Source organism: Adiantum capillus-veneris, chromosome 4 (assembly GCF_014529385.1).
Source record: "Adiantum capillus-veneris isolate H3 chromosome 4, ASM1452938v2, whole genome shotgun sequence".
Taxonomy (NCBI): Eukaryota; Viridiplantae; Streptophyta; class Polypodiopsida; order Polypodiales; family Pteridaceae; genus Adiantum; species Adiantum capillus-veneris.
The window spans coordinates 3,827,284-3,971,462 of NC_140934.1; the positions used below are offsets into that span (position 1 = coordinate 3,827,284).

Below are 144,179 nucleotides of genomic sequence, written 5' to 3' on the forward strand. Positions count from 1 at the left end.
CCAAAAACCATTGCCAAAAACTCTGAAATGGTGTGCTATTGAACAAAAATGGACAAATCATCCAACAGAGGAGTGATATTACAACAAAGGGTATGTAAGGGAGCGTCAGTATGCACCTCCTGCCCAATTAGCACCACCTCAAGTACATCCAGTACCTCGATACCCAACGGAAAATGTACCAGGACCTATGGGGATAGAAAGACCGCAACCGGTATTGGGACAACAACCACCTTTACCAGGAGCAAGACCAGTGGGCATTAGATATGCACCAACCTTAGAGAATCAGGAAGAACAAGCCCTAGTGCCTGTTCAAGCCTATTACGAAGAATCTGGTGCACACATGTCTCCAACTGTGTATTACACACCAGAAGAACCCAAACAACCAGAACCATGGGGCATGATTGGGAATGTTGGAATACCAACAGTTACAAGTGCTTCTGATGAAGACAGATACAATTTGGACGCAAGAACATTGATGTTCATAGCTCATGGAGGGTTAACAGGACAAAGACCATCCTATCCACAAAGGACGAATCAAATGGGACCAAGACCAGCACTAGGACCCTGTTACAAGTGTGGAGGTGACCATCTGATGAATGTTTGTCCACATACGGAAATCATTAGAATTAACGCTTATTGCACTGAGTGTGGGGTTACTCACTTCATTGAGGATTGTTCAAAGAATCCAAACAAAGTGCAAAAGACGACATTGAATATGCTAGAAACTATTCCTACCAGCAGTGGGTCTGAAAATGAAACTCTGATACCAACGCAAGTTGTTACTAGAGCTCAAGCTAAGAAAACCACTAGAGAACCTGAGAATGGAAAGTTAGCGACTGAAATGGTTAGTCAAAGACCGCGGAGTCAGAAAAACACATGGAAAGCTAGAAAAGCACGCATGAAGTTGAGAAAAGAACGTGAAGACGCTATTCTAGCTGAGGAACTAAAGCGAACTAAAGATAGATTAGAAAAACTTGAGAGTCAAAACGGGAAACGAGAGATGAGCCCGGAAAGAACGAAACAAAAGAGTATCACAGAAACAACGAGCTTAAGCTCAGGGGGATCAATGCTAGTTGACAAAGTACACGAACCATTGGACGCACTGATGAGAGCTTACGAAGCTAGGTTAAAGAACAACCAAACACAAGAACAGAGGTGGATGACATACCCAAACGCAGAATTGGAAAAGCAGAGTTTTGAAATGTGCCAGAGAATGATCGAGACTGCACAAGCCTTATTAGAACCACCAAGAGAAACAATGAATTGTGCAACGAAAAACCCAATTCAGCAGGAGACTATCATTTCACGGGTAGCTGAAAAGACTCCCAGTGCACAAAAGCCTGAAAATACACACAAGGATGACCGCATAGTGTTGAACACAACCGATCAGGAGATAGAGAGTTTTCATCCAGTCATACAGAGGTCTTACGGAAGAGATGAGGATTACAATGAATTTTGGAAACAAGTGAGAGAGGCAAACTTTGCAAACGAACTAAGTTGCCAAGCTAATCAGACAAATTGGGAAAAGGACATCACGAATCCTCCCATAGAGGAATTTGAGGCAGGATCTCAAGTGGACTTGGATCTGCAATCTTACTGGGGAGATGGGGGCTCTGTTAGAACAATGGAGAGCAAACCTCACTCACTGAATACCTTACCTTCATACTTAGGAGAGTATGAAGCAAAATTCGAGATTAGAGCACTTCCCTCACGAAGAATCTCATCAGAAAAAGTCATGGACTCGCAAGGATTGATAGAGATCTTGTCAACACCAGTAACATGCACTATCGCTCTAGCTGAGCTTTTGAGGCTAAGACCACATATGTGGACCACTGTAGGAAAATGCTTGGAGAAATTCGGGATGAAAGACCCAACATCGAGACTGAAAGAGGGTATACAAGAGCTGAGCAAACCACAAAAGAATGCTAAGCATGTACCCTTAAACAAGGTCGGAGAGTATTGCGAAGGTGAAGAGGGGAATACAACCTTACCAGTTGAATTCCAAGGAGTGAAGATGATGGCAATACTAGACAGCGGAGCTGGGGTAGCCATTGCTACAAAAGAAATCTGGAAAAAATGGGGGAAACCAGCAATAAGGAAGACTAGGTTGAAACTCCAATTAGCAGATGGACACATGGAGAAACCTGTGGGGTTATTAGAGAAAGTTGTAGTGACTTCTTGCGGCATTGAATACGAACATACTTTTGCTATTGTCGATTTTGGCAAGGAGAATAACTATGATATCATACTGGGAAGACCATTCATGAGACAGTTGAAAATGGTCCAGGATTGGGGCTACGATCACATATACCTGAGAAATATGGAAACCACTACACGTGTGAACCTGAAAGACCATAGCTACAAAGATGTGAACCGAACACCGGTGGAGGAGTTTGATTCTGCTACTTTGGCGGGATTCGAATTTCCAGCTTGGTTAGGTAAACCCAAGGAGTTATGGATGTGTGGAGCTTCGAAATGTGGAAGTCTGAAACGAGAAGAATGTGTTTTAGAAAGGGCTATCGAAGACAAAACTTATATAGGAGAACCCTTTCTAGAGGACACACTTGAACCATTAGAATGGACACACATTCTAGCAACCCTAGATGTTGTGCAATTCCGGATGGTCCCACAACGAAATTTTGCGACAAGGATGGGTACGACGTGGTTCCATACTTCATGCTGAGAACGATACTCGAAAAAGAAACTGAAAAGAACGATACACTGGAAAAGGGAAATGAAGAAGAGGTGTTGCACGACATTCCCGATCATCCTGAGTGGGGAAATGAAGCAGACAACGAGTCAACGGACAATTCAAGCAGAAACGAAGAAACTATAACGGATGTCAGATTTTATGATTTTCCGAACCAAACTAAACAACGCCAGAAACGCTATAGAGCAAAGAAAAAAACAAAGGGGGTTAGAACCAATCCGATGCCTAGAATAAGAGGAAAAAATCAATTCCTAATGCTAGTAAAGGCGGAAGATTGTGTTAAGGACAAGATTTCTGGAAGAATGAGAGGCAATGATCAAAAGAGCTTACGAAAAGACAAAAGAGGCTCAAGAAATCAAGTTCAAAGGAATGGAACGAAAACAGAAACAGAAAAATCAGAAAAGAACAAGCGCAACAGAGAACACACGGAGTCCAAGTTAGAACGTAGAAACAAGTACAGAGAGCTCAAGAAAACTCTGAAAGAAGTTTGGACGACCGAAATTGAGAGTGGAGAGGACGAAAACGCCAAAATCAAGGAAAACATGGATGCTCCCTCTCACTATAGGAAATTCACAATAGAGGATTAACCCCACCTATTCGAGAGAGAAAGGAGAACGAATCTTATGACGGACCGGAGGATGCAAAAAAAGTTGATTTAGCAGCTCCAGGTGAGACACTTAGACCGGTGTACATAGCCACAGATTTGTCTCCAGGCGAGGAAGAGAGACTTTTGAGTCTTCTAAGAGAGTATAGGGATGTGTTTGCATGGTCTTATAAGGATTTAAAGGGAGTTGACCCATCGATATGCCAACACACAAGCCCACTAAAACAAGACGCAAAGCCTAACAGACAGAGACCATACACATATAATGATACGTTTGCTAAGCGAATCAAAGAAGAGATAGATAAGGTAATGGAAGCTCAATTCATATACGAGATTGAACACACCGATTGGGTATCTCCAATTGTGGTAGTACCCAAGAAGAACGGAAAACTCCGAGTGTGTGTCAACTTAAAGAAAGTGAATGCTGCAACAATCAGGGACAATTATCCCCTACCGATAACTGAGCATGTTCTAGAGCGTGTATCAGGGAAAACAACATACTCTTTTCTTGATGGTTTTTCAGGATATAACCAGCTAGCCATAGCACTGGAAGATCAACATAAAACAGCTTTTGCAACGGAGTGGGGAATTTATGCTTATCGGGTTATGCCTTTTGGTCTAACCAATGCTCCCGCAACCTTCCAGAGGCTGATGACACATGCTTTCAAAGAATACTTAAGGTTGTTTCTAGAAATATACATGGATGATTTATGTGTACATTCTCTTCTGAGAGATGAGCATCTAGAACACCTAAGAAAAGTATTTGAGAAATGTAGGACATATCGCATTTGTCTCAATCCTGAGAAATGTGTGTTTATGGTCCGACAGGGCAGAATTCTGGGACATATTGTCTCACAAAACGGAATATCCACGGATTTAGAGAAGATAAAAGTTATAGTGGATATGCCTAGACCAACCAATGCGAAACAAGTACAGAGCTTTATGGGACATTGCGGATATTATAGACGATTCATTTACATGTACGCTATAATAGGCCAACCACTTTACAGGCTAATAGTGAGCTTTGAATGGACAGAGGAGTGTGAGGAATCGTTCAAGAAATTGAAAGAGGCACTCATTACTGCTCCAGTCCTGAAATCACCAGATTGGGAGAAGATATTCCATGTGCATATAGATGCGTCGGCATATGCAATAGGATGCATTCTGGCTCAGCCAGAAGAAGGAAACATGGATTTTCCTATCTGTTACGCCAGTCGACAGCTCAACTATGCAGAGAAGAATTACACCACAACAGAGCGAGAGGGATTAGGAATGATATATGCTGTGAAGAAATTTCGGCATTATCTTCTAGCCAACAAGTTTGTGTTTTTTACGGATCACCAAGCCTTGCTCTACCTAGTGAATAAACCATGCAATACCGGGAGAATAGTGAGATGGTTCATTATCTTACTGGAATTCGACTTCACGGTAGTAGTAAAGAAAGGAAAAACACATCTTAGAGCTGATCATCTTTCGCGATTGACGAATGGAGAAGACCCTATAGGAGTAGATGACGACATGCCAGACACGTACTTGTTCAACATAGAAATGATACCGAAGTGGTCTCAGAATGTCGTTAACCTATTAACCTATGGAGGAGAGTTCGATAGAAGAGAATACAACCAGAAACATATTGCTATTCAGCAATCCAAGAATCTTCAATTGGTTGCAGGAAGGTTGTATCAATTGGGAAATGATCATGTTTTACGACTATGCATCAATCCTGAGGAATATAATATATATCTGTGCGAAGCACATGTTCAGGAATGTGCATTTCATTGTTCAAGAAGGAACACATATAGGAATTTGTTACAATTGGGAGTCTATTGGCTAGGAATGAAAGAAAGCGTACATGAATATGTCACTGTATGTATTTTATGTTCATCAAAACCGCCAACAGAGTATTCGACATTATATCAGATAATGATCGCTCCAGAATGGAGTCAGTATATTGTTGAATATCTCACAAATAGAACTTTCCCAGAAGGAACGTCAAAAGCTCGTCAGAAATCTGTAGAGACAGAAGCTAGAGATTACGCTTTAATAGGAGATCAACTCTATAAGAGAGGTAAAGACAACCAGCTTAGGATTTGCGCATCAGAGTCTGAGTATGTGATAATCCTGGAGCAAGCTCATGGAGGAGTAGGTGGAGGCCATTTCTCAGGTGATAAGACAACAAAACTTGTCTTAGCCGCAGGAATATGGTGGCCAATATTACATATGGACGCTGAGGAATACGTTAAACGGTGTGATGACTGTCAGCGGACCAAAGTACCACTTAAAAGAGATGATATGCCGCTTAGACCAATGATGGGGGCAAGAGCTTTTGCAAAATGGGGGATTGATTATGTCGGACCCATTTCACCTCCTGCATATAAGACTCATGCACAATACATCATTGTGGCTACAGACTATCTAACAAAGTGGGTCGAAGCAAAGGCAACTCAAAAAGCGGATGCCAGGACCACGACACAATTTCTATATGAATACGTCTTTGTACGATATGGATTGCCAATAGAAATTGTGAGTGATCGAGGCACACATTTTATAAATGAAGTGATAGAGGTCCTTCTAGATGAATTCATGGTAATCCATAGGAAATCAGCCCCGTATCATCCACAAGCAAACGGACAAGCTGAAGCAACAAACAAAACCATATGCACGGTCCTTACGAAGATTGTATCTGAGTCGAGAACTGACTGGGACCAGAAGTTGCATTCAACATTATGGGCATATAGGGTAGCATATAAAACATCAATAGGAACGACCCCATATGACATGGTTTTTGGGCTAAATGCTATCTTACCAATAGAATTCTTGATTTCAACCTTAAGGGTGGCTAAGGATCTAGAGTGGACAGGGCACGAGCTTTCTGATAGAATAGATGACCTGGAAAAGCTAGATGAGCTTCGCCTAAAAGCAGTGGCTTCTATCTATGCTCAAAAAAGGCGACAAAAAGAATTTTTTGATAAGCATGTGTGGACTAAAGAGTTTAAGGTTGGGGACTATGTCCTAGTTTACACTCTGAAACAGCATGCTAAGAAGCTTAAAAAGCGAGGGATGGGACCTCTGGTGATTAAAGATCTATCACCAAGTGGAGCCGTCAAGCTTGCTACATTAGACGGAGAAGAAATGCCCAATTGGATTAGTGGACGCAGAGTGAAAAAGTATCTTTTGCCGCTAACCCAAGACATGCTTCTCAAAATACATCAAAAAAAGCTGCGTGTCCAGAAAAAGAAAAAGATTGTGGAGGAAGCACAAGCCCAGGCAAAGGAAAGAATGGAGAAAAGAAGACTACTGCGTCAGAAACAGCGCAATGAAGGAGCAATACGAATAAACGCAGTCAGTATAACAAAAATGGATAATGACAAAGAAGAACCCATCATTGAATGCAAAGTAGGAACCAACCAAATCAAAGCCAGAGCACTATTGGATTCAGGAGCTCAAGCTAACCTACTTTCACTCAGTTTGTATAGACAATTAACAAATGACACTAAACTACAAACTGCCAAGCAAGAGTTAAAGAGTTACTCTGAGAATTCAATCAAAACTGTCGGATGCACAGTTTTACATATACAGATTAACCAGTATGTGTATCCTCATATGTTTTACGTGGTTGAAGACTAAGCTACACAACAACCATTATTGCTAGGACAACCATGGCAGAAGCAATACAATGCAATGATTGACTGGAGTTCTAAATCAGTGCTTATCGAATACGAAGGTGAAAGTCAATCAGTTAAGTTCACCAAAGGAGAAGAGCCAACTCCAAAGGACGAATCCAAAGACAAAGGTAAACAACAACCAGAGAAAAAGAAGAAGCAATGGCAACCAAAAGTTTCTATACAACCGGATTACTCTTCGACGAGGAATTCTCAACAGTGGATAAGGAAGACAAGCAATAATATAACAGCTCAACCTTGGGAAAAAACGGAGTCAAAGTTGGCATGGAGACCAAAAAAGGTTGTGCCAGAGAACACAAAGGTGGAAAACAGAGTCTTCAATACCATACAAAAAAGTGATTCCAGACAATCAAGGACAGTGAAACAGATCTGGATTCCAAAGAAGTTCATGACGGCACAAAGCTATAGCAAGCAAATTTGGATCCCAAAGATTTGTAAACAGGAACTCCCTTCAGTACAATCAACGGAAACTCCTAGGTATTTCAAGGCGAGGAAATCAACACAAAGGACAAAGCAAGTTTGGGTCGCAAAGAGTTTGTGGCAAGCACAAGCGAAGCGGAAGCAGATTTGGATTGTGAAAAAGAACAACAAGGTAAAGATGAATCCATCTACTGATTCTACTACCGAAGTATCACCAACCCAAAACCCGACCACCAATCCTTCAATCAAACAAAGAGCAGCTTTATTGGAAAGACTGTTGTATCATCGCTCTGCAATTGCATTGGGAACTTATGACCAAAACAACTACAATGCTTCGCCCACAGACACTTCATAGTCGTCCGGGAGGACTCAGACTAGGAGGGGGGGAGGTATACAGGTATACAGGAGTTACAAAGCAGCTACAAGCGACAAAAACAAAGAAAAACAAAAATTATATTACAAGGGCAGTGTCTTACATGATTTTGCAATTTTTATGTTTGATTGCGGATATTGATAATATTTATGCCCTTATATACCTTGTTTTGCAACAAGAAGAGATCAAATGATGAATTTGGGTCTCTAGACGTGTAAATATCACTAAATAAGAGTGTTTTTGGAGCTAAAAAGTGGTAATCCAAGTCCAGAAATCACAAATAAATGTATATTCATATACACAGGGTTACCAACTATTTATCGTGTATGTTTGGAATTTTTTGGCTTCAATTTGCTATTTTCTTTTATTTTTTATGATTTTCTTGATAAAAGTAAAAGAAAAATAAAAAAGCAGGTGAAATGAGATCGGAAAAAAGAAAAGAATAGACGGTGATGGTCCTAATGACAAGGGCAACCCATGGTAAAAATTGGGTACAATTCTGAAAAAGTTGCGGAAAGCCCGAAATGACAGAATTTTGGCAAAGTGGACAGATTTCTCAGAAACAGGTCAAACGGAGTCCAAATTGAGAAATTTCAAATCCTAAAGTGCATTTCACGACGAGATAGGAGCACATGTCAAATTTGGTAACAAGTGATCCGAGAAGCCCGAAGTTAAGTATTTTTCACATCACTTTCAAGCTCATTTCCACTATTACCTTCTTGGAGAGAGCAAAGAGCACACAGGAGCATCCGACCTTCTACCGCCTTCTACGACTGCTACGAGAGCTCAGAGGACACCAGACATGAGAGGTAGACTCGTTGCATTGAGCTTTTGATGCTTATCATTAACTTTTGTCGCGAAAACTGACCAAAACCAAGAAACAAGAGCAGACGGGGAATGGGAAAGAACGCTAGGTAGGGGCACAACCGCCTAACCAAAGCTTGCAAGAACTTAGAGGTGGGTTACCCTAGCATAGAAGATGGGTTTCTAACACTCAAAGCTCGAGAAAGAACGACTTGAAAAACCCCAGGTCAACAAAGCCTGCAAGAGGCAAACAGGAAAAAGTTGTCGAAACGACACAAAACTTCTCAGGAAGCTTAACAACATCGAGGGCAATGCAACCATGGAGTATCTCCGGGTTTGGATCACCAAAAGTAGGTCGGAACAACCGATTCGGCTGCGGACGCACAAAGCGTCATTTTGGCATAACGGCTAGAATTGACGACCAAATGACATGAAACTTCACAAGCAGCTTCAAATATACATGGATGACTTATGTTTGCAAGCAAAACTCAAAAGAAAGCTGATTCACTTACCGATGGTGAAAAGACGCTTTCGGGCAACCAAATGGAGAAAGATGGAGAACGGGGAGCCAAAGTCAAGTTCAACCAAATAGGTGGCTTCACAACATATCCAATGAGCTGGAAATGCAACTCTCGAGAAGAAAAGTTGAAGAAATTCAACTCCAAGGCAAAAAGACGACTTCGGAGACTGAAATGCCTATAAGGGGGCTTTTTAGCTAAACTAATGACTTTTTAAGTTGAAAACTAGTTAGCAGGGCTTAGGGCACTAGCACAAAGCATTCTTTGCACAAAAAGACCAACATTTCAAGAAAAGACATCATACGCGTATGATGTCTCACAGCATGAATTTCACATCCATTTCAACATTTGAGTGCATAGCCTCATTCCACATGTTAATCACATCCTATGAACCAAGTATCATGAGAATTGGAGTTAGAAAACCCAAGGAAAACCAAAAAGACGCAAAGTAGGCCATAAAATTGATTTTTGGTCCTAATTTTGTCAAAATAACTCCAAACTCATTGAAACTTTGTAGGATTGTTGATTAACACATCTACAAGCTATCTGGAACCAAAAAGCACCATTTTGACACAAAAAACATCATACGCGTATGATGTCTATTTGCACTTACAGAGCCAAAACTGCTCATTTGACATCATACATCCATTATATATATCTAATACATGCTACATATGAAGTTTGGAACCATTTGGTCAAGTGGATCACCCCATTAGCCCAATTGAGGGAAAATCCTTCATCCAAAGCCTATTCTAGCCCAAATCCAACATACTCAAGTCCAAACCAAGATTTGAGTAGGGACAGTCCTTCAGTAGTACATGGGGAGTCCAAAGAACCAATCCCATGCAAAATTGATGAAAAAGACATCATACGCGTATGATGTCTCCAGTGCCATTTTTAGCCCAAAATCTATCCAAACTTCATAAATCCACTGAATAAGCCTATCTAAAGCCAAATCCAAGCTTATAGAGAAATTTGGTCCAAAAATACACTAAAAGACATCATACGCGTATGATGTCTCACTATGTGATTTTGGCACCTCAGGGCTTCAACCACCAAACAGAAGTGATCTACATGCCATTTGAAGGTGAACCACCAAGTTTTATCCAATTTGGATCATAAAATCCAATTCCCTTTCAAAATTTTGCCAAGAGCCTGAACTGGATTAAGCTGGCCAAAACTTGACCAAATGGTATCCAAACTCAAATCCAAGCATATGATACTCATGTATACACTATCAGCTACAAGCACAACCAATATGAAGTCATTTTTCAGAGATCCTCAAGGGCAAGCGGTGGATATACCGATGATCCCACAAGAATTGGTGGATTATAGCAGGTCAGAGAACATCAGCAGGTACCTGGAAAGGGCAGACTTGCACAGATTCTTCACCTCGAGACCATCAGGTGTAGATACAAGAAGAGTGTATGAGTTGGCAACCTCCATTCAGAAGGATGGGAAAGCCACATTGACAGCAATAGATGGAGAGAAAGTAGAGGTACAGATCACTCCACAGCTCATTGCAGATGCATTGAAGCTGCACAACAAAGGGAGCTCTGTCAGGGAAAGAAGGGAGGCTATAGAGGTTTATGGGTCCAAGAAACAGAATGCAACTTATGGAGATATGGCAGACCAAAGAGCGGCAACCCTTTGCCGACTGTACAACCAATTTCTCCATATTTGCAATAAAAGACCGCAAAAGTATACGACACCACCCCATGCCATTGCAACTACCATCACATGGGCTTTGAAGAACAATATGCCAAAAGAGGTGAATTACGCTCAACACATCCACGAGCAGGTAATTGCCATGCACAACGAGAAGCCAAAGTATATAGGAGGAGCTGAAGTTCTGACAAGAATAGCTTATGAAGCTATTGGAGCCAGAAATCAGTGGCCAAAGGTTCCCTCCCAGAATGAGTGGCTTAGAGAAGCCGATGAGGAGGAAGAACAGCCTGAAGTCTCCAAGAGGGCGTCCACAAGAGCACGCAGGAAACTAGAAATAGTTTCAGAACCTGAAGAGAATGTGGATGAGCCCCTTATGAAGAAAGCAAAGAAGAAGGTTGCTCCCAAGCAAACCAAAAGTCAGAAAGCGGCAAGAATGGAAAGACTGGTGGAGCAGTTTAGAGCGGAAAGAGCTCTAAAGGGTGACTTTGAAGAAAAGTGGGTGCCAGACCCCACCAAAGTCGGAACTAGCTCAGCCATGCCACATGTTGATCAATATGATCAATATATTAGAGCTTATGAGGAGTCAGAGGCTATACTGGAGCAGCAACCTGTCGAGCCATACACTGAAGAGGAAGTACAGCTTTTAAAAGCTGAGCTGAAAAAGGACGACAAGAGGAAGAAGAAAGTAGATGAGTCTACTGAACCTCAAGAGACAGACGGATAGCCAAACAAAGGGAAATCCAAGATGACTGAGGACAATCAACCCTCCTTTACTGATGTACCAAGCCCGAAGAAGACGAAAATCATTGTGGAAGAGACCATAGTAGAGATGGACACGGCTGGTATGGAAAAGCCGGAGGTCGGGACCAAGGAAAAGGAGATAGATCCAATTCAGCAAAAGAAAAACGATTATGAGGATCTGGTAGCGATAGGGTACACTGAAGAAGAGGCCCTTGAGGCAGTTTATGGGATCACCCTACAAAAACAAGATGATCGGAGAGGGAAGAAGGAAAAAACAAAGAGTACAAAAGAGAGTGAAGAGAAACTGGACGAGCAGAACGTACTAGAAGAGCCGAAGCCAGTGGAGGTGGTGGCAGAAAAAGCTTTAGAGTTGACAGATGAAGATGAAAAAGACATGCACATGGTGCATGAACTGCTCAGCAAGATCAAAGAAAGATCCAAGGCAAAGGAAGTGGAGATTGAGACAGCCAAACAAAGGGAACCCGAGTTGCAGAGGAAATTAGAGAATGCTATGACTGAATCTGAAAGTCATAAAGCATCACTCTACGACGCGGAAAACGAGAGAGACGGCTTGATACTCCAGCTAGCCGAGGCTTCAAGAGAAGTAACAAGTGCACAGGAAGCAAGGGAGCGGATGGAAGACGACTTGGAGGCGGCTAAAGATGAGCTCATTGAGCTAAGGGAGAGAGTCGAGCTCCAAGAAAGAAGAATCACTAGACTCAGGACTAGTCCTAGAGCTAGCAGAGCAGGAACCGAACAAGAGGGAGCTCTTGTACCAGCTCTGGAGGACCAGGTCCGAAGCTTACAAAGAGAGCTAAGATTAGAGCAAGTGCAAAGGTTGCACATTGCGGAGGGATCATTGGCAGTAGAGGAGAGGCTCACTTTAGAAAATCAAACACTAAGAACAGAGAATGAGACCCTCCGCAAACAGCTCCAAGATCTACAAGAGCAACAAAGAAGAGAGATAGAGACACCACAAGAAGAATCAGGTGGAGCAGCCATAGAGCTACCAGAAACTGGAGAGGCAACCACAATTGAAGATCCAGTTCACGAGGTGGCCTCGACTTCAGGAATCTCTGAAGAAGAAGAACAAAGGCTCCATGACCAAATAGCAAAGTCAACAGAGGAGAGTGCCAAGGCGGAAATGGAATGGGAGAGGAGACTCCTAATCTCCATTAGACTTCAGGGATTAGACACAAAAGTGCTCCATGAAGAGTGGATGCAACCCAGCCTGCCTTTCCCTTTGATGAAGTTTGAAGTGATAAAAACGAAAAAGAGAATAGAGGAGGAGCAGTATGTCGCTCTTTACGAAGGGACATCACAAAAGAAGAACAACTAAAGAAGATTGTAGATTCGCAGCCTAGATGGAGGAAAGGTTGGTTGAACAAATACCCAGCCTACCTCATCTACTTGGTGGAGGCACCAAAGGAGATTCGGGAGAATGCAACCTTCTGCCCGGTGCCAAGAGTCAGAAGCTGGAAAGAGCATGGCAGGATTGCAGAAAAGAAGCCAAATTGGCTTAATTACCCCAGGATGCCAGGACCAAAGGCAAGAGAGAGAATAGGTAAAGCCTACATGGTGAAAACCCTAACGGGCACCATCAAGCTCTTTACTGGCTCTCCTGACCTTTCGTGTCAGATGCTCAAGAAAATTTGCAGGACTCTCTTAGCTTGCATTGAAGTGTTCGCGCCAGATAAAGCCACGACCTCGAGTCTACTATCGACGGTCGACACAGTGACTGATATGATGTATGATCTTTCATTGCAGCCTTCTCCAAAAGTGTTGCACCTCCTATACCAAAGGATTATGTTTTTGCCTAGCTTCCACATGCAAACATTCGAAGAAGCTTTCTACACAGGCTTTTTCACCCACGAAAGGAAAATATTCGGCCCAACCTTGAGCATCGGCAACCTACGATACGAATCACATTTGCAGATGCTCAAGACGACAGGACTTTATTGACCAAGCATAAAAGTCATGTCAGGGACGACATGAATGCGGAGGGGGGGAGTGTTGAGCCAGCAAAGGATCACACCCACATTTTTGCTCACACTCATCATTTTTGTAACCATTGATTGTAATAAATGTCTTTCCGACATTGATTTTGAATTGAGCCATTCATTAAGTAACAGGACTCAATTGAGTTTCCAGCTTGTAATCCCGAAGTAATTTCACTTGCTGATGTAATTAGTTAGAGATGTTCTCACCTCCAAGGCTGAGGTATATAAGCCAAAGTTTTGTAACCTAAAGGGAGATTCAGTTTTATTAATCAAAGTGAGTTTTTGAGTGCCGTGACTGTGTCTGAGAGAGAGTGAGAGAGAGAGAGAGAGTCTTATCCACTTGCTACGCGAGCTACGGAGCTGCCATTGGAGAAGCGACACCGCCATTGTGTTAGCAACGGCGAGAGCTCCGCACAGATACCAAGAGTGCGCGCTATCGGCTTCTATGTGTGGTAAGTTCCTATGAGCTTCGGTGTGAGTTTTCTTCCAACTCGTGTGTCGGAATGGAGCGTGCAGCATATCTATAGAACCACAACGAGTAGAGCTACACATTAGTACCATCGGGGTCAAGTTTTGGTCACATGTATTTTTCGGCCTGTCTTCATACGCGTTTACCGCACGGAGTGATTATAGGTTGATTTTGCAGTTCAAGTCTTTAAGGTGTTGTTCTTACTTAGTGTATAGACTTCCCCTTGAGATTGAGATCGATTCAATGATTCTAGATCCTGTTTCGTATAGCATTCGTTCGTAGTACGGATTTCAGTCACTTGCGTATTTTAGAACTTAGATTTGATTTCCTTAGTAGTGATTGTCATTAGAAGGTCGAGTAGGTGATTTGACACCCACCTAGTTGTTTCCATGTGCTTGCGGGTCAAGCTCCATCCTCGTCTGACAAATTTTTTTGTTGGTTGAGTTCTCGCTATTTAGCTTCCGCTAGCGGCGTTACCGCCTTAACAAACCTAGTATATCTCTTTATATAGAGATTGATCCTCAAGCTCAATGGCCTGATAATTTTCAGCAAGTACACGGTTTTCTCAAGGGACTTAATCCTAAAATGCAAAAGAATGTTGAAAGTAAGGATCCAAAGATGCTTGATGAGGTGATCAAGCAAGCTTATATTTATGATGATCCTACTGAGGACCCTGATGATGATAAGACATTGCACCAATCCAATCGTTCACATTCTTTTGCATCAAAGAAATCGTCTTCTTTTTCAGCATGCACATCACAAAATAAAAGGAAGCAAATGCATAGTAATGGTAGCAACAATGCACCATCTAAGAGATCCAAGGGGCCTTGAGGAACACTCTCAAATGAATAATTTGAGCGTGCAGAAAAAGAAAACCTGTAGTTCAATTGTTTGGGGAACCATCCTAAGAGGGATTTTCCTAAACTCAATCAGGGATGAGAAAGGACAAAGTAGTAACCATGGTGCAACTCCCGAGTCATCCTCAAAGTATGCTAGTGTGGAATTTTTCACACGGAGGTGATTCATGACTATTGTCTTACTACTTCTACGTGGCAAACCTGCCAACTGGGTGCGTTAATTAGCAAGTAATTAGGGCATTACTTAACTATGCAAATGGTGATCAATTGATAATAGAGGCAAGAGGTATGGTTTATTACTGGTATAGTTGCCGCGGGAAAAGTTGTTGGTGGCATCCTCCTTGCTATTGTGAGATGCTCAGGACTGAAGAGTGCTCGATGGAGGTGTCAAGAACACCCGCATCTGTACACTTCTAGATCTTGGCAAAGGGAGGGTTCATCTTCACAAAATCATTTGACAAAGATTTGCATCCAATACCTATTTTATTGTACGACATCAATCGAAAGTTGTGGTATGTACCGCCCCTAGGGCTAGAGGAGGGATGTGGTAAGCCTAATGTTGTTTTTTGAAATATGGCCAAAATATTGAGCCAAGGAGCCTTGGATTTTCCTCAGCAGATACAAAGCAAGGGCATATCTCTAGAGGCAATTACATACGCTTTTGTCTTGTGGCACTGCCTTGGTTGACATGTATGTCCGGAATGTCGTCTCTTGAAATGCATTGATTGCAGGATATTGCCAACAAGGACAGAGAGGACATATTTTGTATCTATATCCTGCATCTTTCATAATTGTCTTAACGCATGTTTTATGTCTAAGAGAGAGGAAATATATTCACGACATTGGACATTTTGATTGCACAAGCACGACTCCAGCTTGACAACATCGTAAGGTCCATTATCTGTATCCAATTCCCCATGCCTATGCATTTGCTTGGCACAACAGATAAATTGCCACAGATTTCCTCCTTAGTACATGCTCAAATCTCGAACATCATCTCTATATATCAAATAGACCGCATGTACTTCTTGTCTCATAGTTGGACAATTCACTTATGTACTATAATACTTGATGCACTTTGTACATGTTTACTTTATTTTTAGGTGGTTGATGTTAATCTACGTATGTCCTTGTTTGGCAATGCATCTTATATATTATAGACCAACGTTCTCCTCTACATAACTGTTCTATAGCATGAAGACAATTTTTTTATCCCAACATTTTCTCCTCAGATATGTTTTGCACCATGTTCGGTGATCTCGATAGCCAAGACCCTCCAACTATGACAACATGTCTCTCTCTCTCTCTCTCTCTCTCTCTCTCTCTCTCTCTCTCTCTCTCTCTCTCTCTCTCTCTCTCTCTCTCTCTCTCTATACAAGAATTAAGAGAAAACTGACTACGCTTGATTCAGAGTAAGGTGGGTGTCTCAAAAATGGACCCCTCGTCTAGAGACTAAATGGCCGGAAATATTACCAGACTAAATGGCAATCTACAAATAAAATACCAAAGTAGGTTAAGGAGTAGATTTTAAGCATAATGATTAAGTTGCAACCCTTTGCTCGATTTAATTATCCCCTTTATTAACCCAATATTGTATTGTGAGCCCTATGGGACACAACTTGATTCTTTCCAATGGTCATCAAGTCCCAATCTAAGCCATTTTTGTTGCCTATCAATTGGTTCTACTCAGTCGCTCGTGTTCCACAACAAAAGCCGAGGTGACAACAATCACAACCAACCAAGTCACCAACTACAATCCAAAATCTATCAGAACATATGTTGCTGGAGCAAATCAAACCACATAGAAAGTGCATGCAACACTACCTAGATCAACATAATGTCAATCAAGGACACATATGACACGATAGGCGTATGTAGGCAATCTATATACCTTGTCAGGCTAAGACCGTCCCACACATACAACACTCTAAAAGGCCAAGTAATCCAAAATCAAGAATCTCATTGCTCTCAACTACACCACCCAAACCACATACACAAAAACGGAAGGAAACTCACCAAACCATACCAGAATCATACGAAATTTAAGGAACACCATCGCTCACTAGGATACACATGTGCCAAAGCCTCTACACTCAAAATCCTCACTCCAAACCCATATGCGACAAACGCATATGAAGACAAGGCAAAATTTTGAAAGTGCCAAAACTAAAATCTATGAGTACATGTGCGTAGCTTACTCGCCACAATTCTAATGACTACTTGCATGCAAAAAACAGACATTGTTTGATACACTTATTGCAACAAATAGCTCGTAGATGTGTTAGTACGTGTGCTCTATTTTGTGTGGAATGCTTGGTGTTGTTGCGTAGCTCTGTCCAAGCCTATCACAATGGTGAGTCAAATATCCAATGTGATGAGTGAGTAGGAAGTGGCGTCAATATGAAGCTCATGCTGCCTCTCTTTATCTCTCAACACACAGTCGACGTAGCAGCTGAAAACCTTGATTATGATAAAGTTCTCTTTACAAAATGACCTAGGTACCTTATATACTAAGGCTACCATAGGTTAAACCAAAAACAGAGTTCAAAGGGTTAAATGGCTTAGTATTTACAATGTGGAAGTGTTGTTGCACCTCGGCTCCTGCAACTAGAATAGCCACTCCTTACAAATGATGTTTTTAACCATAATCCACACCATTTCATAACTCGCCAAAAATAAGACTTTGGTACAAAAACTGAATTATGCGTACTGTTGACCCATGGGTCAAGATTCCCCCCCTCCGAATTCATGTCATCCCTAACATGACCTGATTGTCAATGTCTGTGCGGTCTTTGTTTTTGTTTTTGCCTTTTTTTTGCTCCACTGGTTGTACATTGTCTTTTGGATGCCTCTGTAAATTCCTTACTAGAATCTCTTTTGATGTCCAGTGCTTGTCGGCCTTACTATAACTTTAGGAATGACTTAAGTCTTTGAGTCTTCATTTGCTCTACCTTTTGTGTCTGTTCTTCTTCATTAGGGACTTTTTTGTTCCTACATCAAGGTGATCAAAGTCGCATTTGCCCCTGTTAGCTTTTGTCTATTGTGTAAATCATTATACTGCTTCTACTTGGTACATGACTTAATTAAAGGCAGATAAACCCCAGTTAATTCCCCAAGTTAGTAACTTGCTTCAAAAGGGCTTTATCCAACATCATTCATGATAGATTACCATCTATGAGCTATCATTGTCCATTTGTTCCCAAAACTCATATACATGATATACAGGGTATGTAGATGGCTATCATGGCTTCAAATTTGAAAAAATTACATCTCTTGCTAGAGGTTCGACTTCTATCCTTTTTCAATCTTTCTTCACCCTTAGCTTGTATTCTCTATTCATAGCCTACGTACAAAGTTTGGCTTGATTTGGACTTGTATTTGGTTTTCTAAGCTTACTTTTTGGATTTTTGTCTCGAAAACGACTAATGGGCATCTATGGCACCTTCTAGCTTCCAAATTTGAAATGAATTATACCCTGAGTATCCTCTTAACATGTAGAACCAATGCTGATGACCAAAATTTGGCTTGACCTTTGGTTTGACCTGTGGTTGCTTCTGCAGACATCTATCACAATAGATGACTAAATTGTCATTTTTGCCCTCTTCTTTTTTGTGAGTACTGTTAGTCCCTTTTGTTTGTTAGGCTTCATTAAGTCACATACAAGATAGAAGATTTACATTTAAAAAATCTACTTCCTGTATACGGCCTTGTAGTCACATGAAGTGTCTGATAGGCAACTTTACATTTGGTGGGTGCTTTCATTTAGTCGCATCGCCAACTTTCTTTGTCCTTGTAGGCCATTCCAAAGTTTTATGACCATTCTCGGTCATTTTTGGCCTCATATTGTTGTCGAAGTCTAATCAGCATTATTTTCTTACCTCTAACATTATAGCGTTGTGCATATGGCTTTTGAGACATACCTCGTGAAGTTTTGTCTTTTTCTTGTACCTTCTTCTCTTTGTACTGCTCAGGCATCTGTTCAGTGTTTTCTTCATCTGGATTATCGATTTTTTACTCTTCTTTTTATAGAAAATCTCAAAGAAAAAAAGACCAAAAATCAACTCAACAAAAAGCAAAATCATTCTAAAGAACTCTAAACGCTATGTACATTGTACTCATGTTCCTAGGGGCTCATATATGGCTTTTGTCCCCATATTCCTCTTGTAACACTATTATGAGGGCATACACTCTAAATTCTATCAAAAATTTATCACAGTCAAACGCAAAAGATCAATGCAGCTCACAAAACATTGTCCTCTAATATTCATGATATTAGGTCCGCATTTAGAATGCCTATCCCCCTCCTATTTGGAGTTCTCCTGGACAATAGGGTATCGCCAAGGGTATGTGATGTGCTTGGGCAATTGTAAATTGTGCCAATGCAGGCCTTGTAATGTAGCCCTATATTGCATACACAGCCAATGCATGGAAAAAATTTATGCTATGCAAGTTGTGGGTATAAGCAGTTTTCTTTTGGGCATTTGTTGGCGAGGCTTCCTATTCTAAGCAATGTGATGATCTTTGAATCTCCTGTGTTGCTTTCTTGATTGAAGGTTGGGGAGAGCTTTCGACTTCCAAGCTTTTCTTGTGCATTCACTTCATCTCCTAATATGTAAGCTTGAAGTGAGCAACTTGCTTGCTTCTAAGTGTACTATAACTGTAGGAGGAATTGAAAGAATTTAAGTGGCGGTGAAATGACAATTTTTTTATTGGTTTCCTTTGGGACCCACTTTTTTATGATTACTGGCTGTTTAGTTGATGATGCTCATTTGGGAACCCATACAGGAGCTACATATAAGGATGCTTGTTGCGGTTGCGTCACCATCAAGGATTTTGGAATCCAGTTTTGATGAACTTTATTCTTGTAGTGGTGACATTGGTTCCTGGGTCTTTGATTTTTGGATAATCATAAAACCGTGCATTAATCAAAGTTTTGTTCATGTCACCGTTTGGGTTATCTGGATTTTCGCTGTCGGCATCTTCTTGAAGCTCCAAGTGTTCTACAAAGTCATAGAACTCATTTTCTTCTTCGTCTTTTGATTTGCCACATTTCTTTTTTTGCTCTTCATTTCAGGAAATTGTTGATGCCTGGTTCTCTTTGATTTCCTAGATCACACTCAATACAATGTAAGGAACGACATCAAAGCCATTTTCATCACAAAAATCCATTGTTGGATTGTCTTGAATAGAACACATATCCATAGTAGCCAAGATGTGTTCCCATTCTAGTGGCTCTAAAGCTTCTTCAAGAAATGGTTCTGGGATATAATCATTTTCTTTGATTACCCTTTTTAGGATGCATTCCTCTCTCTTTAAGCTTTCACATTGCAAAGCTCCACACACCCATAGTTATTTAGGTTTACCCAACCATGTTCCAAGTCCTGATCCTGCTATAGTAGCGGAATCAAATTCCTCTACTGGGGTTCTCATCAAAACCTTCATTAGGAAGAGATTGGGGTCTACGAAGCCTCTTTATTTGGCAGTTTAAGGGACTCAAAGCTCTAGTATTAAGAAAGCAATCAAAGGATAGCTTTTGAATTCAAACAGGAAAAACGGCTAGTTTATTTGAATTCAAATATTCCTCCCAAAATGAAATTTAAAATCTAGCGGGAAAAACCATATCATGTAACATATCTATGAAAAGAGTTTGACATGTAGATTACAGATCTATAATCTCTGCTCAAATCAAAGATCTTATGCAAGAGTTATGGAGGGGAAAAAATCATAAAGTTGTCCACCACCTTTTTTCGGAGGGAAAAGTGCATCCTTTGACCACTCTTACACACCCACCATTCTTGCACTCATGGCATTCACATATTTGTCATAATGTTAATCATTTCCATAATCTCATGGCAAATAAAGAGGCTCTCCTAGACCCCATCCTCTTCCTAATGTGCAACTATGGTCGTTCAATTTTATCCTTGTCGTGGTTTCCATATGTCTCAGGTAGGTATGGTCATGAACCCAATCTTGGACCATTTTCAATTGTCACATGAATGGTCTTTTTAGAATAATGTCATAGTTTTTCTTTTTATCAAAGTCAATAATAGCAAAGGTTTTCTCATATTCAATACCACAAGAAGTAACAACTACTTTTTCTAACAATCCTAGGGGCTTTTCCATGTGTCCATCTGCAAGCTGGAGTTTCATCTTGATATCCCTCACTGTTGTTTTTCCCCATTGTTTCCAAATATCTTTTGTTGCGATGTCAACACCAAATCTACTCTCAAGGATTGCCATAGGTTTTACACCTTGGAATTCCACAGGAAGAGTGATGTTCCCATATTTTCCCTCATAGTACTCACCTACCTTGTTTAGTGGCATTGGTGTTTAGCTAAGACATTTCAAGCTCTTTGATCCCTTTCTTGATTTGAGTCATTGGTCTTTTAACACCAAATTTCTTGAGGCATTTTCCCAAGGAGTGCACATGTTTGGTCTTATTCTGAGGCAACTCAGCTAATGTTATCGTGCAGGTGACAGAATATCTATTAACTCTTTTGAATCAATGACCTTGTTGGAAGACAATCTATGTGATGGGACTGCAATAACATATGACTTGGCCTCGTGCTCTCCCGTATAGGACAGTAGTGTTCTTAGCAAATGGGGTTGATTGTCCATAAACTGTACAGATCCTTTGTCTCCCCAATACGATTGCACTTCTAGATTCATTTGAGATACAATCTCAAATTCCTCTATTGGAGGAAGAGACGCTCCTCTTCCATCATTATTCTACTTCACTTGTCTTCATAGCTCACTGGATTCATTGGCCTCTCTGACTTGTTTTCACAATTTTTCAAGACCATTTAGTTCTTTGCAACCCTCGGGTATATCTAGGTGAAATCTCTCAGAAGAGTTATCCATTGTATTTAACACTATTTTTGGTTCTAATGTTGGGTCCTTGAGCTTTGGTCCATGCTCGTGACTGGAATCTAGCTCTATTTGTTCCTGGTTTGGTGGGATTACTGGTATAGAAGGGACAAAGATCACATCCTCAGGTTTTCCAACTGGTGGTTCTAGTAAAGCTTAGGCTGTTTGAATCATGTTCTTGAACATTTCAAGCCTTTGCTTTTCTAGTTCCGCATATGGATATGTCATGTGCCTCTGTTCTTGGGTTTGGTTGTTTTTGAGCCGTGTTTTGTATGCTTTAAGAGGGCATCTAATGGCTCATTAACCTTTTCCTAAACTAGCACTTCTAGGCTCACTTTTTGTTGATGGTTCTTCTAGAGATTGAGATGTCTATGTAAGAGAATGTGCAACCCTTTCCTCATTTTGTCTTATCTTCTCTTTAGCTTGAGTAATCTCCTTAGCTAGGGATTTTTTCTCTCGTTCTCTGCATGCTTTTATCCCAAGCCTTTCTAGATTTCCAACTATTATATTTGGTCTTGTTTTTTTGACTATGTGCGTTGACCTTTGGTTCACCCGTCTCTGGACTCATGTCGGCTTTTGTTGTTTCTGTCTCTGGCTTCTCATCAGCTTCTTTTTTAGCTTGCGCTCTCGTAATTACTTGAATTTGCACGGTGTTTTTTCTTTTCGAGCTACTGGGTAGCTAAACAATTCCTAGGACATTTGTTGTGATCTTTTTTATTTGGTTTGGGGTTTTTGGACAGGCGGGGATCAAGTGAATGACACCACATTCAAGACAATAGGAATTTACTTGAGTGACCTCCATCTGAGGACATTGTTTGACCAAGTGGTTGTTGCAGCTTTTGTCGCAATCTATCTTGTGTTGAGGAGCTTCTTCTTGCATTTCCTGTTGGTTGTAAACAGGTTCTGACCTAGCTAAACCGTTATTCACAATGAACCTCAATTTCCTTTCATCCATCTCATACCTTCTTTCTTCAGATTGAAACACAGAAAGTGGAGGTTGTACCGGCCTCATCACTCCATGTGTTTTTCTCATCTTCTGTCACTTCGAAGGGTAGTACCCACTTTGGTGGTTATAATACATTGTAGTTGGTAATAACACTTGTTTATTAGATGCTTCTATCATTGGTGTGTATCTCATGTCAATAGGCATTCTAGCACTTGGCAACGGAGGTTGTTGTCCTAAGATAGGCCATGGTCTTGAAACTTCTATTGGACCTGGCGCATTCCTCGTAACGTATCTAGGTGGAGTAGGTGCTACTGAAATAGGTTGTATATACCTCTCCCTAGCATATTCCATGCTAGGGAGAAGGAGCACTCTTCACTCGTATGGTTTGTCCATTTTCTCTCAATTTCACACCACTTAAGCTCCCCTGGATCAGAATTTACAAGAGGAGTTAACCTCTTGACCATTTCATCAATAAACTTTTCTTGATAGATAAGTGCCATTGCTTTTGCAATAGACTCAATGTGTTGAGAGGATGTGCCATCCTCTTGACTTTTACAATCCTTTTCTTTATATTCCTCATAGTTTTCCACCAGATAAAGAGATTCTTTGATCAATTCATTTAGCGTTGGGCTCCTTATCATATGCAAATCCATTTGAAGACCCACATGTCTCATTCCCTGGATAATGATCAACATCAATCATACTTGTGTAGGTAATTCCAATCTTGGACAGAACTTGACATATCTTTTGAGCCGCAATACCTCCTTGCGTACTGATTCACCCTCTTTTTTCTTGAATTTGTGAATTTGTGAGACCGTATTGTGAGCTATGTCTTTCTACTAGAATTCTTCGATGAATTCTTCAAACAGCTCGTCTAGAGTCTCAAAACCGTGTCTTTTCAGTGAATCAAACCATGGATCCGTGTCATCTTCCAAAGTCAGTCCAAATACGGCAAATTAGGTTGCAAAATCTGAAACTTCCTCTGCTCTAACTACTCTTTTGAAAGCCACTATGTGATCTCTTGGATCTTTATCTCCGCAGTATTTTTTGTTTACCCATTTTTGGACTTGGGATGGTCTAACTCGACGATTGTCTACAAGTCTAAACATAGACTCTCCCAATCCTTCTATCATTATCACTCTAGGAGGGAATCCAGGTGGCTCCCTTATTGGAATTCTCGTAGGAATTCTTGTGTTTGGTGGAGGTATCTGTGGTCCTTCATTGACCAAATATCCACCTATTTCTGATGCAATATGTGGATTTGTGCTTTCTACAACTGTGTATTCTCGTTCATACTTGTGAACAACTACAGTTGACTCCGTATGTATAGACATAAAAGAGCTTGTACTTCATCAGCTCTTCTAGGTATGGCTTTGAGCACCTATATTAGATTGACCTCACTGTTGTCAATGTATCTATATAGTCCTTCACTCTCATGATCTGTAATCCAAACTCTCTCAACAAAATTGGCCTTTATCAACTGCAAGTTTGAAAGATCCATTATGGACGGATGCTCCTCTATCGTTGGGATCATGTAGCTTGTATAAGCTAAGTTCAAATCTAAAGTAGACATGATTTATGAGCTTAACAACTCTACTCAATGTAAGAAGACTGATTCCAATGTGTTCAGGTACTTTGGTTAAGAAAAAAAACTAAGACCAAAACCGTGACCATTTCTCACAATTCTCTCCAACTGTCACTTTTAGACACCTAACTTCTAGGTGCATTTTGAGGCCTTAAACGATATTTTTTTGAATGGTGACCAAGAACGACGACCCGAAGGGTTTTTTATTGTTGTTCAAGGGTTACACTAAATGTTGTAGAGATACTCTAGAGCTTCATTTTGATAAAAAAATGTTTTTAAATTCGATATCCGGAGCTCAAGTTATGGCAAAAACAGTCTTCTATTGCATTCAATCTTCCTGTAGATCAATTCTGGCAATTTCAGACTCTCAACACTAGATGCATGCTTTGGACCACTTAAGGTGTCCAAATTTGGTTTTGGAATGATGTTTGGGATTCTAGGGTCAAAAGGAAGTCCTTTGACTAGTCAAAGTTCTTGTCTGACCTCAACTTGTGCCTGGAGTCTTCACATGCATATGGTGTCTCCTAACTCACAATTGCTCCAAACTTTGATTTTAGACTCTCCTTGATGTACTCTAACGACTCCAAGTCTCAGTTTGTGTTTCTAACACTTTTAGTCAAGTCTATCCCTCCTTTTTTTACTTGGTTGCTTGCAACTTCCCTAGGAGGTTAGATAAGCCAAAACATGATCCAAAATGAATGAAATTTTGGTCTCTAGGCCTATTTTGTGATGGCAAACACTTCTATGAGCTCAGATATAGGATTTGGCTTGTAATTTGGCACTTGAGACATCATACGTATATGATGTCTTTTGTGGCAAAATGAAGTAAATTTTATTCCAAAGATTCTTTATCACTCAAGCAACTCTCAACAACTTTCAGAATTCAATTACTTTTTGTGCAAGTTATGGACAAAACAAGCGTGAACCTTCCCCAATTTCCATCCTTTGGCACTTTTTAGCCCAAATGTCCTCCAAATACAATGAAGTTTTTCCTAGGGACTTCTTTTATACTCTCTGATTTTAAGAAATAAGACCTAGCTAGTAGATAATTGAGTAGATTACTTAATAGAGAGAGATAATTTTCACACACATTTTCATCCAATGTGGGCTACGTCCACGGGAAAGCAACCACTCATCAATGGCTTTAGTACTTCAAAACAAGAAGTAGGTTACAAAGGGATTATACCCTTTTGGAGCTCCCGCCTTGCTTCACTCTCACCACCTCACACCCACCTTGTTGCATCAACTTCACACTATGAAATGTGTGTAGAAATGGCCTCCTTTTATAGGCCAAAAGGGTTGCTCTCTCTCATGAGAGGCAACCATGTGTAGCCGCCCTTGTGTAGATAAGTCCAAATCGGACCCTCCAATCCGCCCATGTGTGGCCGTCCTTGAGAAGACAAATCGGCTTTTGAATTCAGCCACCGGCCATTGAATTCGGCCACTGGCCACACCGGCCATTGACTTCCGACCACCGGCCACCAGCCATTGACTATCGGCCAACCGACCGGTCGTTTTTTGACCACTTTCTGGCCGCCGGCCATAATATTCCAGCAAAAAGGAATATTCCAAAAAAAAAAGGTTTCCGGAGAGTGATTTTATTTTCCGGCAAGTTATTTTTCTTCACGCACGATGGCTTCTCCTCATAATGGGGGCCTTACAAATGTGCGTTTTTACCACAGAAAATTACAAGGGGTAAATTAGGCTCCATACTTAACATCTGACACTATGGGATACTCAGATGTCTAATTTGACCCAGATCTGGCCTAGAACTCTTCATATGCGTATGATGTCTTTTGGCTCAGATTTCACTTTTGCTTCTAATCAACGTGCTCCTTGGTATGCACAGCATGCACATTTGCTCACAGCAATTTTGGAAATCAAAATTTCACAAATTCACCTCTTTTTGACAAGGAAATCCCCTGAAAGAGTAAAATCCCCTCAATTCTCCATCTATATGCTCAAATGAAATAAAATTTGGTGTATGTGCTCCACACACCAGTCAAAAAGTCAATTTTGCTGCCAGAATTTCCCTTCAGACATCATGTTACCATATACATGTGGTGGTGATGTGTGTGATCACACACACTAGGACCGTCGGGGCATTTTTTCCCTCTTTAGGAGGTTTTTTCCCCTGTGCATTGTATATACACCCATCACTCTAGGGCTATCTATCTTTTCATTGCACACTAAGTAACACACTCTCTATTGTGTGCCTTGAGCTTCCTTCGTCTTCTCCAAGGTGTGTGTGTTGGTCTGCTCAGAATTTTGATTTGGGCTCATTTCGGCCTCTGTTTCCACTACAGGCGGTACTGCACAGGCTATTTCTTCATTTTGTGCAGAATTTCTGTCAGTGCCGTTTTCTGCATAACAGGTGCCTTATAGTCTTCTACGGTTTGTGCTATATCGCACAGGTTGTTCCCGCTCCGTTTCTCCTAATTTCGGGCAGTTTTCACATCAGGTTCAGCATTTACCATGGCTGACAACAACAACACAGATGTGTTCAAGATGTTTGCTGCTGAGGACAGGTTGGATGGGGACAACTACCCTATGTGGGCTTATATGATGCAACATGTTTTTGTGTCAAAGGGTGTCTGGAACATTGTGCAGGGCATTGATGTACGTCCTGGTTCTGAGGATGTAGGCGATGTTGAGGATGTTGCAGGTCTTGCTGCAAGGATTGCAGCTGATAGAGTTGTTTTGCCTACGGCAGAACAAGCTCGTTGGGATGTTAAGGATGCGCAGGCTCATGCATTGATTGCGTTGTCTATGAAGCGCACCATTGTTCCTAACATCCGTTCAGCAAAATCTGCAAAACAGGCTTGGGATATTTTAGCGGGTCTTTATGCAAGCCGCAATGAGGCTAAAATTGCTTTGCTGCGTAAAGAGCTGGAGTCGAAGATTATGCATGAGGAAGATGATATGGAAACTTTCCTTGCTAGTGTCAAGGATATCAATGAGCAGCTTATTTCTGCAGGTGAAGTCATTTCAGATAGTTCCCTTGTGCAGACTGTTCTTGATGCCTTACCAGATTCCTACTAGACTTTTGGTAGTACTTGGAGACTTATGACCCAAGGAAATCCTGAAGTTGTCAAGTTTGATGCATTATGCACATTGCTGTTGCAAGAGTCACTTTCAGGAAAAAACAGGACTAGGCAGCGTGCAGTTGAACAGGCTTTTATTGCTTCTCAAAGCAAGGGTGGTAACAATGATGCAGCCACTTCTTATGGTTCTGCTGCAAGTAGCAAAAATTATGTTCCTAATGCTTCTGCTGGTAGCAATTCGTCTGGAAATTCTAGTGATAAGGGCAAAAAGAAGATGCGTTGCCATTATTGTAAAGCCAATGATCACTTGATCAAGTCATGTCCTAAGTTGAAGGCCAAAGAGGCTAAGAAGAAAGAGGGTGGTTCCACTGCAAATGCTGGTTCCACTACAAATGCTGATGTTGATGTAGAATGGGCTTTTAGCGTAGAGTGCACTTACAATCTTGCTATCCATGATGCATGCTTGTCAGTTGCTGCAGATTCACATGTGTGGTATTTCGACAGTGGTGCTACAAAGCACATTACCTCACATCGTGAATTGTTTACCTCTCTCGAGTCTGTCCCTCATGGGAATTCAGTCACTTGTGCCAACAACGCCTCTTATCCAGTTCAGGGAGTTGGAAAGATTGTGCTCTCTGCTGCTAATGACAGCTCCTTCACACTTGTTGATGCGCTTTATGTACCTGGGATCAAGAAGAATCTCTTGTCTGTATCCGCACTTGCTAGACTTGGACTTGTAGTCAAATTTCTGGATGACAGATGAACAGTTCATGATCTCAAATTTGGTGATAAAGCTGTTGCATCTGGCCTTTTGTGTCGTGGGCTGTATAAGCTCACTTTGTATGACAAGTGTGGACAAAACTTTGCAAATGCTGTTGCAGATTCAAGGGCTATTTCAGATGCAAAACTTTGGCATGCACGTTTTGGTCATCTGAATTTTGCCAGTTTGCTGCGTTTGCAGAAATCTGATATGGTTGCTTCTTTGCCGCCTCTTGAAGCACCTGTCAAACATGTTTGTGAATGCTATATTTTGGGTAAGACGCAGCGTTCTAAGTTTCCAAAGGATGGTTCAGTTCGGGCCACATGCAGGTTGCAGCTTGTGCATAGTGATGTCTGTGGGCCCATGCAAACTCTGTCCTTGGGCAATTACCTGTACTTTTTGACTTTCATTGATGATTACTCCAGGCATGCATGGGTATTTCCGCTTAAAGCGAAGTCCGAAGTGTTTATGTGCTTCAAACAATTTCTGGCTATGGTTGAAAATGTCTCGAAATGTACTATGGGCACCCTCCGTTCCGATCGAGGGGGGGAGTATATGTCTCATGAATTTAATGCAATTCTGGCTAGTCGTCGGATAAAACACCAATGTACAGTGCCTTATACACCTCAGCAAAATGGTGTTGCTGAGAGGAAAAATAGGTCACTGACGGAAATGGCACGCTGTATGGTCAAAAGTCAAGCTTTGCCACATTCTTTTTGGCTTGAGGCCATCATGTGTGCCACTTATGTACTTAATATGTGTCCTACGAAAGCTTTGCAGTCTATTACTCCATATGAAGCATGGCATGATAGAAAACCTTCTATTGAGCACATGCGTGTTTTTGGTTGTTTGGCATATGCTTTGGTGCCACAAGTGCAACGCAGAAAATTGGATGATAAGGTTGTCAAATGTATTTTTGTTGGTTATAGTGCTGGAAGCAAAGGTTACAGGTTGTATCATCTGCAAACAAAACGTATTCTGGTTTCTCGGGATGTAGTGTTTGTGGAAGATTCTGTTCAGCCCTTGCTGTCATGTACTAGAGACAGTAATGTAAGCTCACAGGACATTTATGACACTTTGTTGCCTCTTTTCAGTGGTGGAAATATGAATGTAAGTTCCAATGAGGCAAATGTATAGCCTATGGGGGTTTCTGAAAATGTTCTAGATCAGCCTATTACTGATGTAGATGTACATGATGTACTTGATGAGGAAAGGGCTGAAAATGAGTAGGCTAGAGGTATGCCAAAATGGCTGGTGCACACTTTGCGTGACAGTAAATTGGATGCACCTTTGTCTAGTCGTAGTCGTTCAGGCTCTCGCCATGCATCTTATGCATCAGATTGTTATGCTTTGGCTGTGTCTAGCTTACATGATGTTGAGGAGCCTCTGACTTTTGATGAAGCACAACATTCAGAAAATTGGATGGCTGCCATGCAATCAGAATATGATGCACTTATAGAAAATGACACATGGACTTTATGTGATTTGCCTCCTGGCAAAAAGGCCATTGGTACAAAGTGGGTTTACAAGTTGAAACGCAAGCCGGATGGTGAGATCGATCGCCATAAGGCTCGACTTGTTGCAAAGGGTTATGCACAACAAACAGGCATAGATTATGAAGAGACTTTTGCTCCCACTTGTCGTATGACTACTGTGCGTTTTCTATGTGCATTGGCAGCTCATTTTGGTTGGGATGTACATCAATCAGACATTGTTACTGCTTTCTTGAATGGTGACATATTTGAGGAAGTTTATGTAACGCAGCCTCGCGGTTTTGTCATAAAAGGACAAGAGGGCAAAGTGTGCAAATGTAACAAGGCTTTGTATGGGTTGAAGCAATCTTCTCGTGCTTGGTATGAGAAAGCTGACACTCATTTGGTCAAACAAGGCTTTCGTAATAGTCCAACAGAAAGCACATTGTATGTAAAGCGTGAGGGTGATGTACTTCTCATTGTGGTTCTTTATGTTGATGATTTGCTGATCACTGGACCAAATGAGAGACATATTGCTGAATTTAAGGCTGATTTGAATGCTACTTTCAAGATGAAAGATTTGGGGTTGTTGCATCATTATTTGGATATACAGTTTAAGCAATGTGATGGTGGTATTGCCTTGTGTCAGAAAAGTTACATAGAGACATTGCTATGTAAGTTTGGACTTGAGGATTGCAAACCTATTGCCACTCCCATGGAAACAGGTTTGAAGTTGAGTCTACATGATGCTGGTGATCCTGCTGATGTCACTCTTTACCAAACTGTTGTTGGCTGCCTCATTTATGTATGCAACACGAGGTCTAAGCATTGGCAGTCTAAGCATTGGCAGGCTGTCAAGAGGATTTTTCGCTATCTTAGTGGCACTTTACATCTTGGCTTGTTTTATCCCAAGGGGGGATCATTGCCGCCAGACTTACATGCTTTTTCGGACTCAGATTGGGCTGGTTGTTTTGACACGTGAGTGTCCACAAGTGGTTTTTGTTTCATGCTTGGCAATTCATGTATATCATGGTTGAGCAAGAAGCAACCTACTGTGGCCACTTCGAGTTGTGAGGCTGAGTACAGGGCAGTCTTCACAGCTACGGTTGAGTGTGTATGGCTCAAATGCCTTATGGCTGATTTGGGTGTTGGACAGGACACTGCCAACACTATCTACACTGACAGTGGCAGTTGCGAGGAACCTAGTTTTTCATGCTCGCACAAAGCATATTGAGGTGCATTACCACTATGTCAGGGAGAGGCTTTCACCAGGAGAGATCAGCTTGGCTTATGTGCCTAAACAGGACAACCTTGCAGATCTTTTCACAAAGGCATTGTCTCGTGAGAAGCTTGAAGCTTTCCGCAAAGCTTTGGGCTTACTCCCCTTTGTGGACTGATCGTGTCCTCAGGGCATGGCACTTCCCTTACTCATGTGCCAGCTCTCGTTCACCGCATCACTCCAGGGGGGATTTGTTACCATATACATGTGGTAGTGATGTGTGTGAACACACTAGGACCTCCGGGGCATTTTTTCCCTCTTTAGGAGGTTTTTTCCCCCATGCATTGTATATACGCCCATCACTCTAGGGCTATCTATCTTTTCATTGCACACTAAGTAACACACTCTCTATTGTGTGCCTTGAGCTTCCTTCGTCTTCTCCAAGGTGTGTGTGTTTCTCTGCAACCCTAATTCCAACACATCATACGTGTATGATCTCTGCTAATGAAATTTTTGCCAGAATTTAGTTACAAACATTCCCAAGTCTCCAGCATTGGTTTTCAAGCACTTTTGCCAATTTTCATGCAAAAATATGCTCAAAATCACAAGTTTCTCTTTCCTCCGTTTTTGACACTCTGTCTTTTGTCATGTGGGTGTCAAGGGTTAGTCAAAACCCTAGTCTCAATGTGTACTCAGTGTAAAACCCCCCTTTTGAACACTTGGATGCAATTAGATTTGTCAATAAATTTGGTCTCTAGATGCCTCTTGAGACATCATACGTGTATGATGTCCAAGTTTGCAGAATTTTAATATTTCTATACAGAACTCTTGCTTATATGCACAACATCAATCACTCATGAAAAATGTCAACAGAAATCTGTTTATTGCATTTTTATCCTCAAATTCAAACTTTCTCTTCATTTTAAATGCAAACAAGCACTTCAGCAAATAAATTAGTGATCAATAGCTCTAGATAAGAATCAGATCACTTACCTAAAGCTACTCTTACTCATTATATGGGATTTTGCGTTTATGAGTAGAAAAACACTTCAGTGCCACACATGACTAGCAAACACTTTTATCACCTTACGAATCACACGACCACCAACAACTACTCTAATCTATAACTAATACTACAAATTCTAACTAAATCTATCTAGTCGCAGACGCTCGGCAAGACACACGCTTCTTGGTTGTCCACTTGATCTCGGAATATCCTCTTTCAGATCCACTTAAGAAAAATGCTCTCTTTAGTCAAAACTAAAGCAAGCAACCATCGCACAAGTGTTAGGAGGACTACCTAAAGTCCTTGTGTCCTCGGGAGCGGCGCCAATGTTGTGGGAGTGAATCACACCACCTATCAAGTGCATGCAATACTACCTAGATCAACATAATGTCAATCAAGGACACAGATGACATGATAGGTGCATAGAGGTAATCTCTATAGCTTCTCATATTGAGACCATCCCACACATACAACACTCTGGAAGGCCAACTAAACCAAAATCAGGAATCTCACTACTCTCAACTACACCACCCAACCCACATACACACAAACGGAAGGAAACTCACCAAACCATACCAGAATCGTATGAAACTTAAGAAACACCATGCCCTCACTAGGATACCTGTCACCAAAGCCTCTACACTCAAAATTCTCACTCTAAACCCATCTGTAAAAAACACACATAAGAACAAAGAAAATTTTGAAAGTGTCCAAAACTGAAATCTATGAGTACATATGAGTAGCTTATGTCGCCACGATTCTAACGACTACTTGCACATAGAAAACATACATTATTTAATACACTTACGGCCACAAATAGCTCATAGACGTGTCAATGTGTGCTGAATTTTTCATGGAATGCTTGGCGTTGTTGCGTAGCTCTCTCTGAGTCTATGGCAATGGTGCAGTCAGATCTCCAATGCGATGGGTAAGCAGGAGGTAGCATCAAGATGAAGCTCACACCCTCTCTCTTTCTCTCTCACACACAGTCGATGACGGGTCAAAACTTTGATTATGATAAAAGTTCTCTTTAGAAAATGACCTAGGTACCTTATGTACTAAGGCTACCACAGGTTAAACCAAAAATAGAGCTCAAAGTATCAAATAGCTTTGTATTTACAATCTGGAAGTGCCATTCACCCCGGCTCCTGCAACTAGAATAGTTACTCATTACAAATGATGTTTTTAACGATAATCCGCACCATTTCATAACTCTAAATAAAAAAAAGACTTTGGTACGAAAATTGAGTTATGCCGTATATGTTGACCCATGGGTCAACAACACGTACGGCAAAGAGCATTCATTGCCTTGGTCTCACTGCTCAAACAATTGTAGAGAAAGCCGTGAAATGGGACCATTTTAGAGACGTCTATAGAGGTAATCAATCATCATATATGTTTAATAAATACACATGATATTATTTTTAAAAAATTTGCAAATGCACTTCGTACTTGTTTACTTCAGTGTTAGATGCTTGATGTCAATCTTCGTATATCTTGTTATGTTCTGTAGCAATGCCCACCAAGCAAGACTAATTAATTATTATCACAAAGAAACTTTTTTCCACATGAGAGTTGCAAAAATGTCAAGCACATATATAAGTAGTTACCATGGATTATTGCTAGGGTATGCGTTTCAGTGCAAAAGCAATCGCTGCTTTGCGTAGGTGCTTTTCATGAGTGTAGTTACTATTGAGTTTGTGTATAAAAGTGGAGGATTATAATTTTTTCTAATTACTTTGGCTAACAATTTACAAGTTTGTAAACGCATTTCTTGAGATCTTTTCTATGTACCATTTTACTTAAAATCGTGAGAAAAGGACACTAAAGTGTTCTTTTTGGTACCAAACTAGTGTTAATCATGTGGTCCACGACTAAAATTAGGATCATGTGGTACACGGCTGAAATTAGGTGGGCTTCACCATGGTCGTTTTTTGCACAGTCATCCTCTCTTCTCATCTAGAAATATTACAATATTTTGTTGTTTGCATTGCAAAGCAATGTCAACAATTCCTGACTAAGAATCTCATTAAAAAAAATTATTCATGTTAGCATCTTGAATAATGCCACATGCATTCAAGATGTAAGCATAGCCTTCAAGAACAAAGCATAGGTGATTCTATATGGAGAGAGACACCCTCATTTTTTATCTATTGAAAACAGTCCAAAGCTTCCTGGCCCTGCCTCGCATATCCTGCAATAAGTGCATTCCAAGAGTCGACATTCCCTACATGAAGCTCTGCAAGAACTTTTTGTGCTTTCTAAAGTACACCATATTTGGCATACATGTTAACCAAGGCAATGCAAAGAATAAATTTTTTTTCAACAACCCCTAACTAGCAATATTATTGTGAATTTTGTTGCCCATATGAACGTCTTGTGTACTGTCATGCCTTCAATACAAAAGCATAGGTGACTGCATCTAGAATGATGTCGTCGCTTTGCATCTACTGGACACAGCCCAGGGCTTCTTGGTCCTACCACATTTGTCATACATGTTGACCAACGCAGTGCCAAGCATAACGTTATTCTTCAACAGGCCCCGGCTAACAATATCATCATGAGTTCTTTTGACCATCTCAGCATCTTCCAAATTGCCACATGCCGTCAAGACGCAATCATAGGTGATTGCATCTGGAGGGATGCACTAAGTTGGCCCTACCCCTATTCAACATATTCCGCAATTGGTGCAATCCAAGACTTAACATTCCGGACAGGCGGCTCCTCAAGAACTTTTTGTGCTTTCTGAAGACACCACATATAGCAGGCATGTCAATCACGGCAGTGCCAAGCACGATATTTTGTTTCAACAACCCTAACTGAATCATCATGAATTGTGTTGTCCATACTGGTGTTTTGCATAGTGCCACATGCCTTCAAGATGCAAGCATAGATGATTGTATTTGGAGAAATGCCTTCGCTTTCATATGATAAAAATAGCTTAGAGCTTTCTTTCCCTACCCTTTTTCAGCATATCCCAAAGTTAGTGCGTTCCAAGAGATGACATTCCAAACAAAAAGATTCTCAAGCACTTTTTGCGCTTTTGAGAGCACACCACATCTAGTATACATGCCGATCAAGGAAATGTCAAGAAATTTCAATAGCTCTTGTTTAACAATATCATCGTTGCCCATATTGGAGTCCTACATAGTGCTAAATGCCTTCAAGATGCAAGCATATGTGATTACATCTGGAGAAATGCCCTCACTTTGCATCCGCTGAAAATAGCCCAAAGCGTCCTGGCCCTGCTCTTGTTGGGAGTATCCTACAATCATTGTGTTCCAAGATATGATATTCCGGAGCTCTTCCGGAGAGGAAACTCCTCAAGCACTTTTCTTAGCATTTTGAATTAAGCCACATTTGGCATATATGTCAACCAAGCCATTTCCAAGTAGGACTACTTTTTTCAATAACCCTTAACTAAAAATCTCAATGTAAATTCTTTTACCCATATGAGCGTCTTGTGTAATGCCACATGCCTTCAAGATCCAAGTGCAATTGATTGCATTTAGAGAGATGTCATCTCTTTGTATCATCTATAAACAACCCAGAGCTTTCTAGCCCTATCCCAGTTGGGCATATCCCCGTAATCAATGCATTCCAAGCAATGCCTCGCACAACTTCTTTTTTCAATAGCCCCCAACTAACAATATCATTGTGAACTTTTTTGCCTAGCATCTTGCGTAGTGTCACATGCCTTCAAGACGAAAGCATAGGTGATTGCATTTGGAGAGATGTCGTCGCTTTGCATTTGCTAAAAACAGGGCTTCTTTGCTCTACCACATTTCTCATACATGTTGATCAAGGCAATGCCAATCATAACCTTTTTTTTCAACAGCCCTTGACTAACAATATCATCATGATTTCTTTTGTCTATTTTAGCATATTCTAAATTTCCACATACCTTCAAATGCAAGCATAGGCGATTGTTTCTGGAGAGAGATATTCACTTCGCACAAGCTAAAAACAGCCGAGAGCTTCCTGGCCTCGTCCCTATCCCACAAACAATGCAATCCAAGACTTAACACCAGTTTGGTAACATAACAGGACATAAAAGTGTCTTTTCAAGGTCTTGGAAGAAAGTTTAATACTCTTTGTATATCTGTGAAGTTTCAAGTATCCTTACATGAACTTGATGCTAAGAACCCACTCTACATGGGGACAATAAGCATCATGCATATTTCTTGATTCTTAGGTCATGACAAGCTTCCAAAGCCAATGTAGTGCTGCATTTTACTGAAAACATCATATTTTCACGATTACCCCATACTACAAAACATAGAGAATTTCTCACACAACCAATCTATTTTTCCCATTAAACGTATAAGGTTGGTATAGCCCCACATTTTTTTAATTGTGCATACAATTAAGTACAAAAAAGATGTATTTTTTGTATCCTACATACCTATCATCAGTGTTTGCAAGAATACACCCGCATTTCCCGGTATATATGCTTTATATTGACACACCTTGGTAATTCATCTTCATATGAACACCAAGACTCTCTGCTTTACGTTGATACACCATGGTAATTCACCTCCATATTAACACCCACAAAGCATAAGAGCCATCCAAACATATTTTCTTACGACAATTCTAGACATAACTACAAAGCACAAAAATTGCACAAACTAAAACACTGGATTTCACATTGTGGCCATCTCAATCTCTTTGAAAAGTATGTACTTGTAGCCAAATTTATGTTGTATTCTTAGGTTTGGGCTTAAGCTAAAAATTGACCATGTTCATTGAAGGAATTAAGCAATATTGGACATAATACATCTCTAACTCAAAATAAGACTGATTTTGGTAAAATGGAAATTTTTTTCTGGACTTTGTGCAATTAGATATTGGGGTATTAGGTGTCTCAAAACTCAAGAAAGATGCAATGCATAGTCATGAGTCTATATGCACAATCAAACTTGCCTCTCTATCATATATACATTGCCAAAAAATTGATCAAAGTGTAAAATTTATCCATAGATCTATATGGCACAATTATCATAAACAAGCCATACTAGTTTTAAATACATAAAGTATACATGCATTAAAAGCATTTGAAGACCTTTATAATGATAAAGGCTACTTATGTAGCACCGTAGAACTTACTAAGAGGCATTTTAGGATGGTCTATGGTTAATTGCATATTAAAAGAAGGAAAAATGACTTCACAGGCTAGGTTGGAAAGTGCTTACTTAAGCCAATTCTAGAGGTGGAATCCACAAAAAAAAAATCAAGCTTTTTTCAATTCATAAGTCATCTTTGTGTGGATATCAAACACTCTAAGACCTCATTAGCATCCCTTGCAATAATTCTAGGAAATTGCTTGATTAAAAGGACATAAAGTGTCCAGGGACATAAAAGCGTCCTATTACCAATCTAGTGTTAACATTCCAGGCAAGCAGCTCTTCAAGAACTTTTTGTGCTTTCTAAAGTACACATCTGGCGTACATGTCAACCAAGGCGGTGCCAAGCATGATGTTTTGTTTCAAATGCCCCTCACTAACAATATCATCGTGAACTATGTTTTCCATATTGGTGTTCTACATAGTGCCACATGCCTTCAAGATGCAAGCATAGGTGATTGCATCTGAAGAAATGCCCTTGTCCCACAATTAGTGTGTTCCAAGAGACCCCATCCCAGACAAAGGCTTCTCAAGCACTTTTTGTGCTTTCTAAAGCACACGACATCTAGCATACATGTCGATGAAGGCAGTCCCAAGCACCACGTTCTGTTTCAATAGCTATCCATATCAGCGTCTTGCATAATGCCACATGCCTTCAAGATGCAAGTGCAAGTGATTGCATTTGTAGGAATGCCATCTCTATGTATCTGTTGTAAACATCCCAAAGCTTTCTGGCCTTGTCCCTGCTCTTGGGCATATCTCGATGCACTCCAAGAGATGACATTCTGGACGAGAATCTCTTGAAGCAAGCTCTGTGCTTTCTGAAGTACACCACATTTGGCATACATGTCAACCAAGGCAGTGCCAAGCACAACATTTTTTTTGAAACAGCCCCTGACTAACAATACCATCATGAATATTATGGCACATATCAGCGTCTTATAGTGCCATATGCCTTCAAAATGCAAGCATAGATGATTGCACCTGAATAGATGCCCTCGCTTCTCATCCATTGAAAACAACCGAGAGCTACTAGGCCCTGCCCCTGTTGGGCATATCCTGCAATCAATGCTTTCCAAGAGACGACGTTCCGGACAAGAAGCTCGTTAAGGACGTTCCAGCGTGTTGGCTAAGCTAGGCAGTGCCGATTACAAAAGCATAACAAGTGATGTGCACTACTTTATTTGAGAACAGCATCGTGCACACAAGGAGCTTTTGACATGTTACCATATAGAAATTCGTTTTGGGTTCCATGTACTTCCTAGATCTAAGTAAGAAGTAAGGAGATTTTTGCTAGATTGAACTAGAAAATTCATAAGTTATTATATGATAGGTCTATAATTGCTGGATGGAACTAGCAACTTTCAAGTACCTCTAGATTTCCTATATAGTACTAAGTGGAGTTGCTACATAGAAGTAGTAAATCCTTGGTCTAATGCAATTACTATATAACAACTATGTTGACTTGCTAGTTGGAAGTAGTAAAACCCAATTCCACACAATTACTATATAGTAACTATGTTTACTTGCTAGTTAGAAGTAGCAAATCCTAAATTCAATGCAATTACTATATAGTAATTATGTAGTCACTAGTTACAAGTAACAAATTCTAGCTGGTGGTCCAACCCACTTACTAAGCATGCCTTTCCACATCGCAATATAGTGATTACTTTATACTAAGTACTAATCATAATACGTATTCTTTTAATATATGTATGTACTATGGTACTTATACTATGTTTTATTAAGCTATTTTGTGATGTTTTTATTTTTTCTTGTAATTCATTTTTGCAAAGAAGCATCAGAGTGCATTATAACTCTCATATTCCATGACCTTGAAAAAATCAATACCTAAGTTTGGGCACTTGTCTATATCATTTCTCATATCTTAGAGTTTTTTTGTCTTTTTAGAAGGTATATTGTATGGTGAGATTTTTCCAAGGAAAGTTGTGCAAGACCTATTTACTGTGTCTACTTTCAAAGGATAGATTGTGGTGCCATCTCTTACTTTTTTATGGTGTGATTATGAAAATACTTATTAGTGTAGTTTAGAGGTGATACAAGTACTGCAAATGGTGCTACACTCCTTGAAACTCATTGCATATATATCTAGCTCAACGGGGGAATGTATTCCCTACTACAAGAGGCAACAGATTGAAAACTTTAAATGTCAAATATCCATATTAAGGCTTATAAATTCCATCTCTACTTGATGCTTGTCCATACATTGGGGGCTTTTTACAAGGAAGATACTCTTTGTTGTGAGATCAAATTTCTCCAAAAAAAAATAAAAAATTGTAGCTTTTCATAAGAACAATGATCGTCTATCAAATCAAGATGCATATCTAGAATTTGAGTTGACTATGTAGGCTTTGGAGATGATTTGCTTCATTATTTTTAGATATAAATTGTCCTTTTTTGGAGGTAATTTGTGGCAAATTACATCCCTAGCAATGGCAAGCACTCAAAAACGGATCTCATTTGTCAAAAAGGAATAAAAATTAGAAAATAACGCACAAGGGTATGTCGGGAAATTTTGAAATTTGCGTATTATGGGAATTTCCACAAATTAAAGGAGTATTTTGCTAATTTTTCCTACATATATATTTATTTATTTATTTATTTATTTATTTATGTTGTTTCACATAAGGTGAAGGTGTAGTGAGAATGGGAGATTGTTCGTGATTGCTTATCAAAGCATGATGAGAGAGCTAAGAATGGAAGTAACCTCACAATGTGGAGCTCATGCCTTTCTGTTGTGGTCTAGTTCATTGAAGCAGGAGACATCGATCAACTTGTATTGAAGGTGTCTACGATGAAGCTAAGTGCCGATATCTTGTGTGTGTGATGCTTGGCATATGAAGCACAAGAGAAGATTGAGGAAGGTATGAGGTGAAGACATTGGAAGGTACACATCTTTTCCTACGTCGAGGGATGCAAAAACAGCGGGAGAAGCATCCTATGCCAGGCTCTCTCTCTCTCTCTCTCTCTCTCTCTCTCTCTCTCTCTCTCTCTCTCTCTCTCTCTCTCTCTCTCTCTCTCTCTCTCTCTCTCTCTCTCTCTCTAAATTGCAAATGTTAATACTTTATCAAGAATTGGAAGCATGCAGAAAAAATGAACCTCTAGGCTTTGGCTATGTTACATCAAAACCCAATAACTTTGCATGTAATCAACCCTATTAAAAGGCTCTTCTAATGAGCTGACATACATCAAGTTACATCAACAAGGCGATATGGTTATCGATTCATGATGCTTCAATTCCTCCTTTCCCTTCTTGTGCCCCCCAATGTAAAGACAATGCTGAAAGGGCTCGGAATGATTTCTGCCCAACGTTATCGTGTCTGCACAGGATATCAAGGGGCAAGGCATCCGCCACAACTCCTTCAACCAAGTTCGGAAGATAATTTTATTGGAGAAATGCCAAAGTGTTTATGCTCTAGAGAACCTCGCTCTAAAAATCTAAAGCGAGATTGCCTTGAGTGTTGTGAAAAATGCCCCGTTTGTGAAAAGCCAAGGAAGTGTATGCTATCTTTCGACTATATACCAATTGGACCTCAATTAAAGCTTTTGATTAAATGCAATACATTTTGTCATGAGATGTTGAATGTATGGCGCCATAAGCAAGAATGGCTTCCTGAAATTGTAAACGATGCACAAAGAAGGATCGTTGATTTCTGGAATGGAACGAAGTTCCAAGAAGTAAAAGATTTCTAGGATCCAATGGTTTTATATGAGCTACCAGTGGTTTGCTCTAATCCAGTGTGCAAAAAGATCTACACCACTTTTCCAAGCTCTAAGCGACATAAAGCCTTGCAAAGAGGATGGGATGCAGATAAAGGAGCTTATCAATTCACGTGTCTCGAATGCTTGGAAGATATTCAATGCAACAAGAAATTTCAAAGGGTTAGTTATCCATGTATAATTTTTGTGACATTATTTCACTCATCTTTAATGCTAAGATGTGTGATGGTGTGGTCAGGGTGATCCCCGTAATGTAGCATTGTTGCTTCATTGGGACGGTTTTCAGACGTCCCGGACAACTCAAAAAAGCTGTGGTGCTGTGGAGATTTTGTTGCTTAATGCAAGTCCCAACTCCTCCATAGAGGTCTTGCCAGTCTTGTTTATCCCGCAAAGTTGTAAAAAGAGTATAAAGAGCTCTGACGATGTTTTTGCAACATGCTTAACTCCTTTAGTGGATGAGCTAGAGAAGTTATATCTTCATGGAGTGGATGTGATATATGAGTATCCAGTAGAAAAAGTTTTTGAGGATCCTGAAGGTTATTCAAAGTTGTGCACGATAGGCGCCATGGTGATGATGGTTACTGGAGACCACCCTGCACAGTGCAAGATAGGCATGTTTAAAAATGGAGGAAGTGACTTTTGCAGGCGTGACAAGGCACAAGCAACTCTAGTGAAAGATGGTACAAAACTGGATGGTCGATATGTTTATAATGAAAATCGCTATCAAAGTAGATTTCCACCGCCACATAGAACAGTTGGTGAGATGAAAGCTGCTTTGGAGGAAGCCATGCTGTACACAAGTTGAAAAGGAAGCAGCCTTGAAAAAAGCAGGTCTCTCAGGGGTCTCCATCCTGTGGAGACTTACTGACTTATATGGTTTTGATGTATCCCTTGACTGCGTGTACGATGTGATGCACACAATGTCATTAAATATATTTAAGAAGTATATTTCACATCTAATTCAGAAGGCCGATGCTTCTCAAAAGAAGGATATAGATGCAGCTGTGAGAGAACTCACCAAGGTGATGCCTAGCTCAATTCGATATGGACGGTGGCCAAATGCTCCAAGTGTCTATTGTGACTCTTTTAAGGGTGAGGAGAATCAAAAATTTATTCAGTGGTGTCTTCCTTATATTCTAAGGACAGTCAATGGGATAGATGAACAGATGCAAGTTTTGGGCTATTTATTGATTGATATAGCTCATAGTTTCTACAATTACTCTAGAGATCATGGCTGGTCCATTGTTGATATTCAAGTGGTAAAATCACTTCTACAATCTTGGAGAATTCGAACGGAAGAATACTTCGGAGCAAATTCTTCTCCCTTGGAACATATTGCTGGAAGTGGTGAGCTTCTTGATGATGTGATACGTCATGGTCTACATGATTGGTACTGGTGTTATATCTTTGAGCGTCTTGTAAAGATATACAGCACCATCAAGACAAATAATATGTAGGATGAAGCATCATTTGTCTAATATTATTTGAGGAAGTTCTTTACTAGAGTTTTTCAGATTGTGCAATCAGACAGTGATGGGCTTCTTCCAGAACAAAGATTCTTAAGATCTTTGCATGCCTCTATGGGTGGCACTTTCAGTAACTCCGCTATAGAAGACTACTCAGAGGAGTGTCCACTGCAACATATGGATGGTTTAGCAATTGTTTCGTCTATTGGTGCAGCGAAATCTTTGTGGAATACCATGTTGAAACATGGTCAAAGATCGTCATGTATAGATAGCCTTCTTCTCAAAGGCATTGCAATTTCAAAGAAGCGATGTGTTTATCGGAATCCAACAAGTGAGGAGTCTACCTTTTTAAGGAGCTTTTGGAACATTGAAGCAAGCATTCCTATTGCAGAAGTAAAGGCGTATGACAAGGTTCTCTTTAGAGGGGAAATATACAAAGTTGGCTCTGATGTGGTGGTGAAGGTTGATGATATAAATCAACAAGTAGAGGAAAGGGGCCATTGGAAAGCTTCTATAACTTCTTTTTTCTCTATGCAGCATCAAGGAAAGTCCATGCTTTTCTTTGCAGGGAGATACTATAAGCAATGCATTGTAAGTGATACTCATTCAGAACGATTACTTATTGATAGAGTTACAGGAATGAGTGTCCTTGAAAAGATACCGTTGCCCTAACTTCTTTTTTCTCTATGCAGCATCAAGGAAAGTCCATGCTTTTCTTTGCAGGGAGATACTATAAGCAATGCATTGTAAGTGATACTCATTCAGAACGATTACTTATTGATAGAGTTACAGGAATGAGTGTCCTTGAAAAGATACCGTTGCCCTTCACTTGGGATTGTATTCGCCCAATCTCATCTTTGCTACATAAGTTTATTCCAATGCCATTATCGCGAGGACATAAGTTCATAGCTTATGAAGTGAAAGACTTAAAGAGAAGGGATAGATTGCTAGAGGAAGGACAATGTGGAAATGTTCCTTTATGGCTCCAAGAGCATGATATAGTAAAAGTATGCATCGAAAATGGAGGTGTGGAACAATTGAAGCATGTCGTGGTTAGGGAAATAAACTGTGGGGAAAAAATGGCAAAGCTTGCTATACTAAAGCCTCCTATGCATCAAAGCAATATTTGGAAAGTTCAAATAGAGGAGAATGAATGGAGAAGTTGGGATAGTTGTCTGTTTCTGCTCGAAGGTTGGGTTGTAGTGAAGAAGAAGAAGATCACTAAGCTAGGGGAGCTTGATCATTGGGTACCTATTATATGGCGCTCCAATGAATGATTATATTTTGTAATTCACTATTTGAACATGTCTAAAATGTGTCAAGTTTACATTTAATTTTGTACCCCACTATTTGAGCATGTATACAATGTGTCAAGTCTATATTTAATTTTGTAACCCACTACTTAGATATGTCTATATTGACTTAAGTCTCTTTTTTTTAAAGTGATTTAACTTGTTTTTATTGGTGGTTGTTAATTATTTTTATATGTGTGTGCTTGTTTGACTTTGTTAGGGTAAATATGAGTTGTCCGCAATCTATTTTAGCTTCATTGCTTTCGAAACCTCATGATGAAGCTCTCAAAGAGTTGAGTGTATGGAGAGCCAATTATGCTGGGAACAAAAGAATTTTAGGAAATCCTACTAGCATTACTACGCATGGGGATCCACCTTGTGCAGCTAAATATGATCCAGAGATATATGACCAGGTGTTTAGACCTCCACCTCCCACACATAGAGATGCAGGGAAGCTTTATGGTAGAAATTTTCTTTTGAAGTATCATCCGGATCAATATAGAGTGTTATACTCTAACTATGGGGAGGTGGGAAAATGGTTTGCAAAAGTTGACTCTATTGGTGACCTTCGAAACAATCTTGAACGAAAGAGTCAAGTTATGAGCATCATTGGAGACAACATAGGCAAACTCAAAGACATTGTCATAGATGGAGCTTCTTATCCTTGGAAGGAGGAGGATATTTATTTATGGTGTATCAAGTCTCTTGCCGCTAAGCGCAAGTATACCAAACGAAAGGCCCACCAATCAACGTCTTCCTCGAGTGGATCTACGGTATGGTTATTTAATGCATTAATAAAGTTATGTTTTTTGTGTGTTTTATACTTACAAGATATTTTGAATGCAAATATAGGCCATAAATAATGATTTACATGATAAGGATGTTGGGATGCAACATGGAGAATCCAATGACTTGGATGAAGATGATTCTCCTAACAAAATGGTAAGATAGTTAGCATGAATACTTAGTGGCTTATTTGATGCTTTGTTTCATCTACATTTTATTTTCAATAGGTAGAGAATGCTCACGATGACAATGCTTTGGCAAAGCTTACTGACATGGATACTATTGTGGTAATTGAAAACAAGATGGAAAAGGAGGCACCAGCTAATGTGAGTCATTGGTTACTACACACTATTAATCTTGAGCTTCTAAATGTGTGTTCTTAAAGTTTAAATTTGTTTATGGTTTATTTATGAAAACTTAGGAAGATGTAGAAGTATATATTCCAGAAATTCCTTGGCAAAATAATGATGAAGAAAATGATGCTTATGAGGTATGTTCAAAAGTACTCTCTCTCTCTCTCTCTCTCTCTCTCTCTCTCTATCTCTATCTATCTATATATTTATTTATTTATTTTTATATTTCACTTAAATTATAATTATTTTTTATTTAGGAGTATCAAAGATTTATATCAGATGGGAGCTTTGGGGTTGCTTTGGAAGAAAAAAAATCTTATGAGAGTTCACATGGTGTTGATCATAACCATGTAGAGAACAAGGTTTGAGTTTGAAGTTATGTTGTTTGATGCATAAAATACATTTTTTGTATTGCTTGATTATTGTGATTGTTTGGTATATAGAAAATGAAAGATAACACTTCAAGTGAATTTTGCGATTCAAACGTAGATCTGCTCTCTAGAAAAAGTGTGCGAAAAAGAAAGGTATGCTAATAATATATTTGTGTTGAGTAGCTTGATCGATATTGGATTTTACTTTCTTTTATAAGTTGTTGTGTGTCATGCTTCAAGAGCTTCTCAAAAAAAAGGAGAAAGCTTCAAAGGTTTCCAATAACAAAAAGAAAAAGGTAAATTGGTTAAGTTAAGCTATATAAATGAAATCTTGGTAACTAAGATTAAAACTATATTGTTTTCATGTTTAGGAACTATCAAGTGGATCCAGAGAAGAGAGTATTATTGATGAAAGCTCTGTTTTAGAAAAAAAGGTGTATTTTGTTAGGTGTACTACTTGCACTATACTTTGACTAATACACATAGAGTTTAACTAGATGATGATTGATACTCTTTGTTATTTTTTTGTAGGCACGAGAGTTATGTGTAAGTGATAAAGAAGCCATTCTAATGAAATGTCTTGGTACTAAGAAGGTTGAAGATATTTATCATCTTGTAAAACCTACTTATACTGCTCTCAAAAAAACACATTCCTTCTTCAAGAGGAAGGCGGGTGACACCAATTCTTTTACCATGTGTGAGGATTTAGTGACTTGGCTCTTAGTGAAGAGCATAGTTTGTATCAATTTTGATAAGGTAGGAGCTTTGTCACTCAAAGATGTGGAGTTGGCAAATGAAGATTGAGATTTGTATCTTTGAAACTTCTATGTGTTTGAAAGTGACATTATCTTATTGAACTTTCATATTTGGTTACATGTACCTCTCTTGTTAAGTTGATTAAATCATTTCCTGAATCACTTAAAGATATGACTTAGCATACATTCTACTAGTTTAGATTTTCTATATGTCTACCTAGTTTAAATTTTCTAGGTCATTAACTAGTTTAGATTTACTAGGTGACTTATTAGTTTGGATTTGCTAGATGATTAACTAGTTTGACACACTAAGGTCAAACTAGCAAGTGTGAAGAGTTTCTAGTTAGATCTAGCAACTTAGTTACTATATGGTAGTACCATTTGCCATATAGTAACAAACTTACTAGATTGACCAACTAGAAACTGTCTCACAGTTGCTAGTTTGCACTTTTACTAGTTGTGTGTATTCAAACTAGTGAATCATCTAGCAAATTTATATTTTTTTCTATATGGTAACATGTCAAAAGCTCCTTGTGGTGCAATAGAAGCCGTCAGATCCTCTTCCTATCAACGATATTCATGAGGTTGATATCAACGATATCAACCAAGTAAAAATAATTTAGTCTAGTTCGGATTATACAATTTCCATTCTTCTCTCTCTTCGCCTTCATATATCCAAGCAATGGAAATACTCTTATGATACATGAAGTACCTCGTCATTTCTCAGCATCTCCCGATGTACTCCAAGAGATGACATTCTGGACAAGAAGCTCGTGAAGAAGCTCTGCGCTTTCTGAAGTACACCACATTTTGCATACATGTCAACCAAGGCAGTGCCAAGCACGACGTTTTTTTTTAAACAACCCCTGACTAACAATATCATCATGAATTTTATGGTCCATATCAGCGTCTTATGGTGCCACAGGCCTTCAAAATGCAAGCGTAGATGATTGCATCTGGACAGATGCCATGAAAACAGGCCATGCCCGTGTTGAGCACATCCTGCAATCAGTGCGTCGAACAAGAACGACGTAGTCCAGCGTGTTGGCATCGTGCAATAGAAGCCATGCGATCTTCTTCTTATCAACGAGGGCTCATTAAACAAGGCCTTAGGCCAACCAAATAACTAGTCTTGCTTGGTGGGCGTTGCTATAGAAATATATACAGATTGACATCAAGCATCTAGCACTAAAGTAAGAGAAGTACAAAGTACATTGATGATTTTTTAATAAACAATTGCGTATATGATGACCAATAACCTCTCTAGTTGTCTGTAAAATGGTCCAATTTCACGACATTAAAGAACTTTTAAAAATGAAATGCATGTGTATTTAGTCTTCAAATCAAGCAAAGTCAATTTTTTCTCTTATTTCTCATAGAACCTGTGTGTGTGTGTGTGTGTGTGTGTGTGTGTGTGTGTGTGTGTGTGTGTGTGTGTGTGTGTGTGAGAGAGAGAGAGAGAGAGAGAGAGAGAGAGAGAGAGAGAGAGAGTTATGTGTTGTCGCACTCAGAGGGAGCAAGGAGTCTTGGTTGTCGATCACACAACCTGGTGCAAGACATATTTGAAGAGAAAAATGCTAGGATAAAGGGTTGTCCTCGTGCTACAAAACGGTTTTGCAAAGGAGAACGTTGGGCTGCAATATATAAGATGCATTTCCAAATAAGGACGTACGTAGATTCACATCAACCACCTAGGGAATAAAGTAAACATGTGCAAAGTGCGTTGAATACTATAACACATAAGCTAAATTGCCCAACTCTGAGAAAAGAAGTGCGTGTCTATTTGATATATAGATTTAATGATCCAGATTGAGCATGTACTAGTGAAGAAAACATGTGGCTAAACTGAACTCAAGGAAACATTGACAAACTCAAAAAATACAAAAGGCATCAATATAAACTAAAAATTAGCAAATGCAATATTGACCTGGTAATCGTGTAAAAGCGTCGTCCAATTGTGCCAACTAGAGGACAATGTTTTGAATCAAGCTACATAAAAGCAATGTGAATAGTTAAAACTATCATTTTGCAGTTAGACACAAAGTGAAAAAATGTTAAATATACAGTGCACGTCATGCAAAAGTGTCATACGAAAGTATGGTGGAGTGTTGGCACTGTGGTCTCTCCAAAAATTATAAGAAACAAAAGCCGTGCCCTGCCTCGTAGTATTTGTGTGTTGCATCAAGCAAACATATAGGCCTAGAAAATTGGATACGAGTAACGGACCTTGCAATGTTAGTGCATGTGCAGTTGAAACGTCCATTGTTACGAATATATGTCCTCTTTGTCAAACACAAAATAGCAATCAAGATAAATACAAAAGATACAAGATATTGATTAAGCTTAAAGAGAAGCATAAGTAGCTTTATATTATATGTCATTGATTGTGTAGGGTTTATTGTAGTGATGAGTTATCAGTTCGAAATCCCCACTAGAACCTAGTGAAGAACATCACTGCCACGAATCATTCCATAAATTCGTACAAATCTGCCAAGTAATTTCTCACCACCAAACTGTGCAGTCGTCATTGCTAATACATCATTTCTTGGTAAGCCAAAGGTCCTTTTTTCAAATAAGGCCAAGGGATTAAGGCACTTGTTTAAGTTTAGATGCATGGAATGTGATGCTCTTTGCCTATGTTGTGCAAGGGGGAGGGCACAAAGCACTGAAATTTTACTTGCAGATGTGCATGATGGTGTAACCCCAAAGAAGCTCACGTTTGTGATTCCAATACAGGCATGTGTCTCCTTTGCAGCGATAAGTGAGTATCTTCTTGATAGAGCGAGATCTTTGAATGTAGGGTCATTGTGGATAGGAAAAGCCTTACATCCAAATGAATGAATAGATGGCCTTCCAATAATGATGTAAGTCAATACAAGCGGCAATTTGATAGTGCAAGCAAGACCCGTTGTCCGTCTTTCGACACAAAATTGGTGTTTTTGACCCTGCTAGCTGCTTTGTTGATTCATCAAGGCTTGAATGATGCTTATGGCTCACGCTTTGTATGCAAAAATGCTTGATTTCTAGCACCATTGATCCGTCCACACGGACAATTTTGGCAATTTGTACTTTGGTTCCATGGCAAAATATAGTCCCCCTTTCAATCTCTAGTTGTCTCATGTGTATAGGTAACAACACTTTCCAAATTTCTTGGCACAGGAGGTGAGTGTTGAAGCCAACTCTCCTCCATAGCCCTAGTCACTGGGAAACATTTATCTCATCCATAGAGCAAGAAATTTTTAATCTTAGAAAAAGCAAAATTCGAGGAATCCCAAACTCCGAGCGAACTTTTTCGAGCGATGATAAAATCGAGCTAGTTAATGAGAGGTAGTTTATCATTAATTGTAGGCCTTCTTGTGCACCAGCAATTGACCTTGTAAAAAAAAGTACCAGTCCTGCTCACAATCCGAGGCAGTGCATCAACATAACCATAGAGCTACATAATGCTCATAACACCATCACATATACAACCAGTACAAGCCACGGAAAACCAACCCGAGATTGCCAATTAACCCAAAAGGCCTGCCACCCTCAAAAGGGAAACCACCTCAAGAAAGCCTCATTACATCAAGCACACAAGAAGCATACCAAGAACACATTTGAAAATGGAAACACCCTGCAAAAAAGGGAGCATAATGTCGCATAATGGGGGAGACATAACCCTCCATCACCTCGCATGGGACACCAAAGTTAATCATCCATGAACAACAAGAAGGACATGACCTTCACCACATCAATAGACCCCAAGACCACCAAAGGAGCCGAAGCAAAGTCAAACAGATGAGAACCATTGTAAGCTTTTATAGGCCAATCAAACGTCACCAAAGAAGGTCGGACCAATGACGATCAAAGCCACCAAAGAGGGGAGACCTGCTATGAAACTCCCCCTTGCCGATCGTCGCAAAACCGTCCAAAACACAAGAAGTATTGGTCGTCATTTCCCCCCAAGCAAGGGGAGAGGAGGGCGGCCTCCTTCGGATCTTAAAAAATGTGAGAGCACGGACGAAGCACATCCTCAACGTCAGAGATCGAAGATCCCCCACTCGAGGATAACCCACCTTCGCAAGGGTCCTACCACCACAAGAAAGAGCAGTGCTAGCAACCCTTGAAGAGCAAATCGCCTTGCCGTAGGCTAGTCCGAGTCTCTCCGCTTTCCTAAACCTCGTAGGATACAATCGCTCAATAGGAGACGCTCCCTCAAACCCTTATAAGAGAGAATTTTATTAAAAAAAGCTTCCCTAAAGAAATACACCTAAAGAAATACAAAAAGAGAGAGGGTTTTTTAAAAGAAACCTCCCTAAAGGATCTGCGCCGGCGCGGATCCTTTAGGGAGGTTTTTTCTTTTTAAAAAAACTCTCTCTTTTTGTGGTCATTAAGGAAGGCTATAAATTTATTTAATTTTTAAATCTTGTAGTGAATACAAAGAAGTAAGGGAAAAGTATGTTGGTGTGCCGAAGCGTTTCTTTTGGGGGAATTAACGAATCGGTTGGAGTTTGGAAGTTCTCTTAGTGCAAAGGAAAATGAAGAGGGAAAAAAAGGGGGGTTTCGTATGTCGGGTGAGGAGCGAGGTGCCGATTGTGAGGTGGGGGGATTTCAATGCAACACGATGTGGCCACGTAGTGCAGCCAAGGAGAGGATGCAAGGCAGCACGAGTGGAGGACTCAACTTTTTTTTTTAAAGGAGTGGGCTTGTGCTCTTTGCAAAAAAATCATCACAGCAGAATGGTTACTAGAAACGTTGCATATTGCAAGAGGAAAATGAAAGGGCACATGGGAGAAGCACGAACGAGACTACGACAAGGGTGGTCTGATAGTCGGTGCACAAGGGAAAATGTTGGATTAGCCATGCAAGCTGGGAGAGAATATAGGTGTGCATTTTTTTTAATATTGCAGTGGTCACTATAAATTTAGCGAAGCCGAGGTGGAGTGGCTTAGTGCAGTAAGTAAGAACCCGCGGGCGATGTGTGTGAGATCAATTTTGGGCAGGTATATGTGTAAGGGTAGGCAATTCAAAGGATCTAGTGAGATTCCGTGTAATGGAAGTGCATGGACCGAATAGGTGAGTACCCGTTTTGTTTTAACACGAATCTTTGGAGATCCTTTGAAGTGGAAAAGGGAAAAAAGCCATGTGGAGAAGAGAGGGAGAGGTAGGAGTGGACTCGCGTGTGAACAGCCAAAGCCAAGGGAGGGAGAGAGTGCTAGTTACGCATGGCCACCAGTTGTCGAAGGGGGGGAAGAGGGGGGCTCTGTCAAGTGGCGTGTGGAAGCCATGATTATTGTGACATCGTCTTTGGTTTCTTTATTGAGAATATCAAGAGATGCTCAATTTGTCAAAAGTAAAGTCTCTTTGAAGAGCTAAAGGCAAATACAAAGTAAAGAAAATGAAAGGGAAAGAGTGTGTGTGTGTGTGTGTGTGTGAGACGGCGAGGAGCCCTTGGCCGACATCGCACGAAGCAGCAGGGCAATAACAGGAGGTGACCGGGTGGCGACGTACCTATGCGAGGGAGCGTGGGACAATGAACGACCTTTTTTAAAAATTTTACGGCTGCGTTCACGACAAGCTGGTGCTAGTGATCCCGTGGCTTATGGCCAAACCCCTCTACAATAGTCAAGGTCAAGGGTTGACCTACACACTAGTGGGGGATAGTTTTGGGTTGGATTTTCCTGTCCAAAACGGAATCGCTAGAGATTCCAATTAATGTAACGGAGATAGACCGAAGGGGAGGACCCATTTTTTGAGTAAGACTCTTCATAGATTCTTTGGGAATTAAAATAGGAAAAGGCAATGGAGGTGGCAACTTCAAGCAGTGATAGGATTTGACGCCCATCTGCCCTTCTTAAGGCATTTTGCCGGTCGTATGAAGGCCAAAGTTTTTTTGAGTCTGTCTCATTAAAAGGGCTTGTTCAAAAATTATCCTTCTATGGAGAAGGGTGAAAAAATAGAATACATGTCAATGGAAGGGCTAATTAAAAAACATTTTATATATATTAATGCTCATTTACAATATCTATATGTATATTGGTTATACTCATTGATGGAAAATAGTATATTGCCTTGTAAATTATGCGAAATTTTCTCATTGGAAGGGCAAACTGAAAATAGACCCTTCTATAGGGAAGGGTGCATTTTTTTACAACCCATCTTTTGAAAGAATAGGTTGCCTTTCAAATCCTAACACTGGAAAGTGGCTAGCCACCATCTATACTATATATAATTGAGCTTAAAAGTTTAAAGGAAGGAGAGGAAATCCATGTGTCACTCTCTCCTTCATTTCAAGAACCTTAGAAAACATTTGGTTTGAAATGTAAAAGTGAAGAGTAGGTTTGAAATGTAAAAGTTTAGTGTAGGTAGCAAGTACATAGATGGTGATGGTAGAAAATAAAAAGACTTATTTTTTACTTCTTATGTCAAAAAGTCACAATACTTAGTACTATATATATATTTATAGTATGCAAACTTTTTTAGCAAGCCAGCCTTCAATTTTGGAGGGTGATTACTTTTGTTTTTGTAAAGGGTGACTCTACTTTGCAGATTGAAAAAATAATAAGCAACAAGCTATGTCACGCGTCGATAAGTTGGTCCGTCTCAAACATGTGTGTGTGTGTGTGTGTGTGAGTGAGTGAGTGAGAGAGAGAGAGAGAGAGAGAGAGAGAGAGAGAGAGAGAGAGAGATCATGTTTCATTTCTATGGCATTGTCGTGTGGGTCGTAGGTCTTAAAGAGAGAGAGAGAGACATCTTCGTTATTTACTGTAGTTGTGTGTGTGTGTGTGTGTGTGTGTGTGTGTGTGTGTGTGTGTGTGTCAGAGAGAGAGAGAGAGAGAGAGAGAGAGAGAGAGAGGACCAATCCCATTTAGTCATGCTGAGGAGTGTGTGTGTCTATTTTTGTTCGAAAGAGAGAGGGTGCCATTGATTGGCCTTAGCGCTTGACAGAGAATGCCCTCCCCCCCCTTCCCCAAACTCGATCATGAACACAACCTACTTCATGTACAACTTCTCAAATGTTGCTGCAACAAGCCTTATGCAGTATTCTTTATCAACACCCCTGGCTGCCAACAACTGATTCGCCACAAGCCCCCACACCCTTATACAACCTCAATCCTCTGTTGGCCAGGACGCCAAGAGTTTGGATCCAATACATGTCCCACTCGCCACAAGCGCTTGCTGAGCCACCTACTCCTTTATCGCTGCCTGTCCACCACCCTTGATCCCGACGGACTCCATTTTTGCATAGTTGCGGCCCTCCACACCGAGCGAGAGAGAGAGAGAGAGAGAGAGAGAGAGAGAGAGAGAGAGAGAGAGAGAGAGAGAGAGAGAGAGAGAGAGAGAGAGAGAGAGAGTCCCACATCCGTCTCCACACTTTCTTCATGTTTTTTGGTGAGTCAGGGGATGCTACAATGTTGAGAGCTCCAAAGTGAACATCCAAGCTTTTTAGCTTTCCCAAGTTTTTACATCTCAAAATCCTGACATAGGCAAGAAAAAAGGGGTTCTGCAAGGGGACAGGTTGCATTGCCTGTTGCTACAGTGCTCACGGCAACGGTCGTGCAAGGCGGGTCTTCAATTCAGTGTTTGGGAAAAATGTGTCTCAGCTTAATATCATGTCGTTTTTAATTTCAAAAATACCGGTTGAGGGCAAGGGGAAAAGGAGAAATTCTGTCCCAAAATAGAGAAAAATAGTGTTAAAACCTGCAAAATAAACCTAATTTTCAAAATTTCCTCTTGAAAAATTAAAGGAAAGCGAATTTGTATGTTTGAAAATTTATTTTTCCAAAACACTGATGTGATTGCATTGGAGGATAATCATTGTCAGTCGAGGATATTGGCCTTGGTCTTGGAGTTAGCAATCCTTTACTCATTTGAATCCTCCTTGGTGTTGCATACCTAATGTGAGCCCTTTGCCTCCCCCTAGAAATGATGATTCCGGTCTCTTATTGTAGGGTTGCCTACATGCATGTGCTCCACTGTAGGACTGTCTCCATGTCATTTTGCTTTCATTTAGAGCTTGGTCAATTTGGAACGGCTAAATAGCCTTCCAGCTTTGTTTGCAAGTCAAGAAAATCGGTGTCTTCAAAGATAAATGCTTGATTTGAGTGAGTGATGAGATAGATCTTGAGCAGGTTCCGGCTAGCCGAGAGGGCCTCAAAAGTCAACCAAGTCAACCATGTGAAAGGCTATGCCCCTTTCAAGGCTCTTAACTACCACAATTAGTTAGGTAGAGAGAGAAGATCTGGCTCCTACCCGGGCAGAAAGCAGGCTTGCTCGTACACGCGACCAGGCTCTTAGCCTCTCACAAGCTTCATTTATTACTACAAACTAGACATGCAACCTGAGAGAGAGAGAGAGAGAGAGAGAGAGAGAGAGAGAGAGAGATTTTTCTTCATAGTGACGTGGTTTGAGACCCGTTAATCTTGAGACCGCCTAATCCCAACTCTCAGCTATTAAGTTTAGGCAAACCTTATCCAATCCAAACATTGTTGGCAACAAGTCATCATGCTGCATAGAGAGAGAGAGAGAGAGAGAGAGAGAGAGAGAGAGAGAGAGAGAGAGAGAGAGAGAGAGAGAGAGAGAGATGGAAAGAAGAAGAAGAAGATCACAAGAGACCTAAAAATTTTAGCCGACGAACGTTGATTCTTGAACTCAAGGGCTTGCATGCTCACATACTTATACAAGGAGAGGGGGACATAACTTTTAATATCATAGAAAAAATCACAGTGACCTCAAAGGTTAACGGGGGGAGAGAGAGAGAGAGAGAGATTATCCTTAAAGGTCAGATTGACCTGTGAGACCAAGTACAACATGTAAAGTGCTTGAAGACTATGGATATAAGGGTGGCCACTAACAAGTTGAATCCATGAGGTGGCTAGGAGAGAAAGGTATGGAGGCCATGGTATGGGCTAAAATGTGGGTAAAGCAAGTTTGATGTGATCAAAAACTGAGCACTCGTGTAGGGGATGATGATCGCACTCTCAAATAGTTAAGGGATATAATTCGCGTACAAAAAGGGACTCGCCTCCATGTAGTGCCTCAATGCTCTATCTCACATTTAAGGGAGTGGGAGCTAAGCCAAATGGCTACTATGGTATAAAAGATGGGTAAAGGAAAGCGTGTGAATGGTTGAATACAGCCTCCTCTTTCAAAGAAGAACGTGCATGTCTACTCCATGTGTGTATGTGTGTGTGTATTTTGCAGCACGCTCTTTCTTTTAGCATGATGCCCAAAACTCTTGCAAAGAGAAACGATTCAGTGAACTTTTTTGCTTTCATTGCCCTCACATTTTAAGGTGCCAATGGTGCCTAGATGTACACAAACAAACAATATGCGCCTTACATGCTAGCTAGATTGAGTACAATCCAGCCTATAAATTTTGAAATTTATCCACATATAGAGACAAAGTTGCTATAGCCATGGAATCACCCCCAGGTCACACACCCATCATGAATATTGCCTTTGAGAAGCAAACGACACATTGCTCACCAAATCAGTTGTGGATACCAATGGCAAAGTTTCTTCTACTACTATGTGGTGTAATGTTGGCATGTTGGGTCATGGCTGCTACATGCATCCTAAGTGCCAACAAATAGCAATTGATGATTTAGTTGAATGTGATGCCCCAAATGCAAGACCAAAACTACACGAGAGAAGCATGGGAGAGTTGCTATTATGACCAATGCCTTGATTGGTAAGGATAGTGAGAGGGGATGCTAATGCATCTAAAGAATTCGTTGTTCAATGCAAACACTATAATCATAGAAGGATACCAGCTCTCTATTAGCCTATTTAGAGGGCCACTACCACTCAGCAAGGTGCCATATCAATTGTGTGAGGGGGACGTCTCTAGCCTAATCGCAAATTCGTTGCCTCCTTAGAGAGAAACATACGATGTTAAAACAAGACATCATGCGAAGGGAGCCCATTACTTAATTCATTCCCAAGAGACCTCAAATTGACGTGATGATTCTTGAACACACAACATATATAGAGACGGGGGGGGGGGGGGGACAAACTCGCCATGACTAGGAGGAGAATGTTGGAGCTTGGCATGATCAACTAGAAGGAGATTTGTCCTTGGTCATTCCACAAGAGTGTGGAGAGTAACAACACTTCATTAGTTGTTTAATCTTACACTCGCAAAGGTAGACATATTGTTGATCCAAAAAACAGATTTGTGCTAGGTTGATGTGAATGTGGAGGGCACTTAGACCTTGTGTGTTGTCATCATTGTCATCTAAAAAGTAGTTATTGTGGTGCTTGATGCACAAGTGTATTAAAGAGCTATAAAAGCTCACATGAGAACCATAGGCATTTTCCCACATTTGCCCTCGATGTGAAGGGAAGGAGAACAATGGTTGCTTCAATTGACGCACATGTAACTGCGGCAACACGTGGGTCACATACTAGTTGATATTACAAGTAATGGATTGAGAAGTTGCCAAGTGTTGTGGAGTGCTAGAACAAGGACGTGCACAATGGGAGGCAACAACAAAGGCTTTTCCTTTAATATGAAGGAGCTCAACCAGTTATCAACAAGGATGTCACAATGGCACGGCTCAGCCCAACGATTTTTCTTTATTGGACGCTATCGATGGCAAATTGTTGCGTACCTTTCAAAGTATTGAGGTAGTAGCCAGCTTTGAATGGGATCTTGAGAGCTTCCATGTATTGGATAAGTGAATAGAGTTTTCTTTTAACTCTCTCTCTCTCTCTCTCTCTCTCTCTTGATAATAAATGCAAAAGTGAATACACTTTTCTTTTTTAAAGCTCTTCAAGGTGTTTTTTTTTTAAAAAAAACTCTCTCAAAGGGTCTGCACGTACGACACACCCTTTCAGGAAGATTATATTACAAAAAGAGAGAGAGAGAGAGAGAGAGAGAGAGAGAGAGAGAGAGAGAGAGAGAGAGAGAGAGAGAGTAGCCCTACAAAAATACATTTTTCCTAACCAATGAAAATAAGACAGACTTGGATTTCTCCTTGTTCTTAGGTCAAATAATGACACTAAAGCTTGTGTAATTTTTATTTTTTATTTTATTATTTTACCCATTTAAAACTTCGATTATCTTAAAGGCAAGCTTAGAAACTAGCTGGGATTTTATAATTTCAACCGCTTAAAATACATTGGACCTCGGTTTGGACCTCGGTTTTTTTCTAACATTGAGAGAGAGTCTCACTTCTTTCTTTTCAATTTTTATACACATCAAAGAATTACAAAAAAAAAAAGGTTCATTCACTTTCGTATTTTAGAATGGCTTGTAAGTCCCTTGTCACACTACGGCGCATCTTCCACCCTCCATTTGCAAATGGCCGTTAACTCTATTGTCACACTGGACTTGAAAACAAAAGTTGCACATTTTTCTCATGGAGTAGGCCAGGTGGTTAAACCTCTAGCTTAGACGCTGTCTGCCAAGGTTCGACTCCTCTAAAATGATCTCCCATGTGTAATTTTTCCAATTGGCCGCTACTTTGAGAACTGGGCCAAGGGTGCGAGGCCATCCCTCTCACAAGGGGTGGATGCTAAATTTTTCCTTTTCATCTGCAAATGACTGGCTACCACCTCTGCAAATGACTGGCTACCACCTCTGTATGGCCTTCGCTTCCTTGCCCTAGTGTGACATGGACAAAAGACAAATCGCTCTTCTCATTCAAGAGTACTATGAAAACTCTCTCTCTCTCTCTCTCTCTCTCTCTCTCTCTCTCTCTCTCTCTCTCTCTTTCTCTCTCTCTCTCTCTCTAGGGCTCAACAATTAGGCCCATGCCAATATAAATGTTCGCTTAGATTTTGATTCGCTCAAAAAATGTCGCTCGGTGTATAGTAAGACTCGCAAAATTCTAGGGTACCCCATAATTCCATATTTTATCTCTTTTGCAAGATGTTAAGGGTCATTGCAAAGATATTGTAAATTAGAAGGAAGAACTTGGTTTTGCATTCTCCTTGGGTCTCAAGAAAATTGGAGTGCATTCGTAGGGCCTTGAAATTAGGATGCACATTCAATCACAACTTTGATGCGTGCATCTAATGGTGAGTACCCATTTTGGAAAGGAAGTAGTGCCTTTTCTAGCCATTACTAACTCCAAAAGAATAGAGCAAAAGTTACAATGGACCAACGCTTCTTCACAATGCTCGATCTTATAGGAGTTTTCTTACATAATTGGCATTCCTTTACTTTGTACAAGAAGAGATTGAGAGAGGTATAGGGGTAGATAGATACAAAGGCATATATAGAGAGAGATAGAGAAATGCATACACAGGTGATAAGGGGCTAGAGAGATGGAAAAGTGAATTACAAAAATATAGGGAGACAGGAATCCATACATAGATGGATAGAAAGAGATAAAGAAAAATTAGGTATAGACATAGTGAGTGGAAGCAATATGTAGAGAGATCAAAGAGAGAGGATAAGTATCTGCAAGATTTTAAAACTTGATGAAATAATTCATGCAACCAAGGGGATTGAAGTTGGGAATCATCATCATGTTTATCCGTCTCAATTACTATTAGCAATGCGAATACAAAAACATCCGAAAAACATTACATGTATCTGGGATTTCATTATAAAAACTTAAGCTAGAGAGACTGATAATAAGAGATTGTAACATATGTTCTTTTGCATGTAGATACAAATCATAGGATGCCCCTTTTTGCAAGCATTTCGACATTGGTGAGCTCTTTTTCACCTCAACCTAGCTTTTCTTTCCCTGTCACAAATACATCTTCTCTAACCACAATCTTTACAATACTCTCTTCACAAATACATCTTCTCTAACCACAAATCTTTACAATACTCTCTTCCTCTCTCTCTCCTCTCTATTAGCACACAAGAGCATAATGAAGGTACTTATTCAAGAAATGCGACAAAAAATATGGACCTCATGTGGTCACATTAACCTTTTGAGGGGGCATCACAAAGGTTTTGATTTTATGACGTGTAAACGAGTAATATATAAGCCTAATAGGGGGCTACTCTACATGTAACACAATTGTGTCATTCAATATTCTGTATTTAGAAGACCATATGAATCACACAACACGTTTTAGATTTGGTGTTTTTCAGGAATGTTATGATTGTGAGATACGACCAATGCAAGTGAGCAAAGAAATGTGATACACCATTGCAAGCACCCTTACCCAATTGGCATCCTTATTAAAAACCAAATGAGATGGCACAAACAACAAAAGTATGCCATCATGATTGCTAATCAATATAGGGAATCTTCAAAGAGCATTTGGGATCTCTACAAGAAATAGGACATTGAGACATAAGCAGATTGGGCATCTCATCAATTGAAGAGGTAGAGTATTGTCAAGCTTGGCATTGATGTGAGAAGGAAGCTCGAGCATTGCACACCGAACCAGATCATTAGGAAGAGAATGGGGACTAGGAGGGCCTCTTTATTTAGCAGTTTAAGGAAGTCAAACCTTTAGTATAAAGAAAGTAATCAAAGGACAGCTTTTGAATTCGAACAGGCAAAACGGCTAGTTTATTTGAATTCAAAGTTTCCCTCCAAAATGGAATTTAAAATGTAACGGGTAAAACCATAACATGTAGCATATCTTTGGAAAGAACTCGACGCGTAGATTGCAGATCTATGATCTCCGCTCAAATTAGAGATCATATGTAAGAGTTATGGAAGGCCAAAAATCATAAAGTTTTCTATCTCCTTTTCGGGGAGAAAAGTGCATCCTTTGACCACTCTTACACATCTCTTACACACCCACCATTCTTGCACACATGGCGTACACCTATTCGTCAAAATGTTAAATCACCTTCATAAGCTCATGGCAAATAAAGAGGCCCTCCTATACCCCATCCTCTTCCTAACGTCAAAAGTAAGAAGCAAGGGGTGTTGAGCTTTTGAATCTTCCAAGGCTTCGAGTCGAAAGGCTTTGCAAATCAAAGTCTTGAGCATATCAAAAGCAATGCAGGAAATCGGCAATCCACACACACGCGCGCGCGCACTACTGCAAAGTTTGGTGTGCAAAGCAGCTCACGGGCAGAGGGTATCGAGCAGTAAGTGAGAAACGGACAAGCACTATCAATTGGCAAATCAATTGATATCCACAGACTTTAGTAAACGAGCAACGGTACCCTGTCGTGAGCCTGTAGCGTTGGCAGATTTGAGAGAGCTTGTGAGCATAGTTGGGGGGAATTCAAGCAGGAGCTTGGAGGTGTGGTGTGTGACACACACACACACACACACACACACACCGCGGCATCGCAGCAGTAGAAACCAATCAATTGGTAGCTTGAAGTCAAACAAGCTTCAAGCTCTACAGTATATTGGAGTCAAGTAGTTCCACACACACACGCGCATGTTGGCATGTAGAACCACGCACCGTAAGCAAGGCGTCTACACACACTTCCCTCAGCAATCCTCATTTTTTTGTATCTCATCAAATTTCGATAGAGCATAAAAGACTTTTAAATTTGCCTTCGCACACCCTTTGTGTGCAAGGGGTTTCTCCCACCACCACGAAATCCTCGACCACCCAAGCTCTCTCGACATCGACTCTGAGGCCCGAGCATGAGTAGAGAGTGAGAGATTGCATTTGAGAGAGAGAGAGAGAGAGAGAGAGAGAGAGAGAGCGTGATTGCGTGTATTTGGGAATAATTGACTCCAAAATCGACTTCGATTCCTCGCCTCCGCCTCCGAACTCTCCGATTTCGACACGTGCGCGCGCGCACAAATACACAGTGCGCACTTTTTTTGGCATTGATATCGACATTGACCTCGGTGAATTTCCTCGACACCGGTTTTGAGCAGTTTCCTAGGAGATCACAAAAACATGCAAAAGGATAACTCTGGCAAAGGCAAAAGTACGTAAAGATTGAGGAGCTCAATGTGGTTGAGTCTCCCATACCCACCAGTGCAGTAGAGAATGCTCCTCCTCCAGCGATGATTATTATGCCAATAGAGATTCATGCATAGGTGACATTAGATCCCTCAAATGTTTTTAATTTCACTTTAGATCTCACTGCAGATGCTTTGGTTGCACAAGATGAGGCTTATGCACATAATTGGATTCTTGATTATGGTGCAAGTTTTCATGTCACTCCGCATAGAGAGTAGTTTTCCTCTTATGCATCCATGCATGGCATAGTCAAGCTTGGTGATTCCTACAACCTTGACATTATTGGCATTGGTGATGTGAAACTTCAAATTCATAATGTGTCATAAAATCTAATATCTAACCAACCCAAATGATTTTCTCATATTAAATTGATCACTTAATGTGGGAGAATAAACGGGAACAAGTGTTAAGATATAGATATGTGCTTATAGATCTATCTCAACACGGGGCCAATGGTAAAGGGGCCCAAACCGGAGATGGTCTATCAAAGAGCAAGGCTAACCAATGGAGCATAAGACCTTAGGGTTAGCTTCATTGAAGACCTCCAATAAATGTGTGTAAAAGTCCTTTGACCTTAGGTAAGCTAGGGCTGAGCTTGAGGTGGGAACCCGGCCCAAGCTCGAGGTGCTTGTCCTGCTTGAGGTGTTTGTCATGCTTGAGGTGCTTGATTAAGATGCTTGAGGTGCTTGATTGGCTCCATGCTTGAGGTGCTTGACTTGCTACATGATTAAGATACTTGAGGTGCCTTGAGAAGCTTGCCTGAGATGCTTGTGGGAACAACCCCTAGTTCAAGTGCTTTGTCATGCTTGGTGAGTAAGGTGCTTGATCACCTATAGTCAAAAGCATTCCTACAAGAGGGGGGGCGAGCCCTTTTCCTAGGGGCTAGAGAGAGAACACCCACTCACACACACAAGGGAAGCCCCAACTTGAAGAGGCAGCAAGGACACATGTCAGGCCCCTACCCATGTTACCTTCATGTGTTGCTTGAAGCCTATTGGCTAAGCTTCAAAGGGGTCCAATGATAAATTACATGAATTATCTAATTGTTTTAGCATTTATCTAGCCCTCTCTCTCAAAAAGGAAAGGGGGACACTTGTCTCAAGGCTACCCCTACTGCTTTTAATGCCTCCTGCTCATGATTGGCTAGGCCTGGGAGGGTCCAATGAGCTTCAAGCATGAGCTACAAGGGGGGGTCGACCCAAGCTAGCTAGGGGCTTGCTTGAGGGGTATACTCACCCACACACACTCACAATCACTCTCATTGTGTGCTATGCAAAGTGCAAGAGCTCCCTCTCCAAGCAAGTAGAGGTTGAGAGCCTACACCAACACTCTTGGCTATGGAATGCAAATCCAACCAAGAGCCATGCTTCAATGCTTGAGCTTGTCATCTTCTTCTTCTTCATTACTATGCTATTATGTATGCTAGCAACAAGAGTATGATAAGTGAGGAACTAGTTCTTTCTCCTATGAAATGTTTCTTCTTCCTCTTCCCTACCCTCATTCCCTGCTAGCTCTCTCCACCTTCGAAGGTGTTTGAGGTCTTGGGACTGAGGCTTGGGACAATTAAAGCTTTCTTCAAGTTCATGTTATGCTATGATTGTGATGCATGAAGCTTTCCATCTTCATTGCATCACCTAGGTCACAAGGAACACAAAGAACATATTGTAACAAGTCTCTCTTAATGGGAGAAATCACAATACAAATTCCTATTGGAGGAGGGACCGGCTCCACATAAATCCGGTCCTCAACTGTTGTCATGTTCTCTAAATTCTCTCTCTTGCAAAAGTATTGTTCATGCCAAGTTAACTAATTGCTATGATTATGTTGCTATCTTCAATTATGTCTACCCGCTATGCTCACAAAGTTATTTCTCGAAAGTATTCTCATTAATTTCCGCTATCCTCAAGTTGCATAGGCTAATTCCATTACATTGGTATCAAAGCATTTGGTTTCTCTTTTCTTGCTTAAGAAGAGAGGTCCTTAAGTAGCCTATAAATGGTTGATGTTGTTAATTATAATAGGGTAAGTGGAACTGAGATCTAATATCGGTTTTGTTAAGCCCACTATGTGGGGGATGGTGAACACCGCGGGACCTTTGGACTTAATAATGGAGTCTTTTTAGACTTGCCTACGGCTTTACCATTATTGAGCCATAAGAAGTCCTAAAGGAGCTAGCCCTTGGCAACTCTGCTATGTTAGACCTACTCCTCTACTCTCTATAATTAACCACTTTGAGCCGTGGGTGTAGATACTTAAGAGCCAATTTTCAAAGGCTAAGACGAGTGGCAACTAAGGTTTTTAATTGCCAAAGCATACACTAAGTACATACATAAAATTTTGTTAACATGGCTGACAATAATCAAGAGAGTAGAATGAACATTGATAGCTTTGATTTTGCACATGAAGGTGCTAATGATGATGCTCCCATGTTTGTGAATTATCTTGTGACTAGGTTGCAACAAGCTATGGGCAACCCTACCTTGCAAGCCGAAGTTACTCAACAACTTCGTGCCTATGGAATTTCCCTTCCTCTCCAAGAGGAGAGAGAGCTTAGGAGGCCTCTTGAAGAGACCCCCAAAAGAAGACTCTCTCCCATTCGAGAGGAGGAATCCAAAGAGAAAGAAAGCAATGAAAGTCTAAGTTCTTCTGAAGATGTGGCTCCACGAAGAAGGCGGTCTAGACGATCGCCTACTCCTCCCAAGAGGAAAAGAGCAACCCATAGTCCTTCTCCTCATCACTCTGAAAGGCAAGAGAGGAAACAAAGGAAGAAAAGGGCTAGGAAGAGGTCACCCTCTTCTCCTTCTTCTTCACCTTCGTCCTCTTCCGATGAAAGTTATGGCTATTCTCCTAGAGAATACAAGAGGGGAGGACATCGCAACTCATTTCTTGCATGGCGAAGGTCACAAAAGCTAAAGAAGTTCAAGGAGGGAGGAAAGAGTATCTCTTTTCTCACCTACGATGGCACCTTTGGTGCTACCGACAAAGTCTTGGCCTTCATCCAGCAATTTGACGCGGCCTTTGGGGACGAGGGCTTCACAAAGTCCTCCAAGCTACGTCATGTAGCTATGCACTTCCAAAAATCAGCTCGTCAATGGTGGGCTAGCCTTCGTGGCAATGGAGAAGCCCCAAAGACATGGAAAACTCTACGAGTTTCCATCATGAAGCAATTTCTGCCAAGAGATACTAAAGATAAAGTTCTTACCGAATGGCGCGGCTTGAAGCTTCTCTCTCATGAGTCTATCAACAAGTATGTAGACAAGTTTTGGGATTTACATCTCAAAGCTACTGTCTTTCAAAAGATAGACTTTGCCGAGCAAAGACAGCAATTCTGTGCGGGATTACGTGAAGAGATGGCCGAATACATCAACTCTCAACGGTACTATTACCGAAGTAATCCACCACACCATGGTTGCTTAACGCATCAATTTCCATCAAGGGGCTAGACGTAATGTCAAGCCCATGGAAAACAAGGATAAAATTGATGCAAAGGGGAAATCCAATGCTCAAAATAACTCCCAAGGAACTTCCAACAACAACAACAACAACAACAATCGGACCAAGGAGAAGGGAGTTTACAAAGGTAAAAACAAACTCTCCTGAAGAGCTTGAAGCTTTTCGCAACGACCATAAGTGTTTCAAGTGTGTGGAGCAAGGACATGGCTATCGTTCTTGCCCCAAGAAGAATACTCGCAATGAGACTCCTAGAGCTTCCACCATCGAAGCTCCAAAAGAGGATGCTCATTGCAAAGGATCATCACTCTCCTATGCTTGGGGAAAGGTAAGAGAGCATGATGCCTTCATCTTGTTTGACCCTGGCTCTACTCTTAACTTTATATCAATAGAGTTGGGCATTCAAGGTTTTGAGATGGGAGATATAGTAGTCGCTGATGCAGCTTTCAAGGGACAACAAGCCTCCGTTACTCCCTTGATTGGGAAGTTGAGGCTTCATGTCCAAAGCTATGTCGACAAAGAAGACTTCTTCATCTCTCCTCTCCAACATCAGGATGTTATCCTAGGGGCACCATGGTTTGATCGCATGGCTGCCCACATGAAGTTCCCTGAAAGGAGAATATACGTCACTTACAGGGGAAAGAACATTTATATAGATGCTAGTGAGCGTGGTCGCACTATTCCACTTGTAAATCCTCTTTCTTTTAATAAGTCAATGAAGAGCTCAGTTTCTGCGTACATGATTTTTGTCAAAGAGTCTCCAAAAGATACTAATGTTTCATCAAATGTAAATGATAGGAATCAAGAAGAGTTAGACTTGTCTAATTTTCTAAAAGGATTCCGAGATGTGTTCATCGATGATATCCCTATGGACTTACCTCCAAAACGAGGGGATGATGACCATCGTATTGAGCTCCTTCCTGGAAGCTCACCACCTAACAAGCCTCCTTATCGAGTCTCACAAGCTCAACAAGAGGAGATCATGAGGCAAGTACAAGAGCTGGTAGACAAAGGGATGGTGAGGCCTAGTTCCTCTCCCTTTTGTTCTCCAGTCCTTTTAGTGCAAAAGAAAGATGGTACATACCGTATGTGTGTGGACTATCGAACACTAAACCATATCACTATCAAAAACAGATTTCCCGTACCTCGGGTAGAAGATCTGTTTGATAAGCTACAAGGCTCTACCTACTTCAGTAGGATTGACCTTAAGAGTGGCTATCATCAAATAAGGATAGTGGATGAAGATATCTTAAAGACCGCGTTTCGCACAACGTTTGGTCTTTATGAATATCTAGTCATGCCTTTTGGCTTGACTAATGCACCAGCTACGTTCAGTCGTTTGATGGAGAAAATTTTTAGACCATATCGAAAATTCGCTGGAGTGTTCTTTGACGATATCATCATCTACTCCAAGTCTTTGGAGGAACATAAGCAGCATCTCCAAGTGATTTCTCAAGCATTGAGGGAGAACAAGCTTTATCTCAACCAAAAGAAAAGTGAATTCTTCCTTCAAGAGATTCAATACTTAGGTCATATTATCTCTAAAGATGGTATCCAAATGGATCCATCAAAGTTAGAGGTAATAAAAGCATGGCCTAACCCAAGAAATCTACCTGAGCTAAAAAGCTTTATTGGTATGTGTGCATACTATAGACGCTTCATAGCAAAATTCTCTCAAGTAGCAAGACCACTACACGACTTAACTAAGAAAAACGTTAAGTTTGTATGGACTGCTAAGGAGCAAAATGCTTTTGAAAAACTCAAAGAGAAGCTTATTTCCCAACCAGTCCTCGTACTTCCAAATCTCTCAAAGCCATTTGAGGTCCAATGTGATGCTTGTGGTGATTGCCTTGGAGAGGTTTTGCTTCAAGAAGGACATGCCATAGCATATGAGAGCCGAAGGCTCAATGGTGATGAACGAGTCTTGGGCATTTATGAGAAAGAGCTTTTGGCTGTTCTACATGCCCTGGACACATGGAAGCACTACCTATTGGGGACTCCATTTATCCTACGAACCGACCACCAAAGTCTCAAGTATTTCATGACGCAAACCAAGCTTTCCGACAAACAAATGAGGTGGGCAAATTTTCTTTCGCAATTTAATTTCCATATTGCTCACATAGCTGGTAAGCACAATCAAGTTGCTGATGCACTTTCAGGACGACCAAAGGTTAATGCGGTGTCTATAGCTACTCACAATGATCTATCCTCTATGATAGATGAGTATGCTACTGACCCTGACTTTAGAGACATAATGTCAGCCCTTGCTTTGGGGAAGAAAGAGGAACCATTCACCTTGCAGGATGGTTATCTTCTCCACGGCAATAGGCTATGTGTTACTCATTCCCTTCGTGAGAAGGTTATGTATGAATCCCATGCTCCTCCATATGCAGGGCATAGAGGTATTCAACCTACTCTCTGAGGAGTAGAGACGTATTTCTATTGGCCTACCATGAAAGTGGACATACAAGAGTATGTTTCAAAATGTGTCGTATGCCAAAAGACCAAGTATGATAGAGGGAAGCAACCTGGATTACTCCAGCCATTGCCTATTCCAAATTCACCATGGGAGAGTATATCCATGGATTTCATCTTTGGATTGCCCAAGTCTATCCATGGGAATACAGGAATATGGACAATAGTCGACAGGTTTAGCAAGCAAGCACATTTCATTCCTATCAAAAAGACTATTAAGGCACACCAAATGACAACTCTCTTCATATCTCATATTTTCAAGCACCATGGATTACCCACATCCATCGTGTTAGATAGAGATCCTAGAATGACCAGTAATTTCTGGAAAGGTCTCTTTGAAAATCTAGGAACAAGATTGAATTTCTCTTCGGCCTATCACCCACAAACGGATGGCCAAAGTGAGATAGCCAATCTTACGATACTCGATCTACTCAAAACTTACGTTACCGAAGTAGATCAACGCTCACAATGGGAAAAGTATTTACCGCTAGTAGAGTATGCCTACAATAATACTGTACATACTTCTACGGGGAAAGCACCTTTCGAGATCATAGAGGGAAGACCTAAAAGTCCCTTGCTACTGAAAGTACATGGGAAGATCTTCGCCGCCGATGAGTATAGCCGTGACCTACAAGAATCTTTTCAAAAGATTAGGGAGGCTATAGCCATCTCTCAACAAAGGCAAAAATCTGCTACTGATAAGCACAGAAGAGCCTTAATGTGTAAAGAAAATGATTGGGTCTTACTCAAGTTTCCTAAGGCTCGATTAAGGCAAACAACGGGCAAAAATCCTACGGGCCATCAAAAGTATTATGCTAAACTAGCAAAAAGATACTATGGTCCTTTCCAAATCTTAAAGCCTATCAATGAGACGACTTATCAACTCAAGTTGGCCAACCATTGGCTTATACACAATGCCTTTCATGTAAGCTTACTTAAGCCCTACAAAGGAGAGCAACCAATTGAACCAATTATTGAAGACCCTCCCAAAGTCGAAGACCAAGAAGAGGTGCTACAACCCGAAGTTGTCCTTCGGCATGAAGACAAGGTACTACGACATGGTAAGATAATCCAACGGTATCTTATTAAGTTCAAAAATTATCCTTTTGAAGATGCTAAATGGATGCAAGGAGTACAACTGAAGGATAGTAAGAACCTTGTCAATGCTTACAATGCTACATTAGAGTAAGCAAATGTACAAATTTCTTTTAAATGACTCATGTTTTTGTCTTATATGACTACTCCTCTTTTTAATTGTGCACAAATTTAACTAGTATGCATGCTTAGAATCATGTTTGTGATGACGACATCTCTCAAACACCAAGTAGAATTTGTCACTCTACTTTGGGAGAATGAAATGGACTAAAGAGCAGACATGCTTGCGGCAGCTATGTCTCCCAAGCACCAAATGGATTAATCATCCATCTTGGAAAGATGTCGTAGGGTAAAAAGGGATCCTTTACCCGCTAAGTACAATTGACTAATGACTAAGACTTTATCTCTTCTATCTCATAGTCGAGGACGACTATGATTTCAAGAGAGAGGTAATGTCATAAAATCTAATGTCTAACCAACCCAAATGATTTTCTCATATTAAATTGATCACTTAATGTGGGAGAATAAACGGGACAAGTGTTAAGATATAGATATGTGCTTATAGATCTATCTCAACACGGGGCCAATGGTAAAGAGGCCCAAAAGGGAGATAGTCTATCAAAGAGCAAGGCTAACCAATGGAGCATAAGACCTTAGGGTTAGCTTCATTGAAGACCTCCAATAAATGTGTGTAAAAGTCCTTTGACCTTAGGTAAGCTAGGGCTGAGCTTGAGGTGGGAACCCGGCCCAAGCTCGAGGTGCTTGTCCTGCTTGAGGTGTTTGTCATGCTTGAGGTGCTTGATTAAGATGCTTGAGGTGCTTGATTGGCTCCATGCTTGAGGTGCTTGACTTGCTGCATGATTAAGATACTTGAGGTGCCTTGAGAAGCTTGCCTGAGATGCTTGTGGGAACAACCCCTAGTTCAAGTGCTTTGTCATGCTTGGTGAGTAAGGTGCTTGATCACCTATAGTCAAAAGCATTCCTACAAGAGGGGGGGCGAGCCCTTTTCCTAGGGGCTAGAGAGAGAACACCCACTCACACACACAAGGGAAGCCCCAACTTGAAGAGGCAGCAAGGACACATGTCAGGCCCCTACCCATGTTACCTTCATGTGTTGCTTGAAGCCTATTGGCTAAGCTTCAAAGGGATCCAATGATAAATTACATGAATTATCTAATTGTTTTAGCATTTATCTAGCCCTCTCTCTCAAAAAGGAAAGGGGGACACTTGTCTCAAGGCTACCCCTACTGCTTGTAATGCCTCCTGCTCATGATTGGCTAGGCTTGGGAGGGTCCAATGAGCTTCAAGCATGAGCTACAAGGGGGGGTCGACCCAAGCTAGCTAGGGGATTACTTGAGGGGTATACTCACCCACACACACTCACAATCACTCTCATTGTGTGCTATGCAAAGTGCAAGAGCTCCCTCTCCAAGAAAGTAGAGGTTGAGAGCCTACACCAACACTCTTGGCTATGGAATGCAAATCCAACCAAGAGCCATGCTTCAATGCTTGACCTTGTCATCTTCTTCTTCTTCATTACTATGCTATTATGTATGCTAGCAACAAGAGTATGATAAGTGAGGAACTAGTTCTTTCTCCTATGAAATGTTTCTTCTTCCTCCACATAAATCCGGTCCTCAACTGTTGTCATGTTCTCTAAATTCTCTCTCTTGCAAAAGTATTGTTCATGCCAAGTTAACTAATTGCTATGATTATGTTGCTATCTTCAATTATGTCTACCCGCTATGCTCACAAAGTTATTTCTCGAAAGTATTCTCATTAATTTCCGCTATCCTCAAGTTGAATAGGCTAATTCCATTACATAATGGCACTACTTTTGCGTTGCAAACGTCAGATATGTGCCCAAGCTTACCAAGAGCTTGCTTTCTATAAGGAAATTGGATGATCTTGACTAGACTACAAATTTTGGTAATCGTTCTTGGCTGATCTGTAAGAACAACCTTGTCATGATGAAAGGTCATAAAAACGGATCCCTGTACTTTATGTTTATTTCGAATGTCAACAAACACTATCTGTGTTGCCGTGAGCTATCGTGCACTGAGTTGTGACATAGCTGGCTAGGACATATTAGGCAAAAGGGACTAAAAACACTTTAACGTTTTGGCTACTTACCTGTGTTAGATTACACGGACTTTCCATTGTGTGAGTATTGTCTATACGGAAAACAGACTAGGTTGACATCTTCGCCATTGAACAAGAAACTAGTCGAACCCCTATACTTAGTGCACAGTGATTTGTGTGGTCCAATGCCACATAAGACTCTAGGGGGGTTAAACTACTTTCTCACGTTCATAGATGATTCTACCAGAAAGGTGTGGGTGTATCTCCTTAAGCGTAAGGAGGATGTATTTTCAACATTCTAGAAATTCATCGCTATGGTTGAGAACTAATCACGAAAAAAGCTCAAAGCTTTCGCATAGACAATGGCGAGAATACGTCTCCACGGAGTTCAAGGATTTTTGCAATCAAAGAGGCATTAGTCGGCAGTTTACTGCTCCGTACACACCAACACAAAATGAGATAACTGAAGGAATAAATCGCACGTGAGTTATCTCTATGATGTCTATAGCGAGGCTTACTCCATTGTTTTGGGGGAAAGATGTTCTAACAACATTGCATATCATCAAGAGATCACCTAGTTCTCCTTTGAATTTCAAAATTCCAGAGGAATTATGGACTGGGAACATGCCAAGCTATGAGTATTTACGTGTATTTAGATATGAGGCATATGCACATGTGCTCAACGAACTTCGTCGCAAGTTAGATCCGAGGTCACACAAAACATATTTATGGGCTATGGTACAAATGAAGAGATGAGCTATCGTATTTGGCACCCAGAATCTACCAGTCATTTATAGCTCATACGTAACTTTCAATGAATCAAAAATGCACAAGAAGACCATCAAAGAAATTGAATACAAACGCGTTCATTTTGAAGATGTAGCCTTAAGCTTTGAAGAGAACAGAGTCCAACAATTAGGTATTGAGATGCTCTGTAAGAGTATCACGTGGACCTGAGTGATTTGAGCTGGGTATACACCACATTTTGGTCATTGACAGTGGAGAACCAACACGCTACAAAGAAGCTATACAAATGGACAATAGCGTTAAGTGGGATCAAGCTATGCAATCAAAATACAATTCAATTGTGGCTAATGAGACATGGGATTTGGTCGAATTACCAAAAGGCAAAAATGCTTTACCTTGCAAGTGGGTATACAAGAAGAAGTATACAACGAAAGATCTTGAGTCTAGGTAGAAGGCTAGGTTAGTTGCCAACGGTTTCAAGCAAGGTGTGGATTTCGATGAGACTCTCTCTCCAGTAGTCAAGATGACTACACTTCACACTGTGCTTGGCTTGGTTGCTATCCAAGACAGGGAACTTATCCAAATGGACATGAACACAACATTGGAAAGTAGTGAAGAAAATCCTAAGATACTTAAATAGTACAACTAGCAAGTGTTAACAGTGATGCATCTATTGTAGGTTACACGAATGCGGATTATGCGGGTTGTGTAGATCGTAGAAGATCCACATTTCGCTATGTGTTCATGTTTGCAGTAGCAACTATCTCTATGCGTGGTATCATAATGGAGGTGGTTTATTAGTGGGAATCAAGAAGATTGAGTTAAAGGGGAAAAGGGAAGGTTTTCAAAGTGGCACACAAAGTTGAAACCAGAAGACAAGCGATGGTAGTTGTCGCATGAAGCTAGAACGAGAATAGCGAGGGAAGGCAGCCCTTTATCTAATCCATATGGGCTTGTGTGGAGTATAAGCAAGCTACATGGGATGCAATGGCTTAGGGCTGCAGAAGACTCAGAAGACTATCTGAAAGGCAAGGTGACGAGGTTGACACACGTGGCTAGATGCATTACTTTTTTTGTTGCCAACATTTGGATTTCTTGCAAATGGGGTGGAATCTTGAAAGACATCATCTAGTGGAAATGCAAATAGAAGTATGCTTTTGTTGTAGCCTATGGCAAACGTTGAAAAACTTCTCATAGAATCTACTTTACACATAATCTTATCTTTTTCTTCTAGAAAATTGTGCTTTTGAAAAAGTATGAGCAAAAGGATTAGTTTTCATTTTGTGCTATGACAAGGGAAATTCCTTCAACTTTACTATAACTTTAGAGCATGGGAGCACAACTTTATGCACACCTTATTGAGCTGCCGATCCAAACATAACCAATACTAACTATGCTTTTTTTTAGTAAATCTTGATGAAATATAGTTCTCAAATTCAAACTCTTGAATTTTACATCTTCATTTTTTATCTTACGAAAGATTCACAAAGAAGGGACTCTTAAGACTTAAGAATAAAATACCAACCTCGTTGAACTAGGATTTTAATGCCCACGGTGTCACTAAAGCGTGTCAAAAAGTGTCAATACAAAAGCATTCATGTTCCAGTCGGTAACAGTCTTGTTGTGTGAGTCGCTATCATAGTCACTAAATAGCAATTTTGATAGCCATGTACATAGCGATGCTACAAGCCATAAATGTCGATGCCTGCAAGTGAAAGTTTTGGGGTGATAAGAGTCGACAATCTATCGTAGTAGACAGTGAGACTTTCTCTCAAAGCTTTACATATAAATACATCGACATAGCTTCAAAATCATAGATAGGAAGAGAAATTTGGACAAAACTTGTATTTCATTGCTTTAAAATTATACAACACATTAAGTTTGCCAATGGCAAAGAGGGATGACATATCGCTATAAACTTGAATATGAAAGTGCCTTAGCATTTTACTCTAGTGACGATATCTCCTCCTATTGTAGAGGCAACTCAAGCGGGTCCTACAAATCAAAACTAAAGAACAAACAAAGACTAAAAAACATAACCAAATGCAAAAGCATAAAAGTGATGTCAATGTAAGACGGTGTTCAAAGTCTATATAGCTTATCGATCGAGTTCGACATTTCAACATTTGGAGCAGAGGATAGAGACCTTATTTGTGCCATAATTGCGCTCAAGACAGGTGGAGTCCCTTTTAGTGATGATCTAGTGCTGTTAAAAGCAAAAAACACAATAAAATTTTCAGAACATGAAATTACAAAGTGACATTTTTAGCTATAAAAGCAGCACAAAAACACGTACATAACCATTCTCAAAGTTCTCATGAACTCCCCGCCTCCAATTGTGCCCTAGCAACCTCTCTTTGTTGGCTCCACTGATTAGCATCGTCACACTATTCCTTCTTGCATCTTTTTTTAATCTTCTTTGTTGAGCCAAGGCAACTTGGCTCCTCCCTTCTTGAGCGCTCCACAAACACCCAAGCATTTGTGCTTGCAATACTTGCACCTCCTCAAATTCGACCATTTGATAGAGAGAGGGTACTTCATATTGGGCACGGGGAACTAACATTAAAGGATCTCAATGACATAGTCCTTCAATGCACCTTCATGATGTGATGGTGGAAGGCCTTTGGACAACGCTAGGGCACAGCTGAAATGACTTGGTTCTCTCTCACCCAAGTAGATATCAGCAATGGACAAATCTATTGTATAAGGAAGCTCCTACTGTTGACCATGGTGAAAGCGAGGAGTAAGCATAGGGCTTTCATCACTCGTATCTTCCAATGTGAAGCCAGAGGTATCGTATGCTCTGAAGCAAATGGTGTCAAGTGATGTATGATGTGGTGTGAAGTAGAGTGTCTTACAATGTGAAGCAAGAAGTGTATGAATGTCATGAAAAACTTGGAGTGAATGATAAATCTATGATAGGTGTGAGTGGTAAAAGATGGGAAAAAAGGTGCTCAATGGCTCTGAAACAAAGTGAAACCATTGGTGCCACCACCTTCACAACATCTGTCTCCACCACCGCTAGAGTGTCGTAGCCGAGAGAACTCACGTAGGCGTCAAATAAAAATTTAAGATTCAAATTACTCCAAGAATGTGAAGCATCAAGGGGATAGGTGGTGTTACAAGCTTGTGCCCTGAGATGGGGATGGGTGATAGAACTCATACCATTTCCTTTGGTTTGAGTGTCAAAAGTTCTAAGAATGATTGAAAGTCCCCATCCCACTCACTCGCCATATATAAGTGTACAAAAAAGAAAACGCACAAGAAAACGAATGAAAAAAAAAGTCACAAAAAAAGGGCATAACCTGCAAAATCAGTAAATAGACTTAAGTTCAAAACAACTTTGCACAATCTTTAAAATACCATCACAACGTTTAATTGCATCAATCTTTCAAACTTATTACTCAAAATATAACTTGCCAAAGAGAAAAGTTATATACTTTTGTTGCAGTAAGCACGTTTAGCTAGCTGCAAATATGTTGAAATACAATGTGTTGACACTTTTTAAGTAGCCTCCCTTTCATTTTGGCATAATTCTGTGCAAATCCCTATACCTACAAAGAGTTCTCTCCCTAGAGAGACCTTTTCACGATCGTCTAGGATGTCATCTACATTTTCTTGCATGTTTACCACTTTGAGTGGAGTCTCCTCTATGTTCATAGCTTCCTTTGCATTTTTCACTTCGTTTTTTTTTTGCAACTCTCTCTATGTTTTCTAGAGCTAAGAGATTATAGCCCTCAAAGAGCTCTCATAATCTATTGCATTTTGTGGGCTTATCTCGATGGTATACCACCACCTTAGGTACAATGACTTAAAATAGAAAACCGCATGAAAAGAGAAATGAATTTGCACAAGATAATGTGCATAAAATTCCCACAAGTCATTGTGCTAAGTTACAAGTGTGTACTTGTTCGCAGTGCTCAGATAGGATGAATATTTTGTAAATCACTCTATTTTTTCTTTGAATCCACCTCAAGATACTCTCCTCTAGATACTGAGAGAAGCACCATCATTCATGTTTACCTTAAACCATTGCACATCAAATATCTCCACTTTGAATGATATATAGTCCATCCTCTAAATTTGTTATAGCATTCCAAAATGCAAGATTTGTACCACCACCGGATTCACATATGACAATCGTTATGGACTAGACTACTCAAATGCCGCCATAACCCCACAATGAGATGTGCATCACTTTGTGTGAACCTGCTCTATGTTGAAATAGACCTTTAGACCAAGCTATTGCGTACTTGCATTATAAACAAAACATAAAAGCAAGCTTCAACCAATAAAATCACGCCAAACGAGCATAAGAGTCGGAGATTAGAAATTTAATCGAGGGCTACAACCTTGCGAAAACTCCCACTCCCATTTGTCACTTGTTCACCTTGTTATTGGGTCTATTTCATAGCATCATGGAACCATCTTATTCTCATGAAAGACAAAAGTCTCTCAAGATCTTCAGGTTAATTCATCAGTGGTCATTTTTCCATTTTAAAGACATGCAAATTCTCGCTCTTGCTTTGCATCGTTGAGTCGTGCAAGCCACTTTTGCATCGGTGGACTGTAAAGCACGTAGAATCGGTTGAGCTTTGCCTCCAAGAGCATGCTCATTCTCTTTTTAACGCTTGGGCCTACCATCATAACTTTAGACAAGTGCTCATCATCAGCTATCTGCCAAAGCATGTCATTTGCACGACCAACCCCACAGAGCTACTATCTAATGTATACTAGTGACTTTAAAATCAGCCTACCTTCGACCATGCTTCCCTCTAAACACGCCCTTTGACACACGTCCCTTTATGGAGCATCTCACTACTATTATCCACACATTTCGATGAATTATAATTGAATAAGACAACATAGTACATAAAACGCATAATAATTGAATAAGATGTATCTTACTGCTTCTCTCTGGAGCATCGTTTGACTCATAAGGCATGGTTTGGTATACAAAACGCATCATGATTGAAAAAGACATATCTTGTTGTCATCCACACATACCGACACATTGTAAAGTTTGTTTGAAAACCAAAATTTAAACTTTAAAACATAAACTTAAACATAAACATTGTCTAAATTTTAAAACTACAATGCAAAAACGCAAGTGCAAACTAACCATAAAACAACTTAAAGTAATCATAAATCATGTGCCCAAAATTCATTTATACTTCTAAAAGGATGTTACCTACGTGCAAAGTTCACATATACATAAAAAACTCTCTCTATCTACACACTTTGTAACACTATCTTAACCCCTTATTTACAAATGATAAGCCATATATCCCCCCTTTCTACGACGTTTTTATAGTTCATATAATCCTCTTCGTGTGTGTGTGTAGATGTGTGGGTTGGGTTTTAAATCTCTCTATCATTGTGTCATTTTAAAAAAATTCACCAAAGTTTGTTTTGTGTATTGTCAATAATTTCAAAAGCTTATCAAGTGAGTATGCCTCCTACTTGGTAGGATTCCCACATTGGACTTACGGTTTTCTTTCAAAAATTTGCCGGAGTTTCCTTTCTATATTGAAAATAATTTCGAATGTTTACCAAGTAAGTATGCCTCCTACTCAGTAGGATTCCCACAAGGGATTTAAAGCTTTCAAAATAAGTAACATTTTCTCACACCCCCCCCATACATACGATAAATATTGAAAAATAAGTAGAGGTTATCCATATTGTATACACTTATGGAGACCCTATGCAAAATCCCCCTTCCTTACATGATATCATACGGCCCTACATAGTGAATCTCCCGGATCATAACATTATAAATTAAAACTAACCATAAACTATATTATTCATAAACCATATAGTACTCATAAACTAACCAAACTATATATTAACCTTAATTATTCATAAACCGTATATTACTCATAAACAAACATTCATAAACCGTATACTACAAACATTCATAAACCGTATATTACTCATAAACAAACGCAAACTAACTTAAAACCTTAACTAATCATAAACAATAAATTGAAACCAATCATAAACTAATTACAATTTAGTTTGAAACAATCATCATCATAAACTTTAAGAAAAATTAAACCTACCTGTATATATAAAAACCTTTATTGAACACTCCAATCTACTATTAATTTTCCAGATCGAACTTGAAATTAGGAATGTGTGTGTGTGTGTGCGCGCGCGCGCGCAAATCTACATAATGTATGTGTTTTTGTGTATGTATGTGTTGTACACGAGAGAGAGAGAGAGAGAGAGAGAGAGAGAGAGAGAGTAAAAGTGTTTCGTGTAGCAGATTTGGAAATTGGGACAGATGGGAAAGACTTTATTGTCGTCAAAACCTCAAAATAAGCTCTCAATTTCTCACATTTTTTCACCCTAATAGAGTGTCGTTATTAGTGTCACTATCACAGCAAATTTTTGATGCAAATATTGATGCTAATAGTGACACTAATATCGATGTCATTCAAAGACCCAAAAAACATCAAGTGACGAGCGTTGAAACGCTTTAGAATTCCTAGTAGTGCTTCCTCCTATTGTCTAAGTTGGTGGTCCCATTCTCCATGAGTAGGATAACAACGCACAAGTCAAGAAAGAGCACTAACCTCATACGAAACATGTCCATGTGAACATCCTTGCAACTCAAAAATGTCGCCTTCAAGAAGCTACAAAAAAAAAAACAAAGCACAAATTAAACTTTTCATACGACAATAATAAAAGAATAAATAGTGCATAGATTTAGTGCCATACAAAAGTATGGTGGAGAGTTGGCACATTGTTTCTTGAAAATTTATTAAGAACAGAAGGCATGCCCAACCCCCTAGTCAAGTTCCTACTACATGATCATCCAAATAAAGAAATAATTAACAAACCTAAAATCGTCGCAAGGTCGGATTTCAAACGAGTATTGTTCAGTCTTCCATACCATACAATTAGTACCATATCAATACTCAGTACTTTAAATATTGATGGTTAGTTCTAAGCACACACGAATACACATGCATGTGTATGCATGCATCTATGTAATATACATGCATTCACATGTATACAAGCATGCATACGTAGACATATACATCTATTTCTATTCAATACCTAACAAGTTTCTTGTATTGGTATTGATTACCCATGCAACACAAGGTTTTTTTTGTACTTGAATTTGTTGGCAAAATTGATGATGCACATAATTCAAGAGACTAAATCATTGAGAAACTCCAACCATGCCTTTGTTGCAGACACTAGATAGCTCTCTCATTGTGTTCTTGAGCATAACCTACAACCACACATTCCAAAAGGCCTAACAATCACGCTGAACTATTTTGCCCATATCCATGCCTAGTGCTTTCAAAATGTAAGTATACATGATAGAATTTGGATAGAAGTCCTCTGCAAGTAAGCATATGAAGGTGTGAGACCTTTATGATCTATATTTTCTTTTAATATCAGATAGAAAATTCATACCAAACTCTAGAAGACAAGGTGTTCTTAGTGAAAGCTTGCATGGCATAGGAGGAAGAGGATTGGGGAGGTAATCTTTCACATAAGTCTGCTACCTATTGTTAATATGTTAAGAATCAGGTGTCATGGAAACATTTTCGTACAACTTTTACACAATCGATACTCACGCTTCAAAAGGAGACATCAATTGGCACCCTACATCAGTGACAAAATCTTGTGATATGTAGAACACTTTGTCTAGTATGCATCAATATTGTACCATTGTGTCCTCAATTCTCACATCAGTGATGCTATTTGCATGATTTCTCGGTAGTAACTTTCAGCAGAGACTCTGAAGAAAGAGGAAGATGGTCAAAAGGAACAAATAGTTCAACTTTGGGAAACATGTGCACAGCTCTCAAATACGTTGGCATCAGGACACCGATACATGTTCAAGGATATTTAAGGTTAATTTAACACATTGATGTGAAGGTCCATGACTTGGAGATACCATAGTGTACTGCGCTGGGAACAACTAGGCCAATTAGACATGACAACGGCAAAGTAATCAACCTCACAAAGATCCTGCAGGTGCTACAATACACTGTAGTTTGCCATGGTCACAGGAATCAGCCCTTGCAATGTATTATACTAGCTCATGTCATGTTATGCTAGAATCGCAATACATGGTGTACTAGCTATCCATTGTTGTCATTGGATATATCCAAGCACAACAAAGACCAGAAAGCCACTACTCGTGGGTGTAGTTAGCTAAGATTGAAAATCAAGAACAGGATGCTAGAATGAGAGATGAAGAATCAGAGGAGTCAAAGGATAGGGTGAAGTTCTAAAGAGAGGTCACAAGACGCGAGAAGAGGAGTTGAGAGGGTGTCAAAAACGAGAGCCCAGATCATCTAGACTCTAAAGAGAAGATGGCCTTCCCAACAGAGGTGGATGTCAAAGCATGGTTGACACGTGCTCAAGTGGATGCGGAGTCCCTTGGCTAGCAAAGGCCCAAGCTGATCCTTCGGCTCAGTTTTTGAAGAACAGTCCACACACACGAGAGAGAGAGAGAGAGAGAGAGAGAGAGAGAGAGAGAGAGAGAGAGAGAGAGAGATCTTACCTTCCTCGTCGACTTGCGACCACAATAGAGGTGGTGACTCGAGACAGTCTCAAGATTAACTTTTAATATAGGACAAGATTTTAAGCACAACTTTTTTCTTGTGCGCAAAAACTCAGCTTTTGGATTAGGAAAGAAAAAGAATGCATTAGGCTTACCAAGTCGGAAAAAAAACGCCTTGATGCAGAGGGAGTCTTACCACGCACCAAGCGAGCTTTTCCGAGCAAAGACGAACCTGAGCAAGTGTTTGTACGCAATATAGTAAATTGTATCATCAACAGAAGGTGGTACTAGAGCCTTCTTCAAATCTAGAACGATAGTTTCAACAAGAGGCAAGGTCACTGCAGTAACTTTGCATACTAATTTGTTTGCATCAAATTTAGTCTGTTTTCAGCTTGTGTCTGCTCGAGATAGGTGGTATCCATCATAAAGAACAATGCTAAGTCAGAGAAGATGCTTAGATCTCTCTCTCTCTCTCTCTCTCTCTCTCTCTCTCTCTCTCTCTCTCTCTCTCTCTCTCTCTCTCTCTCTCTCTCTCTATAAAATGAGAAACAATACCACTATCATTGGCAAAAACTTCATTAAAAATTAGGTCTTAAGTGTATTTTTAAGGGCCAAAATTGAAAATTCTAAGTTAGTTTTGAGGGTGCCATGGCTAAATTTGGAGGATTTTAGTGTAAAACTCGGTAAAAATCCAAGAATATTTTGTTAACATATTCAATGTTCTTTTTCCCGTTGGTTTCTACAAAAGGATTTGGTGAACACTTCCTCGTAGGGTCCTCTCACTCTCTGTCTTTTTCGGTCAAGAGGATAGAGGATCCTTGGAACACCAGTACTTTTCAAGTCATAACCAAAACTCCTATTAACTATTTTAGTATTCAAACCTCCACTCACAATTTTAATTGGTTTGGGTCTTCCAATCATTGAAATTGTCTTGCTAGAAAGTGGATATTTACAGCATGACTCCTTCAATGCTGATGACTAGCCTATTGTACGGATATGACAAATAAAAAAGAAGCTAAACTATAAACTATCAGATAATGGCTCGGCCTAAAACACCAATCAACAGGAAGCATGGGCATGTTTTTTCCCCCAATGTAGCAGTTTAAGTCTTCTGGTGAAAACTGGCTCAGACAAAGCAAAAAGCCCCATCAAACCACACTTTTAGTATGGTTAATAATCGAGCCACTTGCAAGATAGAGAGACAAGTCCTATAATTCTCCATTGCATGTACATCATTCCTCACAATTGCATTGGTATAATGAACAAACTTTTGGAGGCACATTTGCTTCATAGAGCCAAGTACGTCTATGGCAGTGAGTTTTCCCTACTGCATAACATCTTTGCAAGCCAATTATCCAAGGCATCAGATGAGATAGCATAGAGCAAAGGAAAAAGTGGGCATCCTTGTCTTATGGATTCATGCAATGGAATAACATCTGTAAGAGTACCATTAACTGAAATTCTAGCTGATATTCCCAAAAAGAATGTGAAAAATAATCTCCAAACCCATATCATATAGACTTTGAAGTATGAACTCCCATTCAATTCTATCATAGGCCTTATCATACACTCTAAGGACGATTGTTTGCGAGAAGATCTTTTAGAAGAGAGGTTTTTGCAATTTTGCAATGCACTGATCAACGTCATATCTAATAAGCAATGAATTATTATTCTCTTCAATTGCCGTACGCTGGTGCTAGTACTACTACTTGTAATTAGCTGAAATATTGGTGGCTGTAGGAATCATATTATAGTAGTGCAAGCTGCCGCTCATGCCTCCTGCTTCTTCCCAATGTTGGATCGCCAATTAGCTCTCGCTTCCTAATTGCACCTGCATGATTTACTAAACTTCCGCTGCAATGTTGCTACATCTAGCTCCTTGGAGCTACGTCACATTAACCAACTCTTACAAACACCATATTCTGCGTTGAATTGGTCATGAGAGATGTTTTTGTTTGTCTACAGATCGTTCCGAAATGCTCGCCTCATCAAATTTTCAAATAGGTTATCAACAGAGTTGGACGAGGAGTGTGACTGAAGCCAAAGGCTCATCAGACCATGACTTGCACTAGTGGCAATATTCTGCACTTAAGTCATTGGATTAATTACTTGAGGACAACCATCATAAGCTTTTGTGTGATCGATGCTAAGCTCTACCACTGCAATGCTGCTGCATTTCCTTGGAGCTACACATTAACCAACTACCGCGGACATCATATTTTGCGTTGAAGCCAACGGCTCAACAAACCATGACTTGTACTAGTGGCAATATTCCCCAACGCCTTCCCGTCAACATTGAGTTGTCTGCCACTAATCCCCTCACACACTGTGCTAAAAGAGCAAGCAGCTAGTTGCACTGAAGTCGTTGGCTTAATTACTTGAGGATAACCATCATAAGCTTCGGTGTGATCGATCCTAAGCTCTACTGCTGCAATGCTACTGCATTTCCTTCGAGCTACACATTAACCAACTACCCTAGACATTATATTCTTCGTTGAAGCCAACGACTCAACAGACCATGAGTTGCACTAGTGGCAAAATTCCCCAATACCTTTCCCTCGTTATTGAGCTGTTTGCCACTAATCCCCTCAACACTCTGCTAAAAGCGCAAGCAACTAGCTGCATTGAAGTCGCTGGCTTGATTACTTGAGAATTATAATCATCATATTAAGATTTTCTTCCCTCATGTCTGCTAATTTGACGTTTACTCGTTCTATTTCTTTGCCCTCTGTCGTCTGCATCGCTAGCAACCTGATAACATCAACAGAAAAACCCTTACTTCTCCTCTCTCTCTCTCTCTCTCTCTCTCTCTCTCTCTCTCTCTCTCTCTCTCTCTCTCTCTCTCTCTCTCTCTCTCTCTCTCTCTCTCTCTCTCTCTCTCTCTCTCTCTCTCTCTCTTCTCTCTCTCTCTCTCTCTCTCTCTCTCTCTCTCTCTCTCTCTCTCTCTCTCTCTCTCTCTCTCTCTCTCTCTCTCTCTCTCTCTCTCTCTCTCTCTCTCTCGTGAAGAGACATCATGACTTAGCGTCGAATATAATTACAACACATGGAAGGTCACAGCTACAGGAAGATCTATATTAGGGAATGGTAGTGCTTTTGGACTCCTTACACAGCACAAATCTCATCCAAGGCGTACGTAGTTGTTCATAGACAACGTACACGGAATAGTTCACTTTCTCAAATTGTTCAACCACGGGATATCGAACTCCTGGAGCCTGATCCACAGCAACAACCATTCCCACTCCATTGAACCAATAGGATTGAGGCCTCAAAATCTTTACCTTGGATCCATGAGGCGGTCCGGGCTTCTCGGCAAGCTTTTCGACGGGAGGGGCACGCAAAGCCGCAATGGAAAAGGAATTGCACGCGCGATGGCACGGTGAGGCTCTGTGTGAAGAGCATGAGCCAGTGCAGCCACAAACGAGAAGGTACTTGAAGCTGTCAAAGACGACGCTATCACTGTTGTTTTTTTCTACTAGAGGTGCAATCCTTCTCTCCTCTCTCTCTTAGTCAAAAAGAGACTCTCTGAAAGAGCGCGCGCCAGCACGCGCTCTTTCAGAGAGTCTCGTTTTTACTGAGAGAGAGAGAGAGAGAGAGAGAGAGAGAGAGAGGGCTGCCGCGACCCTCGTCTGAACCCCAGCCAGAGAGAGAGAGAGAGAGAGAGAGAGAGAGAGAGAGAGAGAGAGAGAGAGAGAGAGAGAGCTCTGTTGTGCCCTAAATCATCGGCAACCATTACTAAGACTCGGAGCTGGTGCATGTGCCGGAATTATTGCAATGTCTGTTGTGTGTCCTATCGACATGGTTCGGGTAGGCTTACAATGCAAACAGAGGATTCACCAATGCGCTATCAAGGAATGTTCCATGCAGTGTCAACGATAATATTGAAAGAGGAAGGACCATTAGCTGTCTACAAAGGCTCGTTGTCATCTGTTATTGGTGTGATCCCGTACGAGGGTCTGAATTTTGCGGTATATGAATCACTCAAAGACTGGCTGGTGAAGAGGAATATAGCAAGTAGGCCATAAGAAACGGCTGATTTGAGCATCCTTACAAAACTTGTATGTGGAGCAGCTGCAGATACAGTGGGCTAGACCATGGCATATCCACTTGATGTGGTACGGAGGAGGATGCAGATGGTTGGATGGAAGGATTCCTCCTCTGTCATCACTGCGGATGGTCATATGGAAGCACCGGTTCAATACACTGAGGTGATTGATGCTTTTCGAAAGACTACTCGCAATGAAGGCTTTGAAGCCTTGGACAAAGGCCTGATTCCCAATTCTGTCAAGGTTGTTCCTTCTATTGCTTTGGCGTTTGTGACATACGAGGTGATGAAGGATCTTCTTGGAGTCGAATTTCAAATACCAAATTAAGTGAATCTGCAATTTGCAACAGCAATAAGGTAGAAGAGATTGTAAATGGACAAACGATTTGAAATCACATCGGTCGTAGTACTGATTTGTAAGAGTCTCTATTTTTTTAAATAAAGGGAAATTTAAATGATAAGTCCCCGTGTGCGCTAGTCTTGTGCTTTCATATCAAAACAAAAGAGAGATAGAGAGAGAGAGAGAGAGAGAGAGGAGTGCGATTTAGTAGCGGCACCTCTTTGTAGGTCTCCTTTTGCGGCCTCTACCTGTTCCCAATAGAAGTTCTGAACTCTTGCCTCACAGGAGCACGTGCTCTCCCTCCCCTGCCTCACTTAGTCCAACAACCACCACGATTCTTCACACTGGATGCTTAATTGGGTTGGGAAAAACCTACTCAAGCCGCAACACCCAAAACGATGGTGCGACAAGAGATTAGGTCGGGCTACGTCAACATGTTGAAGCTCTCATTGTGACAGAGTACAAGGTTGCGTGATGCACATCAGCACAGATATGTTGATCCTACAGCATGCACAATCTCCGTCTCCTCAATCTCTTCCCTTCCAACCTTCCCTCGTCCATATACGATCCCCTCCTCTCTCTCTCTCTCTCTCTCTCTCTCTCTCTCTCTCTCTCTCTCTCTCTCTCTCTCTCTCTCTCTCTCTCTCTCTCTCTCTCTCTCACTCAATCTCTCTATATAAAAAAGTCCACGCCAACACGAGCTCTTTTAGAGACCTTTCTTTTAAAGAGATTGAGAGAGAGCGAGGAAAGAGAGGAGAGGGGGAGGGGTTGAAAAACAAAACCTAGGTTGTATGTAATCCGACCTACAAAATCTGAGATTTACTTCTAAATTTTAAATTTGAAAGTGAGAAAACCTACAAAATTTAGAGAAATTTAGCGTCATTTGATGTAAAAACCTTCAAATTTAGTCAGTTTACCACTAAAATTCTCATAGAGAGGTTGCCAAGTTTTTAGAACAAAGTTTTTTTTTAGTAGTACTCGTCCCTGCCCGTATGTCAAAGAGTCCGTGTCTCTTATATTTTGATGGGTTTTGTTTATACTATATAGTTGTTGAAATTGACGACAATTGAACTTGAGGACCTTCTTGCCTCATCAACTGTGAGTTTCCTTGCCCAACTTCTTCAAAACCAAATTTGTCAATGACTAAGGACCCTAAGATTCACCTTTCCTAGCCAGCACAATTGTATGAATGTGGCACAATGTTGTTTGTTGTAGTACAATCAACCTCCGAGTTACCCGTTGGAGGGGGTTACCTTATGGGGTGCTAAGGACCAAGGCCTGGGTCACATCATTCTGCAAGAGGATAGATGCAATGCTAGACTACCATCCATTTAAATTGTTATGAGGCATTGATGGACATACAACTCCCAAACAGTAGATAAGTACAAACAAAAATGGAGGGCTAAGCCACATTAGAAAAAGCATTTCAAAGGACTACAATGACAATCATACACCGTGGCTCTCAGAAGTGTATTCAGCATAGGGACATTAGACATTGAGTCAGTAATCTGGGTCGAGACATGACGGACAACTCAGTAGACTAGGAACCCCAAGCAGTCTAGGAGCTTTGCGATGTGCTCATATAAACATGGAAAATTTAAGAGAAGGTTTTTACTCTAAATTTCTCTAAAGTTTGTAGGTTTATTCACCTTCTACTTTGAATTTTAAAGATAAACCTCAAAATTTGTAGACGGAATTACACTACACCTAGGTATCTATCGATATGGGTAGATGAAAGAGAACTAGCATGTGGATAAAGTTTTCATAAGAAAATTGTTCATAGCTTTATCAACCTTGCATGCTCTTCTATCAAAGCACTCTTTATAATCCCCCACCATTACCACCTCCCTTGACACGTTTGTCGCCATCACCTTTGGCAACACCACTAACTCCCCCCCCCCCCCCCCCCCCCCCCCAACCGCCCCCCCGATAGAAGGCTACCTATGATGGTGTGATCCAAACTTTGATATATACCATGATGTGGATTTTCTCAAAAGAATAGACTCATTGCAATAATAGAATTACTTTCAAGTTTCCACCGTTTTCTCTAGAATAACTTAAAATGCATAGTATCTTATCGTACATCAACCCACAATAACTTGAGGTAGAGCAAAGACAGGACAAGAAGAAGAAGTGAAGAGAAGCTCAAGCTCCTAGACTCTCCTTTTTCATGAGATTTGTTCGAGTGGAAATAATCTTACTCATTTAGTGTAAGTCTTGTGGTCCTACGTGTAGGGAGGTAGGACCAGGAGATTCATATCCATTGTAATCATGGTTCCACTATTCCCAACAAGGATCAATGGTGGTAAAAATGAGCTTTCAATATCCGAGGGAAACTAGTTCCAAGAAGAGAAATATCAACATGCCATTGTATGGGTTCCAATTGTTCTAAACCATCAAAGGAAACGTTCTACCAAACCCTTGTTCAAGGGGATTTTCTATCAAATATTTGTGGTCGTTTCACCATTAAAATTAGGTGTGATCTTGTTTTAGTTTTTCTTTTGTGTGCTTGAAGTCACCTAAAAAATCATGTTTTGCTTTTGTTTCGTATAGTGTGTTTTGGCCACTCTTGCTCGCTTTAGGGATTGCTCAAAAAATCTCGCTCGAGATTTGAGATTCCTCATGCAGAGTAAGTGCATGTGGGGTTTGCTTGTCCATAAGGTGGGGGTGTTCTATGTGTTTTTTTGCTGGCGGGGTGTAAGTGTGCACCTCCCTAATTTGCGTGTGTTGCTTGTTGGTGGGCACCTTTCAGAGTTGGATGTTCTGCAAACATAAAGAACACAAAAGGTAAAACTTCATAGGAGAACACTGCACAAGACAAAGAAACGCTACTTTTTAAGAAAATTCGCAAAACACTCCAGCTGCTGCTTTTGTTTCTCAACCGGTCATGTCATTGAACGCAGGCGCATGCTTCCAAATTTGTGACACTTGCCATACTTGGCAACCACAAAAATAAATCATTCCCGCCTTTTTAGCACACCTCTAGAGATAGTACAAGGGGAGAACATAATTTGAAGCATGCCTCTTTCAGAAGTATGTAAACTCTGGCAGACCATAGATGGTCCTCCACACTTATTCATAGTATGCGAAGCAGCCAAATAGCCCTTGGAATCATGATCCAGGATTTGGCGTTTCTCATGGAGGAAGGCGAAACTCGAGCTACATACATAGCAAAAGAGTGCAACATCCTCCATTGAAGACTGATGAGTCAATGATTTGAAGTATCGGACAGAAAGAAAGAGGGAGGGCAGAGGTATTTTGGTGGATAAAGTTCTCCGCAGCCTCCCATTGCTTCCAATGTTGGTGGTCAGCACCGCTAACTCAGTGGTTCCCCCTACAGCTGAGCGCCAAATTGGACCATGTGAGACCTTGGTCCAGCTATTTGATTCACGGACTTGTACTTCTTATTCAATAGGGGGCTCCAGAGACGTTGAACTATTGAAACGATTTTATCCTCAATATGGGAATTAGAAAAGAAAAGTGTTCTTCAGAATTTTCTGACTAAATGTTTGTCAAAATCTCGTCTGAACAGCGTGCGATATATTATTCTTTAAAAGCAGTATTCTTTGAAAGCAGTGTTAATACTTGTACATGTTTACAATCAAGTCAAAGTGAAATAAAACCTGGCGTATGGAAGGAGGCACCACACTACGAGTCGCTGCTCCATTCCTCACAGCATGGTGGTAACTTATTAAGGTCTTCAGTAATTTTTGAGCGCTTGGCCACAGGCAGACCTTCAGCTCTCCGATTGCTTTGAGCTCTTAATGTATTCGAGTCCCTGTACAAACAACGTAAGGAAACTAACATTACCATCCTTTCACACAATGAACCAATTAGAAAGCTGTCTGCATGCTTACTTGTCAAGCACTGCATAAAACATACTGTAGACATGTCCTAATGTATGCGCATATGCAAAACAGATGTCAAGTCCATGTCTAGAAAAGACTGCAAATAATAATCGATCACAACCATAACAGAACTAGGAATGTGCATCACTAATGCATGTCTTGCAAAGCAAATTTTGCGACAACCTGATAGTTCTAATTGAGACAAGTTCTGATCTACAACAAGGATCACTGCATATAAAGGCAACATACCGGTCTGCAAACAGAGATGCATCCATTAGAGGGGGTCCATCGCATGCATGTTTATCATGCCCCCCAGCACCAGCATTTTCAGAGTCAGATACCTCCGAAGACGCAAATTCCACAAGCTTTTCCATCACATTTGAATTTCCAGTAACTCCCCTCTGTGTCGTTGCTATCTATTGCACATGCATAATCAAAGATAAGCACCTCTTCTCCACTTCATCACGAGTAAAAAGAGCACAAACTAAAAAGATATACGACGGACAAAGTAAGTTGGAAACAGCTTTGTTCATACCATCTGCAGCAAGCAAATTTAAAAAATTTTAAAAAGTCCTTTTACAGGTTGTGTTCCAGTCCAACTGCAGGGGAGAAGGAGCAAACCTTTTTTTTTAGCAGTAAGCTACAATACCTCATGGATAAATAACAGGACAATCCCTCACTTCTCCTACAAAGCACGAGGCCCTGCAACAAACGAATTTCTGACTGGAAGACTCTGCTTATGACATATAGAATGTCTCCTAACTTAGTACTCAGAGAAATAGTATGTGCAGGTTTCCTCCACAACTTTCACGTTTCAACATAACTCACAGAATGTAGCTTCCGTTCCTTGTGTATTCAGTGCAATTTAAGCACATCATTAGGACTTGGCTTTGGCATTTGTGTGATGTTTCATAAAAAATGACTATGGAAGAGGATTGTGTGATGTTCCATACTATAAAAGAGTCTCAACAGTCAGGCCAGTCATTGGATGTAATCCAGTGGCTCGCCGCACACCACCTTCAGTGCACTATGCTTACAGCATGGACAGGCTGGAAAGCATGCAAACTTGCCAAGCAGTAAAAATGAACTTATCAACAGTAAGTTAGCTTCCAATGGCTTGATAAGGTTGAATAGCAGTCCACAAGCCATTCCTATTAGAAGAAAACAGATTTCCATTTCCATTCTTCGTGCCACGGATGACAAGGGATAGCCCTTTTGCCTCATCTAGGTAAGAATCATCCACGTTAAGTAAGTTCCACACAGACAGAGAAAGTAGCAAATCATCAGCTTCACAGAGGATGTCATACCAAACCTATCGGAAAATGCAGTACCTTAAACAGCTTGCTCCTTTCTCCTATAGTGCCTGGTACCTCCACATCGGCTGTCCTTCCGAAGGAAGAAGGGGGCTCCTACCTCTGCCAATTACCCTCCTTCCTGCTCAAAAGCACTGTGACATAAAACCCCGTCTCATGGGTATGAAACTCCGAAACCTTGAAACTTGCAAAACGTTTCAGCAAAACTTACAAAACGAGCATCCGCCTTGAGAATGAAAAACCTCACTCTATAGGGAGTCTAGAGTCATGCACACACACAAACAAGTATATGAATATACACACACACACAAATGCATACATACATATGATGTACATACATGTAGCTATAATAATGTGCGTGTGTGTGTGAGTGTGTGTGTGTGTGTGTGTGCGCGCACGCGAGAGAGAGAGAGAGAGAGAGAGAGAGAGAGAGAGAGAGAGAGAGAGAGATTATACATGACACACATATGTATGCATGTATACATAAATATGTATATGCACAAGCACACATATACAAATAAATACTTATTTGTTTATTTATTTATATATTTATCTTTAAGTACATCACGAAACTTGTTTCACTTATTTAATGGCTTGAAATGAAACGTTTCCAAGGTATATAGATACGTTAAATACATATGGGAAGTACGAAAAGAAATGTTGTACGGTACAGAACAACAAGTTCAACCCATAAAATACGTGAAGTACTAAACAAGATTTAGGTTTAACAAGTATGTGTGTGTACCTTTATGACTATGTATGTGTATAATGCACATTTTCTGGCATACTTTCATAGCATGCAAACTTTGAATTTAGTAGTCACAAGTCTAAAACAACAAGTTCGTTAATATTGGATGACCAATGCTGTTAAAATAGAATCTAACGTCTTGATCCATAAACTCACGGAATTTATGCAACCTTGAATCAACACAGACCCCACTCTTTCAAGTATATTCCATTAACTAAAGTGGCAAAACCTGTATGCTGCGACATCAAACACATAGCACCAAAATAAGATTTTGAGATGTCTTGACACTTTTTGATCTGAAGTATTCCTGCCTTGAAAAAGTACTACCATGCTGACATACCCTGGTATGTGCGGCTAAAAAGCTTCACTCCTAAACTTAAATGCAGGCAACTTGTTGCTACCCGCGGTCACCTAGAGTCCCAAAATACCTCTTAAAATGGCTGTAATATAAAGCACAAGACTTGAACAGCACAGATGTCAAATACCTTCTCTTTAATCTCCTGAAGTTGCTCAAGAATTAGCTCATCCTGCCATAGAAAAACAAAGAAAAAACTAGTGCGGATCACGTCAATTAACTGTGCATGACATGAGGCAAATACATAAAAAGTAATGCTCGTCGACCAAGACAGCCTGCTTACCTTCTTAGCACGAATGCGTCCTAAGCAGTCATGCATTTGCTGCTCCAAACGGATAAGGTCTCGCGACGACAGCCGTTCCAGATCGTCACCAATCAAGATACTGAAAGGAAAAAGCTTTGTCAAAACATGCCATAGATAAGCTTTACCAATAGCTAGATTACTTCCAATCTTAGATCTACCTCTGCAAAATTTTGAGCTTCTCCGTAAATTGGGTCACCCTGTCTGCATCGCCATCGCCATGCTATATTATGTGTGTGCACATTGATAATTATCACCAAAGTGAACACTAAGAACAAGCAGAAAGAAAAATTAAGAGGGTTGAATGTCAAGTACTGACGGTAGAGCAGCCAGCGTAGTTTTGAGCAGATTCAGAGTGGCCACAACTCTTCATGTAGCGCTCCATAACGCTTTGCATGCTGCCACACACACACAAACAAAACCCTCCAACAAAATTTCCTTGCAGGACTCATTTCTCTCATTTCTCTCATTAAATTGCAGGATTCATTTCTCTCAGCTGCCGACCAGCTGAATCAAATGCATAGGCTACAACTTCAAACGTTTTAACCTCTCTCTCTCTCTCTCTCTCTCTCTCTCTCTCTCTCTCTCTCTCTCTCTCTCTCTCTCTCTCTCTCTCTCTCTCTCTCTCTCTCTCTCTCTCTCTCTCTCTCTCTCTCTCTCTCTCTCTCTCTCTCTCTCTCAGCAGGTGCAAGGCGCGCAGAGGCTGCAGCAGATTCAGCGCACAGGGCTGAAGAGGGCGCGCAGGCCTGTTTAAATGAGGTGACGCAGGTGACGCAGCAGATACAAGGCGCGCAGAGGCTGCAGCAGATTCAGCACGCAGGGCTTAAGAGGGCACGCAGGTGACGCAGCAGGTACAGGACACGCAGAGGCTTCAGCAGACTCAGCGCGCAGGGCTGAAGAGGGCGATTCCTCATCTTCGTGCTCGGCCAATGAGGTCTCTCTCTTGCAGGGCGCGAGCTTCTCCAACAGAGGGGGCTGCGCGTAGATTGAGCCAGCGCCCAACAGGGGCTTGTATGAGCTGTGAGCTGACCCTGCTGGGGAGGCCGCGTGCATTTCTCTGCCACTGCGCAGGTTTAAGTTTTTATGTTTGGAAGGTCACACGGATTCATCACAGGACAGCAAGTGCAAGGCCTTATACACCCGCATCGGGTTTGTGGTATTTTGTTTTCTCCGCCTGAACTCTGCCGAGCCAGAGCGTTGAGCTGTTTTGGAGGTTATGCTGATTCCTCGAGTGGGCCACGAACCCACATCTTTGTATGCCAGTAGTTGGGTGAGCCAACGTGCTCCGATCCCTCACCATTTTGTATTGTAAGCCGTGGTGGGCTCGCCGAGCTGAGGAGGATATACCCTCGCTCGCCTATCCCTGTTTTTGGATTGGTTTCTAGAGTGCCCTGTCCGCATGGACTCAGCCGAGCCAGAGCATCGAGCTATACCCGCATCGCCAATGGAGGCCATGAGCGCTTCGCCAGTGGAGGCCATGATCATTTCGCCAGCATGTAAGCCCCATACGAAGGCAACTTTTGCGCTTACAAATAAGCAAATAACACAAATGGAAAGGGAGAGGAAAGAATGGAAAGCAGAGACGGAGGGATGGTGGAAAGAGAAGGCCAACCTTTTCTCAATGAAGGCGCGCAATGAAAGAAGGAGAAAGAGGACTTGCATGCAGAGCTACAAGCATTTAAGGCGGATTCACAAGCACTTAGAGACGAGGTCACAGCCCTCGAGCGAGAGCTTGCGGATAGAGTAAGCAGTGGACTGGAAGAAGGGGAATTTCAGCCCTCGGTGATAGACGAGATCAAGGTCATCAAGGAGCAAGTACGGATGTTCACAGAGGAGGAGAAACAGAAAGTGGTAAGGACGTCTTCGTGGATGGATGTGATCACGAAGATGCAGAAGAAGGCGGATGAGGCCGAGAAATGGATAGAAGTCGCTAAGAAAGGGAAAGGGAAAGAAACCACATCCATCCCCACTCCTACAATCATCAACATGACCCTAGAAGAAGAGCAGCGAAGGAAAACTAGAGCCTTGCATATAAGAGTAACCGGTCTAAAAGACCGAGATGATATGGAAGGGGAAGTTGAAGAACTTCTCCGCATGATGGGTAGTGAGGCTGCTCATACAAAGGCATGGAGGGTAGGGAAGAAGACACAAGGCAATAGGGAGACTTCAAAAGGGAGAGCTTTAATCATCTGTTTCCCATCCATGGAGGTAAAGAAGGACTTCTTGAAGAAGCGCCCTACACTAAAGAAAACCGGCATATTCCTTGGAGATGGCCTCACTCTCACACAGCTTGCGCATATGAGAGAGTAATGCTAGGGATTCAAGCGGCAAGGGAGAAGGGAAAGACGGCCTTCTACAGAGATAGCCGAGTGGTGATTGTAGAGCGGCGCTCCACATGACGGTGCGAGACCTATGGGACCACACTCAAAGTTGCCACCTGGAATTGTAATAGATCTATGTGCCTTGATGTGGGTGCTTTTGAGGATAGTTTTACGGGAAGAGACATCGTCTTCTACTCTGAGACACATCAGGCCCCGGGGCAATCTATGCCTCACATTAGTGGATATAGATGGGAGACAGCCTGTAGACAAGAGACACGATCAAAGCACACAAGGTGGGGCTCAAAAGGAGTGGCAGTGTTATTCAGGGAGGAATTGCAGCCATTGATACATATAGCCCGCAGGGATGAGCAAGCTAGGTACATGTGGGTGAGATTGAGAGCAGAGACAGGCAGATATCTTTACATTGCTATTTGCTACTTTCCCCCGAGTACATCAGTTTATGCACCACCTAGAGGACATTCCCCCTTCTCTATTCTGGATGATGACATATGGGAGTTCTCTAGAGATGGTGACATGATCATTCTAGGGGATTTCAATGCTAGGACTGCCCATCATCAGACAGTATTTTATGATACTTCAGAGGAGATGCTGAGAGAGTTGGATGTTGCAGAGACGGGCCTATCCAGACTATCACAGGATGGAGAACACACTGAGTATGGACGACACTTGATAGACATGGGGACTGCACATGGATTGGCCATCTTGAATGGCTCACAGAGATTTCCCGCAGCCGGGGGTTTTACATGCTTTTCACACAGACATGGAGCCAGCACAATGGATTATGTCATGGCATAGTCGAGCCTCATCTCTAGTATCCAAGACCTCACGGTTGGACCCAGACCTGTTGGTGTGGCAGTGGATCATGCTCTTGTGCCGCTGACCATTTCTTTTCAATTTAGTGTAGCACACAGGCTACGGGAAGCAGCCCCTACTCGCTACACCTTCACGCGGGAGACGGACTCTGTATACATAGATGGGATCTACAAACGCATGTGCACAGAGGAGCCAGGGCGACCTTTGGAGGAGCTTACTACTATACTAACACACACACTACATGATGCAACAGCAAGAGGCATACCCACATACCCAGCCTGAGCAAAGACGATATTCGGGGAGCATGCCCCAGAACAGCTGGTACGATGAGGAATGTCGGGACACTAGAGCTAGACTTCAGAGGGAGGTGCTTCTGGGGGACATCACTCACAAGCAGTCACAGATTGACTTCCGACGCCTAGTGCGACGGAAGAAGAGGGCATTTTTGGCTCGCCTAGAGCAGGATCTATACCAGCTATTCTTGAGTCAGGACTCACGTGAGGCATGGAGGCTCTTTCATGAGCACTCCCCCCCGCCATGTTAGGTGCAGCGGAATGATTGTTGCGCTTTGCTCAAGATGAGTGCTCCGAACTGTGCTCAAGGGTTCCCTTTAGTTCTTATGGAAGGTAGAGCCTTCCGTTCTTAATGGAAAGTGCTATGATCACAAACAAAGTGAATGGACACTATGCGTGCGAGTGTATGAGACTGAGAGATAGAGAGAAGAGAGATACGACACCAGAGACGACGTAAAACTCTCATCCGAAGGCCCCACTCTCGTCGGCGAGAGTGGTCTACTTATGATTGCACAAAGTGGTACAATGCGTATGCAATGGATTGATGCAACTTGGGACTATGCCGATGACGACGACGACTTTAGGGCTGAAATCTGTGGTCTTCTAACTGCTGAATTTCGGGCTGTTTTGGTGGTTGAAATGATGTTTTGGCTGCGTTTTTATGGGCTGAAAATGGGGGTCTTCTGCAACCAACTAGGGCTGAATCTGCTACTGTCCAATAGGCTTGAAAACGCTGACCATTTGATGCATCAAGGGCTGAAAACCAAAAACGCTGATCTGCCTTTGATAGGGCTGAAAAACGCCACCTCTTGCAAAAACACGAGGCTGATGCGCTGGCGATCTGCTGATGTCAAAAACGCTATGTCCTTCTGCTGCTTGCTGAAGCGCTAGCTGAGATGTTCATGGGAAACCAAAACGCTAGGCTGACTGTCTATGGTGATGAAGAGGAAATCTGCAAACGCTAGGTTTTTGATGGGTTCTTGCTGAGAAGGTGCCTCTTGAGCGGGGAGCTCCTGCTGCCTCTTCTGCCATTTAGTGCTAACTTGGGTTTGCTTATATACACACTTAGCAAAATTGCCCTACCTACTTTTGTTGGAAAGTCACTTAAAAATAATAAGTGAAAATAACCAAAAATAGGGAAAATAGGCTAAATGCACTGGAAAATTCCCCTGACTGAATCTGATGGATTCTGAAGGGAATACTGATGATCATGCTATGTGCAACCAGAGGATATGCATCTACACTAAGTGACTGGGCATGCACGGTCTACGAATAGACTCACAAAAGTGCCAGATCACTTCTAAATCTAGACTGACTGGACTGACTGAACCCTAATCATGCTGTAGCTTGTCCACGGACACAGGGTTGGATGTGTCACGTGACATCCGAATTGTGCTCAAGGTTCCTTTTAGTTCTTATGGAAGGTGGAGCCTTCCGTTCTTAATGAGAGAATGCTATGATCACAAACAAAGTGAATGGACACTGTGCGTGCAAGTGTATGAGATTGAGAGATAGAGAGAGAAAAGAGGTACGACACCAGAGACGTAAAACCTCCTCCGAAGGCCCCACTCTCGTCGGTGAGAGTGGTCTACTTATGATTGCACAAAGTGGTACAATGCGTATGCAATGGACTGATGCAACTAGGGACTATGCCGATGACGACGATGGTGATGACGAAGTCGACCTAAGGGCTGAAATCTGCAATCTTTCTACTGCTGTCCAAAAACGCTATGGGCTGAAATCTGCAAATCTTCTATCTGCTGAATTCTGACTCTATGTGGTGACGATGTTGATGGCGACGATGCGACGACGACGCGTTGAAAACGCAGATGCTGAAATCTGTGTTTTCCGGGCTGAAACTGTAAACCTTGCGGAAACTGACCGTGCGGCGAGGACCTGCTGCGGGAAGGTGAGATCTGCGAGGTTCAGGACTTGTTCTGCGATGTCTGACTTCTAAAAACTGAGAACGCTGATCCTAGGGCTGATTCTGTCGCGATAGATCTGCAGAACGCTGAGGTTGCTGGCAGATGCAAAAACGCTAGGGCTGAGAATGATGTTTCTGTCGCCGGGATTCTGCAGATGCAAAAACGCTAGGCTGATCTGCTATGGTCTTGTCACCGTGGCTCCGCAAATGCAAAACGCTGGCTGATCTGTGGTGTCTTGTCCAAAAACGCTAGCCAAAATACTGTAGAGCAAAAACGCTAGAAGCCTTTGGGGTCCTGCTGCCTGTTGAGCGGTGCTCTTGCTGCCTCTTCTGCCAAAAAGTGCTAACTTGGGTTTGCTTATATATTAACTTAGCAAAATTACCCTACCTACTTTTGTTGGAAAGTCACTTAAAAATAATAAGTGAAAAAATGTCAAAAATAGGAAAAATAGGCTAAAAGTACTGGAAAATTCCCCTAACTGATTCTAATGGATTCTAATGGGAATTCTGATGGGAATTCTGATGATCATGATGTGTGCAACCAGAGGTTATGCATCTACACTAAGTGACTGGGCATGCACGGTCTACGAATAGACTCACAAAAGTGCCAGATCGCTTCTAAATCTAGACTGACTGGACTAATTGAACCCTGATCATGTTGTAGCTTGTCCACGGACACATAGAGTTGGATGTGTCACATGACATGTCATCACTGCTACAGAGGCTTGGGGCCAGTATGCATCATCTTTGTACACAGTTCCTGAGCAGCCCCCCCTTCCCGACCCCTTAGATCCATGCCCACACACATGTGCTTTTTTCACCGCTGAGATGGTGAGGAAGGCCATTGACAGGATGAGGACTGGGAGAGCATATGATCATGATGGCTTAGTGGCTGAGCATTTCACGCATGCCAGAGATTTACTAGCAGAGCTTCTAGCAGTTATGTTTAACCGTGGGATGTGTGAAGGCTTGCCTGATACTTGGAGCCTATCTACTATTGTACCTATCTTCAAGTCGGGAGACCCTATGGAGCTTGGGAACTATCGCACTATCATGATTGGACACACATTGGCACGGTTGTACGTATCTATTCTTGAGCAGCAGCAGCTGAGTAGATGGGCAGAGAGAGAGGGGATACGCGCAGCCGGGTATGCAGGTTTCAGGAGGGGTTTTTCTACTCTTGAACATATCTTGACACTCAAAGCCATCATTAAGCAGGGCAAATCGCGTGGGAGACGGATCTATTGCAGCTTTGTGGATTTCCACAAAGCATTTGACACGGTGCCCAGAGCTAGATTGATGCGCAGACTACAAAAGATGGGAGTACCCAAAGAGCTCATTTGGGGAGTCATGGCATTATACAGGTCAGTAGTGGGGCATGTACGCACCCCAAAGGATCTATCCACACCGGTTTACTCCACTATTGGGGTGAAGCAGGGCTGCCCGCTCTCTCCTACTCTATTTGGTATATGTAGATGAGGTTTCTGATTACATTGAGAGAGATGGTGATAGAGGTGCACAGCTGGCAGGGACATGGATTCCACTATTGTTATATGCTGATGATATTGTGTTGACCTCCGACTCTCCCGAGGGGATGCAACGTCACTTGGATGCTTTGCATAGGTTTGCCCAGGAAAGTGGTTTGTCCGTCAACCTTGGGTGGTATTTAATACCACCCCACAGTGGATCAGGAGGTCAACACCCGCCTTCACATACGGCCAGGAGAAGGTGCAGTATACAGATGCTTACACTTACCTTGGAGTGGTTTTTAGTGGGCCAGCATTTTCATTGAGGGCAACAAAGATTAGATTGACCAGAGCCCATGCAACATTGGGTAGATTGGAAAGGATGTGTTCACAAGTTCAATTTCAAGAGCCTCGGAAGAAGCTCTGGCTCTTTGACACTTCGGTGGCTTCTGCATTGCTTTATGAAGCTGAGATTTGGGGACCTTCACTGGATCATCACGGGAGGACAGGCCGCATTGATGGATGGGGGGACATGGAGAAGCCTTTGGTCTCTATGATCTCGCGGCTCATTAGAGCCAAGGCTTCAGTACCACGTGCTATTGTACGAGAAGAGCTAGTTGCCCCCCCCACTGGTGGTTGAGGTGCTCACCAGATCTGTCTCCTTCATACACCGCATGTGGGAACTTCCCAGACAGATATGCACGCCTTGCACTTAGTCCTCTCGACAGTTAGCCATGCAGGGAGATATAGCATGCTGGTACGGGGAGATGACATCATGGTTTCAGGCGCATGGGTTCAGCATAGACAGATTACCCCCCTTCCAGTACTCACTGGATGCGCCCTCTCTAACTCTTACACAGTCCGAGATCACCAAGCTCATTCGCCAGGACTTGACTCAGCTAGACACCAAGAGGACATGGATACAGCCAACACAAGAGCTAGGCACGAAGATGGCTTTCTACAGAGAGCTTACGGAGGATGGTTTTGTGACGAGACCCAGATACATGGACACCCACTTGTCTCATGGAAAACGATGTGCTATTGGCCAAATACGCACATCTTCACACCAGCTGCGGATCGAGACTGGGAGATACAACGGAGTACCAGCAGAGGCCAGGACATGCCCCTATGTGACATCGAGCCTGAGACAGAGTTGCACTACACATGCCACTGCCCCGTCTACTACGAGATACGAGGCCGCTTCCATTGCTTGTTCAGAGAGGGCTTTGGACCATTATCTAGAGTCATGCCGTACGAGGATCAGAGATGCTTGGGTTTGTTTTTGCTCGAGCTGCGCAGACACAGAGAGAGCCTGATGAGAGGAGAGGCTAGACAGTCTCAGAGACAGATCATAGACTTCTTTAGAGCTGCCACTGGACACCCAGAGGAGTTACTACCACAGCAGAGCCCGTAGCTTTACACCAGAGGCATACTGATCCACCGAGCCACTGAGCTGGGGAGATCCAGACGCCCACGACAGCGGAGGACTACACAGCATCCACGAAGGCTGCATCAGAGGATTCGGGTCACTTTGGCTCGACATGCACGACGCCCGGTCAAACTACTGACCATGGAGGAAATTGATGAGATTCGCCAGCGACCGATGCTGGATCTCCTCTGATCTAGCTATCCCAGATAGTTGTTTAGCTGCTTAGTCCAGTGTCCACACCTAGCAGTTTAAGATTCCATAGTATTTTATTCTGTCATTTTGTCATCTTGTTACTCTGACTTTGTATTAGATCCACCACATTGTAACTTTCTGGTCTCATAGGTCACTTTGGCCTTTTGAAGACGTTAATATAACATTTCATTTCATTCATATCTCTCTCTCTCTCTCTCTCTCTCTCTCTCTCTCTCTCTCTCTCTCTCTCTCTCTCTCTCTCTCTCTCTCTCTCTCTCTCTCTCTCTCTCTCTCTCTCTCTCTCTCTCTCTCTCTCTCTCTCTCTCTCTCTCTCTCTCTCTCTCCATACACCACGTATGGGAACTTCCCACAGACAGATACGCCCACCTTGCACTTGAGTCCTCTCAACAATTAGCCATGCAGGGAGATACAGCATGTTGGATGGGGAGATGACATCATGATTCCACGCGCATGGGTTCGGTACATCGGTATAGACAGATTGGCCCCCTTCCAGTACTCATTGGAGCACCCTCCTCAACTCTTACACAATCCGAGATCATCAGGCTCATCTGCCAGACTCATCTGCCAGGACCTGACTCAACTAGACACCAGAGGGACATGGATACAGCCAACACAAGAGCTGGGCACGAAGATGGCTTTCTACAGAGAACGTCTTTTCCAGCTTACGGTGAACGGTTTCGTGACGAGGCCCAGATACATGGACACCCACTTGTCCGATGGGATACGGTGTGCTATTGGCTAGATACGCACATCTTCACACCAATTGCGGATAGAGACTGGGAGATATATTGGAGTACCAGCATAGGCCAGGACATGCCCCCTGTGTAACATGGAGCCTGAGACAAAGTTACACTACACATGCCACTACCCCGTATACTACGAGATACGAGGCCGCTTCTACTGCTTGTTCAGAGAGGGCTTTAGACCGCTCTCCAAAGTCATGCGGTACGAGGATCAGAGATGCCTGGGTTTGTTTCTGCTCGAGCTGCGAAGACACAGAGAGAGCCTACTGAGAGGAGAGGCCAGCCAATCTCAGAGACACATCACAGACTTCTTTAGAGCAGACACTTGACACCTGGAGGAGTTACTACCACAGCAGAAATTGTCGCCTCACACCAAAGGCACACTAATCGACCGAGCAACTAAATTGGGGAGATCCAGACGCCCACGACTGCGGAGGACTACACAGCATCGACGAAGGCAACATCAAAGGCTCCGGATCACTTTGGCCCGACGTCCACGACGCCCAATCAGATTGTTGACCATGGAGGAGATTGATGAGATCCTTCAACGACCAAAACTGGATCTCTTGTGATTTGTGGTTTAGCTATCCCGACTAGCTGCTTTGTTCACACCTCCCGGCTTAGGATTTCACAATATTTATATTCCATCATTTTGTCATTTCATTTCATTTTGTTACTCTGACTTTGTATCAGATCCACCACATTGTAACGCTCTGGTCTCATAGGTCATTTTGGCCTTTTAAAGACGTTAATATAACATTTCATTTCATTTCATCATCTCTCTCTCTCTCTCTCTCTCTCTCTCTCTCTCTCTCTCTCTCTCTCTCTCTCTCTCTCTCTCTCTCTCTCTCTCTCTCTCTCTCTCTCTCTCTCTCTCTCTCTCTCTCTCTCATGATGGATGTGCTCGTCAATGAACCATCGCAACCATAAGCTTTCATACGCTCGTCGTAGCCTCGGTTGCAACGTCACAACAATTTTTAGCTTGATTGTGTAATATGTAATACCGATTTTAAGAAGCCTGCAACGAGAGCTGGTTTTTGTGTGTGTGTGTGTGTGTGTGTGTGTGAGAGAGAGAGATTTTTGGGTTGGCTCGTCCTTCCCATGGCCATTTGCACTAGGTTCAAAAACGTACAATGTTTAAAAACATATTAGATCACAAACCAATTTCCATTTCTTGTTGTGAGACTGAGCAATCAAAGCTATGACATGTTATCAAATGTCTGGGAATCAATGGTGGGCTAGTTTTAAGTGGCCATGCATATTCAATCCTTCACTTAGTCGTTAGGATGGTGATCTACTAAGGTGACATATGCAATTATGATTGGGGATGTCAATGTGATTATAGATGACAAAGTCCTTTATTCTACATCACAACTAAAATGCATAAGGTGCGTAATGAGCCGTGAGTGTTGGGATCAACCAAGTGCAAAATCAAAGGTTTTGAGTACCATGTGATAAGAGAGACCTTGGCTTATTGGAGCTTAGTTTTTTGGTTTAGATGACCTTTACATGGCGTCTCGCGAGTGATTTTAAGCCTCCTACTTGTACGTTACTTAGGCAAAAGCACTCATGTGCAATTACAAGGTACCAAAATTAACTATTTCTATTAGGACTCCACCCTCAAAAAGACGTCTCCTAGTATAATCCTATAGAGGGGGAGGAAAGACATTTTTCTGAACATCCATAATAGTTGTAAATTGTAATACCAAGACACTCTAAGGAGAGTTGTAATGCATGTGGTGTTATTCATGTGAAAACCACAAGTACATTTTAAAACATACAAAACAAAAAAGAGAACTTTCAACATTCATCTTTAATTACTTCAAATATATTGTCATTTGTGGTGTTTGGTAGAAGGAATTTGAGTTTCTCTACGGAGAAGAGGTTTTCCGATGGTCGTTGATCATTGAGTACGCTATGTGCCTTTACCATTACAGTAGCAACTTTTGGTTGTGGTATATGTTTCTCCATGAGAAGGTCAAGTAGCATTTACACGCTGCTGGAATAAATTCGAACTATTATGTTCGTAAGAATATAGCTCGCCAACCGTTTCAAAATGGTAAGAATTACATATGGGAGAACATCCTTGAGAATGAAAGAAGGTTCGCTCTATTGTGAACCGGGTTTGAACGTACGTTCAGAAAATGTTATGGCTAGAATCCTATCTGCCTGAGATTTTGCAAATCGTCATTGATGCTCGCAAGGTGAATCATTTTTTATGATTTGTAAGGAAGAGATGCTAATGGGCGTCGGGAAATCACTGCTGGTGGTAATAACTCGCAAGAGGAAAATATTGGAAGGAAGTGCCGCCGTGCACAAAGAATCTTCGGATTGGAACCGTCCGCCTATGTTGAGCGACGGCCCGAAACCCGAAACAAGAACCTTCTTTAAAGTGATCGCAAACTTTCTTTGTGAAAGAAAGACATCGACCTTAATGCTCTATGACTTGAGCATTCCCTATGTGGGAGGACACAAGAGGTTTAATACCCTCTGGACTAACAGCGCAGGATTCTGCGCAAGGACAGATACCTAGATTGATTCTAGAAGGATTATTCTTCTCGGATTGAGACGGTGGAATTGAGTTAACGCTCTCGAATGAGGAAACGTTCGATCTGTTGGAAAGACGCGAATGACAAGTTCTTCCACAGCTCGTAAGTTTGATGATTGGTGAAGGATATCCTCGAGGTACTAGAGGAAGGACATGAACCGGTAAGGTAAGTATTGAATTATGATTTATTTTTTTTTCTTTAATTTACTTTTAAGTTCTCTACTGAGAAAGGACCAGCTCAACTCACCATTGAGCAAGATTTGGAATCTTTCCGGTTTCTCCCCGGCAGTTCAGTTGGACCTCTACAGTTGAGGACAACTGTTTATAAGTGAGAGGGATGTTGCTAAATTGGCTATATCTTACAGAAAAGTAATTCTAAATGAATTATTGGATTTATAAGTGAGAGGGTTTTCTCGCTTGAAACACCAAGGAAAAAATAATTCTAAATGAATTATTGGAATTTTAAGTGAGGGTTTTTCTCACTGGAGACATCCGAGTACAGAGTATTCCTAGTACGTCATTTAAAGTAATGACGGGAACACTGAGAACGGGAATATCTGTAAGGCCACCAGGAACGGGTACTTCTGATGCGTCACATCGGATGGGTGACAGGGAGCATCGGAAAGAAGTATCTGACCATCCGGGAGCGGACATCTCTGATGCGTCATAGGATGGGTGACATAGAGCATCGTGAAGGGGATTGTACCGTAAGTTCGGTAGGAAAGGACTAGGTGATGGGTATTCCTGATGCGTCACAAGGTGGGTGACGGTGCATCGGAAAGGGGATATCCATAATCGAGAGGAAATCCGAACTGGAAAGAGGAATACGCGTAAAGACGCAAGCACAAGAATAAAGATGGGTTCTGAGAAGCTTTTCTTAAAAAGCGGAAAATTTGAACGAGTTTTCCGAGAAGAGCAAACGCTTTCCCGCGAGGAATCTATGTTTGCATTGCATTTGTGCATGTGGTTGCATCCAGGGACACTTGGGAAGTGTTGTGGAAAAAGCATTGTTTTAAACTTATAAGGTTTTATTGAGTTTTTGGGCAAGTTCAAACCAATTTTAAAATATGCTAGCCGTCCACTTAATAAGTGGGCAGCCACTTAGAAAATAAAGCAGCAAAACCAACCAGCGAATTCTCTCTCCCTATTTCAGGTAGAACAGAAAAAGAAAACGAAAAAAAAAAATTGAAAAAGAAAAGAAAAAAAAACGGCTGCGATCTCTACGCGAGCAGCTATTCGTGCCGTGGCGAAGGAGCTATAAAAGCACCACATGCCCTCACTGAAAGGAGGTTGCCAACGCCAGCAAGAGAAGACTCTGCCGCCAGAAGACGCGAGAGATCGCGAGACTACGAAGCACGGAAGTCGCTTTTCTTGCGCAAGAGCGACAGGTACCTATTGTGGATTCGCCATACGAATTGTTGTCGTGTGTTTGCGTGTGTGTTTGCAAGTACTTCATCGCGAAGGAGAAGCGAGAAGGCTTCGGCCTACGCTTGGGAATTCCGAAAACAGAATTCGTAAATTGTCTGCGGAGTCTCAACTCCGAGTACAGACGGAAAAAGGATTGAGAGCTTGTCTCTCGGATTTCCCTTACGAGAAGGAACGACCATCGAGTCAGAGATTTAGAACGGAGGGGTTTTCTCCGGTTCTTGTGCTTGTAAAAAGATTCTCCCTAATAAAGAATTCTCTTTAAGGGGGGGGACCAGCCCATCTTCTGGTCCCAGTACTGTGTCGATCTTCACTCTCTCTCTCTCTCTCTCTCTCTCTCTCTCTCTCTCTCTCTCTCTCTATATATATATATATATATATATATATATATATATATTCTTTGGCTTTAATAATAAGAGATAAATTCTATTTATCTGAGTATATTTTATATTGTTATGCGCTCCCGTTTGTGACAGTGGTATCAGAGCATGGTCTCCTCTCTTTCTCTGTAAAGGAGGACGACTCTGGGAAGATACGGGAAGAAGCCATGACAAGCCAAGAGAGAAGTAAGTAGGCGGAAACCTAAGTCCTGCAGGAGAAAGCTTGCAGAGTTGGAATTTTTTTTCTCTCTGCAAGAAGTCGACACAAGACTTGGGATTCTCTGAGAAGGCAACAAGAGCATGATGCTGAAGAACCTAGAGAATCCAAGGAGCGGAATGCTCGAGATCCTTCAGAATTCAGAAGATATCCATGAACATCAATCCAAAACCATAGCCAAGAAATCCCGTCATCTCGGGAAGGATATGAAGAAGGTCTTTAGACCTCAGAACCCTCCGATCAAGTTTGATACTTTTGACGAAAGAGAATATGCCCCGAAAGCTACCGCTTTCATTTGACAGTATGAAGTTGCCTTTGCAAACGGCAATTTCCGAGAAGCGTCAAAGGTAAGGCATGTGACCAAACACCTCAAGGGGATTGCAAGTACTTGGTGGTATACCAAAGCTTTGCAAGGAACTTACAACAAGACTTAGATTCAATTCAAGGCTGAATTTTTTTCCTCTACGCTTTGAGGAAGGCATCCAAGAAGATTGGGATCAGTTTGCCCAATAGAAATACGAGCAAGTCCAAGCAAGTAGTGGTTCACTCTTGCCAAGGTAGCTCCACTCTTGACCCTCTCTGAGGAAGGAAAGATTAAGAAATTCAACGAAGGACTTTTGCCGAATTTTGTAAACCCATCTGCAAGATACTTTGCAGCAGATGGTGGAGTCAACAATAAAAGCTGAAAGTGTACACCTTGATGTACATAGAATACAATCCCCGCAGTGGGACGAGAACCATTGAACACAGAAACAACGAATTTTTGTTACCTCTCCTTGAAGGATACATTGCTATCCGGAGAAAGTTTGGAGTAAGGGAATTCAATCTAACTCCCGAGTTTTTGACCCTCAAACTTTAAGTGAGAGGGCAAGTCTTGGATCAAAGTTAAATCTTTGAGGAACTCATAAAATGCGTATTGCTTTTATGCACGAGATATGCATGTGTCTGACCAGGACGATCACTCTCGCGTATTTATGAGAGTAGGATCAATTTGAAACATTGTTTTCTGAGATGAATTGGTTTGCTCAACCATCCGGAAGGTCAACTATTGATCTCGTATCTGGTAGTTCACAAACAAATTACCTGCTATTGCGGGTAGGACGACAGAAAGGAAGGAGCCATTCAGATCTTTCAACCAAGAAAAGCTTTCACTAAGCTTGAATACTCTTTAAGCCCACACCCCCTACCCAGTAAGGGAAGATATGGTAGTGCTTTTCGCATAAGTGAATGAACACTCTTTACGAGGGAAGGAACAAGCGACGACTACGGCCTGTGCTCGAGGAATCCAAGGATTGAAATCCTAGATTATTTGACGAAGCGGGTTTTGCTCTAAGATCGAGCCAAGGGATAGTCAAGTTGAGCGTCTTTGCTCTAAGGATCTTATGAAGGGAAGGTAATTTCTCAGGTTCATTGAAACTCTAACACAGCTTAAGAATTATGTACACTTTTGAGTACATGGATAACACACGAAGATGCAGACCTATGCCAAGGAACTGGACGAGAGTTTGTTATACTCTCTTGAGCGCCTTTTTGCGCGCAAGAATATTCCGACACGAGAATCTCTATTTGAGATGTGTTTGGTAGAAGGAATCTACGGAGAAGAGGTTTTCCGATGGTCGTTGATCATTGAGTACGCTATGTGCTTTTACCATTACAGTAGCAACTTTTGGTTGCAGTATATGTTTCTCCGTGAGCAGGTCAAGTAGCATTTACACGCTGCTGGAATAAATTCGAACTATTATGTTCGTAAGAATATAGTTCGCCAACCGTTTCAAAATGGTAAGAATTACATATGGGAGAACATCCCTGAGAATCAAAGAGGGTTCGCTCTGTTGTGAACCGGGTTTGAACGTACATTCTAGAATATGCTATGGCTAGAATCCTATCTGCCTAAGATTTTGCAAGTCGTCATTGATGCTCACAAAGTGAATCATTTTTTATGATTTTGTAAGGAAGAGACGCTAATGGGCGTCGGAAAATCATTGCTGGTGGTAATAACTCGCAAGAGGAAACGATTGGAAGAAAGTGCTGTCGTGCACAAGGAATCTTCGGCCTGGAACCCTCCGCCTACGGTGAGCGACGCCCTGGAACAAGAACCTTCTTTAAAGTGATCGCAAATTGTGGAAGAAAGACATCGAGCTTAATGCTCTATGACTTGAGCATTCCCTATGTGGGAGGACACAAGAGGTTTAATACCCTCTAGACTAACAGCGCAGGATTATGCGCAAAGACAGATACCTAAATTGATTTCTAGGGGGATTATTCTTCTCGGGATTGAGAAGGTGGAATTGAGTTAACAGATTCTCGAATGAGGAAACTTCCAATCTGTTGGAAAGACGCGAATGACGAGTTCTTACATGACTCGTAAGTTTGATGAATGGTGAAGGATATCCTCGAGGTACTAGAGAAAGGACATGAAGCGGTAAGGTAAGTATTGAATTCTTGAATTTTTGTTTAATTTAATTTTTAAGTTCTCTTTTGAGAAAGGACTAGCTCAACTCACCATTGAGCAAGATTTGGAATCTTTCCGGTTTCTCCCCGACAGTTCAGTTGGACATCTACAGTTGAGGACAACTGTTTATAAGTGAGACGGATGTTGCTAAATTGGCTTTATCTGATAGAAAAATAATTCTAAATGAATTATTGGATTTATAAGTGAGAGGGTTTTCTCGCTTGGAACATCAAGGAAAAATAATTCTAAATGAATTATTGGAATTTTAAGTGAGAGGGTTTTTCTCACTGGAGACATCCGAGTACAGAGTATTCCTAGTGCGTCATTCAAAGTAATGACGATAGCACTGTGAACGAGAATATCTGTAAGGCCACCAGGAACGGGTACTTCTGATGCGTCACATCGGATGGGTGACAGGGAGCATCGGGAAGAAGTATCCGACCATCCGGGAATGGACATCTCTGATACGTCATAGGATGGGTGACAGAGCATCGTGAAGGGGATTGTACCGGAAGTTCGGTAGGAAAGGACTAGGTGATGGGTATTCCTGATGCGTCACAAGGTGGGTGACGGTGCATCGAAAAGGGGATATCCATAGTCGAGAGGAAATCCGAACTGGAAAGAGGAATACGCGTAAAGACACAAGCACAAGAATAAAGATGGGTTCTGAGAAGCTTTTCTTAAAAAGCGGAAAATTTGAACGAGTTTTCCGGGAAGAGTAAACGCTTTCCCGCGAGGAATCTATGTTTGCATTGCATTTGTGCATGTGGTTGCATCCAGGGACGCTTGGGAAGTGTTGTGGAAAAAGCATTGTTTTAAACTTATAAGGTTTTATTGAGTTTTTGGGCATGTTCAGACCAATTTTAAAATATGCTGGCCGTCCACTTAATAAGTGGACAGCCACTTAGAAAATAAAGCAGCAAAACCAACCAGCGAATTCTCTCTCCCTATTTCGGGTAGAACATTAAAAAAAAAAAACGAAAAAAAAAATTTGAAAAAGAAAAGAAAAAAAAAAAAAACGACCGCGATCTCTATGCGAGCAGCTATTCGTGCCGTGACGAAGGAGCTATAAAAGCACCACATGCCCTCACTGAAAGGAGGTTGCCAACGCCAGCAAGAGAAGACTCTGCCGCCAGAAGACGCGAGAGCGCGAGACTACGAAGCACGGAAGTCGCTTTTCTCACGCAAGAGCGACAGGTATCTATTGTGGATTCGCCATACGAATTGTTGTCGTGTGTTTGCGTGTGTGTTTGCAGGTACTTCATCGCGAAGGAGAAGCGAGAAGGCTTCGGCCTACGCTTGGGAATTCTGGAAACGGAATTCGGAAATTGTCTACGGAGTCTCAACCCCGAGTACAGACGGAAAAAGGATTGAGAGCTTGTCTCTCGGATTTCCCTTACGGGAAGGAACGACCATCGAGTCAGAGATTTAGAACGGAGGGGTTTTCTCCAGTTCTTGTGCTTGTAAAAAGATTCTCCCTAATAAAGAATTCTCTTTAAGGGGGGACCAGCCCATCTTCCGATCCCCAGTACTGTGTCGATCTTCTCTCTCTCTCTCTCTCTCTCTCTCTCTCTCTCTCTCTCTCTCTCTCTCTCTCTCTCTCTCTCTCTCTCTCTATCCTTTGGCTTCAATAATAAGAGATAAATTCTATTTACCTGAGTATATTTTATATTGTTATGCGCTCCCGTTTGTGACAGTACCCGAGTTTGGGAAGTAGATCCACGGATCAGAGAGAGGTAGTCTCTCAAGTTGTGATCCGGAAGTTGGGATTCCCAAGTAAGGACTTCGTGTCCGGGAAAGCAGAGTTGTTCTGCGGGAAGAGGACTCTGGAAAGAGAGTTGGAAAAGAGTTGCAGGGATGCCATGCCCTGAGTCTGGAAGGTGAGATCCAGAGGCGAGAACCTTGATTCTCGAGGAATTGGAATAAGGAACGGAAATTCCTTGGAATAGGGTTTTGCCCTAGGAATCGGAAGCTGAGGCTTCCAGGAACCATCAAGTCTTATTCTAGAACGAACTTGGTAACACGTTCGGTTCAAGTGCTTGTATAGACTTCTCCTCGGTAATAAAGATACTATTACGGGGGGGGACAAGCCCATCTTCTGGTCCCAGTACTGTGTCGATCTTCTCACTCTCTCTCTCTCTATTTATTTCTCTCAATATCCTCTGGCTTCAGTAATAAGTGATAAATCCTATTTATCCGAATGTATTTTATATTGTTATGCGCTCCCGTTTGTGACAGAACGTACGTTCAAAAAATGCTATGGCTAGAATCCTATCTGCCTGAGATTTTGCAAGTTGTCATTGATGCTTGCAAGGTGAATCATTTTTTATGATTTTGCAAGAAAGAGACGCTAATGGGCGTCGGGAAAACATTGCTAGTGGTAATAACTCGTAGGAGAATAAGATTGCAAGGAAGTGCCGCCGTGCACAAGGAATCTTCGGATTGGAACCGTCCGCCTACGTTGAGCGACGGCCCGGAACAAGAACCTTCTTTAAGGTGATCGCAGACTTTGTTTGTGAAGGAAGATGTCGAGATTAATACTCATGATTTGGGCATTCCCTATGTGGGAGGACACAAGAGGTTTAATACCCTCTCGACTAACAGCGCAAGATTATGCGCAAGGACAGATACCTAGATTGATTTCTGGGAGGATTATTCTTCTCGGGATTGAGAAGGTGGAATTGAGTTAACAGATTCTCGAATGAGGAAACCTCCGATCTGTTGGAAAGACGCGAATGACGAGTTCTTACATGGCTCGTAAGTTTGATAATTGGTGAAGGATATCCTCGAGGTACTAGAGGAAGGACATGAACCAGTAAGGTAAGTATTAAATTATTGAATTTTTGAATTTCTGTTTAAATTAATTTTAAAGTTCTCTTTTGAGAAAGAACTAGCTCAACTCACCATTGAGCAAGATTTGGAATCTTTCCGGTTTCTCCCCGGTAGTTCAGTTGGACGTCTACAGTTGAGGACAACTGTTTATAAGTGAGAGGGATGTTGCTAAATTGGCTTTATCTTACAGAAAAATAATTCTAAATGAATTATTGGATTTATAAGTGAGAGGGCTTTTCTCACTGGAGACATCCGAGTACAGAGTATTCCTAGTGCGTCATCCAAAGTAATGACGGGAGCACTGAGAACGGGAATATATGTAAGGCCACTAGGAACGGGTACTTCTGATGCGTCACATCGGATGGGTGACAGGGAGCATCGGAAAGAAGTATCCGACCTTCCGGGAACGGACATCTCTGATGCGTCATAGGATGGGTGACAGAGAGCATCGTGAAGGAGATTGTACCGTAAGTTCGGTAGGAAAGGACTAGGTGATGGGTATTCCTGATGCGTCACAAGGTGCGTGACGGGTGCATCGGAAAGGGAATATCCATAGTCGGAAGGAAATTCCGAACTGTGTTAGAATTGTGCACAAGGAAAAAGCAAGCACTTGAATGAAGATGGGTTCAGAGGAAACTTTGAGGAAAAACATATGCTTTCTGAGAAAGCGGGATTGCTTTTCGGGAAAGTAGATGCTTTCCCGCGAGGAAGTTTATGTTTGCATTGCAATTGTGCGTGTGATTGCATCCAGGGACGCCTGGGAAGTGCTGTGAAAGCATTGTTTTTAACTTAGAAGGTTTTATTGAGTTTTTGGGCAGGTTCATACTATTTTTTAAAATACGTCGACCGCCCATTTAATAAGTGGACAGCAATCTGATAAATAAGCCAACAGATCAGCCAGCGTTTTCTCTCTCTCTTTTTCTGGCAGAACGGGAAAAAAAAACAACGGCCGCAATCTCTACGCGAGCAGCTATTCGTGCCCGTGGCTAGGAGCTATAAAAGCATAACATGCCCTCACTCAGAGAGGAGGACCAATCTTTGCAAGGAGGAGATGCTGCTGCAAATTTCAGTCGTAAAGAAGACGTTGCAAGTGATGCCCATGGCTGCCCCAAGTGTACCCGATGTCGCCAAGACCAAGTGCGCGAGTTCCCTCGCGAAGAAGTGCCTACGGAGATTGGAAGAGAGGATTTTCTATGGAGAGATCTCTTCCAAGGAATTGCTTTTCGAGAATCGAGTTGCGTTTCGAGCGTCGAGACTTTGAAGGTACCGATTTTCATGTTCTGATCTTTGAGTATTTGATTGCAGGTGTACTTCCTCTTCGTGAGGGAGTAGGAACAGAGGAAGGCATGAGCCTCTGCAGGAGAAAAGCGCTCTGAGGAACTAGAGCCAGATCAGCCCAAGGGTTTCGTACTCGAGTTTGGGAAGTAGATCCACGGATCGGAGAGAGGTAGTCTCTCAAGTTGTGATCCGGAAGTTTGGATTCCCAAGTAAGGACTTCGTGCCCGGGAAAGCAGAGTTGTTCTGCGGGAAGAGGACTCTGGAAAGAGAGTTGGAAAAGAGTTGCAGTGATGCCATGCCCTGAGTCTGGAAGGTGAGATCCAGAGGCGAGAACCTTGATTCTCGAGGAATTGGAATAAGGAACGGAAGTTCCTTGGAATAGGGTTTTGCCCTAGGAATCGGAAGCTGAGGCTTCCAGGAACCATCAAGTCTTATTCTAGAACGAACGTGGTAATACGTTCGGTTCAAGTGCTTGTATAGACTTCTCCTCGGTAATAAAGATACTATTACGGGGGGGGACCAGCCCATCTTCTGGTCCCCAGTACTGTGTCGATCTTCTCTCTCTCTATTTATTTCTCTCTATATCCTCTGGCTTCAGTAATAAGAGATAAATCCTATTTATCCGAATGTATTTTATATTGTTATGCGCTCCCGTTTGTGACACTCACCTATGTGAATTTGCCCACTCATTTACAAGCGGAATTAATTCTTTTAAACCCCGACTGCACCACCCATCTAGCATCTCTAAAAGGAAGACATTTAAACTTTGCTAACTACTTATGGCGTACATTAAATTTTGGAGACGCATATCCTAATGCTTAAGGATGCTTTCTATCTACAAGAGCAGCTTCAGCTCAATCCAAATCAAGGAGGTTCTCCATCAAGAGGTTCTTTTGGAGGAGGAGCATTGCATGTTTAAAGTAGCGTTATATAGAAAGCCCCCATAAACCTTAACTTGTCCCATGTCACAAGACTGGGACCACGTGCCAATAGGAAAGAACAAACTGAACAGACTTTTAGCACTTCAATAACAACTGAACTGAGAGAGAGAGAGAGAGAAACGACACACGACACGGAGTGGCAGAATTCCACCCCAGAGAATATTGGCCCCAAACCTTGGCGCCCCTTTCGGTATTTCTTTATATTGCATCAACTAAGTACAAGCCAATAATTAGTCACTTCACTGTGTGTGATACACGGAGCTTATGATGGATGACTGCCCCAAGCCAATGTCTTTTGTCAAGCATCATAATCATAGCAATAAAAACAAGAATAAGGGTTACACACTCTAGTAAGGAATAGTCTATGTAGACTCTTGACAAAAAGCTGCACAAAAAAGTTTGTCTAATGAAAACTTCGAAGTCTTTCCACAATAAATTAAAAAAAGAAGATGCTTTCAAAAAGAAAGTTTAACTAAGCCAAAGGAGAATAATGCCTCTTACAGGTTATGTGGTGAGCATGCTCACATCCTTGAGATGTGAGCATGATGTTCCATTCATCGTTGAAACATATTGAGCTAATTGTGGCCTCACGAGCAACTTATCACTACAATGAGCCAAGCTCCACATCTGAGCATGTTTCGTGATAATTTGCCCCAATGAGACACAAAATCAACGTTAAGGTCTTAGGTATTTCCTCTTACTTGTCTCTTGGTTGGGGATAAGAGCCATCACTCCTATGGTTTATGTGTGGATCAATACCAAGAATAAGAAGAGATCTTTATATTATTTCATAAGGTCAAAAATGTTTAAACTTGTTGCACTAAAGAGATGCTAAACATTTTACACAAACACAAAATCAAGACACCCTTCACTCTGATACTAAATTCCTTTGTGTAAAAAGTTAAGACTAGTACCATAGTTTTTCTATATGGCTATCATGCAACAATGGCACGAGGGCATAAAAGTATGATTTAAGTATGATATGGAGATATTAATCCAAACATGCATGATCTTAACGTCCAACTATGAAAATGAGATTCTTATACAAAAATTAAATAACTTAAAGAGATACATGGTATCACAATGAACTTAAAGGATGTAACAAATATAATCGTGAGAAGTGAGTTTTCCAAACCTGTGCGTGACTACTTTATAAACAATGAATAGGAGTCAAAAGTCTTAATTCAGAGTAACTTCATCCAACCATGCTTGTATACAAGTATGAAAAGTTTCTTTTGTCAAAACATTCGGTTATGCGAACAATAGTGACTAGTGAAATATAAAAGTTTATCGAGAGCACATCATAATTAATATTCAAGTACTTTTCTTCTGCTCATCGTACCTAATCAATGAATACGGTTAGTTCTTATCCATATGTCAAAAGCTTTGCAAAAAAAAGAAATTTTGCCGTTTGATGGTTTTCATGTCTCAATAAAAATGGGCTAGCCATAAGATGTCTGCAGACCTTGGCTTGATTCCTATCTCATGTTAGTGATGTGAAGAACTAACTTGCTGTTGGACCAAGGCCCTAATATTCATAAGCTTAGATCTAAACTGTACTCCAACCCCCTCCCGTCCGGCCTTGTTCTAGGGCTTTCCACATTCGGAAGGCCCTTCCAACTTCAAAAGAAAGTGTGTAGAAAGAGGTACTTCCAAGGGCACATCGGCCTTTAATTGATCTATGCACTGGGCATAGCCTAATATATCGAGGCCCATCTCTCGTGGTCGACCCATCCTGCAATTTTCAAGTTTCCGAAACATTTCCCTCAGGGAGTGAGAAGAGGCTAAGGGCCTTCTTCACATTAAGCATAGTTGTTTAATGGAGGCGGTGAGAAGAGGCGAAGGGCCTTCTTCAATTATGCTCATACAGACTCCAGCTTCTTCACATTAAGCAGAGGAGAGGGACTTGGAAAGCAGAGGATAGCGAGAAGGCTGACCTGGGGTTGGCGAACTGGAAGAGCTTGCCCTTGCTGGAAAAGACGATCACGCCCACCTCCGCATCGCACAGCACAGACAGATCGTGTGCCTTCTTCAGCAGCCCACCCTTCCGCTTCGGGAAGGTCACCTGCCGCGTCGTTGCATTCTCGATCCGCTTGATCTTGATCTTCCGCCTCGCCATCACAGCACCCGCACCACTGATGCACCCGTTAGTCATGAGCAGCACCAAGCCACCTCGCTCAAGCTTCCTCAACGCAAAGCTCACAATGCCCAGAAGATGGGGTAAACCTTGCTGCAAACCTTCGCCGACCCGGGAATGTGCGGCTCCCTCGCTCCGCGAGCCTCCGCCTTGTAGGCCTAGTTCCAATTCTTGTATATTCACAAGAAATTTTAAATTGTTAAAGTGGGATCTTACGTGGGATCGTACGTCAAAGTGATGAGTCATTAAAAGGAGGTCCGACTCGTCACGTTAGGCCATCCACCACTTTCAAATTGTCATAGGACGGTGGAATGGAAAATCGCCCATCCACGTGCCAAAAATAAATATATTTATGTATCTACTAACATAATATAACGGAAGGGGCAGTCTTTTACATGTGTCGTTATCTACGATCCGAAGGCTAAAGTCCAAAATGAAAATAAGCCCTTTTGCACGCAATAAAGAGGGAGAGAGGGGCTTCGACAGCCGGCCGTACTAGTATGTTAAATAGTACACTACAGACTTCAAATTTTAAGGCTAAAGCTCATTGCTCCAGGTATGTGGTCCTAATTTTGTAAGCAGGTCAACTTATAGGGTATCAGCGAAGATGCGATTTGAAAGCTAAACGAAAACATTAGAGGTTTGAGGTGGCGCGTGACAGTGACCACACGGCGTGTGTCAGGTCGAGGAGGAGAGAGAGGAGATAATTTTGTTGCATGGTGAGTAAGAGGAGTCATTTGTGACGGTAGTTGCGACTGTTTGCTCGTAGAGGCACGCAACTGGGTGCATAGCTGCTCGTTGTTGGGCAAGACGATGACATGCTTGCGAGCCCCACGCGAGAGAGAACACCGCATGGGTGAGCTGGGCTGGAGAGCTGGCAGAGCCACGCAACTAGGTGTGTTTGCCATGCATGTGGGCCTGCGTACCTGCTGGTTGCTGGGCAAGACAATGGGATGCTTGCGAGGGCAGGCGAGAGAGAGCACCACATGGGTGAGCTGGGCTGTCACACGACTGCGCTGAATGCAGACTCAATACAAAGGCTGGCGAGCGATGGCTCGGAGCGTTTTGTGTTCTGGTGGGAGGGCATCTCGCAGTCATGGTAGGCTCGGGTGGACAGCAACGCGTCGGTGCAGAAGCAGGGCACCGCGTGGGAAGCGGAGCAAGTTGCAGTTTTGCTTCTGCCGATAATCTTGCTTCGGAATCTCGGCAACTAATTAATTAATGAGACCCAGTATAGACCCAGTGCTCAGATGTCCAACCTTGGTCCGTGATCCCTCAAAGAGTCAAAGGCTAAAGCTCAATGGGGCATGGCCCTTGGAAACTTGGAAAGCAGAGGGAAAATCGATTTAGGGGCAAGGACTAAGGTGCCTTGTGGCTTGGCTACGGAGTCCGGACATCAATTTGAAACCTGCTTAAGTGTTACACCCAGATTTTAATTTGAAGGATAATAGGCTATAGCCTGCGCGCCTAGTTCGAACGAAACGCCTGCGCAGTGCGGCCTGGTTCAAACACTCAGCTTGCGAACTTCGAAGTTGCGCGTTGAGTCGACCAGGACTTGACCTGCTCCTAAGTCCTAGCGCAATGGCGCCCCACTTGCTGCTTCCTGCCACACCAGTGCCCACCTTCATGCTGCAATGTGCATCAAACTAGAAACTTGAGACGCCCCTGGGGCCTGGCAGCAGAACCGTGGTCTGCAGAACAAACTTGCACCCTATCCCACTTGCGCCCTAACCCCGTGGTCTGCAGATTCCAGAACTTACTTGGCCAATGGCAAGTGCCCATGGGCCATCGTTTATTTTCAATTTTGAAAGCTATGAAATGTTCATTGTTCACCTTGGTCCTTTATCACATAGAGAGTCTGACCAAAACTATTTCCTCTGAACAGTCTACAAAAAATTGAAAAGTTATAACTCGGTCACGTGCATTGTGGACCGTGGTCCGTGAAGCAAGAAGCCAACAACATTGACTCATGAGCGTGGTGCACTGTTTGACGAAGAGATTGGAGCAACAGATTGAAAAGAAGGGTGGACTTTGTCATCGTGAGGTCAACCGCAGGTGCAATATTTATCTTTTTTCTTCGGTATTGTGTCTCAAAGAGTCTTTGGAATGATATTGTTACAGTATTTGTTTTGCTTTCAAATTGTTTTGTCTCCTCGATTTTGTCTTTGAATTGCAAACTGAGCTATACTTATTTTGCTTTCAAATTGTTTTGTCTCCTCGATTTTGTCTTTGAATTGCAAACTGAGCTATACTTAGTATGTTTTATTTTGTTATCCTTAACAGCTAGACTCAAGTTATGGCTGCTCTAGGGCGTCCTAAGAAAAGCAAAAAGTAAAAGACTCTTTATGAGTCTATTGGTTTGCACGCTTTGCCTAAGGAGACCGGAGAGGAGGCACTTCAAAAGGAGGAAGCAGAAAATAAGAAACACCATCGAGTGTTTCTAGAGAGCTGGAAAATAGCTCATCCATGGGCTTATTGTATCATCGACAAAGATGGTAATGAACGAGCCAAGTGTAAGTGGTGTACGTTCGCTCATAGGAAAAATGTTTATGCAAAGCCGGAAGGGGCTCACTCATCGCAAAAACCTGCTCTTCAAGTGCATGAAGACTCTAAAGAGCATCATGATGCAAAGCTTTTGTGGTTAGAGCATGAGCGAAGAATCACTTTACCCATTGAAAAGCATGTTGTTGTTATCACAAATAGAGAAGAGGAATGCATTTTGTCATGCATGCAAACAAGCTGGTATGTAATGAAAAGGTTCTTGCCTCTTGAGGAGTATCCTAATTTATGTAATTTTCAAAGATTTATGAGAAGTCCAAATATGCCACTTGCCAATGAGTATTCATCTTACACTGGGAAAGATGCAGGCAAACAGTTTGGCAAGGCGATTCAGAATGTATACTTTGAGAGACTGATGCAGGATGTAAAGAGTAGTCCATATTTCTCCATTCAAGTGGATGAGAATACGGACTTTAGTGTCAAGCAGTATATGATTCTCTATGTCACATACATTGAAGATGCTGGCAATGGGGCCCTATGTACAAAGTTTGTGAAGCTTTTGGAGCCTCGGGATGCTACTGCAAAAGCTCTTTATGATGTTTTGATTGAGTTTTTTAAGAGCCAAAATGTAGCTATAGCCAAGATTGTTGGTGTTGCAACAGATGGTGCAACTATCATGACAGGTTCACATGTAGGGGTAGTGACAAGGCTTAAACGAGTGGTTCCCCATCTTGTAAGCTTTCATTGCATAGCTCATAGAGAAGCTCTTGCATCCAATGATGCTTTTAGTAAGCATAAAGAGTTCAAGTACACTGAAAAAAATTGCAAGAAAGCTTTATGAATGGACTTCGAGGTCTGCAAAGAGACATGCTTTTCTTGCGGATGTGGTGAAAGCTTTTGGAATTGGTAGAAGGGGAAAATTGAGACCCCAAAAGATGCATGATGTAAGATGGCTCTCAAAGGGTGAGGTCTTGATTAAGGTTATGCAACTGATGCCTACGTACTTGAATGTAATGAGGAGTGCAGATGCCTCTTTATATGCATCACTCACTTAGTACAAGGTGCAATTTCTTCTTCACTTTTTTGTTGATGTACTTGGAGAGTTGAATATCTTGAATTGCAAGTTTCAAGAGGCTCATGTTGACATATGTAGCATTGGAGACCATATTACATCCATTATGGAGACCTTTCATTTGTTGTTCTTGGGTCCTAATTTTGCAAGTGGAACAAGACACACTGTAAGCTTTATAAAAACAATACATGCACAAATGGGGGTAATGATGTACAAGGATGAGAAGGATGTAGTACACTCTCATTACTTGCACTTAGGTCCCATGTATGAAGGAGATGTAGAAAATCCACAGGAAACATATGATAGTGCAATGATTTACATGATGTATTTGTGTCAAAGTGAGAAGCATAATTCAATCTTTGTGGGATCGCTTCAAATCTGACTTTGACATTCTTCAAGCTTCAAAGTACTTCTCACTCAAAGATTATGACAGTGACTTGGCAAAGGTAAATGTAATACCACAACAATGGCTGGAAGTTTTATGCAAACACTTTGGGGAAGGTCAAAGTTCATTGCTCAATAGCCAAGAGTGCAAAGGAGAACGCCTATCTTTTATTACCAGAACGCGGAACTGCTTTAAAGGAAAGGATATGTATAGAGCTTGGTTGGATACATGTAATCATGTAGAATGAGAGCATTCTTTTCCTTGGACTATGAAGCTTTGGAGAGCTTTGTTAGTGCTTCCTCTTTCGAGTGTAGCATGCGAACGGGGATTTTCAAAGATGAACAAGATCAAGAGAAAGTTTCGTAATCAATTGTCGCTTGATACGCTTAATTTGGCGATGTTTGTTGGCATGAATACTCCCAAGGTATTGAATCCAGAAAATGTCTTATGGGATGAATGCTTTGAAGCTTGGAAGGGCATGAAGAATAGGAGGAGTGGAGATGTAAAGACAACATGATGTAAAGATGATGTATCTTTTTATTGGGCTTTCTCGTTGTGAGATTATGGTTTTCTCACTGACATGGTGTTGCCAATGCTATTCAAGCACTTTCCTTTGGCTTTACGTTTTCAATTTTTGGGTCACATGTGGACTACTTGACCAATGACGCTGTATCAATCAAGTCTTATCAAATTTTAACTTTTTTTGCTAGTTTGATCTTTTGCAATTAACCCTAGAGTATAATTGTCATGAAAATTTTCCTGTCATGCAAATTTTTGGAATGGTGGCTTGTGTCTCAAAGAGGCTTTGGAATGGCCTTTTGAAAATTTGCCATGCCATGCGAAATGGCAATCGGAAAATGAGGTTGTCCATTGCATATAAGGGGTGCTTAGCAAATCCTAACGCTGGGGTCCATTACCCATTTAAAAGAAAAGTGACAAGGTTGTCAAGTCTCAACTCGGTCAGTTGGGCCTCCTAATATTTGACACCTCCCAAGGGCATGGTCACGTGAGGCTTAGTATCAATTATTGATAACTATGCCAACTATGCCCTGTTGGAATTCGGGTTGCAGAGAAACGCACACAGCTTGGAGAAGACGAAGGAAGCTCAAGGCACACAATAGAGAGTGTGTTACTTAGTGTGCAATGGAAAAGATAGATAGCCCTAGAGTGATGGGCGTATATACAATGCTCGGGGGAAAAAACCTCCTAAAGAGGGAAAAAATGCCCCGGCGGTCCTAGTGTGTTCACACACATCACTACCACATGTATATGGTAACAAATTCCCCCTAGAGTGATGCAGTGAACGAGAGCTAGCACATGAGTAAAGGGAAGTGCCATGCCCTGAGGACATGATCAGTCCACAAAGGGGAGTAAGCCCAAAGCTTTGCCGAAAGCTTCAAGCTTCTGACGAGACAATGCCTTTGTGAAAAGATCTGCAAGGTTGTCCTGTGTTGGCACATAAGCCAAACTGATCTCTCCTGCTAAGAGCCTCTCCCTCACATAGTGATAATGCACCTCAATGTGCTTTGTGTGAGCATGAAAAACTGGGTTCCTTACAACTGCCAATGCGCTCTGACTGTCAGTGTAGATAGTGTTGGCAGTGTCCTGTCCAACACCCAAATCAGCCATAAGGCGTCTGAGCCATACACACTCAACCGTAGCTGTGAAGACTGCCCTGTACTCAGCCTCAAAACTCGAAGTGGCCACATTAGGTTACTTCTTGCTCAACCATGATATACATGAAATGCCAAGCATGAAACAAAAACCACTTGTGGACACTCATCTGTCAAAACAACCAGCCCAATCTGAGTTCGAAAAAGCATGTAAGCCTGGAGGCAATGATCCCCCCTTGGGATAAAACAAGCCAAGATGTAAAGTGCCACTAAGGTAGCGGAAAATCCTCTTGACAGCCTGCCAATGCTTAGACCCTGGGCTATGCATAAATCTACTCACCTGTGAGACTGCAAACTGAATATCCGGCATCGTGTTGCATGCATAAATGAGGCAGCCAACAGTAGTTTGATAAAGAGTGACATCGGCAGGATCACCAGCATCATGTAGACTCAACTTCAAACTTGTTTCCATGGGAGTGGCAATAGGTTTGCAATCCTCAAGTCCAAACTTACATAGCAATGTCTCTATGTAACTTTTCTGACACAAGGCCATACCACCACCACACTGCTTAAATTGTATACCCAAGTAATGATGCAACAGCCCCAAATCTTTCATCTTGAAAGTAGCATTCAAATCAGCCTTAAATTCAGCAATATGTCTCTCATTTGGTCGAGTGATCAGCAAATCATCGACATAAAGAACCACAATGAGAAGTACATCACCCTCATGCTTTACATACAATGTGCTTTCTGTTGGACTGTTACGAAAGCCTTGTTTGACCAAATGAGTGTCAGCTTTCCTATACCAAGCACGAGGAGATTGCTTCAACCCATACAAAGCCTTGTTACATTTGCACACTTTGTCCTCTTGTCCTTTCTTGACAAAACCACGAGGCTGCGTTACATAAACTTCCTCAAATATGTCACCATTCAAGAAAGCAGTAACAATGTCTGATTGATGTACATCCCAACCAAAATGCGCTGCCAATGCACATAGAAAACGCATAGTAGTCACACGACAAGTGGGAGCAAAAGTCTCTTCATAATCTATGCCTTTTTGCTGTGCATAACCCTTTGCAACAAGTCGATCCTTATGGCGATCAATCTCACCATCCGGCTTGCGTTTCAACTTGTAAACCCACTTCGTACCAATGGTCTTTTTTCCAGGAGGCAAATCACATAAAGTCCATGTGTCATTTTCTATAAGTGCATCATATTCTGATTGCATAGCAACCATCCAATTTTTTGAATTATGTGCTTCATCAAAAGACAGAGGCTCCTTCAACATCATGTAAGCTAGACACAGCCAAAGTATAACAATCTGATGCATAAGATGCATGGCGAGAGCCTGAACGAGTACAACTAGACAAAGGTGCATCCAATTTACTGTCACGCAAAGTGTGCACCAGCCATTTTGGCATACCTCTAGCCTGCTCATTTTCAGCCCTTTCCTCATCAAGTACATCATGTACATCTGCATCAATAATAGGCTGATCTGTAACATTTTCAAAAACCCCCATAGGCTGTACATTTGCCTCATTAGAACTTACATTCGTATTTCCACCACCGAAAAGAGGCAACAAAGTGTCATAAATGTCTTGTGAGCTTACATTACCGTCTCTAGTACATGACAACAAGGGCTGAACATAATCGTCCACAAACACTACATCCCATGAAACCAAAATACGTTTTGTTTGCGGATGATACAACTTGTAACCTTTGCTTTCAGCACTATAACCAACAAAAATACATTTGACAACCTTATCATCCAATTATCTGCGCTGTGTTTGTGGCACCAAAGCATATGCCAAACAGCCAAAAACACGCATGTGCTCAATAGAAGGCTTTCTATCATGCCATGCTTCATATGGAGTAAGAGACTGCAAAGCTTTTGTAGAACACTTGTTTAGTACATAAGTCGTGTTGGGATAAAGCCCCATGCAGGCGGTTAGGCCAGGTGCCCACCCACTATACGTATTCATTATGTACATAATAGAATAAGGGGGCTCACATGTAGAAAGTGAGTTTTAGCCCCTGCAAACACAAGGTCTCCTCTTCTCCTCTCTTCTCCATCGTTGCACACACACACACACGCTCTTGCACGCACTCTTCAATTGGTATCACAGCTCAGGGATTGGGAGCACATCCCTGGGAGCACCATTGGAGCTTAGCGGGGAGGCAAGCGGAGAAGCAGCAAAAACTGCAGCATGTTTTTGTAGATCTGTTTTGGCCTACCAAAACATTTTCATTCAAGCCGATTCCCAAGTGTCTTGATCGGTGTTTTGTCTTCTTCAACTTTGCAGAAGAAAGTTTTCTCAAAATCTTTACCAATTTTGAGATACGTCACTCAGACTGCCTACACGTCTAGGGTACACAGGTGCAGATTTTTACAGATCTGTTTTGACCTATATAAACAGCACATTTCAGGTTCATTCCTAACGTGGCCCAACCGTTTTCGCGTGGTCTACAACTTTGCAGAAGGAAGTTTCTGCAAATTCTGAGCGGTTTGGAAGATATGAGCTGACAGGCTACAGGATATTCGAAAAGTTGAAGATTATGTATGCATATTGTGGTGATTTGCTACATTCAGAGAGCTCGGATTGAGCTTTTGTCATTCTCTTGTTTTGCGCATTGATGTTTTTCTCTCAGTGAAGAGAGTGTGGGTTGATATTTTCAACACATTTATGCGCACACATTGAGAACACTTTGTGGATGTATGCATTCTTGTAGACTCTCAGGTCCGAGAGTCGCTTCATCACAGGTTATGTGCATTGACTTATGTGATTGAGTAGATTTTGGAAAGTATGGTGCACAGATTTGTAGAGAGATTTGCAAGCATTTATAGCATGATTGTGCGCTGATTTTTTTAGCTAATTTGGATGCTCTTTGATACACATTTGGTACATGCTTGATGCTCGTTTATATTGCCATGTGGATGCACATGATGTGCGCTTTTCGGCGGGTGGTATTCTTCGCCTTGCAATGGCATATGTGGGCTGATTTTTGGCTATTTTGAGCATCAATTTGTGTCATATTTTGATTGGTTTGCATCCAAGTTTATGTTAGTGTATGCTTCGCTTGTAGAGTGCGGTTGATGCACTTTGTGTTTCAGATTACAGGATTGTTTTCCAAGTTTAAGGAGTTGAGACTTCGGGGCAGCTCATGTATACTTGAGTGCAGATTTTGCGCATGATTTGCTCATGGTTTTGAGCATGTTTATGGCATGTATGGTTATTATGGTTAGATAGCCAAATACTGCCGAAACTCTATCGGATTTTTCTTGCGAGTTCATATGTTTATGCGCATGGTTTGCAATCGTGTTTTGATTGCATTTGGCACTCAGTGGTTACTTTGCCATAGTGTTTTGGCATCGCATTGTGAGAGTGTTCGCTCAGCGGATTATGTCATTTGACATACATGTGGTAATCTCTTCAGGAGGGAGATTGTTGATGATAGTTTCATCGATTACCACATAGTGCTCTTGGATTAGAGTGGGTGTTTTGGCATCATTTGAGCGGTTTTGCTCTCTTGTTTTGTTACATCGATCGTCATATTTGGTGATACTTCTCTTAAATAGCTTATGCTAGCTTACGTTGTATTTTGATAGTACTTGGTGTATGAGTTAGCCAGGATTTGGCTATTGTCAGTTGATCGACTTGTGCTTGGTCTTGTCACACAGGCTCGGGGGGTTCACTATGTGTAAAACTACCATATCACGTGCGTTCAAGGCATGTTTGTAAAACCCCTTATCTGTGAATTTCGTTAAGAATATAATGTACCCTTTTCTTTTAAAATCTGTAAGTTTTTTTCAAATTTGAAAAAATAATGCCCTTTTGTATATATATTTCTGTAAGTTTCAAGAACTTTAAATACACTTCTGTTGAACTCACGTGATAGGTTACATTTTTATTAGGTGACCTCCCCGGGGTCACAGGTTATCGCCATGGATTTGGCATGTACATCATTGTCAGGGTTTGTGCTTTTCCATATAAAGTTTGATGGTTCAAACTTTGAACATTGAAAAGTAGGTATGCATGATGCATTGACTCAGTTGGGCCAAGTCTTGCCACTACAGGGCATGGATGCTAGGCCAGAGTCTATGATTGACAATGAGTGGGAGGACTTGGATGAGCTTGCACGTTCAACGATCATGTTACACCTTGATGAGTCTGTCTATCGCATTGGTTTGGATGCATGTACAACTAGAGAGTTATGGCAAAGATTGTGCAATGCTTTTGGCACAAATGAGTCTAGAGAGATGCCTACAATCAAAGGACGATCTTGCAGACATAAGATGTTGTGTGTTGGCATTGTGGTCATATAGGGCATGTACGTAGGCATTGTTTTCGGCGGATGAGATAGCATAAGAGACAACACAAGACATATGCTATCACTTTGGATGATGTGGGAGCAGATGTAGTGTATGTGGCTACACATGACGGAGATGTCGCATTTGCTTCCATGTTTACTTTTGACTTTCTTATGCCGGTTTTTGACGACACATTACCTTTGCATTGGATACTAGATGTGAGTGCTAGGTTTCACGTCACGCCGAGTCGTGAGTGGTTTAGCACATATGCTAGTGGTATGCTTGGACATGTGTGTCTAGATGATGGTTCATTGCATGACATAGTTGGTGCAAGAGATGTTAGACTATCGTTGCCGAGTGGTGCATCATATGTGCCGTGAGATGTATGCCATGTGCCATGTTTGACACAGAGCTTGATCTCTGTGAGTCACTTACGAGACAGTGGATGCCAGGTAGTGCTTGATGAGCACAGTTTTCGATTGCGTCGTGGACAGCTATTCATAGCTAGAGGTGCTAGTGTTGGCACAATTGCGATGCGAGTACGTCATGTGCGAGACGACACAGTTTTCGTGAGTACGCAACCATGCAGAGAGATGAGGCATGTCTCCTTTGCGGATAGGTTGCATGGTGCTCCAGTTTGTAAGCATGTTGATCCACTTGTGCAAATAGTTGTGCAACAGGGCATGTCATTTGTGGATACGATGACGGATATGGATGGCTTGAGTGTTGAGGATTCAGCCGTGATTCAGTCATTCATGGATATGCTTAGGCCAGAGGTTGATGTATGTGAGTTAGAGCTAGGCATTGCTCTTACCACACAGGGTTCAGGACAGACAGTTGCTCTTGGTGCACATGTGACATGCAATGGACACGAGGATGGATTCCAAAGATCGGAGTTCGGGTGACAGGGTGATTTCCATGAGTGGAGTTCTGAGCCAGATTTGATTGAGATGGTCAGATTGGCAGATACTGCTAGGATTGCATCAGCATTCGGGAGTCTCATGCACGAGATACTCATCTCGAGACCCGAGATTGCATTTGCAGTAGGTGCATTTTCAGTGGGAGCAGTTAGTCGTGCAGTGACTGACGTTGGCCTTGAGCATAGGGGTACTTTGCAACGTATGGTGAGATACGTGCAGGATGTGTGCGGCTTTGGTGAGGAGTATGGTGTCGATTGCTCTATACTTCCTCTACAATTAGAGCTGGATGACACAGATTCAGTGAGCCAGTGGGCGTTGGCTAAGGTCATACTTGTGATGGCCTTGTATAGGTTTTGTACGGTTTTCTTTTCTCTCTCATGGCCACATTGGCCTTTACGTGGGAGGTTGTTGGGGAAAAGTCCCATGTGGCCGGTTAGGCCAGGTGCCCGCCCACAATACTTATTCATTATGTACATAATAGAATAAGGGGGCTCACATGTAGAGAGTGAGTTTTAGCCCCTTCAAACACAAGGTCTCCTCTCTTCTCCATCGCTGCGCACACACACACGCGCTCTTGTTCGCGCACTACCATCAAACTTTGTATGGAAAAGCACAAACCCTGACAATGATGTACATGCCAAATCCATGGCAATAACCTGTAACAAGACCAAGCACAAGTCGATCAACTGACAATAGACAAAGCCTCGCTAACTCATACACCAAGTACTGTCAAAATACAACATAAGCTGTCTAAGAGAAGTATCAGCAAATATGGCGATCAATGTAACGAAACAAGTGAGAAAACCGCTCAAATGATGCCAAAACACCCGCTCTTATCCAAGAGCACTATGTGGTAATCGATGAAACTATCATCAACAATTGGCACACAGGATGGCCTCAAGCCAAAAAGAATGCGACAAAGCTTGACTTTTGACCATACATTGTGCCATTTCTGTAAGTGACCTGTTTTTCCTCTCAGCAACACCATTTTGCTGAGGTGTATAAGGCACTATACATTGGTTTTTTATCCCACGACTAGCCAGAAATGCATTGAATTCATAAGACATATACTCCCCCCCTCGATCGGAACGGAGGGTGCCCATAGTACATTTCGAGACATTTTCAGCCATAGCAAGAAATTGTTTGAAGCACATAAAAACTTCGGACTTCGCTTTAATCGGAAATACCCATGAATGCCTGGAGTAATCATCAATGAAGGTCACAAAGTACAAGTAATTGCCCAAGGACGGAGTTTGCATGGGCCCACAAACATCACTATGCACAAGCTGCAACCTGCATGTGGCCCTAACTGAACCATCCTTTGGAAACTTAGAACACTGCATTTTACCCAGAATACAGCCTTCACAAACATGTTTGACAGGTGCTTCAAGAGGTGGCAAAGAAGCAACCATATCAGATTTCTACAAATGCAACAAACTAGAAAAATTCAGATGACCAAAACGTGCATGCCACAGTTTTGCATCTGAAATAGCCCTTGAATCTGCAACTGCATTTGCAAAATTTTGTCCACACTTGTCATACAAAGTGAGCTTGTACAACCCACGGCACAAAAGCCTAGATGCAACGATTTCATCACCAAAACTGAGATCATGAATTGTACATCTGTCATCCACAAACTTGACTACAAGTCCAAGTCTAGCAAGTGCGGATACAGACAAAAGATTCTTCTTCATCCCAGGTACATAAAGTGCATCAACAAGTGTGAAGGAACTTCCATTTGCAGCAGTAAGCACAATCTTTCCAGCTCCCTGAACCGGATAAGAGGCATTGTTGGCACAAGTGACTGAATTCCCATGAGGGACAGACTCGGGAGAGGTGAGCAATTCACGATGTGAGGTAATGTGCTTTGTAGCACCACTGTCGAAATACCACACATGTGAATCTGCAGCAACTGACAAGCATGCATCATGTACAGCAGGATTGTAAGTGCACTCTGTGCTAAAAGCACATTTTGCATCTACATCAACATCACAGTCTCCTTTCACAAAAGACTCAACAATGGCTGTATTTGTAGTGGAACCAACATTTGCAGTGGAACCACCCTCTTTCTTCTTAGCCTCTTTGGCCTTCAACTTAGGACACTACTTGATCACGTGATCATTAGCTTTACAATAATGGCAACGCATCTTCTTTTTGCCCTTATCACCATAATTTCCAGACGAAGTACTGCCAACAGAAGCATTAGGAACATAAGTTTTTCCACTCATAGCAGAACCATAAGAAGTGGCTGCATTGCTGTTACCACCCTTTCTTTGAGAAGCAATAAAAGCCTGTTCAATTGCACGCTGTCTAGTCCTGTTTTTTCTGGAAAGTGACTCTTGCAATAGCAATGTGCATAATGCATCAAACTTGACAACTTCTGGATTTCCTTGGGTCATAAGTCTTCAAGTACTAGCAAAAGTCTGGTAAGAATCTGGTAAGGCATCAAGAACAGTCTGCACAGGGGAACTATCTAAAATGACTTCACCTGCAGAAATAAGTTGCTCATTGATATCCTTGACACTAGCAAGGAAAGTGTCCATATCATCTTCCTCATACATAATCTTCGACTCTAGCTCTTTACACAACAAAGCAATTTTAGCCTCATTGCGGCTTGCATAAAGACCAGCCAAAATATCCCAAGCCTGTTTTGCACATTTTGCTGAACGGATGTGAGGAACAATGGTGCGCTTCATAGACAACGCAATCAATGCATGAGCCTGCGCATCCTTTACATCCCAACAAGCTTGTTCTGCCCCGTAGGCAAAACAACTCCCTAATAGCAGCAATCCTTGCAGCAAGACCTGCAACATCCTCAACATCGCCTACATCCTCAGAACCAGGACGTACATCAATGCCCTGCACAATATTTCAGACGCCCTTTGACACAAGAACGTGTTGCATCATATAAGCCCCACATAGGGTAATTGTCCCCATCCAACTTTTTTCCTCAGCAGCAAACATCTTGAAGACATCTCTGTTGTTGTCAGCCATGGTAAATGTTGCACCCTATGTGAAAACTGCTCGAAAATAGGAGAAACGGAGCGGGGACAACACGTGCTATATAGCACAAACCGTAGAAGACTGTAAGGCACCTGTTATGCAGAAAATGGCACTGACAGAAACTCTGCACAAAATGACAAAATAGCCTTTGCAGCACTGCCTGTAGTGGAAACGGAGGACGATATGAGCCCGAATAAAAAACCTGAGCAGACCAAGCTTTACAAGCTACCCTGAAATATTTGTCGACCTGCGAAGGCTTGCCAAAAATCACTAAAATAGAAGAAAGTGAGCAGGCGTGTGCTAGAGCAGTTGGCAACTAAGCCTGGGAGGACGCAAGCTGCTTTGATACCAATTGTTGGAATTAGGGTTGCAGAGAAACGCACACAGCTTGGAGAAGAAAAAGCAAGATCAAGGCACACAATAGAGAGTGTGTTACTTTGTGTGCAATGGAAAAGATAGATAGCCCTAGAGTGATGGGCGTATATACAATGCTCGGGGGAGAAAACCTCCTAAAGAGGGAAAAATGCCCCGACGGTCCTAGTGTGTTCACACACGTCACTACCACATGTATATGGTAACATGCCCAGACAAAGCATTAGATGAATAACTAAGCCTCTTGCATGGTCACACGAGGTTTAGTTATTCATTCATCCTCCCAACTATGCTTTGAACTTCACAACTATGCCAAAATTGGCATAGTCACAAAGGGTAGGCTTAGTAATTGATTTAATGCTCCTTTCTCTATGTGACCAAGAATGAGGCTATTTATTTGTTCAAATAACTGATAACTAAGCCTCGTGTGACCATTGCCTAAGCCTAGTGTTAGGTGGAAATCCCCCATTCCCAATGCCTCAACGCTCCAAGAGGCCTTCTTGGCCCTGAGCCTAAGCGATGAGATTTGACCTTCTATAGGAGAAGTTATGGTGCCATCAAAGGGCTATGTAAAACATTATCTACCTTCTCTAAATCTCTAAAGGCAAGGTCCCTAACCTTTGAAGAAGAGTGTGGCATTTTTTGAGAGTGAGTTTCTCCTCTTCCTCGATTTGCCCTCAAAACTGGGTAATCTTGGACTCGCAGTCAAGATTTTGAGTACTGGCTTCCAACTGGATGAGTTCGAAGTACAAGGCTTCTTTGAGTTGGATTGGACAAGTTGATATACCCTCCAACGCCATGTTCAAATAGTTAAGGAGAAAGAATGCAAGAGAGATGGTCTCGCTCTTCTCTACCCCTAGCCAGATCATTTCAAATGACACTGAAAACTTGGAGTTTTCCCCAGCTCACTTTGAAGTTGTTCAACCAGCGTGAAGTCGTCTCCAATATGACATCATGTTGAATAGAGAAAAGGTGTGGGCATGTAGGTCCAAATTTATCCCATAGGAGACCTCTAAAGCTCTGGAACATCCCTTGTCCATAACCGAGCTACACATGGCCATTGAGTCCCTCAAGCCTAACAAAACTCCTGGGCTAGATGGATTGCCTTTAGAATTTTTCCAAATGTATAAGGACATCATCACCCCTTATCTGCTCTTGGTTTGGGAGGAATCTGTCAAACATCTAGCCCTTCCGTACTCCATCAACACTGGGGTCATCAAATCGCTGCACAAGAATGGGCCAAAGGATTCCCTTTCCAATTGGAGGCCTCTAACCATGTTGGACATTGCTTATGAGATCTTTGCTCGAGCCATAGCCAATAGGATCTCCCTTATTCTAATGAAGTGGATTTCGACAGGACAAAAAGGTTTCATCAGAGGTCGAAACATCATGGAAGCTGTAATTGCTATGTGGGAAGGAAAGGATTCCCTTTCTAATTGGAGGCCTCTAACCATGTTGAACATTGCTTATAAGATCTTTGCTCGAGCCATAGCCAATAGGATCTCCCTTATTCTAATGAAGTGGATTTCGGTAGGACAAAAAGGTTTCATCAGAGGTCGAAACATCATGGAAGCTATAATTGCTATGTGGGAAGGAGTCGAATGGGCTCAAGACTCTGTCTTCGTCAGTCGATTTCGACAAAGCCTATGACAGGCTAGAATGGTCATTTATTTTAATAAGCATGAAAAAAACGGGCTTTGGCCCTGTCCTTGTGAATTTTGTAATAAGGACCCTACCTGGCAACGCTAAGGCAAGGGTAGCCTTCAATGGGCTTCTCTCCAGTTATTTCTCTCTCAACCGCTCACTCAGGGCAAGGGAAAAGTGCATTGCAAGGGTCATCTTGACGAGTTGGATATAGATAATATCCAATCACTATTTTTGAGTTCTCCTGCAAGAGAGGATTTTGTACTCTAATGTGTCCTTATTCAATTCTATGTAAATTATATAAAAATAGAAGAACCAGAGACCTTTAAAAAAAAAAAAAAACCCAGAAAAGGGTGTGAATTGTATTAAGAAGGAACAAGATATACATCAAAAGGCCTACAAAAGAGGCTAGATAATTGAACAAAAGCAATCCAAATCAACCTGGAACCCAATCCAGATACGCATTCCACATCAACATTCCAGATCATTATAACTTCCATATGCAGTTTGCAAACCCATACTAGTCTCACATTCCACATCATCATCAACGTCAACATTCTAGATCCTCAAGCTTAAATATGATCCTAAGGAAGGGCATCCAACTCAGTGTAAATGCGTTCTAGTAGGACACCAGCTTTCAACCATTCCTCTTCAAGGTGCTCCCAGTCTTCTAGGAAGCCCTGCTGAAGGTTGAACCACAACCTACATTGGAATTTTTCTATTCGATGTTGATTAAGCAAGCGTTCACCAACCTCTTGCATGCCCCCTCTTTTCCTAAACAATGTGCATTGGATAAGTGTCAGATCTTGAGTCTGCAAGTGAATATCATCAAAAAAGGTTATCAAGGGAGGAAACTGCCAAGCCCCCCCGTACAAACAGATATTCCACTGCCTCAACGTAGCCCATATAAGATCAACCCTGATGTGGTTCCAGACCGTTGTGAGCACCCCTGGTCCATCGCCCAACAACAGGTGCTTCCAGGTGAGTGTGGTGTGAATATTTATTGTTACCGGGGCCCAGAATGGCCAGTTACAAGGACAATTGATGAATAAATGTGCTAGACCTCAATTTCCTAGTTGCATATAGTACAATAGCCTACACCAAGAACTGTCTGAGATATTCTTTTGCATGTCCAAAGGCCTTGGTGAAGGATCAACCATAACAGGGCTAACTTCATTGGGGAGGAAGCTTTGGACTTGAACTTGAAGGTCCATTGCCTCCTGTCCAAACTGATATTTCATTTAGCATTAAGAGCTACATGCAGAGGGGGGTTGATATCTGTAGCGACTAGATGGGGCTAGGAGAGCTTGAATTCGCCTTGCCAGAGTAGCGCACTTAGTGAATCTGGGGGAGCAATTCAACAGCCACAACATGCCTTCAGGAAACAAATGACATCTTCTTCTTAGAAAGAAAATTTCCTATGTTCTTAGATTATATCTTAGAGAGAGGTCCAGGTCGGACAACCAGTTCAGCCTTCGGGGATCCCAAATATTTTCCCATGTTTTGACACCTTTGTTGTGGAGGGTGAGGGCCAGCCTAGAGTGGTCAACGTCTAGGCAAGGAAAACTTGGACCACTAGATGGAGTCATTAAGGAAAATACTCTGCATTGGACTTCCAGTTAGGTTTAAGCAATCTCCTATGTCTGTTCCAGGTTGCCCAAAGCGATTTGAGCAGGTCAGATCCAAAGGCCGAGGATTGGTGGGGGTTGAAGAAAAGTCTGACATGAGGGTCATGTAATGGAAATGGCCTATGAACTTTGAGGGTAGCCAAATTAGGAAAATTAGAGAAAGTATTTTTGTGAGATTACTTTGTGAGCATAGAGGGTGAACTTAATTGATGGTAGCAACATAAACATCGTACTTAGTTAACTTGGCATGAACAATACTTTTGCAAGAGAGAGAGTTTAGAGAACATGACAATTGTCGAGGACCGGATTTATGTGGAGCCGGTCCCCCCTCCAATAGGCATTTGTATTATAGATTCTCCCATCCAGAGAGAGACTTGGTACAATACAATCTTTGTGTTCCTTGTGACCTAGGTGATGCAATGAATATGGAAAGCTTCATGCATCACGAGCATAAAATAAACTTTGCAAGAAGCATTAACTGTCCCAAGCCTCAGTCCCAAGGCTTCAAACACCTTCGAAGGTGGAGACAGCTAGTGGGGAATGAGGGTAGGGAAGAGGAAGAAAAAACATTCCATTGGAGAAAGAAATAGTTTCTCACTTATCATCACTCTTCTTGCTAGCATACATAATAACATAGTAATGAAGATGGAGAAGATGGCAAGCTTAAGCATTGAAGCATGGCTCTTGGTTGGATTTGCATTCCATAGCCAAGAGTGTTGGTATAGGATCTCAACTTCTCTACTAGCTTGGAGAAGGAGATGGAGTCTTGCACTTTGCACTTCACACAATGAGAGTGTGCATGGGAGAGTATACCCCCCAAGGAGCCCCCCTTCTTGCTTTGGTTGACTCCCCCTTGTAGCTCATGCTTGAAGCTCATTGGACCCTTCCACGCCTAGCCAATCACAAGCAAGAGGCATATCAAGCAACAAGGGTAGGCTTGGGACAAGTGTCCCCCTTTCCCCTTTGAGAGAGGACTTGATAAATGCTAAAACAATTAATTAAATTAACTAATTTATCATTGGATCCCTTGGGAAGCCAACCAATAGGCTTTAGACACACCATGAGGGCAACATGTGTAGGGGCTTGACATGTGTCCTTGCTGCCTCTTGAAGCTTGGGCTCACCTTGTGTGTGTGTGTGTGTGTGTGTGTGTGTGTGTGTGTGTGCTCTCTTATCCCCCTAGCTTTAGGACTCACCCCGCCTTGTGTAGGGATACTTTGACTTTGTGGAACACAAGCACCTTAGTCAGCAAGCACGACAGAGCACCTCAAGCTTGGGTAGTGTTCCCACAAGCACCTCAAGCTCCCTAGTCAGCAAGCACGACAAGCACCTCAAGGACCTTAGTTAGCAAGCATGACAAGCACCTCAAGCACTCAAGCACCTTAGTTAGCAAGCATGACAAGCACCTCAAGCTTGGGCCGGGTTTCAACCTCAAACACAGCCCTAGCTTACCTAAGGTCAAAGGATTTTTAATATTAGCCATGGGAGGTCTTTAATGAAGCTAACCCTAAGGTCTTTAAGCTCCATTAGCTAACCTTGCTCTTTGACAGATCATCTCTCATTTGGGCCCCTTTACCATTGGCCCCGTGTCGAGATAGACCCGAAAGCACACGTCTATATTCTAACCCTTGTTTTCATCTATTCTCCCACATTAAATGATCAGTTAATATGAGAAAATCATTTGGGTTGGTTAGATATTAGATTTTATGACATTACCTCTCTCTTGAAATCATAGTCATCCTCGACTATGAGGTAGAAGAGATAAAGCCTTAGTCATTAGTGAATCTTGCTTAGCGAGTAGAGGATCCCTTTTTACGCTACGACATCTTTCCAAGATGGATGACTAATCCATTTGGTGCTTGGGAGACATAGCTGCCGCAAGCATGTCTGCTCTTTAGTCCATTTCATTCTCGCAAGTAGAGTGACAAATTCTACTTGGTGTTTGAACACAAACATGATTATAAGTATGCATACTACTTAAATTTGTGCATAATAAAAAGAGATTTTAAGACAAAAACATTGATCATTTGAAAGAAATTTGTACATTTGTTTACTCAATGTAGCATTCTAAGCATTGACAAGGTTCATAATATCCTTAAGGTGTATTCCTTGCATCCATATAGCATCTTCAAAAGGATAATTTTTGAACTTAATAAGATATCGTCGAATAATCTTACCATGTTGTAGTACCTTGTCTTCATGCCGAAGGATAGATTCAGGTTGTAGCACTTCTTCTTGGTCTTCGATTTTGTGAGGGTCTTCAATAATTGGTTCACTTGGTGGCTCTCCTTTGTAGGGCTTAAGTAGGCTCACATGAAAAGCATTATGTATGAGCCAATGGTTAGGCAATTTGAGTTTATAAGCCATCTCATTGATTGGCTTCAAGATTTAAAAAGGACCATTGTATCTTTTTGCTAATTTAGCATAATACTTTTGATGGCCCGTACGATTTTTTCCCGTCGTTTGTCTCAGTCAAGCCTTAGGAAACTTAAGTAAGACCCAATCATTTTCTTTAAACGTTAAGGCCCTTCTGTGCTTGTCAACAACAGCTTTTTGCCTTTGTTGAGAGATGGATATAGCCTCCTTAATCTTTTGAAAGATTCTTGTAGGTCATGGCTATACTCATCGGCAGAGCGAAGATCTTCCCATGTACTTTAAGTAGCACGGGACTTTTAGGTCTTCCCTCAATGATTTCAAAAGGTGCTTTTCCCGTAGAAGTATGTATAGTATTATTGTACGCATACTCTACAAGAGGTAAGTACTTTTCCCATTGTGAGCGTGGATCTACTTCTATAACATAAGTCTTTAGCAGATCATCGTAAGATTGGCTATCTCACTTTGGCCATCCGTTTGTGGGTGAGAGGACGAAGGGAAATTCAATCTTGTACCTAGATTTTCAAAGAGACTTTTCCAAATTTTTTTGGTCATTCTAGGATCTCTATCTGATACGATGGATGTTGGCAATCCATGGTGTTTGAAAATTTGTGATATGAAGAGAGTTGCCATTTGGTGTGCCTTAATAGTCTTTTTGACATGAATAAAGTGTGATTGCTTGCTAAACCTGTCGACTATTGTCCATATTCCCATACTCCCATGGATAGACTTGGGTAATCCAAAGATGAAATCCATGGATATATTCTCCCATGGTGAATTTGGGATAGGCAATGGCTCGAGTAATCCAGGTTGCTTCCCTCTATCATACTTGGTCTTTTGGCATACTACACATCTCTTGTATGTCCACTTTCATGGTAGGCTAATAGAAGACGTTTCTACTCCTCGCCGCAAAGTAGGTTGAATGCCTCTATGCCTCACATAGGGAGGAGCATGGGATTCATACATGACTTTCTCACGAAGGGAGTGGGTAACACATAGCCTATTTCCGTGGAGAAGATAACCATCATGCAAGGTGAATGGTTCCTCTTTCTTTCCCAAAGCAAGGGCTGAAATTATGTCTCTAAAGTCAGGGTTAGTAGCATACTCATCTATCATAGAAGATCATTGTGAGTTGCTATAGACACGCATTAACTTTTGGCCATCGTGAAAGTGCATTAGCCACTTGATTGTGCTTACCAGCAATGTGAGCAATATGAAAATTGAATTGTGAAAGAAAATTTTCCCACCTCATTTGTTTGTCAGAAATCTTTGTTTGCATCACGAAGTACTTAAGACTTTGATGGTCTGTTCGTAAAATGAATGGAGTCCCCAATAAATAGTGCTTCCATGTGTCTAGTACATGTAGAACAACTAAAAGCTCTTTCTCATAAATACCTAAGACGTGTTCATCCGTATTGAGCCTTCGGCTCTCATATGCTATGGCATGCCCTTCTTGAAGCAAGACTGCTCCAAGACAATCGCCACAAGCATCACATTGGACCTCAAGTGGCTTTGAGAGATCCGGAAGCATGAGGACTTGTTGGGATGTAAGCTTCTCTTTGAGCTTGTCAAAAGAATTTTGCTCCTTTTAGCAGTCCATGAATACTTAACGTGCTTCTTGTTAAGTCATGTAATGGTCCTGCTATTTGAGAAAATTTTGCTATGAAGCGTCTATAGTATGCACACATACCAATAAAGATTCTTAGTTCATGTAGATTCCTTGGATTAGACCATGCTTTTATCAACTCAACTTTAATGGATCCATTCGGATACCATCTTGAGAGATAATATGACCTAAATATTGAATCTCTTGAAGAAAAAATTCACTTTTCTTTTGATTGAGAAAAATCTTGTTCTCTCTCAATGCTTGAAAAATCACTTGGAGATGTTGCTTGTGTTCCTCCAAGGACTTGGAGTAGATGATTATATCATCAAAGAACACTCCAGTGAATTTTTAGTAGGGTCTAAAATTTTTCTCCATTAATTGATTGAAAGTGGCTGGTGTATTAGTCAAGCCAAAAGGCATGACTAGGTATTCATAAAGACCAAATGTTGTACAAAACGCGGTCTTTAGGATATCTTCATCCACTATCCTTATTTGATAATAGCCACTTTTAAGGTCAATCCTACTAAAGTAGGTAGAGCCTTGTACCTTATCAAACAGATCTTCTACCCGAGGCATGGAGTTTTTGTTTTGATAGTGATATGATTTAGTGCTCAATAGTTCGCACACATGCGGTATGTACCATCTTTCTTTTGCACTAAAAGGATTGGAGAACAAAAGGGAGAGGAGATAGTCCACCATCCCTTTGTCTACCAATTCTTGTACTTGCCTCATGATCTCCTCTTGTTGAGCTTGGGAAACACGATAAGGAGGCTTGTTAGGCGGTGAGCTTCCTCGTAGAAGCTCAATTCAATGATCATCATCCCCTAGTTTTGGAATTAAGTCCACAGGGATATCATTGATGAACACATCTTGAATTCCTTGTAGAAATTAGACAAGTCTAACTCTTCTTGATTCATACCATTTACATTTGATGAAACGTTAGGAACTTTTAGGGAGTCTTGGACAAAAATCATGTGCAGAGAAATTGAGCTCTTCATAGATTTATCAAAAGCAGGTGTATTTACAAGTGGTATAGTACAACTAGACTCACTAGCATCTATATACATGTTCTTTTCCCTATAGGTGAAGTAGATTGTCCTTTCAGGGAACTTCATGTTGGCAGCCATGGGATTGAACCATGGTGCCCCTAGGATAGCATCCTCATGTTGGAGAGGAGAGAGATGAAAAAGTCTTCTTTATCGACATAGATTTGGACATAAGCCTCAACTTCCCAATCAAGGGAGTAACGGAGGCTTGCTGTCCCTTGAAAGTGGTGCTAATCGTTACAATATCTCCCATCTCGAAAGCTTGAATGCCCAACTTGGTGGCCAACTCCGTTGATATGAAGTTATGAGTAAAGCTAGGGTCAAACAAGATGAAGGCATCATGATCCCTTACCTTTCCCCAAGCATAGGAGAGAGGTGATCCTTTGCAATGAGCATCCTCTTTTGGAGCTTCAATGGTGGAAGCTCTAGGAGTTTCGTTGTAGGAATTTCTCCTGGAGCAAGAACGATAGCCATGTTCAGGAGAGAGTTTGCTTTTACCTTTGTAAACTCCCTTCTCCTTGGACCGATTATTGTTGTTGTTGGTTGCCTTGGGAAGAATTTTGGGCATTGGTTTTTCCCTTTGCATCATTCTTGTCTTTGTTTTCCATGGGCTTGACATTCCGTCTAGCCCCTTGTTGGAAATTGATGAGTGAAGCAACCATGGTGTGGTGGATTACTTCGGTGATAGGACCAGGCAGTTGTGAGAGTTGACACACTCGGCCATCTCTTCAGGTAATTCCGCACAAAATTGTTGCTTTTGCTCGAAAAAATTTATCTTTTGAAAGACAATAGCCTTGAGATGTAAATCCCAAAACTTGTCCACATATTTGTGAATAGACACATGGGAAAGAAGCTTCAAACTTTGCCATTTGGTAAGAACTTTGTCCTTTGCATCGCTTGCAAGGAATTGCTTCATGATGGAAACTTGTAGAGTTTTCCATGTCTTTGGGGCTTGACCGTTGCCATGAAGGCTCTCCCACCATTGACGAGCCAATTTTTAGAAGTGCATAGCTACATGGAGTGGCTTGGAGGACTCCGTGAAGCCCTCATCTCCAAATGATGCATCAAATTGCTGGATGAAGGCCAATACTTTGCATGTAGCACCAAAGGTGCCATCATAGGTGAGAAAAGAGATACGCTTTCCTCCCTCTTTGAACTTCTTGAGCTTTTGTGACTTTCACCATGCAGGGTATGATTTGCACCAAAGGTGCCATCATAGGTGAGAAAAGAGATACGCTTTCCTCCCTCTTTGAACTTCTTGAGCTTTTGTGACTTTCACCATGTAGGGTATGATTTGCAATATCCTCCCCTCTTGTATTCTCTAGGAGAATAGCCATAGCTTTCGTCGAAAGAGGAGGAAGGTGAAGAAGAAGGAGAAGAGGGTGACATCTTTCTTGCCCTTTTTTTCCTTTGTTTCCTCTCTTCCCTTTCGGAGTGACGAGGAAAAGGACCGTGGGTTTACCGTTTCCTCTTGGGAGGAGTTGGCGACTGTCTAGACCGCCGTCTTTGTGGAGCCACATCTTCAGAGGAACTAAAGGATTCATTACTTTCTTGTTCTTTAGATTCCTCCTCCTGTATGGGAGAGAGTCTTCTTTTGGGGGTCTCATCAAGAGGCCTCCTAATCTCTCTCTCCTCTTGGAGAGGAAAAGATATCCCATAAGCACGAAGTTGTTAACTTCGGCTTGCAAAGCAGGGTTGCCCATAGCTTGTTGCAACCTAGTAAGATAATTGACAAACATGGGGGCATCATCATTAGCACCTTCATGTGCAAAATCAAAGTTATCAATATCCATTCTACTCTCTTGGTTATTGTCAGCCATGTTAATTAAACTTGTGTGTTTACTTAATGTATTCTGTCATAATAACTAATATCTAATTCTCCTAAATGATTTTCTCATGTTAAACTGATCATTTAATATGGGGAAGTACTAGGGAGAAAAAGCTAGAATATTGGTTAAGCTAGCAGACCGGCCATAGTAGGGATCCAAAGGGGGGGGGGGGGGGGGGGGCATCTGCAAAAGAGCAATGTGCAACAATGGGATTTAAAGACCCTAAGGTTCAACCCATTAAGACTTCCAAAATGCTAAGATTGTGTCCAAAGGTCAAACACTAGGGAAATTGGATGCTTTGTGTGTGTACCAAAAAGTCTTCAAAACTTCTACAAAGGAGGGGGCGAGCCTTGCAAGTAGGGGATGAGAGAGAAACACACACACACACACACACACACACACACACACACACACACACACATACTCACAAGCTTCCTTTACACAAAGGGAACGAGGGACACATGTCAGCTCCCTAGCCTAGATGCCCACAAGGTGCACTCAAATCCTATTGGATGGCCATGGAGGTGGACCAATGAGAATTAGGCTAGAGTAAATCTAGTTCGATTCATTTAAAAACATGTAATAAAAGAAAAAATAAGAATTAAGCTCTCTAGAAGACTATTGGAAAGTCTCCCAAGAGGTCCAATGAGCATTCAGTAACCCATTGGCTTGCTTGATTCCTATTGGCCAGAAGACAAAGGGGTCCAATGAGATCTTCGAAGGTGTGTGAGGTCTTGGGTTTGAGATCGTGAAGGAATTCATGTTGTGTTTTATAAGTGTTTGCTAAGTGCTCGAAAGTGATTGAAGGAACACAAAGGATTGTATTGTAAAATGTCTCCCTTGATGGGGGAAACCTATAATACAAAGCCTTTTGGAGGGGGGGACCAGCTCCATATAAATCCGGTCCTCAACTATTGTCAATAGCTTAATTTCTCTCTCTCTTTTGAAGTATTGTTCATGCCTATCTAACTAGGTGCTATGCTTTATTTTTCTCTCTCCACCCAAGCACTCTTGCTATGCTCATTAGGAATCTATTCTAATGAAATTCTCAGTATGTCTATGTTATTTTTTGCCACACACAAGTTACTAGGCCATTAAATGTTACATTGGTATCACAACACAAAGTTTCTCTTTTCTTGCTCAAGAAGGGAGGTCCTCAAGCTAGCTATAAATGGTAGGTATTATTAATTGCAATTGTGTGAGTAGAATAGGGATTTTCCAGCCTTGCAGCATGCTTGCCTTTGTGCAAATAACGACGCATCACCGTCGAGAGCTATGGTCTTAATAGTAGAGTCCTACAGGGCTTGCCTATGGCTTAACCACTATTGAGCTATTAGAAGTTTGACAGGAGCCGGTGTTGTTTTGGTGTTGAAAGATCCTCTCTTCTATTCGTTGCAATTAATGGTATTTGAGCCATGGGTATAGTAGCTTGAGTGCTTTTCTAAAGGGGGAAAGAGAAGTAGCAACTAGGGCTTGAAGTGGCAAAGTACACCCAAAAAGATTTTTACACCTCAAAGTTGTCAGAATGGTTGACAATAATAAAGAGAGTGAAATTAATGTTGATAGCTTTGATTTTGATAATGAGCAGGCTACTAATGATGCCCATATGCTTTTTAACTACCTTGTTAATGGGCTTCAACAAGCCATGGGCAATCCATCCCTCCAAAGTGAAGTGCAACGGCATCTTCGTGCTCATGCTATTCTCCAAACTCCCCACCATGATGAGAGAGTACCTAGGAAGCCTCCTTGTGAGACTTTCAAAAGAGGCCTCTCTCCGATTCTGGAAGAAGAAGAGGATCCATATGAAGGGCTCAAAAATTTGCTTCTTGATGACGCATCTCCTTCCCAAAAGAGAATTCAAGAGCCCCCACCAAAGGAACGAGAAAGAAGTAAGTCTCCTACCACCTCGGCGGAGATGGCTCCACGAAGATGGTGGGCAAAACGCTCTCCAACACCTCCTAAACAGAGAAGACCATCGCACACTTCTCCACACCATAATTCAAAGAGGGATGACAAAAAGCAAGAGAAGAAAAAGGTGAGAAAGAGGTCACCCTCTTCTCCATCTTCTTCATCCTCTTCCTCTTATGAAGAAAGCGATGGTGCAGACAAGGAGGACAAAGGCAAGAAAAAGGCGAGAAAGAGGTCACCCTCTTCTCCATCTTCCTCAAATTCTTCATCTTCTGAAGAAAGCGATGGTGTAACTTTTGAACCATAAAAATAAGAGGCCATAGGAAATCCTATGCCGCATGGAAGAGATAGTCCAACCTCAAGAAATTCCAAGAGGGAGGAAAGAGCATCTCTTTCCTTACCTACGATGGCACCTTTGGTACTACGGACAAAGTCTTGACTTTCATCCAACAATTCGATGTGGCGTTTAGAGATGAGGGCTTCACGGAGTACTCTAAGCTACACCATGTAGCTATGCACTTTCAAAAATCTGCCAGGAAATGGTGGTCTAGCTTATGGGCCAATGGTGAAGCTCCACAAACATGGAAAGCTTTAAGAGCTTCCATCATGAAGCAGCTTTTGGCCACTGATGCGAAAGACAAAGTACTCACCCAATGGTGAAGCTTGAACCTCTCTCCCTATGAATCCATTCACAAATATGTAGACAAGTTTTGGGATTTACATCTAAAACCCAGATTTTGGAGAGCAAAAACAACAACTTTGTGCGGGCTTAACTGAAGAAATGGCAGAGTATGTCAACTCCCAAAGGCCACGCACCATCTGTGGTTATACACCATACTATGGTGGCTTCTCGAATCAATTTCCAAGCAGGGGCTAAGAGAAATCCTAAGCCCACGGAAAACAAGGGTTCCAATGAGCCTAACGGGAAGGACAATGTCCAAAAGTCTCCTAAGGGCAATTATAATAACAACAAAGCTAAGGAGAAAGGAGTTTACAAAGGCAAAAACAAACTCTCTCCTGAAGAGCTTGGGCGTTATCGCAAGGATAACTGTTGTTCAAGTGCGGCGAGCAAGGGCATTCTTACCACGCTTGTCCCCAAAAGAACACTCGCCATGAACCTCCTAGAGCTACCTTGGACGAAATCCAAGAAGAGGAAGCTCACCACAAAGGATCTCCTCTATGCCATGCTTGGGTAAAGGTAAGAGAACATGATGCTTTTATTCTCTTTGACCCTGGTTCTACTCACAATTTCATATCCACAGAGTTGGCCACTCCCTTAATCCGGAAATTGAGGCTCCATGTCCAAAGCTATGTGGACAAAGAGGACTTCTTTATCTCTCCTCTCAAGCACGAGGATGTAAACTTAGGGGCACCATGGTTTGATCGCATGGTTGCCAATTTTAAATTCCCTGAGTTAGTTGAGAAGGGCATGGTTAGTCCTAGCTCATCTCCGTTTTGTTCACCCGTGCTACTAGTGCAAAAGAAAGATGACAGATATCGTAGTGTATCGACTATAGAGCACTAGATAGGATCACTATCAAAAATAGGTATCCCATTCCCTGGATGGAAGACCTATTTGATAAGCTACAAGGGTTGACCTATGTTAGTAGAATTGACCTAAAAAGTGGCTACCCTCAAATAAGGATAGTTGATTAAGACATTGTAAAGACCGCATTTCGCACTACGTTTGGTCTTTACCAATATATAGTCATGCCTTTGGCTTGACCAATGCACCAGCTACATTCAACCGCTTAATGGAGAAGCTATTCAGGCCTCACCGAACCTTTATTGGAGTGTTCTTTGATGATATTGTCATCTACTCTAATTCATTAGATGAACACAAGCAACATCTCAAGGTAATATTTCAAGTTTTAAGAGAGAAAAAACTTTATGCTAATCGAAAGAAAAGTGAGATTCAGTATTTAGTTCACATTATCTCTCAAGATGGCATCCAAATGAATCCATCAAAGTTAGAGGTAATAAAAGGATGGCCTAAATCAAGGAATCTTCATGAACTAAGAAGATTTATAGGTATGTGTGCATACTATATACGCTTCATAGAAAAGTTCTCATTAACAGCGGGACCATTACATGACCTAACAAAGAAAAATGTTAGGTATACATGGTCTGCCAAGGAGAACAATGCTTTTGAAAAGCTTATCTCTCAACCTGTGCTTACACTGCCGGATCTCTCAAAGCCATATCATGTCCAATGTGACGCTTGTGGTGATTTCCTTGGAGCTGTTTTTGTGTAAGAAGGGCACGTCATAGCCTATGAAAGTCGAAGGCTCGACTCTATTGAGCAAGCTCTAGGCATATATGAAAAGGAACTCCTCGCAGTTCTACATGCCTTAGACTCATGGAAGCACTATTTATTGGGGACTCCTTTCATTCTGCGGAAAAATCACCAAAGTCTTAAGTACTTCATGACGTAGACCAAGCTCTCTGACAAACAAATGAGGTGGGCAGATTTCCTTTCACAATTTCATTTTCATATTGCTCACGTTGCTGGCAAGCATAATCAAGTAGCCGATGCACTCTCAAGACGGCCGAGAGTGAATGCGGTTTCCATAGCAACTCATAATGATCTATCCTCTGTAATAGATGAGTATGCTATTGATCCTGATTTTAGAGATGTGATTTCATCCTTGCACGAGGGAAGAAAGAGGAACCATTTACTTTACAAGATTGTTATCTTCTCTATGGCAATAGACTATGCGTTACTAACTCACTAAGTGAGAAAATAATGTATGAATCTCATGCTCCTCCTTATGCGCAACATAGAGGGATTCAGTCTACCCTAAAAGGGATTGAAACATATTTCTATTGGCCTACCATGAAATCAAACATACAAGAGTATGTTTCTAAATGTGTGGTATGCCAAAAGACAAAGTTTGATTGAGGGAAGCAACCTGGATTGCTTCAACCTTTGCCAATCCCTAATTCACCATGGGAGAGCATATCCATGGATTTTATCTTTGGGTTGCCTAAGTCTATCCATGGGAATACGAGAACATGGACGATAGTAGAAACGTTCAATTAACAAGCTCATTTTATACTGGTCAAAAAGACTATCAAAACCCATCAAATGGCAACCCTCTTAATATCACAAATCTTCAAGTACCATGGCTTGCCGATGTCCATAGTGTCGGATAGAGATCCTAGAATGACTAGTAATTTCTGGAAGGGTCTCTTTGAGAATTTAGGGACAAGGCTAAACTTCTCTTCGGCCTATCATCCGCAAACGGATGGCCAAAGTGAAATAGCTAATCTAACAATTCTTGATCTACTAAAAGCCTATGTAACGGAAGTAGATCAAAGGTCCCAATGGGAGGAGTACTTACCTTTAGTGGAGTATGCCTACAATAACATTGTACATACTTCCACGGAAAAAGCACCTTTCGAGGTAATTGAGGGAAGATCCAAAAGTCCTCTGCTACTTAAGGTACATGGGAAGATCTTCGCTGCAGATGAGTATAGCCGAGACCTACAAGAATCTTTCCAAAAGATGAAGTGTTAAGTATGGAGCCTGATTTACCCTTGTAATTTTCTGTGGTAAAAGCGCACATTTGTAAGGCCCCCATTATGAGGAGAAGCCATCGTGCGTGAAGGAAAATCACTCACCGGAAACCAAAATTTTCACGGACAAGAATCAGGGGCAACTTTAAAGGCCTTGGGGGCGAAGGCCCCCGAGACTTTTTTTCGCCGGAATATTCCTTTTCGCCGGAATATTATGGCCGGACGGCGGTCGGAAAGTGGTCGGAAAACAACCGGTCGGTTGGCCGATGGTCGGAAGTCAATGGACGGTGGCCGAATTCAAAAGCGGACTTGTCTTCTCAAGGGCGGCCACACATGGGCGGATTGGAGGGTCCGATTTGGACTTATTCGCACAAGGGCGGCTACACATGGCTGTTTCTCATTAGAGAGGGCAGCCCTTTTGGCCTATAAAAGGAGGCCATTTCTACACACATTTCATAGTGTGAAGTTGATGCAACAAGGTGAGTGTGAGGTGGTGAGAGTGAAGCAAGGCGGGAGCTCCATTAAGGGTATAATCCCTTTGTAAACTACTTCTTGTTTTGAAGTACTAAAGCCATTGAGTGGCTGCTTTCCCGTGGACGTAGCCTACATTGGGTGAACCATGTATATCGTGTGTACTCTCTCTCTCTCTCTACTCTATAATCTCGTGTATATAAATCTGTCTCTCTCCATTAAGTAATCTACTCAATTATCTATTTAGCTACGTCTTATTTTCTTACAACTGGTATCAGAGCAAGGTTTTCTCGTAGCTAAATTATCTCAAGGAAAGGATTCCTTGAATTGAGTGGGAGTTATGGCGGAGGAAGGGAAGCTCAAGATTGAGAAGTTCAACGGCAAAAACTACCAACATTGGAAGATGCAGATTGAAGACTATCTCTACCAGAAGGACCTCTATTTGCCACTAGGCGGTCTTGCGAAGAAGCCCGTAACAATGGCAGATGAAGCATGGATTGTCCTTGATCGAAAGGCACTGGGAACAATCCGGTTAAGCTTGGCGTCAACGGTGGCCTTCAATGTTTCGGAGATGAAGACCACGGAGGACTTGATGAAGTCCCTTGACGACTTCTACAAGAAACCATCGGCATCCAATAAGGTATTTCTTATGAAGCACTTGTTCAATCTAAAGATGGTAGAGAATGGTTCAGTTGCAGAACACCTAAATGACTTTAACACAAACATAAGTCAACTTCGATCAGTGAA

General features: G+C 41.7%; 2 protein-coding genes and 2 pseudogenes across 2 annotated transcripts; 3 read left to right on the forward strand and 1 right to left on the reverse strand.

Moving 5' to 3' along the window:
- Window positions 1-42,765: 42,765 nt before the first annotated feature.
- On the forward strand, window positions 42,766-45,685 carry LOC147458637 (uncharacterized). The gene is made up of 10 exons (XM_086510041.1): window positions 42,766-42,825; window positions 43,854-44,144; window positions 44,224-44,313; window positions 44,385-44,483; window positions 44,579-44,647; window positions 44,768-44,872; window positions 44,954-45,034; window positions 45,100-45,177; window positions 45,253-45,315; window positions 45,413-45,685. Exons 1-10 carry the CDS (start codon window positions 42,766-42,768, stop codon window positions 45,683-45,685), a joined length of 1,209 nt encoding a protein of 402 aa, XP_086366167.1.
- Window positions 45,686-71,855: 26,170 nt separating this feature from the next.
- LOC147458638 (MADS-box transcription factor 6-like) lies at window positions 71,856-113,406 on the reverse strand. The gene is made up of 12 exons (XM_086510100.1): window positions 113,037-113,406; window positions 90,123-90,201; window positions 89,965-90,026; window positions 89,786-89,885; window positions 89,633-89,674; window positions 88,418-88,495; window positions 87,336-87,502; window positions 86,965-87,016; window positions 86,862-86,896; window positions 76,905-76,964; window positions 72,473-72,532; window positions 71,856-72,031 (listed from the first exon to the last, which is right to left on the reverse strand). The coding sequence occupies exons 1-12, from the start codon at window positions 113,252-113,254 to the stop codon at window positions 71,887-71,889; spliced, it is 1,098 nt and encodes a 365-aa protein (XP_086366226.1). The 5' UTR covers window positions 113,255-113,406; the 3' UTR covers window positions 71,856-71,886.
- On the forward strand, window positions 82,570-85,075 carry LOC147458639 (mitochondrial adenine nucleotide transporter ADNT1 pseudogene; annotated as a pseudogene).
- Window positions 113,407-115,532: 2,126 nt separating the features above from the next.
- Window positions 115,533-117,189, forward strand: LOC147458640 (uncharacterized; annotated as a pseudogene).
- The last annotated feature ends 26,990 nt before the right edge of the window (window positions 117,190-144,179 follow it).

Bases quoted from the DNA above. Each gene is read 5' to 3' on its own strand.
- LOC147458637 (XM_086510041.1), top strand. From the start codon at position 42,766: ATGCAGCATCAAGGAAAGTCCATGCTTTTCTTTGCAGGGAGATACTAT. The intron at 44,145-44,223 runs GTATGGTTATTT...ATGCAAATATAG, and splicing joins CTTCCTCGAGTGGATCTACG to GCCATAAATAATGATTTACA. The intron at 44,648-44,767 runs GTATGTTCAAAA...TTTTTTATTTAG, and splicing joins AAGAAAATGATGCTTATGAG to GAGTATCAAAGATTTATATC.
- LOC147458638 (XM_086510100.1), bottom strand. From the start codon at position 113,254: ATGACTAACGGGTGCATCAGTGGTGCGGGTGCTGTGATGGCGAGGCGG. The intron at 90,202-113,036 runs GTCAGCCTTCTC...TGTGTGTGGCAG, and splicing joins TTCCAGTTCGCCAACCCCAG to CATGCAAAGCGTTATGGAGC. The intron at 89,675-89,785 runs GTAAGCAGGCTG...TTTCTATGGCAG, and splicing joins GACGCATTCGTGCTAAGAAG to GATGAGCTAATTCTTGAGCA.